This window comes from Microcaecilia unicolor, chromosome 8 (assembly GCF_901765095.1).
Source record: "Microcaecilia unicolor chromosome 8, aMicUni1.1, whole genome shotgun sequence".
In the NCBI taxonomy this organism is placed as follows: domain Eukaryota; kingdom Metazoa; phylum Chordata; class Amphibia; order Gymnophiona; family Siphonopidae; genus Microcaecilia; species Microcaecilia unicolor.
Genome location: NC_044038.1, coordinates 20790157 through 20903106, shown reverse-complemented (window position 1 = coordinate 20903106; position 112950 = coordinate 20790157). Strand labels below are relative to the sequence as shown.

Below are 112950 nucleotides of genomic sequence, written 5' to 3'. Positions count from 1 at the left end.
GGGAAAGAGAAAAGGGGGCTGTTAGGGTAAGAAGAGAGGGAACAACTGGAGTGGGAAAGTGAGAAAGAGGAACTGCTGAGTAATGAGGAAGAGAGAAGGGGCCTTTGGGGCTAGGGAGAAGTGATGAGGTTGTGGTATAGAAAAGAGAGAGAAGGAGCTGGTAAGAATGGGGGAACAGATGAGGCTGCCAGGGTGAAATAGTGAAAAAGGGTGGCTGATAGGGCTGGGGAATCAGAAAGAAAGAGAGAGGGGGATGCAGGTGCTAGGGAGAAGAGACAAGACGTTTGAGGCAGGCAGATGGGAAAGGAGGGCTGCTGGGGCTGGGGGATAGGAAAGAGAGAGAAGGGGCTTCTGGGGATGGGAAAGAGAGAGAAAGGAGGCAGCTAAGATAGAAAAACAAAGGAGGATGGACAGGAAAGAGAGAGAGAGAGAGAGAGAGAGGGAACTGCGGGGATGGGAAAGAGAGGGGGCTGCTGGAGAATAAGAAAGAGGTGGGGGAGAAGAGAGACAGGGGTTTCTGGAACTGGGACTGGAAAAGAGAAAGGGAGGTGCAGGGGATGGGGAGAAGAGAGACAAGGGCTCCTGAGACTGACAGGTGGGAAAGAGAGGGAGGGGGCTGCTAAGATAGGAAAACAAAAGAGGGTGGCAGATGGACAGGAAAGAGAGAGAGAGGGGATTGCTGGGGCTCGGAAGAAGAGAGACAGGAATGCTGTGACAGAGTTGCTTAAAGGGGGTGAATTTTTTTGGGGGGGGGGGGAGAGGGAGAGGGCCCAAGACAGAATAGCTTGCAGTGGCCCTGAGAGCAATGGCTGACTTGATGCTCTTTGCAATGCATCCTCATCTCTAACTGTCCTGGACAGAAGACATGACCAAAGAATCTTACCAAAATTCTCCACAGATAGATTGTGTGTGTGTGTGTGGTGGGGGGGGGGGGGGGGGGATACATCTTGTCCCATTGCTAATATCTCTATCACCACATACACCGTTACTTCTACTGGTCGCCTACAGCTCCTGAGTTAGGCTACACACTGCCCCAATTCCCCCCCCCCCCTCCTCCACATGAGGACAGCCTCACCACCTCATCAGCTCTGACGATTTCTTATTAGTTACTGCAGATTGAGTGGGAATTTTACTTTATAGCTTTCATGTTTCATGTTCCCACTCTGGGTCTGGCTTTGCTTGTGGAGCACGTCCAAAACATGCTGTAACTTGCTATCTGTGGATAATTCTGCCCTGCTGTGGCCTTTCATTTTTTTTTAAAGAATTTTCATACCTTTTAAGGTAAAATTCAGGATCCTGGCTAGGATTTTAGGACACCTTTGTTCAGTGCCAGGTTTTGGCAGACGTACCACAGGCAAATGCCTCCAGCCCCAAATTTTAATAGGTACTGGACCACTGCCTCCAATGTTGTGCCTCAGCTGGGTCAGTGCTGCTGTGCTCCACCTGTAAAGTAACATTAGAGGCACCCTCTCTACAAAGAAAATTTAGCACTGGGTTAATCAGCTGAGAGCGGCCAGCACTGACCCTTGCAGGGCTTACTGTCACCATGGAAACCCATGCTAGGGGAAGGCTCAGGCACCGCAGAGGGCGCTAGGCCCCAGACTAAACTTCCAAGTGGAAGAGCTGCAGAGGTGCTGCCAATGGTACTCTGATTTCGATGCAGTAAATGCTGAATTAGATCTCTGCGCTAAGCTTCAGTACAGCATTCGAGCACATTTTAACAAGATAACAGTTTTAATAATATGAATATTACTGTGCCGGGCCGCCCGGCAGCCCCGCCCCCCCCCCAAGGTCGCCGCCGCCGCCACTCCCCCCTCCACCTCCCAAGATCACCACCGCTCCCCCCCGAGATCGCCGCAGCCACTGCTCCCCCCTCCACCCCCCCCCCCCCCGAGGTCACTGTCATTCTCTCCTCTGTCTGCCACCGGGCTGGGCCCCCTGCATGAAATCGCAGTCTCACCTCCGTGAAAGCAGTGCTGCAGGCAGCAGAACGCCTCCCTTCGGCCCTCCTTCCTCCTTGTGTCCCGCCCCCCTCGCGGAAGTTACGTCAGACAAGGGCGGGACACCGGGAGGGAAGGAGGGCCAAAGGAGACGTTCTGCTGCCCGCCAGCGCTGCTTTCACGGAGGTGAGACTGCGATTTCAATGCAGGGGAAGACAGTCGACGATGGAGGGGGGTGGGACTGTGACACCGGGCCCGGGAATTTTGTCCCCCTGACCCCCCCCCCATCTCGGCAGCTATGCTCCTGAGTCGTATTGATGATGTGGGATGGTGGCTGGTGTGAGTGGTTTAGTTGTTGTGATTTTTTAATGTATCTATATTTGATTGTTTTATTATGCATGTATTTATTTATTTATTTAGTTGCATTTGTATCCCACATTTTCCCACCTATTTGCGGGCTCAGTGTGGCTACTAATTACATAGTGCATAATGGAAATATCTTTTTGTTACAATTCAATTATGGAATACATTGTGAAGGGTTGTGGTAAGGCAAATTCAAAGTATCAATAAGGAAAGAGAACAGTGGAGTATAACAATGGGAAAATGATAGGCGATAGGACAATAATAAGAGACAATTATGTTAACAATATTAACTATAGATAGAGTTTTAAGTGTGGTGAGGATAAGGGGAAAGAGAGTTTAGAAGAGTGTATTGACGCATTTCTGTTAATTGTATAGACTATGTGTTTGATCCTTGCAATGTCTTATCAAAGAGATGAGTCTTCAATAGTTTGCGGAAGTCGGTTAATTCGTAGGTCGTTTTCAGGTTGCGTGGTAGTATATTCCAGAATTGCGTGCTCATATAAGAGAAGGTTGATGAGTGCAGTGCTTTGTATTTTATTCCTTTGCACTTAGGGAAGTGGAGATTGAGGGGTGTTCGGGATGATCTTTTAGCATTTCTGGGTGGTAGGTCTATTAAATCAGACATGTATGCAGGTGCTTCACCATGAATGATTTTGTGAACTAATGTGCATACTTTAAAAGTTATACGTTCCTTGAGTGGGAGCCAGTGTAGTTTCTCACTTAGTGGTTTTGCGCTTTCATATTTTGGTTTTCCAAAGATGAGTCTGGCAGCTGTATTCTGGGCTGTTTGCAGTTTCCTCAATATTTGCTCTTTGCAGCCTGCGTATAGTGAGTTGCAGTAGTCTAGATGGCTGAGTACTAGTGATTGCACTAGGCTGCGGAAGACAGATCTTGGAAAGAACGGTCTTGTTCTTTTAGCTTCCACATTGAGTAGAACATCTTTGGTGTGTGTGTTCGCGTGTGTCTCAAGTGTTAGGTGGCGATCGATGGTGACTCCAAGGATTTTTAAAGTTTCTGAGATTGGCAGATTTAGTTTAGGTGTTAATGCGATACATTTTTTCGTGTTGTATTGGGAGGTAAGTATGAGGCATTGAGTTTTTTCTGCGTTTAGTTTCAATCGAAATGCATCTGCCCATGCGTTCATGATGTGTAGACTTTGGTTGATTTCACTGGAGATTTCTTTAATGTCTTGCTTGAAAGGAATATATATTGTTACATCATCAGCGTATATGTATGGGTTAAGGTTATGGTTTGATAGACGTTTTGCCAAGGGGATCATCATTAGATTGAAAATAGTTGGTGAGAGGGGGGATCCTTGTGGTACTCCACATTCAGGTGTCCATGCGGCAGATGTAGTTGAATTTGATGTGACCTGATATGAGCGTAAGGTTAGAAACCCTTTGAACCAGCTTAGGACATTGCCTCCGATGCCGAAATATTCAAGTATGTGTAATAGGATTTCATGGTCAACCATATCAAAGGCACTTGACATGTCAAATTGTAGGAGGAGTACGTTGGTGCCGGTTGCAATCATTTGTTTAAATTTGGTCATTAGGGGATTAATACTATTTCGTGCGTGCTGTGATTGCTCGAAAACCTGATTGGGCGTCGTGCAGTATTGAGAACTTGCAGAGATAGTCTGTGAGTTGTTTGGTTACCATTCCTTCGGTTATTTTAGTTATTAGTGGTATAGATGCTACTGGTCTGTAGTTAGTTATTTCACTTGCGTTTTTTTTAGTGTCTTTGGGTATTGGGGTGAGTAAAATTTTTCCTTTTTCTTTTGGTAAAAGTCCGTTTTGTAGCATGAAGTTCACGTGGTTAGTTAGGTCTGTTATGAATTGTTGAGGAGCTGATTTCATAAGGTTGTTTGGGCAGATGTCTAGTTTGCATTGGGATTTGGCGAATCTTCTGAGTGTTTTAGAGATGAGGTCTTCTGATATTAATTCGAATTCGGTCCAGATCCTGTCTGCTGGGTATATCCCATCTTCTGGGTCTAGACAGTTTAGGAGTGTGGCGTATTCAGTAGGGTTGGCGGGTGTTTTAAGTCGTAATTGTATAATTTTCTCCTTGAAGTATTTCGCGAGGTCATTGACTCCTGGTGTGTCTTTGCTGTTGTTTGTAACTTGTGTGGTATCTAATAATTTATTTACAAGGTAGAAGAGTTTGTGTGTGTCTTTGTAGTTTGGTCCAATCATTGTTTTGTAGTGTAGTCTTTTAGTCTGTTTTATGGTGTATTTGTATTTTCTCCGAATTATTTTCCAGGCATTCAATTTGTGTAAGCTTAGTAATTTTAAAAAACATAAATGGCATGCAATTTACACTAAAGAGAATCCACGTACGTGGAGAACTCAGTAGATCCCACGGGATAAATAATGAAAATAAAAGAAATGGGAATAAAAACCAGGCTTATCCAAAAAGCTGGAACCAAACCAAATGTTAAAAATCCAACAAACAATATATTAATTTTCTTTAAAACAGAACTCATTAAGAATATATTAATGAGTTCTTTTAAAGAAAATTAATAAATATTGTTTGTTGGATTTTTAACATTTGGTTTGGTTCCAGCTTTTTGGATAAGCCTGGTTTTTATTCCCACTTCTTTTATTTTATTTTCATGCAAATTACACAGCGTTAAAAAGTATGCACTGTCAAAAAAAAAAAGCACGCACTGCTGTGATAATATAAAGTTTTTCACTATATCGAGAGTAAATATTTCCATTCCTCACAGTGCATGAACAGGAACTGGCTCACATGCTGACAGGAAGGAAGATATTTCCTTTACCCCTACCCTACAAAAATGCCCTGCTCCCCTGATGGTCCTGTGGGCTCCTGACCTCAGAAAAGCAGATGCTCATCTCTTGATTCCCTGACACTTCCCCCCTCCACGGAGCCCTGATCAACCACACACACACCTTCAAAAGCTGGGAGGCACAAGCAATGTCCACTCGCTTCTGCTTCTGGCCCCCACCATTTTGCAAAATGGTGGTGCCTGACCCTTCAAAGTGTGGTGGGACACAGCACTAAGGATCAGTCTCTTTTGAAGACTGACACCTACTGGTGTATCCCAAATCACCTCTAGTGGTCAGGCACCACCATTTTGCAAGATGGAAGCATCATAGGCTGGTGTGAGTGAGCATCACTTCTGCCTCTCTTTTGGAGTTGCGTGTGTAGGGGGGGGGGAGGATGGAGGAGGTCCACTTTGACCTTCAAGGACTGTTTACATGGAGTTGGGGAGGGGGTCTGGGGTCCATTTGGGCCTTCATACTTTGGTAGGGTTAGGGTGCCCACTTGGGCCACTAGGGACAGCTTTTGTGGGGTTGGGGTAGGGAGTGGGGGGTCTTGGGGCCCATGAGCCACCAGGGATGAGTGATCTGAGGTAGACATGATGCAAACCACAGAAACACGCCAATGTCAGCATTAACTATTTCATAACAGGAAGAAAGGCATTGCAGCACATGGTGACCAAAGAAATCAAATGTCATTCAGAACTTCAGAGTTACAGCACAAACATTGAAAGAAGACGGTTTTTATATTACAAATCAACAAATTCGCATTGTATTTTTGGGAGCCATTATCTTGACTGCATTATATCCGAATCTGTATTCTAATGGGTCTTGTTATACTACGGTTGCACTGTACCTGCATATAATAATTGTAAGCTAATTTGGTTATACCACAAAAAGGCAGTATATCAAATCCATTACCCTTTGCCCTTTAACTTTGCTGCTAAAAGTGTCTCAAAATTTTTTATCTTTCATTTATTTCCCTTCCATGTGTGTCAACCAATATTTGTAATGAGTCCTAGATGTCTTTTGATGATTGTACTGTCTAGCAGATAACAATCTGTATATACGTGTAAAAAATCACTCCAAAAACCCAACGACAATTAAAAAGAGAACTTAAAGAAAACATGATAGTTAGTGTATGGCAAAAAAAAAAACAGCACCAGGGGCCTTGAAAAGAGGGACACAGTTCTTTAATCATACACCTTTATAGAACAGTCTTCGAAAAGGACCCTTTTTGAAGACTGTTCTATAAAGGTGTATAAAGGCTCCCCATCCACTACCCTTTCTGTTAAGTTTATTTTATATCGGAATGCCTATTGTACCTAAAAGTAATTTCCACCCCCATGTGTGAACCAGGTAGCTCTCATGGGCATCAGCCACTGGTAAGAAACTTGATGCAAGAAAAGCAGACATAGTGAGGAACTGAGTTCGATTCCCGGCACAGGCAGCTCCTTGTGACTCTGGGCAAGTCACTTAACCCTCCATGCCTGCCGCATTGAGCCTGCCATGAGTGGGAAAGCGCGGGGTACAAATGTAACAAAAATAAATAAATAAATAAATAAAAACATGAGAAGAGCATTGATAATATTGACGTCAGTGCCAAATGTTTATCCTGTATATTGTGTGAAGAGAGAGAAGATCCTCAAGTACCAAACAATGCAGACGTGGAGGGGCATAATCGAACGGGGCGCCCAAGTTTTCATGAGGACGTCCTCGCAGGACAGCTCCGTGAAGGGGCAGGGAAACCCGTATTATTGAAACAAGATGGGCGTCCATCTTTTGTTTCGATAATACGGTCGGGGACGCCCAAATCTCAACATTTAGGTTGACCTTAGAGATGGTCGACCTAAATGTTGAGATGGTCGTCCTTAGAGATGGTCGTTCCCGGTTTTCAGCCATAATGGAAACTGAGGACGCCCATCTCAAAAATGACCAAATCCAAGCCCGTTGGTCGTGGGAGGAGCCAGAATTTGTAGTGCACTGGTCCCCCACACATGCCAGGACACCAACCGGGCACCCTAGGGGGCACTGCAGTGGACTTCACAACTCCGCCCACACGTTGTTAACCACGCCCCTGCGGGGCGAGAAAACCCGCAGCCGGCGAAGAAATAACAACCCGCCCAATGAAATCAAAAACTGCCCAAAAAACCGCGACGCGCAGCGGGCAAAAATTTCCCGCAGCGGGTCGCGGAAAGCCGCCCAATTGGGCGGGAAAACCATCCATCTGACAACTTTGGTACAGAGTGACCCTGCAAGAGCAGGCCACATGAGGACACTGTTATATGTACGGACTAGTTTCATGTTTGCCTTTTTTCTCCTACCTGTGAATCCTGACCTAACAGCTTTTAATAAATCCTCTTTTCCTCTACCTGCAAACTGCTGTGGCTCTGTCTACAGGGGCGTAGCCAGACTTCAACAGGAGGGAGGTCCAGAGCCCAAGGTGAGGGCACATTTTAGCCCCCCCCCCGGCGCCGCCGACCTCCCCACCATTGCTGAACCCCCTCCGCCACCAACTTTGACCCCCCCGCCATTGCCGAACCCCCTGCCGACAACCCTCTCGACACCCCCTCCCACCGCCAACCCACTATCGCCTACCTTTGCTGGGGGGGACCCCAACCCCTGCCAGCCGAGCCGAGATATCTTCTTCCCAATCCTGCGCAAGCTGATGACCCTCTCAACCCTCCCTCCCGCCGCCAACCGCCGTCGCCTACCTTTGCTGGTGGGGGACCCCAACCCCCGCCAGCTGAGCCGAGGCCCTCTTCTTCCCAATCCCGCGCAAGGCTTCGTTCTAGACTAGAACGAAGCCTTGCGCGGGATTGGGAAGAAGAGGACCTTGGCTCGACTGGCGGGGGTTGGGGTCCTCCGCCAGCAAAGGTAGGCGACGGCGGGTTGGCAGCGGGAGGGGGGGTCAAGAGGGTCATTGGCAGGGGGGTCCATGGGCAAATCTACGGGGGCCCACGCCCCCGTGGCCCCATACTGGCTACGCCACTGGTCTTACCTGGGCACCAGGCCCACCCTTGTTCACATTACCACGTGGTTAAGTGCACCCGCACTACTGGCATACATTTATTGCATATGCAGCTTAAAAAAAACATCCTCACCCCCTCAAGCAGCAACAACCCTATTCCCTCCTCCCAATGAGATCATGACCCCTCTACCTCCCCATGAGTTCCAGACCTCCTTCCTCCCTGATAGTCCACTCCTCAGCACCTACCTGGGGTGTCCTTGGTGGTAAATGACTTCAGATAAAACAATTAACTTTACTTCACAGACATATTTGGCCTAGTGCTGGATGAATGTTGTCAAATCCAAGTATTTAAGTTTAGTAACTGATCACAAGCAAGCCACCCTTCCAATATTCTGTGATTTAAACCTATATCATAGATAATAGTTAAGAGATGGTTCAGTCTTATCTCACAAATGGATTTTGTTACTGAGCCCATCAGAAAAATAGTTGCAAGGCATGACAGTAATTTAATTATGCTGTGTCCCAGCCTCCAGAATTGTCCAACATGACTTTTTCAAATGATTTGCTAGTTTCGCAAGCTAAGGAGTTCCAGCAGAACTCTGAATCCTCTCGAAAATGTGGATTCAAAGAGCAGATCCGTGGGAAGATTAGAGGACAACCCTCCTAAAAGAGAAGGTCAACCAACAACTGACTCGGCCATCAAAGTCCTTCTGACTCTTCTGACTTGTCACATGCAGCCAGTCACAAAATTTCAGGGGTGTTCTAGGCAGGGCTTTTTCTTCAGGGGGTACTTGGGGGTAATGAGTACTGGCACCTTTTCCATTGTCTCCTAAAATTGGCCCATGGACCTCAAGTTTTAAAGAATTTCAGGCTCTACACACAAATTCTGCCTGGTCATAGATTCAGTGACTGGTTGCAGGGGGCTTGGCTATTGTGGGGTGGGTCCCTCAGTGATCACCCACCCCTGAAGGGTGGCCTGGCATTTGAGTACCGGTACCTTTTTTGCTAGAAAAAACGCACTGGTTCTAGGCCACACTAATTCTCCAGCTTTAGGAAAAGATTATGCAACCAACAGAAACCTCCTTACCTGCTCTCTGTACTTCAGCCTAGGATATATGGGCTTGGGTCAAAGTCTTTGCTGTTCGCTTTCCTGAATAAGGTTGGTACATCTCGCTGACCCTTTTGCTTTGACTGCCTCCAGACTTCCCAGAGATCACCCAGACTTCGTATCACTATACTGAAACGTTTGTAGAATGCTCTAAGAGAATTTGCCATGGGATTCTTTACTTACAGTTTATCTCAGCTGCAGTGACTGGGTCAGTAGTACCATTGCAAGCTGCCTTTTATCTCTTCACTGAGGCAACTATCTGATCTCTTCTGCCCTGGGTTCTCTCTTCTTTTGTGGTCGCTAAACTTCTCCGACAGACTCTTGAATCATTTTGCCATAACTATGCTCCTCCTCTAGCACTGTCACTCCCTCTCCACCAAACCTCCTGAAAACATCAGACTTTCTGAATTGTTTGTGCTTTGGGATTGATATACTGCCTTTCTGTGGAAACAATCAAAGCAGTTTACATATATAACAGGTGCTTATTTTGCACCGGGGCAATGGAGGAGTGGCCTAGTGGTTAGGGTAGTGGACTTTGGTCCTGAGGAACTGAGTTCGATTCCCACTTCAGGCACAGGCAGCTCCTTGTGACTCTGGGCAAGTCACTTAACCCTCCATTGCCCCATGTAAGCCGCATGAGCCTGCCATGAGTGGGAAAGCGCAGGGTACAAATGTAACAAAAATAAAATAGATACTGCCCGTCCGTGGCCGTGACAACCCTCAGACTTACCCTGTTTCTGGGAGTCAGTGTCTGTGCTGGCTTCTGCTTGTCCTGTGTCTGTGTCTGTTAGGTTCTCTCTGGCTCTGTGTGCTGATGCCCTACTGAACCTCACCTGTGTGGGCTTTGCCTCTCCAAGATGGCTGCCGCCTCCTCCTCTTTGCCAGTATCCAAGATGGCCCCCGCTGTTCCTCCCTAGGCGACTGCTCGTGTGTCAAGCCTCTGTTGGTTGGAAGGTGATGCTGCAGCTGTGGCTCTGGTGTTGATGAGCTTTATTAGTCACTTGGAGACTACAGTCCTGGCCTTTGCATCTCATCTAAAGGTCCTGGTGTATAGAGTGCTCTGTACACAGTTTCAGTGTTTGCTCTGTGTGAGTTTCTATGTTTGACTAGCTAGCTTAGGCACCGTCTGGCTTGTAGCCTGTGCATAGCTCTGCTAGTTCTCTGTGTTTGTTTCCAGTGTTGACTAGTAGTTAGGCACCGTCTGGCTTGTAGCCTGTGTATAGCTTTGCTAGTGCTCTGTGTTTGTTCCTAGTGTAGACTAGCCAGCTTAGGCACCGTCTGGCTTGTAGCCTGTGCATAGCTCTGCTAGTTCTCTGTTTGTTTCCAGTGCATGACTAGTTAGCTTAGGCACCGTCTGGCTTGTAGCCTGTGCATAGCTCTGCTAGTTCTCTGTGTGTTTCCAGTGCATGACTAGTTAGCTTAGGCACCGTCTGGCTCGTAGCCTGTGCATAGCTTTGCTAGTGCTCTGTGTTGTTCCTAATGAAGACTAGCCAGCTTAGGCACCGTCTGGCTTGTAGCCTGTGCATAGCTCTGCTAGTTCTCTGTTTGTTTCCAGTGTTTGACTAGTTAGCTTAGGCACGTCGGCTTGTAGCCTGTGTATAGCTTTGCTAGTGCTCTGTGTTGCCTAGTGTAGACTAGCCAGCTTAGGCACGTCTGGCTTGTAGCCTGTGCATAGCTTTGCTAGTGCTCTGTGTTGTTCTAGTGTAGACTAGCCAGCTTAGGCACCGTCTGGCTTGTAGCCTGTGCATAGCTTTGCTAGTGCTCTGTTTGTTCCTAGTGTAGACTAGCCAGCTTAGGCACCGTCTGGCTTGTAGCTGTGCATAGCTTTGCTAGTGCTCTGTGTTTGTTCTAGTGTAGACTAGCCAGCTTAGGCACCGTCTGGCTTGTAGCCTGTGCATAGCTCTGCTAGTTCTCTGTGTTTGTTTCCAGTGCATGACTAGTTAGCTTAGGCACCGTCTGGCTCGTAGCCTGTGCATAGCTCTGCTAGTTCTCTGTGTTTGTTTCCAGTGCATGACTAGTTAGCTTAGGCACGTCTGGCTCGTAGCCTGTGCATAGCTTTGCTAGTGCTCTGTGTTGTTTCCAGTGCATGATAGTTAGCTTAGGCACCGTCTGGCTCGTAGCCTGTGCATAGCTTTGCTAGTGCTCTGTGTTGTTCCTAATGAAGACTAGCCAGCTTAGGCACCGTCTGGCTTGTAGCCTGTGCATAGCTCTGCTAGTTCTCGTGTTTGTTTCAGTGCATGACTAGTTAGCTTAGGCACCGTCTGGCTGTAGCTGTGCATAGCTTTGCTAGTTCTCTGTGCTTGTTCATAGTGTTAGACTAGCCGCCCTTGCTAGCCACTTTCCCGAGACTGTGTTGTTCCTAGTGTTAGACTAGCCGCCCTTGCTAGCCACTATCCGAGACTGTGTTTGTTCCTAGCGTAAGACTAGCCGCCCTTGCTAGCCACTATCCCGAGACTGTGTTTGTTCCTAGCGTAAGACTAGCCACCCTTGCTAGCCACCTCCAGAGACTGTGTCCTCTCCGGCTAGCCGCCCTTGCTAGCCACCTCCAGAGACTGTGTCCTCTCCGGCTAGCCGCCTTGCTAGCCACCTCCAGAGACTGTGTCCTCTCCGGCTAGCCGCCCTTGCTAGCCACCTCCAGAGACTGTGTCCTCTTCAGCTAGCCGTCCTTGCTAGCCACCTACAGAGACTGTGTCCTCTTCAGCTAGCCGTCCTTGCTAGCCACCTACAGAGACTGTGTCCTCTTCAGCTAGCCGTCCTTGCTAGCCACCTACAGAGGCTGTGTTTTCTTCAGTTAGCCGTCCTTGCTAGCCACCTCCAGAGACTGTGTTTTCTTCAGCTAGCCGTCCTTGCTAGCCACCTCCTGAGGCTGTGTTTTCTTCAGCTAGCCGTCCTTGCTAGCCACCTCCAAAGATTGTGTCCTCTGCAGCTAGCCGTCCTTGCTAGCCACCTCCAGAGATTGTGTTCTCTTCAGCTAGCCGTCCTTGCTAGCCATCTCCAGAGACTGTGTCCTCTTCAGCTAGCCGTCCTCACTAGTCACCTTCAGAGGCTGTGTTCCAGCTCAGGGGTTTCTCTCCTGTATGTTCCAGTCCAGTGGGGCCACTCCAGTGTGTCCAGTCCAGCGGGCCCCACTCCAGTGCGCACCCGTCCGGTGCGTTCCAGTTCCGAGTGTTCCGGTGTAGAACTCCAGTCCGGAGTTCCGGTCCAGTCTTGTTTCCTCTCTACCTGGAAGGTGATTTGCTGCCACTGCCGCTCCACGGTAGTGGCCTATGGACTCACAAACCCCGCGCTCCGGGGAAGAAGCCTGAAGGTATGCCAAGGTCCTCGAGAGCGCGGCAAGCGCGAGAGACGCGACAGATACTATTGGAGATTCTACATGGAATGTTGCTATTGAGATTCTGTTGCTACTATTGGAGATTCTACATGGAATGTTGCTATTCCACTAGCAACATTCCACATAGAAGCCTACCCTTGCAGATCAGCAACGCGGCCGCGCAGGCTTCTGTTTCTGTGAGTCTGACGTCCTGCACGTACGTGCAGGACGTCAGACTCCACAGAAACAGAAGCCTGCGCGGCCGCATTGCCTCCACATGGAATGTTGCCAGTGGAGGAGTAGCCTAGTGCAGAGGTAGGCAATTCCAGTCCTCGAGAGCCGCAGGCAGGCCAGGTTTTCAGGATATCCACAATGAATGCAGGAGATAGATTTGCAAGCACTACCTCCATGGTATGCAAATCTATCTCCTGCATATTCATTGTGGATAGCCTGAAAACCTGACCTGCCTGCGGCTCTCGAGGACCGGAGTTGCCTACCCCTGTGCTATGCCAATATTCAGCGCTAACTGGTTAACATTTAGTGGTCAAAGATAAGCCTGATAGTTCAGCGGCCTATTTTGACTACTCACCATAGCTGATTTGGTGCTGAATATCCACTCCTAACCGGCTATGTCGCACCATATAGCTGGTTAGTGGCTAGCCGCCAACTGGGATATTCAGCAGGAGTTGTTCCTAATTGGTTAAACAGTTTGAATATCTGGGGGCAAAGATTTAAATCCACCAGCCAATGATGTAGAAATCTCTAACATTATCATAATTGAAATCAACCATTATTGTTGTTATTGAATTTGTTAGCTTCCTTAATTTTTTTTAAATAACATTACATCATCTGTTTGTTCATTCTGGCTAGATGGACAATAGCATCCCACCATCACTTTTTCTTTCCTTCACACATGGAACTTTTATCCATAAAGATTCTGCAGTGCATTCTGTTCTTCAGAACTTATTCTGTTTGAATCAATGTCCTCTTTAACATTACTACTACTACTACTTAACATTTCTAGAGCGCTACTAGGGTTACGCAGCGCTGTACAGTTTAACAAAGAAGGACAGTCTCTGCTCAAAGGAGCTTACAATCTAAAGGACGAAATGTCAAGTTGGGGCAGTCTAGAATAGAGGTAAAGTGGTTAGGTGCCGAAGGCGACATTGAAGAGGTGGGCTTTGAGTAAGGATTTGAAGATGGGCAGGGAGGGGGCTTGGCGTATGGGCTCAGTGAGTTTATTCCAAGCATGGTCCAATTTGTCCAATCTGGTCCAACCTATCATTGCAATATAATATCTACCCTGGTATCACAGTATCCCATGGGATATCGCCTTTCACCAGGTCTCTGAGATGCCTATTATATCTACTTCTTTTTTTAGTGCTGTACATTCTAACTCTCCCATCATTTTTGAGGCATCTAGCATTTTTATACAGGCATTTCAAAGTATTTCTTGTTCGTTACAACTTGCTTTGCAGTTGGCAGTGATAAATTTCAATCTTTCACCTCTGTCCGCATTTTAGGTAAAGGCACCTCGGACACTTTGTCATTATTAAAACCTCTCTATTGGGATGTCCTGATTTCCTGTTTTGCTATGTGTTCCCAAGGGACTGTCAGCTTTCCCCAAGTTCTAGTTTAAAAGCTGCTGTATCTAATTTTTAAACACCAGTGCCAGCAGCCTGGTTCCACCCTAGTTAAGGTAGAGCCCATCCTTCAGAATAGGCTCCTCCTTCCACAGAATGTTGTCTAGTTCCTAACAAGTCTAGATGCCCTCCTTCTTGCACCATCATCTCATCCATGTATTGAAACTCTGGAGCTCTGCCTACCTCATAGCCCTGCGCAAAGGGGAGCATTTGTGAGACTGGTTGGGGGCTGGAGGCAGTAGCGGAAACACCACAAAAAGCACAAGGAGCCTTCAAGAGTGGGGACTGGAGGCAATATCACTTTTAGCTTGAAACTGGAAGTGCTTGTTGGAAGAGGTAGTATGAAAGGACCTCCAGTTTAATAGAAAAGTCAGTTTAATCAGCCATAGCACTAACAGTCCTCGATTGGGGTCAAGCACCATGGCTCCTTCTGGAACACATGAACATGGCCCTAAAATCCAGAAAGTACATGTTGTCAACAATTGAGACCACCCTAAATACTAGGTGGACCAGACAGCCCCATAAAGTAGCATGATTTTTAAAATTAATTAATTTATACCTTTGCTTTTATACTGTCCATCTTTAAATTCTAAAAAATTCAATATTGGTACCAATTAAAAAAAAGTGCATATTATATACATCTACAGTTCTCATGGCACAGTTGTCAGTTGTTTCCAACATGAGTGAATCATGTTATCGTCTTTCCTAAACCAGCCAAAATAGGAGATTAATGATTTAAATGGTATTTTTTTAGATTTTGATGCCAATTTTCCATTAGGTGTCTAATTGTTGATAGAGGGGTATCCATAGTTGTTATTGTATCAATCCATTGCATTGCTGGTCCTCTCTTTTGCATTGACCTTCAACCTTGCCAAGCAAGATACCTTTTATCTAATTAACTCTCTCTTCACATGATGTGTCCAAAGTATGAAAGTCAAAGTCTTGTAATTTGAATTTACAAAAAAAGCTTAGGTCTGATCTTCTCGAATACTGATCGATTTGCTCTTCAGGAAGTTCACAGTATATGCAGGACCAAAAACAAAATAAGGAAATAAAAGGCAAATATTCCTATGAAAATAAATCCAAGAAACAGAGGAGACAGTATTCTTTGCCAGCAGTGTACTTCAAAAGTATCATTTGCTTTCCTGTCTTCCTTCTTCACTATGGGGCCTTTTACTAAGGCACTCCCACAGTGGCGTTCCTAAGTCGGCTACCACCCGGGGCGGATCGCCGCTGCGCACCCCCCCCCGGGTGCAGCAGCATCCGTCCCCCCAGGGTGCAGCACGACACCCCGGTGCATGAAGCCCCCCCTCTGGTGCAATGACACCCCCTCCCCGGCGCATCAAGCCCCCCCGGGTGCATTCTTGGCTGCTGGAGGGTAAGCTGTTCCGGGGCAGAGGGAGCAGGGAACCAGCAGAGCTGACAGGTGCGCGGCTGCTCTCTGCACCCTCCAGCAGCATGCACCCAGGGCAGACCGCCCCTACCGTCCCACCCTTCCTACGCCACTGCACTCCCAAAAGTGGCCTGCGTTGGTGTAGGCATGTGTTTTGGGTGCACGCTGGTCCATTTCCTGAGTGTGCATGGAAAATAGGGATTTTTTTTTATTGTGCTGGAAAATGGACGTGTGGCAAAATGAAAATCAGTGTGCGTCCATTTTCAGCCTGAGATCTTAATGTCACCCATTGACTTAGCGTAAGGTCTCATGTGCTAACCAGCGGTAAGTGTCTAGCACGCACTGTCGATTACCGCTGGGTAAATGCCCCGTGGTAGAAAATAGTTTCTACCGTGTGTTTTTGGGCGCATTCCAAAAATGGAATTACCACCCAGGGCATGCGGTAACCGGAGGGTAGTGCCAATTTGACGCACGTTGGACCCATGCAGGCACCTATGTGTCTTTGTATGATGCTATAGAGAATACCATAGCTTGGATAATAGAATCTTTAGATGCAGAAATACACTGGGGATCTTTTTCTAGGTCTTTCATAGCTATTCTTGCAAGAGCAATGCGTTGTTGGATTTCTTGCCTGCTTGTTTCATTATTGATTATTGATCCAAGCAGGTTGAAATCGTCTACTGTTTTGATTGCTTTGTCTTCGTCACCTTGAAGTGCAGACTCAGTTTGAAGCTTTCTTCCTTGATCTTGATAAGCAGATGTTTCAGAGTGTCTTCAGTTTCAACCAGTAATGTGGCGTTTTGTCAGCACAGCAAAAGTTGTTGATGAGTCTTCCACCGACTTTTATTCCTTGAACTTCTTCATACAATCCTGCTTCTATGATGATTTGTTCCACAAAATTACCTCACGTTGGATCTCAGGGCACTCGGCCCAACCATCATTAATACCATGCTTATTTGGTTTGTTTGTTTCTGTGGTTGATTATTTAAAATATCATGGCTATACAATAGATTATAAGCTCTCCTTTACAACTACCAATCTCCCTAATATCATGTCCTCATTATCACCATTTATTTATTTATTGCATTTGTATCCCACATTATCCCACCTCTTTGCAGGCTCAATGTGGCTTACAGTAAATCATGGATAGTGGGAATGAGAGGAGAATTGACATTTAGTGTTGCAGAAGTAATTTGGGTAGTATGGTAATGGAAAACTGGATAGTGACATGACATAGGGCATTCTTAACATTGCTAGATATGTATGGGGTTTCACAAGTATGTATGGGGGTTTCACAAGTTTTGGTCTTTATGGTATATCTTGTCGAAGAGATGGGTCTTCAGCTGTTTGCGGAAGTTGGTCAGTTCATAGGTCGCTTTTAGGTTCCTTGGCAGTACGTTCCAGAATTGCGTGTTCATGTAGGAAAAGGTTGATGCGTGCATTAGTTTATATTTTAGGCCTTTGCAGTTAGGGAAATGAAGGTTGAGGAATGTGCGAGATGATCTTTTGGCATTCCTGGGTGGTAGGTCAATCAGGTCCGACATGTAGGCTGGGGCTTTGCCGTGGACGATTTTGTGTACTAAGGTGCATACTTTGAACGTGATGTGCTCTTTGAGTGGCAGCCAGTGTAGTTTCTCTCGAAGGGGCTTTGCGCTTTCGTATTTTGGTTTTCCAAATATGAGTCTGGCTGCTGTGTTTTAGTTTTAGTCCTAAAACCCTTCTTTTTCTGTAAGGCAAGTCTATCGAATGCTTAACCTATCAAATACTATCTAGATGTCATAACTATGTTCCTGTTTACTTCCTGTCATACCCATGTTCCTAACTGTTCCAATCGTCTGTAATTCCTGGCCATGATTAGCCCAGCTCTTAATTAACTGTGATCTGTCCTTGAACTGAACAGGTACAGGCGGAATACAAGAACTGGAAGGAAATCAAACCTATAAAAGGCAAGTGACCGACTCACCTGCAAATGCAGTAGAGTCGGAACGCTGAGAGTGTAGAAGTCCAAGCCCCCTCCACCAGCAGTACAGCCCAATAGGGAGGAAGGCTTGGACATGGGCGTGGAAATAGGAGGAGGAGGGAAGGAGGGGGCAGAACTGAGGGAAACAGACACAGCGATGGAGAACTGACGACACGACGACGGCAGAAAGAGGGAGGGCGACGCCGTGGGGGGTCAAAGGTGGTGGCGGCAGTGGGGATGGCGAAATGGCGGCGACGGGGACAGCAGGGCACAGGAGGTTACAATCGCGGTGGATGGGAGCCCGAGGATGGAGGGTAGGGGAGAGAACAGTTGATGGAAACGGGTGGATGGAACAGATGGGAGGGGAGAGAGCAGGGTTGGTGGATGGGGGGGAGGCCATAGGAAAACAAAAAACTAGCCTGTTGTTACGGGCTTAAGGCTAGTAAATAAATAAAATAATTATGTTTCCTCTGTGGTTAAGAACAACTTTTTTTAAAAATCTTAAGCTCAGTTCCATTAGATGTTATCTTGATAATACATCCTTTCACACACTGGTTCTGACCATTCTTACATCAAGATTGTTCTACTGGATCATAATCTTCACAGGCATAACTGCAATTAATATCAAACACCTTCAGACTTTGCAGTATAATGCCATAAGACTTCTATGTCATGCACAATGATTTGATTCTGTAAAACGTTTGCTTATGAAGTATCACTGGTTTAGTATAAAATTTTGGTTTGGCTCATAAGGCTATACATACTGATACACTGTTATATTTGTCTTCTCCAGTCACTCTGAATAAACTTTTACCCATTTGTTTCATTAATTATTTGAACAGTGTCTTACACTTCCTCCAAATAGTACAAAAAAACAGAAGAAACCATTCTTCGCAAAAACTAGCAACAAACAAAACAGCGAAGAGGACCAACAAAAGAAAAAATTATAAAAAATAAAAAAGTGAAAAATATAATAAAAATGCAAAAAATAAAAACACAAAAAAATATAGGGTGTCAATACTGGTTGTTGAAATTCAAAAATAAACTTTATTTGTCAATGGATAGCAAGGAGAAAGGGACTCAACACAGCTGTGTTTCGGCCATATAGGCCTGTGTCAGGAGTCTATACAAATAAAAACACATATATGTTTAGCTGCTTTTGTTACGAAAAATTGTTTTTGTTTGTCAATTTCTATTGTCATAGAAAGTTTAGCATTTGTAATGTCTCTTGATGTTATCATTACATGCTTCAATATCCATAGTACTTATTCATTTTAAATCATATATGTGTTCCGGGACAAAGAGAGCAGTGAACCAGCGCGGAGCCGACACACCCAGCAACATGCAGTCGGGGCGGATCGGCCCTCCCGCCCGTCCCTCGCCGCAAGTATGCGCTCCGGGGGAGGGGGGGAGGTATGCGCTCCGGGGAGGGTGCGCCAGTGGGAGGAGGGTGCATCGTGCTGCACCCGGGGGGGGGGGGGGGTGCGCAGCAGCGACCCGCCCCAGGTGTCAGCTCCCCTCGCTACGGCTCTGCAGTTCAGTCTCATCCTCCACCCTTTGAACCTCTGAAATCCCTTCTGAGGGCAGCCACTCCATCAGAACTCCTTCTCTCTACTGCAGCTGATAATCATTACTATCAGCTGGCCTGGAAAGATGCTGTGTCCCACCCTTGGGAACCTGGGATTTGTAGTCAGGCTTATCACCATTAAAAGAGTCTTGTGACTGCCTTCCGGGATCTTGGAAATTGTAGTGTGGACTACCCTCTCTAAAGGAGTCAGGTGATCTACCCCGGGGAAGCTGGGAGTTGTAGTCCTTCAAATGTTCCTGAATATGTCCGACCCTCCCACTTCTCCCAGAGTCTCTTCCTCTAGGTCTACTCCTGGGAAACTGGGAGTTGTAGTCCCTCACTTGTTCTGATGAATATCTGTCTTTCCGGGGGCTTACCCCCATGTCTTCCCCTCTAGCTCTACCTTGCCCATCACAGTATACTCTTGCCTATAATATTCATCATCTATTTATTTATTTTGACAATTATACCCCACATTATCCCGAACATACTCGAGTTCAATGTGGCTAACAGTAATAAATTACAGACAAGGTTTACAAAGCCGTAAACAAAATATCAAATAGACCATTGATGGCCAGTTGCAATCTCCTTCAATGGATAGAAACCTCTCAAAGAGGAGAGTTTTCAATTATTGCGAAATACCAAGTAATCAGACTGACCTTTGATTGCCATTGGCAGTGAATTCCACCACTTAGCACCCTGGTATCTAAAGTCAGCAGAGTTGTTACGTCCCTCACCTGTACGACGCTCCTCCCGGCTAGGACGAGGATCGGTCTTGGGAAGGTCTGTTTCGGTTTCCTAAGTCTGGCAGCCGTCATCTGACTTAGAGCAATGGTACAGCCATCTTGGATAGATCATATCCCAGGAAGCCATCTTGGACTAACGAGGACAGGAAGGAAGCCCATATTTGGTCCTTAGAGCTCTGCTGATGGGGGCAGCCATCTTGGTTCAGCTGCACATGCTTTAGCCTAATTCCTCCTCTACTTAAGGCACTGCCTCCAGCCCTTCAGTGCTTTGGCTTCTGCTGCGCAGAGGTTGTGGTCTGCATCCATGGACCTTGCCTGATTCCTGAGTTGCCTGTGTTTTGACTTGGCTTGTTTCCTGACCACGTGTTGTGTTGCTGCCTGCCTTTTGACCCTGGACTGTGTTTGGACTATTCTCAGCTCTACTGTTTTCCTGGCTCTTGGACTGTGTCTGCTGGCTACCTGTCTGGTCGGTGGTCCTGCAACCCCGCCGGTTCCGGCAGTCCTGCCGGCTGCTTGAACCCAGGGGCTCAACTCCTGGGGAATAGTGGCTAAGTGCAAGTGAAGCTAGGGGTTGTCTGGCTGCCTGACCGAGTGCGGTGCACTCCATCTTTGCCGTGCTCAGTCGGGGCACAAGGGCTCGCATCCCCAGTCATAACAAGAGTGAACTGACTAATAACACACTCTTGCAATCTGGAAGATGAAGTCTAAGGTAGTCCCTAGAACCAGAGAGGTTATATTGCATAGGGGAATAGTTATTAAGGGCTGCATATAATCCGCTGACGTGCCATATAATATTTGAAAGACAAGAACACATAAATTAAAAATAATCCTGGCTTTAATGGGCAGCCAGTGCAGCTTGCATAATAATGGCTCTATCAAAACGCGATACCTTGAGGGCAAGCCTAGCTGCTGTATTTTGGGCCATTTACAGCCATTTTAGGACACCCTCCTTAGATCCAGCATAGTTGGACTTGCAGTAATTGAACTGAGTTAAAACCAAAGATTGAACTAGCAGTCTAAAGATGTCAGGCGAGAAATATGATCTGATTCTCCTCAGCTTCCAAAGATACCTGAAGGATTTTTTCACTACTCAGTAGAGGAAACCTGAGGCTCAAACGTGAGGTGACTGTCAATTAATACACCCAGTACCCTAAGCATAGAGTCTAGGGGGTACAACGTGTTGTCAATAGTAAAATTATTATATGCGGTACGGTCAAAGATATTTCGTCTTATCTCTATTTAAGTTAAACTTAAATTCGGAAGCCCAGGATTCCAACAAATCCAGACCAAGCCTAATCTTAGGAACAATTTCTGGAAGACCAGTCTTGAAAGGGATATAGATTGTAACATCTTTGGGTAAATACAAGTAGAACCCCGCTGCCTCTAGCCTTTCACCTAATGGAGCCATCATAACGTTGAGTAGGATTGGAGAAAGAGGTGAACTCTGTGTCACCCCATAGTCAGGAGACCAGTGAGACAGCATTGTTCAGCCTATTAGTGCTATATTCAGTGAGCCCAATATTCAAAGCAATTTAACCGAGCAGAGAGGTTCTGACTGCCTAAGTACCAATATTCAGGGGCGTTTAACGAGGGAGGGCTGCTGAATATTACCACAACTGCCCCTGCACTGTCCAGTCAGTGTAGGGGTAACTGTGGACAGAACTATGGTGGAGCATGAGAGGAGCTGGGATCTAACCAGTTAGCGGGCCATATTCAGACCGCTAACCGGAGCAAAAAGGCTGTTCCAAGTTTAGTTGCAAAGCTAACCGGGAATTGGTCTGAATATTGGCTGGTGCCTGGTTAGCTTCCGGGTTCCAGCAGCTAGCTGTCCTGCTACCCCCCTGCCCCACAACCCCAATTCCTCCTCCCTTCCATCCTGCATATATTGTAATTCAGCTCGAGACCTCCCCACCCCCCACCCCCACCATTGTAGCCCTCCCTGGGCACATGTTGGTCCAGTGGGGTCCTGTGGGCAGGAGCAATGTTCTCTTGCTCTTGTCCAATGCGGCAGCCAGTGTAAAATGGCTGCTGTGACCACTAGTGGAAGCCTCGCGGTGCAGGGTGGGGGTGAGTGGGGGCCTCAGACTAAGTTAAAATACATGTGAGGGGGGAAGGAGGGGGGATCAGGGTCGTGAGAGAGGAAGGGGAGATTCGGAGGGGCGGCAAGCAACTTATGCGGGTCCCACCTGATATTCAGCCAGGGTCTGCATATGCCCAATTTTGCAGAATATCAGCTTGGACCTACATAAGCCCTGGTGGCTTCCTTAAATATATTTTACCCCAGATATTCAATACTGGTGCCAGACATGGCCTGGCGTTGAATATCCCCTCCGCAAAAAACTACACTGGCTCCCAATCAAAGAACGCATTGCTTTCAAAATCTGCACTCTGGTTCACAAAATTATCTACGGTGAAGCCCCGGGATACATAAGTACATAAGTAATGCCACACTGGGAAAAGACCAAAGGTCCATCGAGCCCAGCACCCTGTCCATGACAGCAGCCAATTCAGGCCAAGGGCACCTGGCGAGCTTCCCAAACTTACAAACATTCTATACATGTTATTCCTGGAACTATGGATTTTTCCCAAGTCCATGTGGTTTATGGACTTGTCCTTTAGGAAACCGTCTAACCCTTTTTAAACTCTGCTAAGCTAACCGCCTTCACCACGTTCTCTGGCAACGAATTCCAGAGTTTAATTATGCGTTGGGTGAAGAAAAAGTTTCTCCGATTTGTTTTAAATTTACTACACTGTAGTTTCATCGCATGCCCCCTAGTCTTAGTATTTTTGGAAAGCGTGAACAGACGCTTCACATCCACCTGTTCCACTCCACTCAATATTTTATATACCTCTATCATGTCTCCCCTCAGCCTTCTCTTCTCCAAGCTGAAAAGCCCTAGCCTCCTTAATCTTTCTTCATAGGGAAGTCGTCCCATCCCCGCTGTCATTTTAGTCGCCCTTCGCTGCACCTTTTCCAATTCTACTATATCTTTCTTGAGATGCGGCGACCAGAATTGAACACAATACTCAAGGTGCGGTGCATCTTGGAGCGATACAACAGCATTATAACATCCTCACACCTGTTTTCCATACCTTTCCTAATAATACCCAACATTCTATTCGCTTTCTGAGCCGCAGCAGCACACCGAGCAGAAGGTTTCAGTGTATTATCAACGACGACACCCAGATCCCTTTCTTAGTCCGTAACTCCTAAGGTGGAACCTTGCATGACGTAGCTATAATTCGGGTTCTTTTTTCCCACATGCATCACCTTGCACTTGCTCACATTAAACGTCATCTGCCATTTAGCCGCCCAGTCTCCAGTTCCTAAGGTTCTGTAATTTTTCACAATCCTGTCGCGAGTTAACGACTTTGAATAACTTTGTGTCATCAGCAAATTTAATTACCTCGACTTACCAACTAAAACACATCCGAATCAACACGAACGTACCTAAATCTGCACTACCCAAGCTGCAAAGGACTCAAATACAAATCAACTTACGCATCCAGTCTCTCCTACATAAGCACACAACTGTGGAATGCATTACCAAAAGCCTTGAAAACCACGTACGACCACCTAAACGTCCGGAAAAAAACTAAAAACTAACCTGTTTAAAAAGGCATACCCTACCGATCCAACATAAATGCCTGATCTCTGCAACGCACCAAAACTAAAGTACGTAAAGGACATGACACAACTCTTCCTCGATTCCCTAGTGTGGCTGTGCCACATGAACTTTATCTTACCAGAACATCACTTTGTATTTGTTTACACCGGAGTCTGTAACATAGTAACATAGTAGATGACGGCAGAAAAAGACCTGCACGGTCCATCCAGTCTGCCCAACAAGATAACTCATATTAGCTGCTTTTTGTGTATACCCTACTTTGATTTGTACCTTTGCTCTTCAGGGCACAGACCGTATAAGTCTGCCCAGCACTATCCCCGCCTCCCAACCACCAGCCCCTCCTCCCAACCACCGGCTCTGGCACAGACCGTTTAAGTCTGCCCAGCACTATCCCCGCCTCCCAACCACCAGCCCCGCCTCCCGATCTTGACTAAGCTCCTGAGGATCCATTCCTTCGGCACAGGATTCCTTTATGCTTATCCCACGCATGTTTGAATTCCGTTAACCTTTATTTATTGCACTTCTATCCCACATTTTCCCACCTATTTGCAGGCTCAATGTGGCTTACAAAGTCCTGTTATGGCATTGCCATTCCAGGGTAGAAGATACAATTGGTGGTACAAAAGATCAAGGATGACAAAAAAGAACTAAGCAAACAGTTATAGAAAGATGACTATCAGAATAGGGTGAAGTGTTGAAGTGTTATGATTAAGCTATGGATTCTCGTGGTAGGCCTTGTTGAAGAGAGAGGTTTTCAGACATTTGCGAAAGTTAGTTATTTCGTAATTGTTTTCAAGTTAGTTGTAACGCCTCTCCAGTACGATGTAAGCTACATTGAGCCTACAAATAGGGAAAGGGAAATGGGACTTGATATACTGCCTTTCTTAGGTTTTTGCAACTACATTCAAAGCGGTTTACGTATATTCAGGTACTTATTTTGCACCAGGGGCAATGGAGGGTGGGAAAATGTGGGATACAAATGTAAAAATAAATAAATAAATAAATAAATAAATATCCAGCATGAAGAGTGGAGGAGTGGCTTAATGGTTAGTGCAGTGGGTTGTGGATCAATTGCCACTGCTGCCTGACAGTCAGCAGTGGGTTAAGATCCCTCTGCAGCTCCATGTGACCCCGGGTAAGTCACTTAGCCCTCCATTACCCCAGGTACAATATATAACTTAGCTTGTGAGCCCATTAGGGACAGTGGAAAGTATCTGTAATAGGGATCACTTCCAGTATATCAAGTGCTAAAAAATAATTTTAAAAAACCCCCACTGACTGCTGCAAGATGAATATCAGCCAGAGTGTGTTGATATCATATAGGGATGGCCCAAAAATATTCATTTCATTTAGTTTCACGTGTTATCTGAGAAGTTATTCATTTAATGTTGTGTCGTCAGTACCTATTTTCATCAAGGGCCAATGTCGTTAGTGGGCACTGTTTTACATAGGGACAGTCAGCATCAACAGCAGAACTTTGTCTGCCATTGCCACAGTGCTCTGCTTGTTACGTTTCACCAGGGTCTGCCTGTCTGATGCTAGTGCCCTGCCTTCTGTTGTTCAGGTTCCCGTCTACTGCTACCGGTGCCCAGTGCTCTGCCGGAAGACAGCAGTGCCCAGTGCCCACTCAGTTCCAAGCCTGCTGCTGCTGGTGTCTGCTCTGAATGCCACCAGTTGCCCACCTAGTGTTTGTTGCTGTTCACTGACAAGATAGGTGCAAAGGCCACTGCCGTAACTATGCAATTTTCTGAACTTTCTTTCGCACAGGAACAGAAGAACAGTGCTCCGCACCAGGAGTGAAGCCAGAGCCCAAGGTTGGGGGCACATTTTGAGTGCCGCCCCACCGCCCCCCCACCACACCTCGCCTCCTCGCCCCCCACTGCCTTGCCTTGCCCCCTCACAAATACCTTTGCTGGTATTTGTCAGCTGAAGCCTTCTTCATTGCGGCCTGCGGCGCAGCCGCGTTCACTGCCTGCCCCCAGCTCTTCTTTCTTCTTGCTCCTCCTGTGCACGCTGACGCTGAGCCCGGATGAAATTTGCGAGAGTCCGGGCCCTCATGGCCCCCCATAGCTATGCCCCTGCTCCGCACAGCAGCACAAGGCACAAAAAAACAGTGGAGACTAAAAAGCACCACAGCAACCAGTGGTGACCATCAGATCCTTATTTAATTATTCCAAACTGGATGATATCTTCAATTAGACTCGTCACTGGCCGCGTTTCAGCTGTACAGCCTGCATCAGGCGTTCTCAGATTATATGTAGTGCAAACTGTATAACACCCACGCACAAGCTCTGCGCTAGGTGTGGGTGCGGCTAGGTGGGGGTGGAGGGCCCCACTGAACTGGTCTGCACAGGACCCCGCAATTGCTAAGACCGACCCTGACTCCCTGGTTGCCCTATATTATTAGTTATGGCACTGACAGTATTGAAAGAGGGGACATCTGTGGTCTTAGAAGATCACAAGCAACTTTGGATAATTCTTATGTTGGTTTGATAAAAGTATCCCAGCCTGCAAAGATTCTGGTTTCTTCTGGAACTAACAGAGCCACGAGAACTCTGTATACATTATGGCTTAATTTACCCAGATGTGATTGTTCCCCAGATCAAATAGTGGGCAATGGCGCCATCTATTGGCTAGGACAGGAAGTCCAACTACTGTTCCCTAAACTGCATTAGCTCATCATATTTCTCAACAAAGGTTCTATTAAAGTACCAGTTCTTGTTGGCTAAATTTCTTTTGTCTTTCGCTCTCTGAGCTCTTTTATTTTCATTTAGTATAAGTTAAAAACGGAAATTCTGAGCTAGCAATGCCACTACAGTTGTAAAGCAGAATGTAGTCACAGACACAGACGGCAGCAAATAGCATAAACATTTAGGGGTCCTTTTACTAAGGTGCGCTGAAAAATGGCCTGCGCTAGTGTAGGCGTGGGTTTTGGGTGCGCGCTGACCCATTTTTCAGTACGCCTGTAAAAAAGGCCTTTTTAAAATTTTTTGATGAAAATGGATGTGCGGCAAAATCAAAATTGCCGCGCATCCATCTTAGGTCTGCGACCTTACCACCAGCCATTGAGATAGCGGTAAAGCCTCACGCAGTAACCGGGTGGTAATGACCTACGCGTGCCAAATGCCACTTGGTATGCATCCGATATGCGCGCCTGAAAATATTTTCCGGCCACACATATCGGCCGTGTGCCAAAAATAAAATCACCACAAGAGCCACGTGGTAGTCGGGCGATAACTCCATTTTGGCATGCATTGGACGCGCGTAGATGCTTACGGGGCTTAGTAAAAGGGCCCCTTAATTAGGTTCTAATTTTAGGTTCTATCTAAAACCGGTTCCTCTCTGGGGCCAGATGTGGGAGAACAGTGAGAGCTAATGTTTAGGAGTACCTGTGTGTGGTGTTTTATTGCAACATGCACTACTCTAGTTGCATCATGACGAACTGCTTTGCATATATTTGCATGTGACATAACTCAATGTTTTGCTTTAATATACATTAAGCTGCAAAAGGGGGAAATTATACACATAATTACTCCACAGCATGGATTATTTGACGGTTTTGCATATTATTCCCCTTATCAAAGCTTAGGCCCTTTAGTTAGGTAAAGAGTGGGTAGAAATGAGATAACAACAGGTTGTAAGGGAGGCATTTTTGTAACATGGTAATGGGATCCAAAGATGTCCATCTCAAAAACGGCCAAATCCAAGCCATTTGGTCGTGGGAGGAGCCAGCATTAGTAGTGCACTGGTCCCCTTCACATGCCAGGACACCAACCGGGCACCCTAGTGGGCATTGCAGTGGACTTCACAAATTGCTCCCAGGTGCATAGCTCCCTTACCTTGGATGCTGAGCTCCCCAACCCCCCTCCCCCAGGTCCGCCTGCCTGAAGTACACTGCACCCACTACAACTGCTCCAGGGACCTGCATACTGCTGCGATGACCTGAGTATGACATTTGAGGCTGGCATAGAGGGTGGCAAAAAAAGTATTTTTAACTTGTTTTTTATGGTGGGAGGGGGTTAGTGACCACTGGGGGAGTAAGGGGAGGTCATCCCCGATTCCCTCCAGTGGTCATCTGCTCAGTTCGGGCATCTTTTCACGGCTTGGTCATGAAAAAAAAATGGACAAAGTAAAGTCGGCCAAGTGCTCGTCAGGGACGGCCTTCTATTTTCCATTATCGGCCGAGGAGGCCCATCTCCTAATCACGTCCCAGTCCCGCCTTTGCTACCCTGCCGACATGCCCCCGTAAACTTTGGTCATCCTCATGACGGAAAGCCGTCGAGGGTGTAAAAAAAATCGGCTTTCGAATATGCCGATTTGGGGCAGCCTTGCGAGAAGGTCGCCCATCTCCTGATTTGTGTCGAAAGATGGGCGCCCTTCTCTTTCGAAAATAAGCGTGATAGTATACTACTTACAATGTCAACTCAATATGTGATAGAACATTTTAATTGACAGTGTAGGGTATAAGCAAAGATGGAACATGCAGAAAGGTAAGAGATATATCGTGCCTCAATTTCCACGTGAAAATCAAAGCATATTCTATAAAGCACACTTTAATTTAGGTGTGTGTTATAGAATACGCCAAGTGCTGCTCTGTTCAGCTAAATTTAGTCGCAGTCAATTACGCAATTAAAACCTGGTATAAATCCTGACACCTAAATTAAGCGCGGAGCGGGTGTATTCTATAACAATGCGCATATATTTAGAAATGCCTATGACCTGCCCATTCTACATCCACTTTTCAACTATGCGACTTACAGTTTACGCGCACCATGTTACAGAATACGCTTAGCAAGTAGTATGCATAAAATCTAATTAATACCAATTAGTGCTGATAATTGCTTGTTAACATGCAATTTATCAATGCTGATTAGCTTGTTAACTAATTAAGTTATGCACATTGCTATGGAATATGCTTTGATTCCCACGTGGAAATCGAGGCGCAATTTATAGCATCCCAGTGTTGGAGGGTAATTTTCAAAAGCATTTCTGTGTGTAAAGTGCTGCTTTATAGGGCTTTTATAAAATTGTACATTCAATTATGTACATAAAGTTATTTGTGTATCGCCTGTGTTAAGTTTACCCGGACACGGTAGAAGTATTCCTGGAGGTAACGCACGCTTTCCTTGTGTTAGTGAATATCCCAATATAACAAACAGTGGTAAAAAATCAGGAGTTCCAGAGTAAAGATGAACCAAACTTTATTAATCAGTATATGACTCGACACAACGTTGTGTTCGGCCAAAGGGCCTACATCAGGAGTCTACAAATAAAACAATATATAAAAGAATATAACACTAAAAACAAATGATAATACATATATAATCTGAAAACTACAGTGGGGGAATAAGTATTTGATCCCTTGCTGATTTTGTAAGTTTGCCCACTGACAAAGACATGAGCAGCCCATAATTGAAGGGTAGGTTATGGTAACAGTGAGAGATAGCACATCACAAATTAAATCCGGAAAATCACATTGTGGAAAGTATATGAATTTATTTGCATTCTGCAGAGGGAAAATAAGTATTTGATCCCCCACCAACCAGTAAGAGATCTGGCCCCAACAGACCAGGTAGATGCTCCAAATCAACTCGTTACCTGCATGACAGACAGCTGGCAGGCAATGGTCACCTGTATGAAAGACACCTGTCCACAGACTCAGTGAATCAGTCAGACTCTAACCTCTACAAAATGGCCAAGAGCAAGGAGCTGTCTAAGGATGTCAGGGACAAGATCATACACCTGCACAAGGCTGGAATGGGCTACAAAACCATCAGTAAGACGCTGGGCGAGAAGGAGACAACTGTTGGTGCCATAGTAAGAAAATGGAAGAAGTACAAAATGACTGTCATTGACAAGATCTGGGGCTCCACGCAAAATCTCACCTCGTGGGGTATCCTTGATCATGAGGAAGGTTAGAAATCAGCCTACAACTACAAGGGGGGAACTTGTCAATGATCTCAAGGCAGCTGGGACCACTGTCACCACGAAAACCATTGGTAACACATTACGACATAACGGATAGCAATCCTGCAGTGCCCGCAAGGTCCCCCTGCTCCGGAAGGCACATGTGACGGCCCGTCTGAAGTTTGCCAGTGAACACCTGGATGATGCCGAGAGTGATTGGGAGAAGGTGCTGTGGTCAGATGAGACAAAAATTGAGCTCTTTGGCATGAACTCAACTCGCCGTGTTGGAGGAAGAGAAATGCTGCCTATGACCCAAAGAACACCGTCCCCACTGTCAAGCATGGAGGTGGAAATGTTATGTTTTGGGGGTGTTTCTCTGCTAAGGGCACAGGACTACTTCACCGCATCAATGGAGAATGGATGGGGCCATGTACCGTACAATTCTGAGTGACAACCTCCTTCCCTCCGCCAGGGCCTTAAAAATGGGTCGTGGCTGGGTCTTCCAGCACGACAATGACCCAAACATACAGCCAAGGCAACAAGGAGTGGCTCAGGAAGAAGCACATTAGGGTCATGGAGTGGCCTAGCCAGTCACCAGACCTTAATCCCATTGAAAACTTATGGAGGGAGCTGAAGCTGCGAGTTGCCAAGCGACAGCCCAGAACTCTTAATGATTTAGAGATGATCTGCAAAGAGGAGTGGACCAAATTCCTCCTGACATGTGTGCAAACCTCATCATCAACTACAGAAGACGTCTGACCGCTGTGCTTGCCAACAAGGGTTTTGCCACCAAGTATTAGGTCTTGTTTGCCAGAGGGATTAAATACTTATTTCCCTCTGCAGAATGCAAATAAATTCATATACTTTCCACAATGTGATTTTCCGGATTTAATTTGTGATGTGCTATCTCTCACTGTTACCAATAACCTACCCTTCAATTATGGGCTGCTCATGTCTTTGTCAGTGGGCAAACTTACAAAATCAGCAAGGGATCAAATACTTATTTCCCCCACTGTATGCAAATATCAAATGAGAAAATGAAGGACAAAGCAGCTAGAGCATGAAACATGAACATCTTGAAAGTTCTAGCGTTGTGTCGAGTCAATATACTGATTAATAAGTTTGGTTCATCTTTACTCTGGAACTCCTGGTTTTTTACCCACTGTTTTGTTATATTGTGACTATCCGTGGGATTTCGTTGAGTTCTCCACGTTTGTGGATTCTCTACTAGTGAATATCCCAAGCCACCTTTTTGTAGAAGAATGTTATTCTTTTTGATACCACATGGTGGTGCACTTCAATTTTATGTCACTTGACATTGAGCTGTTTTGCAAGGATTAGTGTCTGGAGAAGTTTATAGTATATTTATTCATTTGTTTGTTTGAATTTATTTACCACCTTTTTGAAGGAGTTCACTCAAGGCAGTGTACAACAAGAATAAGTCAAACAAAAGCAATTTATACCTCTATTCAGGAAATCTAGACTGCCCCAACTTGACATTTCGTCCTTTACATTGTAAGCTCCTTCGAGCAGGGACTGTCCTTCTTCGTTAAACTGTACAGCGCTGCGTAACCCTAGTAGCGCTTTAGAAATGTTAAGTAGTAGTAGTAGTAGTAGTACAATTGCATCAGTAAAAATATTCAAATAACAACACATGGATGGGCATAATCGAACGCGAATGCCTATCTCCATGGGCATCTATGTCCGAAAACGGGTACGTGAAGAGGCGGGACAGACCGTATTTTCGAAAAAATGGACGTTTTTCAGCTGGGCGTTTGTTTTTTTTAGCGATAATGGAAACGAAAAAAACGCCCAGCTCAAAAATGTCCTAATCCGAGCCATTTGGTCGTGGGAGGGGCCACGATTCGTAGTACACTCGCCCCCCTGACATGCCAGGACACCAACTGGGCACCCTAGAGGTCAGTACGGTGGACTTCAGACAACGCTCCCACATGCATAGCTCCCTTACCACGGGTGCTGAGCACCCAACCCCCTCCCCCAAAACCCACTACCCACAAATGTACAACACTACCATAGCTCTTAGGGGTGAAGGGGGCACCTACATGTGGGTACAGTGGATTTTGGAGGCCTCCCATTTACCAGCACAAGTGTTACAGGTAGGGGGGGATGGGCCTGGGTCCGCATGGCTGAAGTGCACTGCGGTACCCACTAAAAGTGCTCCAGGGACCTGCATACACGCAGGCCTCTAGGACTGGTTGCTGCTATATAACATTGGCACACCAGTTGACACCTGAAGACTAATCTCTCCGAAAACGTCTTTTATTGGAATAAGCATGCTTACTCACAGTTAACTGCAGATCAGAGGTTGTGCCCCACTGGCAATGAGTCTCCCTGGTACTGAGATGAGCAGTAGGTCAGAGCTGGCAGAATGGTGTACAATGCTCTCTTTCAGCCACCTTCAAGGTAAGAACTAAGTTCTGTAACGTGGTTAACACGTGAAAGGGAGCTAAAACTGGCTTACAAAAATGGCCACTACCTCATGGACTACCGAAAACAAAACAGGGCACACTCTGACCCAGTAAGCAGGGGGAAAAGCACCATGGGAGTAGAGCCTACCAACTACCAACATCATGAGCATTTGCCACAAGCTAGTGGAATCACGGAGCCCAATACCCTACACCCACCACAATGCATTGCTGATGTGACTCTGCAGTGCCCTTAACAGAAAAGGTGTCACACTCACCGAGAGCCACATCAGAACCAGGGAAAGGCTGTCACAGGATAGTACACATTCTGCTGTCATGGAGGTGGGTACGGCATTTGAGGCTGGAAAAAAAGTTTTTGGTGGGAGGGGGTTAGTGACCACTGGGGGAGTCCGGGGAGGTCATCCCCGATTCCCTCCAGTGGTCATCTGGTCAGTGGGGCACTTTTTTGGGACTTGTTCGTGAAAAAAAAGGGTCCACAAAAAGTGACCCAAAATCGCAGTAAAACGCCTTTTTTTTCGATTATCAGCTAAAGACGCCCATCTCTCCTTGGCCGATAACCACGCCCCAGTTCCGCCTTCACCACGCCTTCGACACGCCCCCGTCAACTTTACCCATTTTCGCGACGCATTGCGGTTGGAAACGCCCAAAATCGGCTTTTGATTATACCGATTTGGGCGCCCCACGGGAGAAAGATGCCCATCTTCCGATTTGGGTCGCAATATAGGTGTTTTTCTCTTTCGATTATATGCAGGATAGTATAGCATAGTATGCTACATTACCATGTCAACACAATATGCAGTAAAACATTTTAACAGACACCACAGGGTATAATCAAAGATGGAACACCTACACAGATAAGATGGAGTAATCGGAGTATGAAAATAAGGGGACTAATTTGAAGAAAGTATATGCGTGTTGAACTTGATATATACTGCCTTTCGATTTAGCAAAGTGTTCCAAACTAAAAACAGAAATATGAAAAGACACCAACATAATATAACAGGAAGAAAAGGTCCGGAAAGAGAAGGACAGAAAATTTGCATCATCAAACTGAAGAAGAACAGGTTGGACAAAGCGAATTAAAGGGAAGGCAGAATGCACCGCACCCAGCCAAATTGCAATGAGCCTACTTGATCTCCAAACCCCAGATTGAAGTAGTAAATTGGAGGAGTGGCCTAGTGGTTAGGGTGGTGGACTTTGGTCCTGAGGAACTGAGTTCGATTCCAGCACAGGCAGCTCCTTGTGACTCTGGGCAAGTCACTTAACCCTCCATTGCCCCATGTAAGCTGCATTGAGCCTGCCATGAGTGGGAAAGCGCAGGGTACAAATGTAACAAAAATAAAATAGATACTATTGGAGATTCTACATGGAATGTTGCTACTATTGGAGATTCTACATGGAATGTTGCTATTCCACTAGCAACATTCCATGTAGAAGGCTGCGCAGGCTTCTGTTTCTGTGAGTCTGACATCCTGCACGTACGTGCAGGACGTCAGACTCGCAGAAGCCTGCGCGGCCACATTGGTGATCTGCAAGGGCCGACTTCTACATGGAATGTTGCTACTTCTACATGGAATGTTGGTAGTGGAATAGCTTGTATACACAAACCAGGACTTAAAAGCCACCTACTTCAAAAAAGTGCTTTAACCAACAGTTGTTTCACCAGTATTTCACCAATATTCCACCAATATAATATGTAATTTTTATGTGTAGAGTACCCTCAGATATAAACCACTGTAACTGCAGTCAATAATGCTGCTAAAACGTGGCATAGCACCTCTTTCATTAGGTAACTCTCACTCTGTTTTTTGGGAGAGAGCAATCTCTGCGGTTCCAGGGGAAGGCAATTGCTTATTGTGTCAGCAAGGCAACATAGTTCTGCCAGGGAGGCAAGAACTCACGAGATAAGTGCACAGTTTTTTCACCTAGTATATATTTTAAAAGAAATAAATGATTTTATAGCACTGTGGTGATTGGGACGCATAAAAAAATGTGAGCAGAGATTGTTCTCTCCCAAAAAACAGAGTGAGAGTTACCTAATGAAAGAGGTGCTATGCCACGTTTTAGCAGCATTATTGACTGCAGTTACAGTGGTTTATATCTGAGGGTACTCTACACATAAAAATTATATATTATATTGGTGGAATATTGGTGAAATACTGGTGAAACAACTGTTGGTTAAAGCACTTTTTTGAAGTAGGTGGCTTTTAAGTCCTGGTTTGTGTATACAAGCAGTTGAATGTTACCAGAGACATTGATATTGTGAATTCGTTTTCTGGTAGTGGAATAGCAACATTCCATGTAGAATCTCAAATAGTAGCAACTGTGGAGGAGTGGCCTAGTGGTTAGGGTGGTGGACTTTGGTCCTGAGGAACTGAGTTCGATTCCTGGCACAGGCAGCTCCTTGTGACTCTGGGCAAGTCCCTTAACCCTCCATTGCCCCATGTAATCCGCATTGAGCCTGCCATGAGTGGGAAAGCGCGGGGTACAAATGTAACAGGGAAAAAAAAAAAAGAGGGTCAGGATCAGTGTGTTTTTTCTAGCAAAAAAAGGTGCCGGTACTCAAATGCCAGGCCACCCTTCGTGTGTGGGGTGATCCTTGAGGGACCCACCCTACAATAGCCAGGCCCCCTGCAACCAGTCACAGAATCTTTGACAAGGCAGAATTGTTGTGGAGAGCCTGAGCTCTTTCATTAAAACTTGGGGATCATCGGTCAATTTTAGCAGACAATGGAAAAGGTGCCGGTACTCAGTACCCCCTCAAAAAAAGCCCTGGTCAGGATAAGCACTGGTACCGGTTCCTCTAACGCTCGGTAGTTGGAAGGGAAGTAGTTGGGTGAGTGTTTTAAGTAGCACATGATTAAATTTCACAGTATGTAAAAAAAATTTGGCTTATGGGACTTGCTTTTGAACTGATATTGCGAGTTTTAGGCTTATTTTTGTTTTTAGAGAAAATACTAGTATGTACATTAGAGGTTTTAAGCAGCAGTAAAGGACACTAGACAGGAACAGAGAAGGAAGCAAATCACGCGTTCATACTCAACTGGACTAAGGGGATTCCCAGCAGCATTAAAGGGTAAAATCAGCACATTTTCAGCAAAAACAGATGATCTTTCTGTACCTTACAGGAAGAATTAGAAACTCTTAAATGCTTTAGAGCAAGGGTGGGCAACCTCGGTTCTCGAGGGCCGCAATCCAGTCGGGTTTTCAGGATTTCCACAACTTATCTGCATGAGATCTCTTTGCATGCACTGCCTCCACCGTATTTAGAGAAATCTCATGCATATTCATTGGGGAAATCGTGAAAACGTGACTGGATGGCAGCCCTCAAGGAGTGAGGTTGCCCACCCCTGCTTTAGAGAGTCACTTCACTGGCTTCCGATCAGATACCGCATTCAATTCAAGCTTCTCCTCCTTACCTACAAATGCACCCGGTCTACTGCTCCTCACTACCTCTCTACCCTCATCTCCCCCTATGTTCCCGCCCGTAACCTCCGCTCCCACGACAAATCCCTCCTTTCAGTACCCTTCTCCACCACTGCCAACTCCAGGCTCCGCTCATTCTGCCTTGCCTCACCCTATGCCTGGAACAATCTTCCTCAACCTCTATGCCAAGCCCCCTCCCTACCCATCTTCAAATCTCTGCTTAAAACTCACCTCTTCAATGCTGCTTTCGGCACCTAACCTTTCGAGAAATATAGCATGGCGCCCAATCTGCCCTATCAGATTGACTCTACACTTGTCTCTTAGATTGTACACTTGTCTTTAGATTGTACACCTGTCTTTTAGATTGTAAGCTCCTTGAGCAGGGACTGTCCTTCAATGTTAAATTGTACAGCGCTGCGTAACCCTAGTAGCGCTTTAGAAATGTTAAGTAGTAGTAGTGGTAGAAACTACATCTTATGAGATATTTCTGGCTTTTGTTTTAATTATGTCGGGTCTAATCTTCACAAAGGAGAGAATTCTGTAAATGGCGCTCAAAAACGATGATGGAAAAGATTCAGCGCTAAGCACTGTTCTGTAAAGAGCACTCCGGGGTGAGTTGCCCCCGGAACACCCTTTATAGAAAAGCACTTACAGATGATTCCCACGCCCAAAGCTGAGTGCCGGCGCTCAACTCATGGCATTTTGGTATATAATGGTGCTATTTTATAACACTGTGTGTAATTTTTTGGCATGGCTTTGATCCACTCGTGACCCTTCTTTAGCCACACCCCATTTTGAGTTGCCCGCTATGGGATTTAGGAGCCCAGTGTTATAGAATAGCGCGCAGTCAGATGTGCATGCGAACCAAATTAGTGCCAATTAACTTCAATAATTGATTGTAAAGGGCAATTGATTGACGGGCTTAATAACCAATTCGTTTGCGCGAGCTTCATGGATCCATGCCGAAATTTTGGCACCATATTTATGGTTCCTTTTACTAAGTTGTGGTAAAAAGTGGCCTGTGGTAGTGTGGACGTGTGAAATTGGCATGCACTGGGGCCATTTTTTTTACCGCGCCTTACAGCACTGATTTCAATGGGCAGGATCAGGCACTACAAATCCCACACTGCTTCGGGATGGAAGTTCAAAACCTGAACTGGCCAAAAAGTTTCCAGCCCGAAACTGGGTAAGTCGGCATCTCTGCAGTGCAACATTTTATAACCGTTGCGATAACAGCATTGTCTAGTCAGATCAATATTCTGTATTGTGTTCTTCTCCCTGGTGATCATGCCGTGCAGTGAACTAGTCATGTTTGAGCAAATATCCCATGCGCCACTTTTTTAACTAGTTCACAGTTAAGCTAAGGCTGCCAACTGGATCCAAATTCACAGAACTGGGTTGAACCAGTTCTGTGTTTACCCCATTGCATGCAGGGACTTGTAGTTGTGATTTGCCCATTGCGTTCCCTAAGAAAAGCAAGGCTACAAAGTCCCAGCATGCACTGGCGTAAACCCAGGACTGGATCGATCCTGTTTTGCATATCTGGATCCAGTTGGCAGCCTTAAATTAAGCTTACTTGCACTGACTTTGAATTATTAATCTAGAGTTCTCTTTTATGGAAGCTATTAAGATGCAACAAAAGGAAAGCTTTTTACCACACCTTGATTTACCACAGGAGTTATCATAAGTACATAAGTAATGCCACACTGGGAAAAAACCAAGGGTCCATCGAGCCCAGCATCCTGTCCACGACAGCGGCCAATCCAGGCCAAGGGCACCTGGCAAGGCAATCAGTGGTATCTGTGGACCAGCGGCGTAGCCAGACCTCACGGTGGGAGGGGCCAGAGCCCGAGGTTGGGGGCACATTTGAGTGCCACCCCACGGCCATGTCTCGCCTCGCCTCGCCTCCTTGTTGCTCCCCCCGCAAAAACAAATACATTTGCTGGTGGAGGTCCCCAACCCCCGCCAGCCGAAGCCTTTTTCAGCACCAGTCTCCGGCGCAGCTGCGATCGCTGCCCCGCTCTTCTTTCTCCTTGCTCCTCCTGTGCACAGAAAGAAGAGCAGGGCAGCGAACGCGGCTGCGCCGGAGACCGGCGTTGAAGAAGGCTACGGCTGGTGGGGGTTGGGGACCCCCGCCAACAGCCTGGATGAAATTTGCAGGGGCCCAGGCCCCCATGGCCCCTCGTACCTATGCCCCTACTGTGTATTACAAGCTGCTGACTCCCGTGGTAAAGGACTAATGCTGTTTGCAAGCCACCTTACACAAGGTGTTAGTCCATTGGCTCAGGAGCATTGGGTTGCCAAGACATGGCCCGATGCTCCCAGGCTGTTCTTGGAGGGGCCATGGTGCCGTCCCCCTCCCCCTCCCCCACCCGCACCTCCCGATGAGAAATCCCATGAGTAGCACCTGCACCCCTGTGATCAGAACCCCTGCCCAACCACACCCACCACTCGATCAAAATCCTCCTCCCCAATCAAAGCCCCAGATCCAAAGACACCTCCCTTCCCGATGAGACCTCCACCTCTCAAACCCCGGGGTCTGCTGGCCCTTACCTGGTTGTCAGGTGCTTTCTTGGAATGATTCCCATTAGACACCTATTTTCCTTCACAGAACAGGTGCCTTCTGGGTTCCTATATACTGTAGATACTCTGTTATCGAATTACCTCCATTTTGCACAAAAGTGACATCGTGCATTGCCAAGGCTATGTCCAGCTGTTGGTTTGTCTTACTATACAGATGCATCTATTTTGGTACTTGTGCATGACAGGACACTGGCGTGACTAGATCTGAACTGCCATCTCACATCACCCTGCATTCAATTCCCCCAGCTATTCACACCCCACCCAGCCTATAGTTTATAATTGAATTATTTATAACTCGCCTTTATCTGTTTATACGTTTACTGCATTCACACTCCTTGTGTTCACAATACCCCATCACACTCAACCCCCTCATCACTCACACATAAGCCCCAGTTACTTACACCACATACACTCATACATTCACACCCCTCCCCCACCCAATCAGCAAAACATGCCTCTGTGTACTACTTAGAGCATGGACTTTTAATCTTCTATAATTCTAAATAAACTGTTCACAAGATCCCTCCCATCTCCCCTCAGGGTCATTAAAACAGTTGCATGAAAATTTTAAGCATCCTAGGTCAGATTATTTAAGGAAACCCTAAGTACATAGAAACCGAATTCACCTCCCCATGCTACAAAGTGAAACAAGACATCTTTCTGCCATTTTTAATTCCCAATGATTATTTATTTGATGATATTAATAGATTGAAAATAATTTAAAAAGTAAGAGCCCGGTTTACTAAGCCGAGCTGTAGGCGTGCTAGCACATGCTAAAAACGCTAGCACACCTTAGTAAACGGGACCCTAGATATGGCGCGTGCAAAAGTCTGGACATCTTTCCACTTGGGTTGTAACTTTGGCTCCTGTATTCGTCCTGAGTAGTAAGCCGCTCACAGGTGCAAATGAATTAACCCTGCGTATTCAGTGCTGGGGGCATGTCTCTCTCCAGCACTGAACATCCAGGTTAGTCAGGCAACTGAGAAATTAACTATATGCATTGGCCACTTAACTGTTTAGCACACTGAATATCACCAGTAACCAATTAAGTCATTTTTATTGAGTTTTCATAGAAATTAATACAAATACATCATACAACAACATGTAACATGTGAAGAAGAGAAAAAACCCCAAATGCATTACACATAAGCAAATATGAAAACATAAGTGAGATATAAACTCAAGGAGATGCCTGCTGTTTTAATGTAATGATCAGGAGCCAATTAAGTAGCAGCTCTGCCCAAACTCCATCCATCACACCCCCCCTAACCTAGGGGCTTAGGGAGTGGCCGGTTAGAACCACCGTTCAGTGTGGCTGAAATGCCTCTGGCCAGATCAGCAGGGTGTAATCGGGCAGGAGCCTTTTCTGCCTGGCTAAACCCCTTGGAATATTGACCCCTTTCCCCTAAGTGTTAATAAGGCCTAAAACGTTGATTGTTGAAAGTAGACAGGAAACTATCACAACCTGAAATTTTGAAATATCCAATAGTCAGGTAAAAATTTAGGGGTGCTTTAATAAGCTGTGGTAAGCACTAAAAAGCAGTATTGCGGGGTGCACTCAGGTGTCCCGAGGTAGTTTTGAGATTGGCACACTCTACCCGCATGCTAAAAAATAGTATTATTTTTTTTTAGCACTGGGGACGTATCTGGGGATGGAGAGTAGGCGTATTCTGAGCTAATCGGTTAGTGTAGCCATATTATCACGCACTAACTGATTAATGCATGATTAAAGCCTGAGCTCTTTCTTCCTACAAAATAGATGGCAGTAAGGGGGGGGGTGACACACTAATGGCCACGCGCTAATTGGAAAATTAGCCAAGCACAGAAGAACAAAGGACCCTAGCACAGGTCGATACAAGCAGGCAAACACAGTGAAGGTGACACCAAGGAAGATGTAAAACAACACGTTCAACGGACTCAAAGACTTCACATCAGAAGTTTTATTCAAAGTATGCGATGGACTCGACACGGATCGTGTTTCGGCCACAGAGGCCTGCCTCAGGAGTGGGCGCTCCTGTACTTGATACACCAGAGACTAAGTCACATAAAGAGTGGTGGATACTTGGAATGCCCTCTCGCGAGAGGTGGTGCAAATGAAAAGGGTAACGGAATTCAAAAATGCGTGGGATAAACATAAAGGAATCCTGTTCGGAAGGAACGGATCCTCAGAAGCTTAGCGGAGATTGGGTGGCAGCACCGGTGGTTGGGAGGCAGGGCAAGTACTGGGCAGACTTCTACGGTCTATGCCCCGAAAATGGCAAGGATAAATCAAGGTCAGGTATACATATAAAGTAGCACATATGAGTTTCTCTTGTTGGACAGGCTGGATGGACCGTATAGGTCTTTATCTGCCGTCATCTACTATGCAAGTCATTACTTTCAGATGCTGTGGAGCGTTGTGAAGTTAAACTTAATTGGGAAATTAGCACATGGCCATTATTGGAAAAATAAAATCTGCCTTTTACCGGCAGTGTTGTATGTGGCCTCAGCACACAGGAAAGACCCAGATTGATGCTACCGCAGTCCATTTTTCAGGGCCGCCGAGAGGGGGGGGACAAAATTCCCTGGGTCCGGCCCTCCAGCGCCTCCACTGCAGTCCGGCCCGCCCGCCATCCGTCGCTCCCTGGTATTGAATTTAAGCGCCTCACCTTCGAAAGCGCAGTAAGCAACGGCAGACCACTCCTTCCTTCTGTGTCCCGCCCTCGCCTGACGTAACGTCCGCGAGGGCGGGACACAGAAGGAAGGAGTGGTCTGCCGCTGCTTGCTGCGCTTTCGAAGGTGAGGCGCTTAAGGTCAGTGCAGAGGGCCCGGGGGTGGAGAGAGGACCTGGCGACCTCGGGGGGGGGGGGGGGCGGCCTTGTCCCGGGCCTGGCCCAGTCTTTCGGCGGCCCTGCCACTTTTCAGCACGGTTTGGTAAAAGGGCCCCTTGAGCTGCATAAGGATAGATACTTCAGGGGCCCTTCAACTAAACGGCAGTAAGCCGACCTCAGCTTTACCAAATGCCAAACAGGAACTACTGCCAGGCTACCTCAGCAGCCCGGCGATAGTTCCCACCCCCAGTGTGTGCCATTTCTGGCGCTACAAAAGATATGCTCTATTTTTACAGTGCTGACATTTACCCAGCGGTAAGCAGGCAGTGCTGTGCACTGCCCTGTTACCGCTGGATTAGCGCAGGAACCTTTACTGCCGCCAGTAAGTGCTCCCCCCTGAAATGGCCATGTGGTATGTGGTTCACTCGCTGCATGACCATTTCTTCTTTGTTTTTTTTTAAAGAGACAGCCTTTTACCCACTGTAGGGACTTCAGCGTGCATGAAAAACACGCACTGATGCTAACGTAGACCCCCCTTTTACCACAGCTTAGTAAAAGGACCCCTCAGTGTTTTTTCTTTTTTAATTGAAAGAAGTCTTTATTCAAATATGGGAGATTAAACAAAGTGCTAACGATGGGGCAATTGTTAACACATTGCAGAGTGTCATCGTCAACAATTTTCAAACTTATACCATCCGAAAATCTACTATAATAAAACGCATCCTCAACGTTCTGAGGACACTGACGTCACTGAGGCACTCACACACACCGGTTCGTAAGTTCTTGGTGGTGAAGCCAGAACACTCACCATGTCTCCATGCCCCGCCCTCGCGTCACACGTGATGACGTCGAGGGCAGAACATGTACACAACCATGCAAATGAACGAACAGGGAGGAGTAGGGAAACTCGCGTAGCGGGTTTCCCTACTCCTCCCCTTCCAACGAATCGCAGCCGCCGAGGACGTGCCCATCACCCCGTCCCTTTCGCACCATCGCCCCGCCCCTTTAACTCTAGCACCCCGCCCCCCGGTCGCCCCCTCTTCCCCCCATCACCTTCCCTCCCCCCTGTCACCTCCCCTCCCCTTACGCTACTATCCCTGGTGGTCTAGAGGTACCTGTTCGCTCGGGGCAGGAAAGAAAGAGCCCCCACTTTCCTGCCCGGAGCGCTGTTGCTAGCTGCCCTGATGCATCCTCTGTGAGTCGGGCTCTCGGCGTTTCAAAATGGCCGCCGAGAGTTGAAGCAGCCTCGCAAGACTTCAACTCTCGGTGGCCATTTTGAAACGCCGAGAGCTGGACTCGCACAGGTTGCAGCAGGGCAGCTAGCAGCAGCGCTACGGCCAGGAAAGAGGGGGCTCTTTCTTTCCTGCCCTGAGCGAACAGGTACCTCTACACCACCAGGGATACTAGCGTAAGGGGAGGGGAAGGGTGTCCCGTGCCCGCTAGGGCCCGTTTCATCACAGGCAGAAACGGGCCTTTTTTTACTAGTCTTCTATATATATAAAAGGCAACCCCAATGTTCTATGAAGCCTCCAGCCAGAAGTGTGAAGCGCCAGAGATATCCGGTTTCCCCATGAGTGAAGGAAAACAGCACAGCACGAAATCCCTCTCTCTGTAACAGTGAAGGACTCAGAGGGGGGAGGAGAGAGATGCCCTCACTCTCTCTGTAACACAAACACAGCACAGCAGGAACTTAACACTGAAGGACTGGACTCGGAGGGGGGAGGGGGAGGGGGAGGGAGAGAGGGCAGAGGGCAGGGACACTCCCACATGCACACTCTGAAGAAAACCTTGCTAGCCCCCCGTTTCATTTGCATCAGAAACGGGGCTTTTTTACTAGTTAGCAATAATATGCTCCCATCACATAGGAAACAATTTATAATAAACTTCAATGTTTTAAAGATTTAGTACAACTATACCCACCTCCCCCCCTCCCCACAGACAAAGGAGAAGATTAGTTGAATGTGAAAGAAAGAAAGAAAGAAAGAAAGAAAGAAAGAAAGAAAGAAAGAAAGAAAGAAAGAAAATGTTTAAAAAAGTATAAAATAGGCATCCTGTTATAAACTAGCCTTCATATTAGCAAATGGAAAGTTTCAAATGTTGAAATGTACATGGAATAAGCAGGCTGAAGCTTGAGGTAACCGTTTTTTAGACAGCAAGAGGCCCCTGTGGTTAGCTGATATTTTTGGATGACATTTTAAATAATGAAATAACAAAGATAAAATACTGAATATAGTACTTAGTTCGCAAGTTTCTTTTTTTTTTTTCTTCTTCACTAAATTCTAACCAAAGTAATCAAGGATTAAAACATTTAACACTATATACAGTAAGTCCCTGCTATTGCCATTTCAAGTTACACATAGAAAGGTCAGTTCCGTTCTTAGTTTGGTATGAGAGAGACGGCTGTCACTAAATAAAAATGTGTTTTATTTTGTAAAAATTCCAAGGTTACAGCATCGAAATAAAAAACACAACAAAATCTCTACCGCCAATAAAATTAACTCTCAAATGAAAAGATCAAATTATTGGCAAAAAGAAGTCCTTTGTCCTTCGCTGGAAGATGGTTTATGAAGGGTAGACAATGGATTTTAGTGACATATAATTTATTTATTTGTTTGGATTCTTTTTTTTTTTTTAACCGTCTTTATGAAGAGCTTGACATAAATCTTACAGTTTTGTTAACAACATGGCGCCCACTTCTCCCTATGTACATGGGGTGGATGTGCGCTAGGGTTTTTTTTTTTAAACTTGATCCTGAGTCAGTTTTCTTAATGGAAGGGAATTACTAAGGTGGGGATGATAAAACATGGGTACTGAACAAATGAGTCAGGGTTAGGAGTTAAAAGCAGCTTCAAAAAGGTGGACTTTTAGCCTAGATTTGAAGACGGCCAGAGATGGATCTTACTGCTGCTTTTTTTTTTTTTTTTTTTTTAAAGTTTCAACAGTTTTTATTGATGAATTTCAATTGTTTAAGCATACAGTCAACAAGTCTAAAACGAAACACATCTTCATCAATCTTTTAACAATAAGGCCCTACCCCATCCCCCAGATCGTGTTAACCTAACGACAACTGATGTGTCTACCAATCCCGCCGATCAATTTGTCCCAAACCTTTTACTCCCAACATCAGCAAAACACATATTATACCATGAGGTCCATCAGACCAATCTTCATATTGACCCCTCCCTATCCCCTCCTCCCCCCCTCTCTCCCCCCCCATGCTCAAGCAGTCTGACCCTACCCCGAATTGACCATATACCTTCTATCCCATAGAACTCCCTTCCCTAAGTCAGCTTTTACTTGGATCATTTAATGGTTAGTTACAAATATCGAAGATTTCCAATCGATTCATTCGTCTCTAATTATCCCTTCATATTCCCTCCCCCCTGTCCCCCCCCCCCTCCAGCACCCCTCCAGTCAACTTAAGACCATACTCAAGATCATTTAGACAGCAAGCATACATACAAAACACACAAAAAAAAGGGAAAGGAGAGGGGGGGGGGGCAGAAACGAGAGTCCACCAATTCCTCCACAACCCATAACCCATGTTAACCTGAGCAGCCTTATGTCCGGCTGCAACGGAGTGTCCTCATTCCACTTCAACTCTCAACCGGGATTTACCAGCAGGCTCCTAGAGGACCCTTAATAACCATAAACCTGAACCACCAACAAAAAGAGAAGCAGGAATCAGGTTAGAGACACTGATTTCTATGATAGGGGTCCCGTTTGCCCTGCGAGAATGAGCCGAACAGGGAAGATGGGACACATTTGAAGTGAGCTGGCATTGAAGAAATGTAAAACTGAGGGGTCCTTTTACAAAGGCGCGCTGAAAAAATGGCCTGTGTGGGTTTTGGGCGCACACAGACTCATTTTTCAGCGCACCTGTAAGAAAGGCCTTTTTTTGTTGTTGTTGTTGTTGAAAATGGACGTGCGGCAAAATCAAAATTGCTGCGCGTCCATTTTGGGTCTGAGACCTTACCGCCAGCCATGGACCTAGCCGTAAAGAATTTGGGCGGTAATGACCTACGCGTGTCAGATGCCACTTGGCGTGCGTCCACTACACGTGCCAGAAAATAAAAAAAATATTTTTCGGACGTGCGTAGCGGACGCGCGCCAAAAATGAAATTACTGCAAGAGCCATGCAGTAGTCGGGCGGTAACTCCATTTTGGCGTGCGTTGTACGCGTGTAGGCGCCTACGTGGCTTAGTAAAAGGGGCCCTGAGTTAAAAACGCATTTCTTTACTCTGGTGCTTGCTCAGCGGTTCTTGAACGGTTTTGTGCAGCCAGTTACCTTTTCGATAATTTTACTTACTTTTATTGGGATGTATGTTTTCTTGTTGTGGTAGTATCTGTCCTACCTCAATTTAGAGTTCCTTTCCGAGTTTTTGGATTTGTTATGTAAACCGGCTTGACCTGCGAGTTCGGATTAGGCGGTATACCAAAATATGCTCAATAAACATGGACATATTGTAGGGCTGTGGATCACATTTGAGAGTGAATTTTCACTATTGCAGGGTCTTATTTTTTTTGTTTGTATTTGAACTGTTTTTGTCATTTTACACCAGCACTTTAATGATGATGGTACATTGGAATGAGTAATTAGCGGCTGGATGTAAACAAACATTTCAGGATCGCCATTCAAAATTAATGCTCCTGGGAAATGTGGAAGTTTCGGTGGGTTCCGTTCACCGAAGATTCCCCTCATTATGCTGTCATTAATGATTGCTTACGTTATTTGCTGGGTATGCTGCTAACGTTTTCACTCTCATTTACACATTCAGGGAATTTTTGTTATATTTTTAACTCTGGTCAGTGAAATCATCCCGTGATACTCTCGAACCGAAAGGGGTAGACAAGTGTCTTATATATGCAGAATAAGTCACAGACATGTCATTTTAAAGTGTGGTAGAATCATGACTTTTATATTCACAGGGACTTTATTCCTATTTTAAACATAGATCTACAGCTGGGTTCGGCAGCGACCTCTTCACAGCCCAGCAATCCAGCGCAGGCACTGCAATGGATTTAAAAACCTAGCAGGCTAACTGAGCTAATCTTGCAATGTACAACAGTAGCACAACTGGCCATGAGTTTGGAAAGGTCTTGTGGTTCAAACCCTGGAAAGTGACCAGTGAAAGGGTTTTCTTTTACTAAAACTTAGCTCGAGTTATCTGCAGCAGGGCCCATTTTATTCCTATGGGCCCTGCTGCAGATAACTCGAGCTAAACTTCAGTAAAAGAATGGACGGGGAGGGGACCACTGCTGTTACTGTTGACGTTTCCTTCCATGGGTTCCCAGTTCACAGTCTTCACACTTCAAAAGTTCTGGAATGCTAGCAAATCCACGGCTCTGTGATAAGACATTTAAGATTCCAAATTCAATGTTCTTTTAAATGAATGGAAATCCCAGTGTAAGCAAAGGTACTTACAAGCAGGGCTGCCGAGAGACTGGGCCAGGCCCGGGACAAGGCCGCCCCCCGGGGCTCCCCCCCACTCGAGGTCGCCGGGCCCCCCCTCCACCCGGCCCTCTGCACTGACCTTAAGCGCCTCACCTTCGAAAGCGCAGCAAGCAGCGGCAGACCACTCCTTCCTTCCGTGTCCCGCCCTCGCTTTCGAAGGTGAGGCGCTTACGTTCAATGTCAGGGAGTGACCGAGGGCGGGCAGGCCGGACTGTGGCGGCGGTGGTGCCGCCCCTCCCCCCCCCGGAGGCCCGGGCCTGGGGAATTTTGTCCTCCCTGTCCCCTCCTCTCGGCGGCCCTGCTTACAAGGGATACACTTAAAGATCACTAACTTATTTCGGATTCACTACTAGAGATGGTAGAAGAAATCCACTGCTTAACGTAACTTCTTGTGCACTGGTTTGCCTCTTGTAGCTGGACAGATCCAGAGGTGTCACTGGGATCAGTCTGGGTAATGTTATTCTTTTCAAATTCACATTCAGTGGGGCTGCTACAGTCGGAGTCTACAAACCCACTGTCGATGGTGTCTAAATCTAGGCGTATTCTTGGGTAGTCAAAGTCTTCTGCATCAGAGTCGTAGGAAGCACTTTCGTCATCTGCAGCCCGATATGACGTTGGACTATCCAGGTCCCACTCATCACGCTGCGTGCAGAGAAGATCTAAAATATTCGTCTTGGGTCCCAAGGAATTTGTCAGAGAACCTTGCATTAGTTCACTGATTGGCTCAATCTCGTACCTTCTGCAGCTAGTCATGGGAATACAGCCCGAAGACACGATGTCTTCTTTGGTGCTTGAGTCAGCCATCAATAACGTACTCTCCATATGACCACTGCCGCTGTTGCGGTTGACTGTAGAATAGGCATTGTCTTCACCATCATCTTCATCACCTGCATACTTATCGTGCGTTTCTCGTCTGTTGCAGGGGCACTGTGGACAACAAGGAGTAACTTCATTGGCTACTGTTACTGTGTCAATGGAGACATGGCCATATGACCTATCTTCTACACCGCTGCCATCTGTCACACTGCTGTGCTCTTTACGGTGGATAGGAAGACAGGTTTTACAGTGGGAGAGTTTGCGATGCTTATCTACTTCTTTGAAATCAACCTTTGAAGACTGTTGTGGAATGTGCTTATACACTCGTAGAACTTCAGGAAGCACAATGCCCCAGTCGAAAAAATCAATTGTCATGGTATAGGAAGCACCTAACCAGCTCTGAAAGAACAAGGAAAACATTTTTGATTAATTCACCTTTACTTATCATCACCATCAATTTATGTCCACTTAAATGAGCGATGAACATTTGTAAGCACAAACCCTTTCATAGTTGGGATCAGTATTGGAATTGTCAACTGTGCAATTGCTCTTGTAACAGAGAACCCTGTAGCGGGGTGAACCATAGGGCTGCTAAGAGGAGGGGGGCAAGATTCCCCAGGTCCAGCCTCCAAGGGGGCCTGGCACCAGAAGATTGTGCTCCCTCGGTCTGTCTCTCTCCTGCTCCTGTGTGTCGGGTCCCGGGCGATTGCGATAACACGATAACCTGTGTCCCGGCACACAGGAGCAGGAGAGTGACAGACTGAGGGAGGAGCAGATGCAAGAAGGTAAGGGGCATGATGGCAGCCTGAATGGCGGAGGTGAGGCAGCAGCTGCAGCAGTCCTGCCCTAGGCCTGGCTTGTCTCTTGGTGGCCCTGGTGAACCAATATCTGATTCTTTACTGAGTTCTGCTGAACACCATATATGTAAGGGTAGGTAGCATGACCAACTGATTCCATTTTTTCAGAAAAGACAGGTTCAGGCCTGGATTTTATTTCCCTTCGTTTCATTTTCTATCCCATCCTTCTGTGAGAACACTCCAAATTGGTTACAAAATAGATAGAGACAATAGACAACTGATAACAATGATAGCAATAAAACATAAAGACAGACAAGAGCATTAATAAAATTCCTTATGGTTTTATCTCCTGGCATGCACAACTTCTAGTTCTGATTAAGGATAGGCAGCCAGAAAATGTTTGTTTCACTTCCATTTTCTGTGTGATTTACGGAGATTTTCTTCTTATTCATTTAAATTTGGTCATGTTGTCTTTTTGTCAGTTTCTGACCATCGTGCCACAGTCTTTGGAAGTAGTTTGCACTATAAAGGTTGCCAAAAAATTGCATGCGCAAACTTAGGAGCGTCCATGATTTGTGCATGCGATTTAATTGAATAACAAGACAATTAGTGCCAATAACTATCTTTTTAACAAAAAATACTGGACACGACTTCAGCAAAAATCTAAACTATAACGTCAAAAATGAGCTGAACTTACTTAAACACACTAACTTAATAAACGTGCAGTGTGGTATCAATTCTTTTTTTCTTTTGTCTTATTTTCAAATCAAAGTGGAGAAAAAAGACCTCAGCAGTCTCTGCATGGCGATACTGTGCTCAATGAGCTCAAACGCCAGCATTCCTTGGACTCAGTTATAATCATTGGTCTCACTGCCATAGGAGTAAGAGACGCCATTTTGTAAGGTATCGTGATCTGCCCCTGAGGAAGCTTAAATTTCATAGCGAAACGGAGAGCCCCATTGGGCAAGATTAAAAGCTAAGTAACATTATTATTAATACTATTGTTAGAAGAATAAAATGTCACGATTTAGTAATTCACATATATTTTATGATATATTAGTGGAGTTTTTTTGAGACCAATGATTATAACGGAGTTCAAGGAATGCTGGCGTTTGAGCACATTGAGCACAGTATCGCCATGCAGAGACTGCTGAGGTCTTTTTCTCCACTTTGATTTGAAAATAAGAAAAAAGAAAAAAAGAATTGATATCTTTTTAACAAGCAATTATTGGCACTAATTAGATTTAATTGGGACCAATGCATGTAAAGTTAGGCCCTAGGATTTGCGCCTAAAATTTACACGCGGTCCAAAAAAGGAGGCGTGGAAATGGGAGGGTCATGGGCATTTCAGGGCGGAAGGGGGGGCGTTGCTTCAAGTTACGTGCATAATTACAGAATAATGGTGCTCTGCGTGTAAATTTAGGTGCGAACATTTGCACTCTGTTTTCATTGGTGCAAATGGCCGTGCCTACATTTACTCGCGACTCTCTGCTTAAGCATGTATTCTATGAACCGCACTGAACTTTAGGCATGGCGTACAGAATATCGTTTACGTGGGTATTTTTCAGCGCTGATTTTTTTTAGGCGCCATATATCGAAACTAATCCCATATGGAAAGAGAGCACATTCTCTTCCCGACAGGGCATGCATGCCTACATAGTTTGCAGAGGCGCAATGGTTCACACAAGCATGATGGTTCCACTATTGGGAAAGAGTACACAGTCTTTCTGAAATGATGTGCACTATTGTCCACCAATGACAAAACATGAAATGTCATGTTTTTTTTCTGCTCGATTTCATTTGCTAATGATATGCAATGACATAGGGATGTCCTAAGAAAAGCAAGAGACCATGCATGCCAGTACTGGATCTGCCTAGCCTGACAAAAAGAAACTGAGCCCAGCAGTGGCATAGCCAAGGGTGGGCCCGGGTGGGCCCAGGCCCACCCAGTAGCAGCACATCTATGATGTGGCTGGCAGGGATCCCCAAGACCCACCAGCCAAAAACTCCCAACAACTGTATGTCCTGCATACCTTGTAAATAGCAGATCTTCGCCTGCAGCGAGCAGCGACTGATACACACTGTTCGTACCGGCTCCACAGCCTTCACTCTGATGTATTCCCGCCTGTGCAGAAACAGGAAGTTGAAATCAGACGAAAGGCTGTGGGGCCAATGTGAGCAGGGTGTATTAGTTGCTGCTCGCTGCCGGTGAAAATCTGATACTTAAAAGGTATGTGGGGAGGGGGGATATTTGAGAGACCATATGGTATGCAGGCGAGAGAGGGAAAGACCAAATTACTTGTCGGACAGGGCGGAGTTCTTCTGCCCACCCACGTGGGGCCCAGGCCCACCCAAAACTGGGTGTCTGGCTACGCTCCTGGAGCCCAGTAATCACCAGTGGGGCAGACACCTATCGGTAATGCAGTAATCCAGTCATGCATAGTTCTACTGTGTAATGCCTCTTAAAGGTACAGAACCTGATATTCAGCAAGTGATGGTCAGCAGTTTTAAAGGCACTGACAGCCATAGACTGAATTAAGCCTGGGCCATGTCTGGGCTGTGGCATTGCACATCTGGGTATATGAAGTCATCTGGAAGTTAGCTGGGCACCAGACAAGATTCAGACCAGAGTCTGGTTAGCTTGCTGGATAAAGGCTCTTTTATTAAGCTGTGGTAAAAAGTGGCTCAGTGCATGCCAAAATTACCACAGGACACAAGGCTATTTACTGCTTGAGCCCTTATCACCACCTCTTTATCAGGCATTAAAGGTTTATGTGCTACTTAAGGCCCCTTTTACAAAGTGACGGTAAACCCAACGCTGGCTTACCGCTTGCTGAAAAGGAACTACTGCTCGGTTACTGCAGCAGCCCGGTGGTAGTTCCCACTCCCAACGCACCGTCACACCCGGTGATAATCGGGCAGTGCTGTGCGCTGCCCAAATCCTGCTGGGTTAGAAAATGATAAAATTCACTTTGTATGCAGGAAACCTCTGTTCTGTGACTCCTGGTCCACGTCTGTGCAGTTTGCTGATTAAGAGGGGGGAGGGGCATTATTAATATAGGCTACTGTTAAGATGTGTTATTTTACCATTAACCTCAGTTATTAGTAATTGGGGAGGGGAGGGGGAGTTATCAACACGGACTACCGTTAAGATATGTTATTTTATTGTAGCACAGGTCCCATTTTATGTAATCAGACCTAGACACTAATAACTGGGGATAACGGTAAAACCCCCCATTTTTAACAGTACCCCATATTGATAGCTTCCTCTCCAAATATCACTTCTGTACATGTGTATTGACTCTACACTGAGCCCTTGGTGTGCAGGGCAATTTTGGCGGTGGATTTGTTCTAATTTAAAGGTCCTGCATTCTGTGATGAAAAGAGCTTTCATGGCATTTCCCTCACTGACACTTCTCGTGCTGTAGGGCAGGTCCCCAACCCCCGCCAGCCGAAGTCCCCTTCAGCGCTGGTCTCTGAGTCCGGCGCGTTGCTGATCTGGATTCTGTCTCTGTGAGTCCGTTACCTAGGCTCTTTAGGGAAGGGTCTTGCTACACTCACATTCAAATCATGTCATAAACTGCGTCATTTGGAAAGACAGGCGAAAATCCCAACTCGTATTATTTCTGTGGCCTCTTCAACGAGGCATCAGTGTTCGGGGTAGAATGAGGAGTCGTGTATAGGATGGACTGGCGTAGGGTTTGCCACGCTGCCCACTGAGCATTGGGGAGGAATAGTTAATGCCCTGTTCAGCATGCATTGGCATGCTACTTGCGGTCAGAGCCGGCGAGCATGTTGTTTCATGATTGAGGTCTACAAAATCCTGAGTGGTGTAGAACAAGTAGAAGTGAATCGATTTTTCTTACTCATTCCAAAAGTACAAAGACTAGGGGACACTCAAGGAAGTTACATGGAAATACAACAATGCAAAAGTTCGTACTGGACATAACCCAACTCTTCCTTCTTATGACCCCTAATGTGTCTTTCACACTGTTCATTACTCAACCATAACCTCACTTTGTATTGAACCTACCAGTATTGGCGATCGCCTCTACTGTACAATGTAAGCCACATTGAGCCTGCAAATAGGTGGGAAAATGTGGAATACAAATGTAACAAATAAATAAATAAATAATACAGCACAGTAGGAGTTATTATTATTATTAGCATTTGTATAGCGCTACCAGACGCACGCAGCGCTGAACACCTGATACAAAGAGACAGTCCCTGCTCAAAAGAGCTTACAATCTAAATAATACAGACAAGACAGTTACGGGTGAGGGAAGTAATGGGTGAGAAAGGAGTTGCCATCAGTGGCCTCTGCTTGACTACTGGTGTCAGCCAGGGGCGTAGGCAGACCTGCCATTTTGGGTGGGCCCAGAGTTAACCTAGGTGGGCCCTTCCAACCCCCATCCCTACCCCTGTACATACATACAATATAGTTTTGGGGTTTTTTTAATGACCCAGCGTTTGCCCATTTCTCTCTGAACCTCCTCCCCGGTTCTGCCTCAGAGCCGTTGGCCATTTTAATTCCTATAGGCAACCTGCACTGCCCTGCAGGCTTCTCTCTACCACGTCCCCGCCAAAGAAACAAGAATTGACATCATTGAGGGCAGGACATGATAGAGAGAAGCCTACAGGGCTGGCACAGGATGCCTATAGGAATTGCTGCCGGCAGTAGCTCTGAGGTAGACCAGGAGGGGGTGGTTCTAGAGAGAGATGGGCAGATGCTAGGCCGCGAGTGGAGAAGAGGGAGAGAGAGTAATGAGGCGCTGCCACTGAAGAGTTTTGGGGGGCCTCATGGGCTGCTGACTGGGTGGGCCAGAGGCAAGAATGGGTGGGCCTGTGCCCACCCAGGCCCACCCTTAGCTACGCCACTGGTGTCAGCTCATAAATCATCCAGAGCTGGGACTAATATTCTGGCTGCAAGAAATTTCGGATTCAATAACAAATGCTCTCATGTTTTCTACAAAAGAGAACGAAAGCAAAGGCCTTTTCTTGCTGTGTTTAACCAAGCATTGCAAGGTCAACCCAGGTAACTTCTGCAGCTCTCTAAAATCATTTGCTCTAAGCTGCCGAAACTGAACAGGAAGGCGAGTTCAGGCTGAAACGCTTTTATGAGAAGTCAGCCCAGATGAGCTATTCACATGCTGTGGTGTTCATGTTATGTTTCCTGTTACTTCTAGCATGTAGGTCTTTGTGAATGAAGGTATTCTGGGCATTCCTGTAACCAGCGCTGCGCTCTATTTTTATCTTGGCTTCTTAGCAGGGTTGCTACGTAATGGGCTTCACTCGCTTTTTCTGGAATTTTTTCTCTGGCGCTATGATATTTCATTCACAACCAGGCAGGGTTTTCTCCCTGATTTATATCCACTCCAAACTTATTTTTGCGGCAATGGGGTCCTTTGCTGGTGGCCATTTACCAGGACTCCTTCCTGCACCATGCAATCATAGGCCCTGATTCTGGTCAGTTGAATGTCATCCACAATAGCTAGTGCTCCTTCCCTGTCCGAGGCTGTGATTGCTGCTGCCACAGCATCACCAGCCTTTACTGACCCAGAGAGTGGAAGGTCGGAGTCAGGAATGAAACCTAAGCCCTCCGTATAGTAACATAGTAGACGACGGTGAAGGAGTGGCCTAGTGGTTAGGGTGGTGGACTTTGGTCCTGGGGAACTGAGGAACTGAGTTCGATTCCCAGTGCAGGCAGCTCCTTGTGACTCTGGGCAAGTCACTTAACCCTCCATTGCCCCATGTAAGCCGCATTGAGCCTGCCATGAGTGGGAAAACGCAGGGTACAAATGTAACAAAAATAAAATAGATACTATTGGAGATTCTACACGGAATGTTGCTATTCCACTAGCAACATTCCATGTAGAAGCCTGCGCGGCCACATTGGTGATCTGCAAGGGCCGACTTCTACATGGAATGTTGCTAGTGAAATAGCAACATTTCATGTAGAATCTCAAATAGTAGCAACAGTGGAGGAGTGGCCTAGTGGTTAGGGTGGTGGACTTTGGTCCTGAGGAACTGAGTTCGATTCCTACTTCAGGCACAGGCAGCTCCTTGTGACTCTGGGCAAGTCACTTAACCCTCCATTGCCCGCCGCATTGAGCCTGCCATAAGTGGGAAAGCGTGGGGTACAAATGTAAAAAAAAAAAAAAAAAGACCTGCGTGGTCCATCCAGTCTGCCCAACAAGATAAACTCATATGTGCTACTTTTTGTGTATACCTTACCTTGATTTGTATCTGTCATTTTCAGTGCACAGACCGTGTAAGTCTGCCCAGCACTATCCCCGCCTCCCACTACCGGCTCTTGCCACCCAATCTCGGCTAAGCTCCTTAGGATCCATTCCTTCTGAACAAGATTCCTTTATGTTTATCCCACGCGTGCTTGAATTCTGTTACCGTTTTCATTTCCACCACCTCCCGCGGGAGGGCATTCCAAACATCCACTACTCTCTCTGTGAAAAAATACTTCCTGACATTTTTCTTGAGTCTGCCCTCCTTCAACCTGGCCAGCCTGACAACATGTTATAAACCTGTTAAGAATGGATGATGTCCTTGGTCGCCATAATGTATTACACCCAACGGAAGAATGGTTTACAATACCATTATTGTGAATAGAATATCTTGTACAATCAGGAGGAGGTTAGTGAATCCATCCTACCCTGAATGAAGCAAGTCTTACTGCAGGCAACGTTGGCTATCAGGCCCAGAGGCATGACTGCGCCAACATCACTAGTGTGAGACCCACTCCTATATGAACTGTGGAGGTGCCTGTGCACAATTGAGTAGGTCAGAAAATCCAGCCTGTGCTGAAGGCGGGTGAGTCTTATTGGGAACAACGTTGGCTGTTGAGACCTGAGACACAGCTGTGCTGATGTCACCAGTGCGAGACCCGCCCCTATAAGAACTACAGAGGGAGGCATGGAGCCAGAGGTGTGTGACCCAAGGGGCATGGCCAAAGGAGCACACCCCTTGTGATCCCCTCTGGAGCACTGTGGAGGCCTGGGATTTTACAGCTACCTATACCTGTACCCTTAACATAGGCAACCGAGACCCCTCGGGCCAAGGTTATTCAAACATTACAATAATTACCAGACACAAGGTATTTTCTTAACGTGGCACAACTTGGCCGCAGCTTTATTTTAAATACACACATCATAACCCTGGGTATACCCAAGCCAATCCACCCTCTGCTTATTAGCCAACCCAGTCAGCCGTCATTAGCAAGACTGACCAATCGTAAACAGAGCTCCCCGCCGCACAGCAAGGGGAGCTCAACCGTAAGCGCAGCTATCCCAGCTGCCTAGCTTACATCATCAGGCTTGGGTACCCCGCCAACGCTGCGATAATATATATGGGTACAATTCACATTAAACTGGGGAGGGGGCTGGGTGTTACATGCGGCTCCGTGCACCCGTGGGGGGCACTGCGCCTTGCTTATTGCCATGGTTAAGTGAAGGGTTAAACTGAAAGAGCCTGCTTCTGGAAGCCGATAAGGAGGGTGTGGATATGACCCTAATACCCTCAGTCAATCCCTTGCAGAGGTCTCTGTTTCTGAATCAGGACTGGCTACTTCTGTGATTAAGCCAGTTAATTTTTATGCCTGTGCTAATCTTTCCATAGTTTCTGTTGCTTTTTTTCTCCTAAAGAGATTTCATATATGGAACTGTGAAAGATAATGGCTAGCTTGGAATCTACTGTGTCATCTTGTATTTCTCAACTATGTCATTTGTCTGCTGAAGCTGCCGCCAAGTTAACTTTCCAGGAAGAACTGATTAGGACTAACACCAAGGACATTGCTGCTCATGATAATCGAATTATCTTATTGAAGGGAGCAAATGAAGCTGTAATGAAAGATAATATTTCTTTAAAAATCTAAATGGGATCTTACCAAGAATAATTATCATCATAATAATTTGCATTTTATTCATTTTCGTTTAAATAGAATGATTTCTGCAACTGAAATGTTGAAATCCTTATTTCTTGGCACACTTTTGCCTGTGTTGGTGGAGGATTTGTCGGTGATTTCTGAAGCTTATTATGTTCTCACCTCAATCAAAAGCATGAAGGGTAAATCTGGAGCGTTTAATGGGTTAATCTCTGTGAGATACCTTAATTTGAATGCTTTATTAGAGACATTCATGGAAGAAACTAATACATCTAGTCTGGTAGTAATATCCTTGCATTCTATTGATAGAGATATGTTTTTTCTTTATATTTAAAATAGCATGTATTTATTCCAGAGTCATAACACTAAATGTATTTTCAGGGGCGTAGCCAGACGCCTACTTTTGGGTGGGCTTGAGAAGCCCGCTGCCTGCTTTGCATCTCCTCCCCTCCCCCCCAGGTGATCTGGTATCTCTTAACTTCACTCCCCCAACTCTCCAGGACCCTTTTAAATCCTTCAGTGCTGGGCCAGCAGTGAACAGCAACACATACTGGCTTCTTGCGCTGACCCTGAGCCTTCCCTCTGACAAACCTTTCTGGTCCTGCGCATAGCTGCTGAGAGGGGGGGCAGTGGGGACAAAATTCCCCGGGCCTCCAAGGGGGGCCCGGCGCCGCAGTCCCACCCGCCCTCCGTCATCGACCGTCTGCCACCGGGCCGGGCCCCCTGCATTGAAATCACAGCGCCTCTCACCTGCGTGTGAAAGCGCTGCAGGCAAAAGGGCAGCAGATCGCCTCCCTTCAGGCCTCCTTCCCTCCCTGTGTCCCGCCCTCGTCTGGCGTAACTTCTGCGAGGGCGGGACACAAGGAGAGAAGGAGGGCCGAAGGGAGGCAATCTGCTGCCCTGCTGCCTGCAGCGCTTTCACACGGAGGTCAGAGGTGCTGTGATTTCAATGCAGGGGGCCCGGTTGCAGACAGAGGGGTTGGGTGGAGGGGGGAGTGGCGGCAGCGACCTCGGGGAGGGGGGGGGTGTGGAGGAGGGGAGCGGCGGCCCAATCTCTCGGTGGCCCTGGTCCTGCGAACAACAAATTGAGTCAGAGGGAAGGCTCAGGGCTGATGTGCACAGCCAGTATGAGTAATTGCTCGCTGCTGGCCTAGCACTGAAGGATTTAAAAGGTACTATGGGGTTGAAGGGTGGAAACGTAAGAGCTGCTGAATCACCGGGAGTCTTCAGTTGGCGGGGCTTGGGGGATCCCCACCAGCCACAAACCAGCTATGTGGCTGCTAGGTCGGCCTGAGCTCAAAGTGAGTGGATCTGTGCCCACCCGGATCCACCCATGGCTGCCTCACTCTGTAGATTTGTCTCATAATACTTAGAGGTGAGGAAAGAATTTCTTTTGGGTGGGTCCTCTTAAATTAGGCTTTTTCTTGAAGTTTCTGAAAAAGTGTATAATTAAAGATCGGACTGAAATGTATATATTTTTCAACCACCTCAATTAAGAGACTATTTGGAAAGAAGAGAAAGGGATTTGCAGTAAACTTGATTGTACATGTTATTAGAGTGTGATATTATTTGTACTTCATGCCTGGAATAGGCTTCCCGAGCCTATATGTCTAGCCCCGTCTTTGGCCGTTTTCAAGTCCAGGCTAAAAGCCCACCTCTTTGACGCTGCTTTTGACTCCTAACCACTACTCACTTGCCCTGTCCTTTTATCCTTACCTCTTTATTCTCTTACCCTTATTGTTCTGTTTACCTGTCTTATCTAGATTGTGAGCTCTTTGAGCAGGGGCTGTCTCTTCATGTATGGTGTACAGTGCTGCGTATGCCTTGTAGCGCTATTGAAGTGATAAGTGGTAGTAGTAGTAACGTAGAAGCCTGCCCTTGCAGATCAGCAACGCGGCCGCGCAGGCAACGCTGCTGATCTGCAAGGGCAGGCTTCTAGATGAAATGTTGCTAGTGGAGGAGTAGCCTAGTGGTTAGTGCAGTGGAACATGGAATGTTGCTACTATTTGAGATTCTGGAATGTTGCTATTACTTGAGATTCTAGATGGAATGTTTGCTACTATTGGAGATTCTGTTGCTACTATTTGAGATTCTACACGGAATGTTGCTATTCCACTAGCAACATTCCATATTTAGATTGTGAGCTCTTTGAGCAGGGACTGTCTTTTCGTGTATGGTGTACAGCGCTGCGTATGCCTTGTAGCGGTATAAAAATGATAAGTAGTAGTACCGTAGCTCCAGTTTATAGGTAATATTGGAAGATAAGAAGTAATGCAGGAATTTTTATTATGTCTACCTTCCACTAGCACAAACATCTTTTAGGGAGCTGAGATATTTTCAAACCCTAATGATCTCCCACTAAGGATGATTTTACCGCTAACCTCAGCGGTGACACTCACCAATTCTTATCTTAATATGGTGAGAATTACACACCCACCTGTTCATAGGGAAGCAGTAAATACTTTAATTATCAAATTATAGATGTTTAAATTTTCTTCTTTATATACTTTATATCAGCATTATTGCTATTTATTTCAAACAAATTAGACTTAAAATCTAACCCCCCCCCCCCCCCCCAGCCGAAATGAGCATTTATAAGATGAGGGGAAAAAAAAACTAGCTGAAATGAGCATTTATGAGTATTAAGATTTTAAGTCTAATTGGTTTGAAATAAATAGCATTAATGCTGATATAAAGTATATAAAGAAGAAATTTAAACATCTATAATTTGATAATTAAAGAATTTACCGCTTCCCGATGAACAGGTGGGTGTGTAATTCTCACCATATTAAGATAAGAATTGGTGAGTGTCACCGCTGAGGTTAGTGGTAAAATCATCCTTAGTGGGAGATCATTAGGTATTTTTATTAGGAGCATTCCTAATTTTTTTCTTCTTGTTTGTTTCTTTCCTGATTTACCGTAATTTGCATGATCTCCTGTAGTGGTGGAGTTGTGGGGTGTCAAAGTTTCCTGATTATTTATAATTTTTCATTTTTACATTCACATTCTTTTCCCTGTAATTGTCAGATTTGTAATGTGATAACTTTTGTACAATTTGATAGTTCATACTGGGTGTATTTTTCTCTTTTGACTAGTGCTGTCTGCGTATGAGCCAGAAGGTTGGCAGCTTTGGAACCGCCCACCTTCTTTCCTCCTCAAAATGCACCACCTGTTCCTCTGATCCCATCCCCACCAACTTACTAAACACCATCTCTCCTACTGTCACCCCCCCCCATCTGTCATATCCTCAACCTCTCTCTCTCCACTGCAACTGTCCCTGACACCTTCAAGCATGCTGTAGTCACACCACTTCTCAAAAAAACCATCACTAGACCCTACCTGTCCTTCCAACTACCGCCCCATCTCCCTCCTACCTTTCCTCTCTAAGATACTTGAATGCACCGTTCACAGCCGCTGCCTTGATTTTCTCTCCTCTCATGCCATTCTCAAACAGCTTCAATCCGGTTTTCGCCCTCTACACTCGACAGAAACGGCACTCACTAAAGTCTGTAATGACCTGTTCCTTGCCAAATCCAAAGGTCACTACTCCATCCTCATCCTCCTCGACCTATCCGCCGCTTTTGACACTGTCAATCATAATTTACTTCTTGCTATACTATCCTCATTTGGGTTCCAGGGCTCTGTCCTCTCCTGGTTCTCTTCTTATCTCTCCCACCGTACCTTCAGAGTACATTCTCATGGATCTTCCGCCACCCCTATCCCGCTCTCTGTTGGAGTTCCTCAGGATCTGTCCTTGGACCCCTTCTTTTTTCAATCTACACCTCTTCTCTGGGCTCGCTGATCTCATCTCATGGTTTCCAATACCATCTTTATGCTGACGACACCCAGCTTTACCTCTCCACACCAGACATCACTGCGGAAACCCAGGCCAAAGTATCAGCCTGCTTATCCGACATTGCTGCCTGGATGTCCAACCGCCACCTGAAACTGAACATGGCCAAGACTGAGCTCGTTGTCTTTCCACCCAAACCAATTTCTTCTCTCCCTCCACTCTCTATTTCAGTCGACAACACCCTCATCCTCCCCGTCTCATCTGCCCGCAACCTCGGAGTCCTCTTCGACTCCTCCCTCTCCTTCTCTGCCCATATCCAGTAGACAGCCAAGACCTGTTGCTTCTTTCTCTATAACATCAGCAAAATTTGCCCCTTCCTCTCCGAGCACACCACCCAAACTCTCATCCACTCTCTCATCACTTCTCGCCTTGACTACTGCAACCTACTCCTCACTGGCCTCCCACTTAACCATCTATCCCCCCTTCAATCCATTCAGAACTCTGCTGCCCGTCTTATCTTCCGCTAGACTGATATGCTCATATCACCCCTCTCCTCAAGTCACTTCACTGGCTTCCGATCAGGTACCGCATACAGTTCAAGCTTCTCCTACTAACCTACAAATGCACTCAATCTGCAGCCCCTCATTACCTCTCTACCCTCATCTCCCCTTACACTCCTACCCGTAACCTCCGCTCACAGGACAAATCCCTTCTATCAGTACCCTTCTCTACCACCTCCAACTCCAGGCTCCGCCCTTTCTGCCTCGCCTCACCCTATGCTTGGAATAAACTCCTTGAGCCCATACGCCAAGCCCCCTCCCTACCGATCCTTCAAATCCTTGCTCAAAGCCCACCTCTTCATGTCGCTTTCGGCACCTAACCATTACACCTCTATCCAGGAAATCTGGACTGCCCCCAATTTGATTGACTGCACTTTTTTGTCCTTTAGATTGTAAGCTCCTTTGAGCAGGGACTGTCCTTCTTTGTTAGATTGTACAGCGCTGCGTAATCCTGGTAGCGCTTTAGAAATGTTTAATAGTAGTAGTAGTAAATAATGAAATGTCATTAGGAAAACCAAATACATAAAGCCGGGCAGTCAAGCTACGCAGTGCTATGGGGCAGTGGCGTTCCTGGGGGGACTGGCACCCGGGGCGGATCGCCGATGCGCCCTGCCCCCTGGGTGCAGCACCACCCCGATGCAGCGCGGACCCCCCCCCCGCGAAAGGACACCCCCACGAAGGACACCCCCCCCCCCCGCCGGGTGCACGCCGCTGGGGGGGGTTGCCGCGCGCGCCTGCCCTCCGTTGGTCCATGCTTCTCTGCCCCGGAACAGGAAGTAACCTGTTCCGGGGCAGAGAAGAAGCATGGACCAACGGAGGACAGTGGCGTGCACCCGGGGCGGACCGCCCCCACCGCCCCCCCTAGGAACGCCACTGCTATGGGGACCTTCTACTAAAGGGTGTTAAAAGTCTTAACGGGTTGTTAGCTTGGGAGAAACACGTGAAAGCATTTTGCAGTATTTAGCCTGTTTGCATGTGCTAACCCCCCTGTCAGATTTAGAGGTAGTGGCTGCCATAGAAGTGCTGTGTTACTATTCCAGGTGATAAACAACAAGCCTACATCTGGGTTTTGCCACTTCCGTCCAGCACGTGCCTTCGAGGTCTGTCAGTCTGCTGTCTTCTGTTGTGTGTGTGCAGTGTGAGGTGAACCGCACACATTATGACTGGTTGAATTTGTGGTCGGTGCAATGAAGGAACTAAAACCAAAGCAACGTCACAATCGGTTACTTTGAACGTGCGTCAAAGCAGCAGGGCAAGCTCGCTTGTTTAAAGTTTCCATTTGTTTTTGGCTATCTTTTGGTCCTGTTCCTAAGTAGCCCTATTCAGTGTGATTTCTTATCATTTCAGAGTAAACACTATATAGGCATACACAAGGGCAAAGTTTGGGCAGGGTTTTGGGTGGATGTCACAGGTATGTAAGTAGATTACAAAGGGGCTGTGGAGTGGAGGAGTAGCCTAGTGGTCAGTGCAGTGGACCTTGATCTTGGGGACCTGAGTTTGATTCCCACTGCAGCTCCTTGTGACCCTGGGCAAGTCACTTAACCCTCCATTGCCCCTGGTACAAAATAAGTGCCTGAATAAATGTAAATTGCTTTGAATGTAGTTGCAAAAACCTCAGACAGGTGGTATATCAAGTCCCATTTCCCTTTCCCTATTTGTAGATTCTACATGGAACGTTGCTACTATTGGAGATTCTCGATGGAATGTTGCTACTATTGGAGATTCTGTTGCTACTATTTGAGATTCTACATGGAATGTGCTATTCCACTAGCAACATCCATGTAAAGCCTGCCCTTGCAGATCAGCCGCGCAGGCTTCTGTTTCTGTGAGTCTGACGTCCTGCACCTATGTGCAGGACGTCAGACTCACAGAAACAGAAGCCTGCGCGGCTGCATTGCTGATCTGCAAGGGCAGGCTTCTACATGGAATGTTGGTAGTGGAGGAGTAGCCTAGTGGGTTAGTGCAGTGGACTTGATCTTGGGGAGCTGAGTTCAATTCTCACTGCAGCTCCCTGTGACCCTGGGCAAGTCACTTAACCCTCCATTGGCCCTGGTACAAAAAAAGTACCTGAATATATATAAACCACTTTGAATGTAGTTGCAAAAACCTCAGAAAGGCAGTATATCAAGTCCCATTTCCCCTTTCCCTAAAGTGTGGTAGGTTTTGCACTTTACTGCATGTTTAAGTCCAAAATTAATGTACGGTAAGTGCAAAACTTGTAATATTTGCACTTGGGGAGGACAATTTTCAATGCAGTTAATATTTGTAAATAGTGCTTTACCTGCATAAGTCTGAAAATGACCCTTATTCAATGTAGTAGGAAATAAGTGTGGCGTTCTACAATGGCCATTTTAGGAGAGGCGTTCCCAGGGGATCAGAAAATCATTCAAGCAGATTGTATCCTGTGCCTGTGTTCCTCATTTTCATAAGTCTACCCACATTCAGAGCAGGTGCAGAAGTCAGCGGGCACAAATTGTGCAGGAAAGTAGGGGCACCCTCTCTCATTACATTACAGTCTAATATCTCGCAAAAGCCATCAAGTTCGATAAGGGTAACAATAACCAAACTGAAGCAAACTTCAAGATTACAATATTAATTTCTACTATCAAAATTCAAGAAAAAATAAATAAAGATCCAAGGCCTGAAAGTATCTTTTCAAAAGAAATGTTTTCAACAGTTTTCTAAACTGAAAATAACACGTATATCTGTCTAAGAAAGAAAGAAGGGAATTCCAAATTGTGCAGGTCCTGATATGAAAGAGGCTTGAAGTACTCCCCTATGCTTTAACTTGCAACCCAGGTCAGCGACCACCGTTTAAAAATGGCACCATGATCCCTAGCGGCGTCATGCGTATTTGACTGCCATAGGGGGGTCATGCAGGGACAGGTTTCTTGTCAGGGGTGTGTGTTGGAAAGGGGGAATCAGCCTGTCATGAGGGGCTGGGTTCTTGTCAGGGGTCAGGATGGTTGTCAGGGAGGCATCGGGTTGGCAGGGAGACTGGGCCTGTCATGAGGGACTCAGGTTCTTGTCATGTGGGTCAGGATAGTGTCAGGGAGCATTGGGTTGGCGGGGAGGTGTGAGCATGTCATGGAGGGTGCCCGGTTCTTGTCAGGGGGTCAGGATGGTGTTGGAAGGGTGCCAGGTTCTTGTCAGGGGAGTCAGGCCTGTCATGCGGGACTTGGGTTCTTGTCAGGGGTTCAGGATGGTGTCAGGGAGGCATCATGATGGCGGGTAGGTTGGGCCTATTGTGGAGGGCATCAGGTTCGGTTGGGAGGTCGGGATGGTGTGGGAGGGCATCATGTTCTGTTGGGGGGGGCGGCGGCTGTGATGGAGAGTCAGGTTCTTGTTAGGGGTCAGGATGTTGTTGGAAGGGTGTCAGGTTCTTGTCAGGGGGAGTCAGGCCTGTCATGCGGGCTTGGGCTCTTGTCAGGGGTTCAGGATGGTGTCAGGGAGGCATCAGGATGGCGGGGGGTTGGGCCTCTCGTGGAGGGCATTCAGGTTTCTGGTTGGGAGGTCGGGATGGTGTTGGGAGGCATCAGGTTCTTGTTAGGGGGGGCCAGGGCTGTGATGGAGAGTCAGGTCTGGTTATGGCTGTTCGGATAGTGTCAAAGAGGGATCGGGGATAGGCTGCCGGATCTGCACTCACAGTGCACTGCACTACCGGACTGCAGTAATGCAGTTGCACTTACACCTCCTCTTGAGGTGTTGATAAGTTTGGCTGCATCATCAGCAGGTCAGGACAATTACCACAGGGTAAAGACCCAATGCATTAGCTGTCCTATCCAGCCACACCTCCTCCCATCCTTGTCACACCCAGACCCGGCCCACTCCTCTGTTAGGCAGCTAACGGCATTTTTACCATGATGTCTCCTGTATTAGCACAGTAAACAGTATCACGGGCCTGCGACACTCTCTACCATGCTGATAATGGCATATTAGCTGTTTAAAAGGGCCCCAAAATATGCTAATTTATGCATTTATGTGACTAATCTAGATATGAACAGTTACACCTGCTTGAAAGCAAATATTACTGTTCATGCATTGCACGATAGATATAATTTCTGCCACTTATGTTAGTATTTTATAGACACATAGCTGCTTATGTAGGCGTCTACTTGCCCCTTTAAACCAGCAACCTGTTACAAATTACCCTCACTAACAGGCAGATGATCAAAAGCCCCGCGCTGTTCCAAACAGTGTTCTAAAATAGCGCTGGAAAAGCGCGTGGCCCTATTAGACCTATGATCAGAGATAATGCTTGCAAATTTAAGCAGCGCAATTATCTCTGATTATGGGTAGAAGTGCGGAGAATTGTGCCTGAGCTCAGCACAATCCCTCGCGCACTTGTTTGACAGGTCGGCTGGAGACCAATGAAAGAGAAGGACGACCCATCTTTAAATCGGAAGATGGACGTCCTCAACTGCCTGTTGCAGGGACGGCCAAATTTCAAGGAGGTGTCGGAGGTATAGCGACGGGCGTGAGGACGTCCAAAATGTGGACGTTTCTGCAACGGGCAGTTAAGGACATCCAAAATTGATGTTTCTATGAGAAAGACGTCTTCTCATAGAACATCCAATTTTGGACGTCCTTAACTGCCCATTGCCGAAACGTCCAAAATTTGGACGTCCTCAACTGCCCCGTCACAGAACGTCCTCAACTGCCTCGCTGGCAGGTTTGCTGTAGGGGGGGAATGGGGGCCTGCCAGCATACAAATGCATGATGGACAGGGCTCACCATTCCTCCCCCAATGGCCTGCAAAACCGTAATGCCAGCTTGGAGTTGGCATAGGGTTTTGGTCGCGGCCAGCAACCCAATCTTTGGCGCGCCGGATGCTGATCATTGGGGATGAATGCGTTAAGCGCTGATTTGCATGCATTGCATGCTACTTACGCTAAGAGCCCTCGAGCGCGTTGTTTCACGCACTCAAGGGCTCTGATCGTGGGGCGGTAGCAAACGCCGGCGCTGGTATGGCGCTAACAGCCTCTCGCGCCGGCGTTTGCTTTTGATCATCTGCCTGAATGAATACAATATACTGAAGGATTTTAGGGGGAGGAGACAAGAGACAGAGAACAAAGGATTGGTGGATGAAATTACGTACAAAGTTACTTTTGTAAAAGCTGTGCTCTGAGAAGTTACTTTAGATTGGGTTCTGCTATGGTAACTCTTCTTTCTGGATCCTGAGATACTCTCTCTATCTTCCTGTATGCAGCCCCCCCCCCTCCCCCTTTGTTCTCACTTCTGTTAGAAATAAAAAAAATATCCCCAGCATGCTGGAAACTTTGAAACAGCCCTGGCTTATTGAAAAGGGTCTGCTGAGCATGTTGACTGACTCTTAAAGATTAGTACTGTTGCCAAAACTTTTATAGGCAAATAAAAAAATCCCCAGCAGCTCAGCTGACCCACCCCATCGCAAGGCCTAGGTGTCGTGTGCTGAGAGCAACCTCCCACCATTTCCCCCTGGCCGGAAAGTACCAACCAACGAAGTGCAAATTGCTTTTTGAACTCTTAGGCAAAAAAGAGGGGCTGACTCATTCAAATATCGTTAGTACCTAAACTCTCCATTGTCCCCATGTAATGGGGCTTAAAGAATGGTTCTGGATCTGGGATGAGAGCCACGTTCGCTTCCATATCCTATAAATAGAAACACCATCAAAGTTCAGAAAGTCACGCTGAGTTCTCTATTTTTAGGCACCTTACAAAAGATTTATGAAAACAGGAAGAGGAAAGCGTCTGACATCAGATATAGGCGGATCGTTTTATCATATTCTTTGTCTATTTAAGGGGATGTGGTGAAGGAGGTGACTTTGGGGAAAAAGTTATCAATGTTGGCTTCCGTTAATACATGTTATTTTGCCATCAACTTGTGCTGCTTTAGCACAGGGTCCCCTTTTATGGAAAGAAACTTAGGAGTCAATATTCAAAGCAATTTACATGGCCAGAAGAGGATTGTGTAGGGCTATCTGGGGATATTCAACGGACCTTAACCGGATAGCGCCTGCTGAATTTCCCCTTTAACCACCTAGGCCAAAACTGGCTAGTTTGTGGGTGGTCCAGGGACGGAGTTATGACAGAGCAAAAACTGAGGGGCCCTTTTACTACAGCGGGTAGATACGCACATCCAACACGTGTCAATTTGGAACTACCGTCAGGCTACCGCATTGCCCCGGCGGTAATTCCATTTTTACACTCATCGATATGCGGCAACAGAAAATATTTCGTATTTTCTACCACGTGGTGCTAAACCGGCGGTAATTGGCAGTGTAAATGCGCTGACAATTACCAGGGCTGCCGGAGAGACTGGGCCGGGCCCGGGGCAAGGCCACCCCCAGAGGCCTGCCCCCGCCGAGGTTACCACCGCGGCCACTCTCCCCTCAACCCTCCAAGGTCGCCCACCGCTCCCTCCTCCACCCGCCCCCCTCGTCCGCCACCGGGCCGGGCCCCCTCCGTTGAAATCACAGCGCCCTCTCACCTCTGTGTGAAGCGCTGCAGGCAGCAAGGCAGCAGATCGCCTCCCTTCGGCCCTCCTTCTTCCTTGTGTCCCACCCTCGCGGAAGTTACATCAGCGAGGCGGGACACAGGGAGGAAGGGAGGCCCGAGGGGAGGCGATCGCTGCCATGCTGCCTGCAGTGCTTTCACAGGGAGGTGAGAGGCGCTGTGATTTCAATGCAGAGGGCCGGCCTGGTCGACGATGGAGGGCGAGTGGGACTGCGGCGCCGGGCCCCCCTTGAAGGCCCAGGCCCGGAAATTTTGTCCCCCTGCCTCCCCCTCTCGGCGGCCCTGACAATTACCACCTGATTAATGCATGAGACCTTACCGCTAAGTCAATGAGTAAGGTCTCAAGCCCAAAATGGACGCACACCAATTTTTGTTTTGTCGCACGATCATTTTCAAACCCCCCCCCCCCCACGGCATTTTTTGCAGGTGCGCTGAAACATTGACCTGTGCGCATTCAATACACATGCTTACAACAGCACAGGCCATTTTTCAGCGCACCTTAGTAAAAGGACCCCTTACTTAGCAATGATTTTCAGTTTGCTGACCAGCTAAGTAACCACATAAAGGCCCCTGTTTACAAAGCCGTGCTAGTGGCTGCAGTGGTGTAGCGAGGGGGCTGCCACCCAGGGCGGGGTGGTTCGCCGTTGCACCCCTCCCGGGTGCAGCATGATGATATACCCCCCCTCGGCGCATCGACACCCCCCCCCGACCCAGTGCCCACCCTCTTACGTCCAACCATCTCCCTACCTTTAAAAAAATATCGGAATCCGAAGCGAGGCGCAGCGCCTCGCGCCTGCACGTAAAAGAAATGTGCACCATCTCATCGGGCCTTCCCTCGCTCTGTTTGTCCCGCCTCTGCTGAGGCAACTTCCTATTTCCACGCTTTCCCCTCATAGCAGGCTCAATGCAGCTTACATATTATATACAGGTACTTATTTGTACCTGGGGTAATGGAGGGTTAAGTGACTTGCCCAGAGTCACAAGGAGCTGCCTGTGCCTGCAGTGGGAATCGAACCCAGTTCCCCAGGACCAAAGTCCACCACTCTAACCACTAGGCCCTCCTCCACTCCACAATCCTTCATTTTGTCACTATCTGCAGCCCACTAACTTCCTTTGTCCAGTCACTGTACGATGGCCCTCTGCAGGGGCTGTGCACCTTCTAGAAATTCACAATCATGGACCTAATCCAGTGACTAGGTGTCGATATTGCCCAGGGGCTGTGAATGCCGTTTCTGCTAGGGATGTGCATAGCTAAACATTTTTCCGTTTCTTTTTAAAATTTTCCCAAATTTTCATTCATTTAATTCATTTGTTTTAATTTTAATAAAACCTATGCATGTTAGAACTTTTCAAAACAAAAACCCAACGATAAAGGAATATACAAATACAACAAAATGAAAATATGCCAGAAACAAACAGGGATGAAATAATACCGTTAATCAAAATGAATTAAATTAATTAATATGAAGAAAATGGTGACTCTCAGTTATCCAAGCAATGACACACCCAGGCCCAGATGCACTAAACCTTAATGACCCTTTTAACAACCCTTTACTGACCCTTAACGAACCCGTAGCATGCATCAAAGGCCATTTTCCGAGGAAGCTAGCAGCTAACGAAAACAGAAAGCAACGAGAAACTACCATTGAAATGTGGACAATTCGGAATGCACTAACCATACCGACGATTGCAACGAATCATCCACCGTCTGAAATTTAACGTGAGCTCAGACCTGTCGTTAGACCTGAGCTGTCATCTCCCCGCTGGCCCCTGCACCATAAAAATCATGTTTAAAAAAAAAGTGAGCTCCCTGCTTCCCTCTGCCTAAAATAAAATGAAACTAACATCAAAAAAGGATCGGGAGGGGACAAAGGCACTCATCAGGAGCGTCCTGTATGGACAGCCTTGCCCCCCGCCCCGCCCAAGGTCGCCGCTGCTCCCCGGTTTCCCCTGCATATAAATAAAAATCAAAACACAAATCATAACTTTAGCAGCCCCGGCTCCCCCTCCCTTCCTCTCTACTTTTCTCCCACAGCTCCGCCTCCCGAATCCTCCGCCCTGTGCCCCCCCTGGGGTCGTCGCCGCCATTACCCCCCCTCCACCAGGCCCCCCTCCTACCGGCCTGTGCAGCGCCTCTCACCTCTGTGAAGGCGCTGCACGAGCAAGAAGAACAGCTCAGCTGATGCCTTCGCACAGTCTCCGTTCGTGTCTCTCTCCTCCTGGGCCCGCCCCCGTCTGACGTAAGTAACCTAATTTGTTTAATTCGTTAGGGACTTTAACGTTTTAGATTTTTTAACGTTTGGTTGATGCATCTGGCCCCCAGAGTCTAAAGCTTACTGAGGCAACAAAACTCTGAGCCGCCAAAATGTGGTGGCCAGATACATCCTTGAGATCACCATTTCCATGTGTGTAAATGTGAAACCAGTGAAAACATCCCTAAACTAAAGAAATGTCCCCAAAAAGACTGCTTAAAAGACCCCAAAAAGCTTTTATGCACCCAAATGAAACCGAATGCATGCTAATACGTTTCTGCAGTTTTTGCAGCCCTAGCCAAGGTGGGAATTGAACCCCAGTCCCTCTGCATGGCAGTGTATAGTGAAAAAATAAAACACTCAAATCACCAGGCTCTGGACTGTGAGTCCTCAAAGCTGGCCCGTCTCTTAGCTGATCAGATAACTGAATTAGAAACAGGGCTGGATCTTTCTTTGGATCACCCCAAAGAAATCAATTAAAGAAACAGAACAAACGATTCTTATTGGTACCAAATGAATCAGAGTCTCAAGGTCCTGTTTTTAAAAGCTTCTTTTCTATTCTGTGCCTATTGTAAATTGGTTTTGAAAATAAGGTTTTAGCTTTTCTGTTTCTAAATAGAAATGTGGGGGTTTCAGCGTTATCTTCTGGAAGAACAGACAGATGTTTATGAGGCTACTGCAGCTGGCTTGTTGACTTTTGAGTCAGCTGCACTTTTCTTTCAGTTACTTTACGTTCAGGTGCATCAGGTCTCATCAAGGATTAGTAATGTCTCGGTTCCACTGATAGCTGATGATCCTGCTCAGAAAGAGGAAGACAGGCGACAATATCTGGAAAAGCTAAGAGAAACTGGTAGAGTAGTCAGGAAAGCAAAGATGCAAATAGAAGCATAGCCAATAAGGTAAAATTTACGGGGACAAGACATTTTTTTAGATATGTTAGCGATAGGAGGAAATGCAAAAGTGCCATTGTGAGACTCAAAGGTGAATGGGAGGAATATGTAGAAGCTGATAAAGATAAGATGGAATTGATTAACAAATATTTCTGTTTTGTGTTCACAGCTGAAGGGCCAGGAGCAGGACTTCAGAAGATGCTTGGAATAAACTTCCTGAGCCCTTACGCCAAGCCCCCTCCCTACCCATCTTCAAATCCTTGCTCAAAGCCCACCTCTTCAATGTTGCTTTCGGCACCTAACCTTTATACCTTTCAGGAAATCTAGACTGCCCCTATTTGACTGACTGTACATTTGTCCTTTAGATTGTAAGCTCCTTTGAGCAGGGACTGTCCTTCTATGTTAAATTGCACAGCGCTGCGTAACCCTAGTAGCGCTTTAGAAATGTCAAGTAGTAGTAGTAAGATAAACACAAATAGGAATGGAGCAGGGGCGTAGCCAGACTTCGGCAGGAGGGGGGTCCAGAGCCCAGGTGAGGGGGCACATTTTAGCCCCCCTGGCACCGCCAATCCCCCTGCCATTGCCGGCCAACCCCCCCCCCCCCCCGCTGCCGCCACCACCACCACCACCAACACACAACAACAACAATTTTGCCCTCCCCCCTGCCCACGAACCTCTTGACCCCCCTCCCACCACCAACCCTCCTCCACCGCCGCCATCGTCGCCTACCTTTGCTGGTAGGGACCCCAATCCCCACCAGCTGAGGTCCTCTTGCTTCCCGTGCAAGGCTTCGTTCTGTTTCTGTGAGTCTGACGTGCTGGATGTACAACGTGCAGGACGTCAGAAACAGAACAAAGCCTTCTGCGGGAAGCAAGAGGACCTCAGCTGGCGGGGATTGGGGTCCCCTGCCAGCAAAGGTAGCCCACGGCGACGGCGGGGGAGGGTTGGCGGCGGGCGAGGGGTCGAGAGGGTCATCGGCAGGGGGGTCCAGGCCCCCATGGCCCCACGTAGCTACGCCTCTGGAATGGAGCACTGGTAGTCCCTGAGCAATTTTCAGAGGACTGTGTTTTGTGAGAGCTGGATAAACTAAAATTGGACAAGCAACGGGGCAGGATGGCATACCTCCGAGGTACCGAAAGAACTTAGGACGTTCAAGTGGCACCACTAGCTGACTTCTTCAAAGCTTAGAGAGTCTGGAGTGGTCCCAGAGGACTGGAGAAGAGCAGATGTGGTCCCGTTCCATAAAAGAGGAAGTAAGGAAGAGTTGGAAACTATAGTAAGTTCGGTGGTAAATAAATGAGCAGAAACACTTTTAAAACAGAGAAAGTAAAGTGTTTGGAATCCAATGGATTACAGGACCCGAGGCAACATGGTTTCTACTACTACTACTACTACTACTTAATTTCTAAAGCGCTACTAGGGTTACACAGCGCTGTACAGTTTAACAACGAAGGACAGTCCCTGCTCAAAGGAGCTTACAATCTACAGAACGAAATGTCAAGTTGGGGCAGTCTAGAAATCCTGGATGGAGGTATAATGGTTATGTGCCGAAGGCGACATTGAAGAGGTGGGCTTTGAGTAAGGATTTGAAGATGGGCAGGGAGGGGGCTTGGCTTCTCTAGAAACGGGTCTTGTCAGACAAATCTGATGATTTTCTTTGACTAGGTGACCAGAGAGTTGGATCGAAGAAGAGCAGTAGATGTGATGTATTTAGATTTTAACTAAGTCTTCGACACGGTTCCAAGTTTCCAAGTTTATTTAGTACTTACTACCCTGCCCTTTGTAGCCTTCATTGCAGTTTACAATCTAATATACATAATAGATACAAATGATAATAACAAAAAGATCAGAGATGATATGATATACAGAGGTAAATGGATGGGGGGGGGGGGGGGGGGGGGTGGGGGGGGGGGGTGGGGGGGGGGGGGGGTGGGGGGGGGAGGGTAGAACTACATCCAGTTCGGATAAGACCTAAAGACCTACAGGAAATTCTATGAGTAAAATATGCACTAATCATTCTGGAACAACCCTAACACATCTTTTTATTTAAGAAATGAACTAAGATATATCTTCTCAAGAAACCCAATGACTATTCCATAGTTTTATTTATTTGTTGCATTTGTATCCCCCTTATCCCACCTCTTTGCAGGCTCAAAGTGGCTTACAATACATTATGAGTAGTGGAAGAATGTTAGTAAATAAACATTTAGTATTGCAGGATCTTGGTCAGCATGATGATAATAAAACAAAGTAATAATACAAGCAGATATTATGAAACCGTTCTGAATATAAATGGGCGAGTTGTGCATATTCACATTGGTTGATCTTTGTGGTATGCTTTATTAAAGAGATGGGTCTTAAGTAATGAGCGGAAGTTCGTTCTTTCATAGATCGATTTCAAGCTGCGTGGCATTGCATTCCATAACCGTGTGCTCAGGTAGGTAAAGTTTGACGCATGCATTAGTTTGTATTTCGTTCCTTTGCAGATGAGGAAGTGCAGATCAAGGAATGTGCAGGATGATCTTTTGGCATTCCTAGGTGGTAGGTCTATCAGGTCTGACATATAAGCTGGTGCTCTCCATGGATAATTTTGTGAACTAGTGAGCATAACCTTGAACGTGATGCGTTCCTTAAGTGGGTTATCTTGCCAACCAATGTAAAACACAGCAACATACAACCTTGTAAGTGTAATTGAATCAATGTAACCTCTAACAACTGTTGAATGTAAGCCACATTGATCCGGAACTCATTTTTTGGACAATTGTGGATACAAGTATGAATAAATAAATGAAATTAATTAATGATAGGAAAGACTATGGTGACACAAAAAGAGGGGGGGGGGGGGGGGGAGCTCTTAGCTTAGTGGGGTTTTAAAAAGGTCTGGACAGCTTCCTAAAGGAAAAGTTCATAGACCATTATTAAATTGACTTGGGAAAAATCCACTTCTTATTTCTGGGATAAGCAGCATAAAATGTATTCAACTTTTTTGGGATCTTACCAGGTATTTGTGACCTAGATTGGCCACTGTTGGAAACAGGATGCTGGGCTTGATGGACCTTTGGTCCGTCACAGTGTGGTAATACTTATGTAAATCCAAGACAGGAGTTGTTAGAGGAAAGCAACAGCAAACAAATAGGTTTTAAGGTTAGCCTTAGACTTCGGTAAAGAGAACTGTCATCTTAAGGATCCTGGAAGAGTGTTCCAGAGCTGAGGTCCCTGCACAGAGCAAATTGAGTGCCTGGCGGTTCGTGAATTATCATACGATAGGTAGGGATTACACAACGCAACAATGATTTTGCTACTGAGAGAAAAACATGTGATTTATACTAAATTGAACCCGCCGATTCCAAATATGAACTCCGAATTTGCCTGACACGTCTAGATTTTAAGTCATACATGCAAAGCCTATTCACTTATAATATTAATGCTTGGGATGCATTTGTGCTAGTAGTGCAGAACTTCCTTGGGAACACGAGCTGAAAACTATGCTGAACTAGTAGACAACATGCTTAAAGCATATGAACAACTTGGCTGCCGAATGTAATTGAAAATGCATTTTGATTACATTCCCATCTTGACTTTTTCCCACCCAATTTGGGACACGTAAGTGACGAACATGGAGAGAGGTTCCATAAAGACATTTCTACAATGGAGAACAGATATCAAGGCCGCTGGAATCCCAACATGATCGGGGACTACTGCTGGATTTTGCAACGGGAAATATGACCGGTCACAAACGCAAAAGCAGATGCCTGAAGCACTTTTAACAGTACTGGGCCTTGCTGAAGTAAGACTTTTAAACTGGAATACGAGACTTTTTTGAAATTTTGTTATTCCATTCCTTTTTCATATACGTTTACTACGAAAACTTTGATGTAGATCAGGTAATTGTTGGAGTAAAACTTGTTCTGTAAAAAATTATTCAATGCTTTCCAAGTGCTTAATTTCATTTGGGCAAACTTATGCATAACAAAACTTCCTGACGTGTTACAACAATTCTGACTTCGGATTTGGAATACGCACACTGAATTTAGTATAGGACAAATGGTTTTTGCCCAGTAGCACATGAAAATGTTTTTCTTTTGTTGTGCTGTGTTATAAACTGGTTTTGCTGAGCAGACCGAAGAGTTCTCAAAGGGCCGTATGGAATCAAATAGCAAGAAAGATACAGTAGTTCTCCAGGAGCTAATATCTTGTGGACTAAAAGTAGAATTTTGTAAGTTATGCAATGGTTGATTGGTAGCCTGAGCATTCTTGAGGTAACACTCAACATGATCATACTTCCTTATACTGGTGATCAGACGAATCTGGATGATTTGAAGATGTCTGAGGTATGGATCCTAAGGAGCTTAGCCGAGATTGGGTGGCAGAGTCGGTGGCGGGAGGCGGGGATGTGCTGGGCAGACTTATACGGTCTGTGCCAGAGCCGGTGGTGGGAGGTGGGACTGGTGGTTGGGAGGCGGGGATAGTGCTGGGCAGACTTATACGGTCTGTGCCAGAACTGGTGGTGGGTGCGGGGCTGGTGGTTGGGAGGCGGGGATAGTGCTGGGGACTTATACGGTCTGTGCCAGAACTGGTGGTGGGAGGCGGGGTGGTGATTGGGAGGCGGGGATAGTGCTGGGCAGATACACGATCTGTGCCCTGAAAAGGACAGGTACAAATCAAGGTAAGGTATACACAAAAAGTAGCACATATGAGTTTATCTTGTTGGGCAGACTGGATGGACCGTGCAGGTCTTTTTCTGCCGTCATCTACTATGTTACTATGTTACTATGAGTTCTTTGACTCTGGGTCCTTGATGCAGAGAATTACAATAATCCAACTGAGTAATTACCAATGAGTGACCAGAATATTAAGAGCTGAAGGGAAGATCAAGGAGCAGATAGATCTGATAAAACGGAGCTTATAAAAGCAGCTTTTAACAACTCAGGAGATTGAGGTCTACAAGAGAGATTAGAATCTAGCAATACACCTAAAATATGAACTGTATCGGTTTGAAGAACTGGAGTGTTTGAAAGGAAGATAGACATTGATAATGAAGCATTTGTTTTGGTGGACAAAAGGACAAACTTTAGATTTTGCATAGACGACTAATAATTGAACTGAGTGCACTCGGTATGGGTCCTAAAATGACTGACTGGATTAGGAACTGGTTAAGTGGAAGGCGACAGAGGTAGTTGTAAATGGAGCTCATTCTGAGGAAAAGGATGTTACCAGTGGTGTGCTGCAAGGTTTGGGCTGGTTCTTTTTAACATTTTTGTAAGCAATATCAGGGGCGTAGCCAGACACCCAATTTTGGGAGGGCCTGGGCCCAAGATGGGTGGGCAGAAGTACTCTGCAAGTGATTTGATCTCTCCTCTCAACTGCATGCCATATGGTCCTTCAAACATCAGCCCCTCCACTGCATACCTTTTAAATAGCAGATTTTCACCGACAGCGAGCAGCAACTAATAACACACTGCTCATGCTGGCCTCACAGCCTTCCCTCTGATGTAACTTCCTGTTTCCGCATAGGCAGGAATACATCAGCGGGAAGGCTGTGGGGCTGGTGAGCAGTATGTATCAGTCGCTGCTCACTGTAGGCGTCTGGTTTGCAAGGTATGCAGGAGGGACAGTTGTTGGGAGTTTTCGGCTGGTGGGGCTTGGGGAATCCCTGCCAGCCACATCATAGATACGCTGCTACTGGGTGGGCCTGAGCCCAAAATGGGTGAGCCCACCCTTGGCTATGCCACTGAGCAATATTTCTGAATGGCTGTCTAGTAAGGTTTACCTCTTTGTAGATGATACCAAAATCTGCAATAGAGTAGACACCTCTGATGGTGTGGGCGAGGGAGAACTTAGTGAAGCTAGAGGAATGATCTGGAATTTGGCATAAAATTTAATGTTAAAAAATGCAGGATCATGCATTTGGGCTGCAAAAACCTGAGGAAATGGTACAGTTTGGGGGTAAAGAACTTTTCTGTATGAAAGAGGAGTGGGACTTTGGTGTGCTCATATGTGATGATTTTAAGGTGGTCAAACAGCTAGAAAAGGCAACAGTGAAAGCTAGAAGGATGCTTGGGTGTATAGGGAGAAGAATGGCCGTAGGAAAAAGTAGGTGATGATGCCCTGTATATGACTGAGATCTAATTTAGAACACTGTGTACAATTCTGGAGACCTCAAAAAGATGGTCCAGAGGGTGGCTACTAAAATGGTCAGTGGTCTTCGTCAGAAAGAGGACGGGGACAGACTTAAAAATCTCATATTTATCTTTGGAAGAAAGATGGGAGATATGATGGAGACATTTAAATACATGTGTGGTATAAATGCGAAGAAGCAAGGTGAGTCTCTTTCAATTGAAATGAAGGTCTGGGACAGGGGAGCATAGGATGAAGATGAAAGGGTATAGACTCAGACGTAATGTGAGGAAATACTTCATGGAAAGAGTGGCAAGTTCATGGAACGGCCACCTGGTGGAAGTGGTGGAGATGAAAACAGTATCTGAATTCAAGAGAGCTTGGACAAGTACATAGGATCTCTAAGGGAGTGATAGGGAGAGTAGATGGCATGGATGGGCAGACTGGATAGGCCATATGGTCTTTATCTGCCTACATTTTTCTCTGTTTCTATTAATAATGCCAAGAAATCCAATTTCTGGTTTTCTAGAAAAAATAATCAATAGAAATAAAACAAAATAAAACATGGAAAAGAAAATAAGATGATATCTTTTTATTGGACATAATACTTTTCTTGATTAGCTTTCAAAGGTTGCCCTTCTTCATCAGATCGGAAATAAGCAAATGTTGGTAGATGACAGTATATATAAGTGAAACATCAAAGCATTTCAGTGACAGTCTAACAGGATGGGGTGGATAGGTGAGAGACAGGAAGAGTTGGGTGGATGAGGGACAGGGAGATATGCATGGAGACAGGAGGGTGACAATTATAAACCATTATAAACCATAAAATTGTATTACTTTGTCACCCTCCTGTCTTTCCAAATTTGTACTTTGTTACTAAGTACAAAAGTATAGCTTAAATGTAACTCGTTACAAGTGGATTTTCATCTTTCCTTGGCCCGCCAGGATTTTCACCGTTCATCTCTGTCTCCCTTTGCCTCCATTCCTTTTCCCTTCTTTTCCTGTTTTCCCACTCTAATTACTAAAATGTAACTGTAATGTATTTATTTTAATTGGTCCATTGTAAGCCGCTTTGAGGCCGCATCACTGTGGCAAAAGGCGGGGTATAAATGTACTGAAATAAATAAATAAATAAATAAATAAAGTAAAAGTACTGCCAATTGTACTTAAGTACTGTAACAAAGAGCAAGTACTTTGCTACAACCCATCTCTGATTGTTAGCACCGAACTGCCTGACTAGTCATATCTTCGAGCCACACCCAACTTTAAGCAACTTATATAGAATCTGTGGGAAAATCCTCATTGATCCATTTTTTTACTTTATGTGTATGAAAAACTCTCTCTCGCAAAAACAAGGATACATATGCATGCATTTACCTCAGGTCTATGTTGCTTCAAAATATTCCGATCTCAGGAGACATCTGTAAAATGTTCTTTCACTTACCTTTTCAACATGAAAAATGTAAGGCACATGAAGAGTGTAATCCCCAAAAAAGACAGGACTCTATAAATCCAGGGTTTCGGTCCACTGAGTGAGTCTCCCTTCCCTTCTGCAGACAAAAAAAGGGAATTGGAATGTGGAATCAGTTTTAATTGTATGGACAAGCAGAACACAAAATGTTTAACAGGCAAAAGCACTGAGTGTCCATAGCCTGAAGGACCAGGTCTTTACAGGTTACCCCCTGGCAGTGTTATTCAAAGTACTTCAGTAAAAGTAAAAATACATGAATATGTTTATACTGAGGGCCGTGCCAAGGGTCTGTGGACCCCCCCGCAGACGAACAGTTGGCGCGCGCGCCCTCCCCCCGAAAATGATCGCTGCCCTCCCATCCACCTCCTCTCTCCCCTGCCCTCCCGCTCCCATGTCCCAACTGCCGCCCTCTTCTCCCCCCCCAAGATCCCTTTTAAATTTACCTCTGTACGGCAGTGAAGGTGCAGCGTCAGTGAAGGAGGCGGCGCTCCCGACGTCTCTACTAGTCTTCCCTTCGCTCAATGACCCGCTTCTTCTGACATCATTTCCTTGACGTCAGAAGAAGGCGGAACACTGAGCAAAGGGAAGACTAGTAGAGATGTCAGGAGCGCCGCCTCCTTCACTGACGCTGCGCCTTCGCTGCCGGACGGAGGTAAACTTAAAAGGGATCTCGTTGGGGGAGGAGAAGAGGGCGGGCAGTTGGGACATGGGAGCGGGAGGGCGAGGTAAGCATGGTGCAGCAGGGCGCCCCCTAGAGGAGGGCGCCCTCCTGCCGTGCTTATCTCGTACCGTGTTGGCACGGCCCTGTTTATACTTAAGTAAAAGTACTGTGAAGAGCATATTAAAAAAGCTACTTAAGTGAAAGTAAAAAAGTTATTGCCTAATATAATTCTTGAGTAAAAAGTATCATAACACAATGAACACAACTGTTGTTAATGTTTTTATCTCAACAACTTTATTGCTCTACAGTCCAATTCACTTTGCTTTTAGTAAAACAAAATTTTTGAAAACGACTGTCAGTCATGTGAGTGTGCTTGTGAGACATTAATCTAACACAGCTAAAAAGGTTGAACAGCTGCATTAGTAGAAAGTGGAGATTGCTCAGTCTGATTAAAAAGGTCCTTCAAATCTTGTCAGGTTGCAATATTACTTTTGTTTTCTTACTGGGTCTTCAGGTTATGATGGGGATCTCTGAAACACTTGACTTCTATATAGCAAAGAGTACTTTTCATCATTATAGTCATTACCATCTGCATTAGAAATACAGTAGTTGATCTAATTCATCACTTGCATCTTCATATTTATTATGGTCATGTTGTCCAATTACAAACAAGGCTTTCACAATGTTCTAATTTTATTTATGTATTTATTTGTTACATTTGTATCTCACATTTTCCCACCTATTTGTAGGCGCAATGTGGCTTACATAGTACCGGAGAGGCCTTTGCAGGCTCCGGTGTGAACAAATACAGGGTGATGTTCTGGTAAGATCAAGTTCATGTGGCACAGCCACATTAGGGAATCGGAGAACGGAAGAGTTGTGTTAAGTCCATTACGTGCTTTAGTTTGGTTGTGTTGCAGAGATCAGGCATTTAAGTTGGATCGGTAGGGTATGCCTTTTTAAACAGGTTGGTTTTTAGTGATTTCGGGAAGTTTAGGTGGTCGTACGTCATTTTCAAGGCTTTTGATAATGCGTTCCACAGTTGTGTGCTTATGCAGGAAAAACTAGATGAATAAGTTATTTGTATTTAAGTCCCTTGCAGCTTGGGTAGTGCAGATTTAGATAAGATCACGTTGATTCGGATATTTCTAATTGGTAAGTCGATCAAGTTTGTCAAGTAACTCGAGGCTTCTCTGTAGATGATTTTGTGAACCAGGGTGTCTGTTCTAACAATTTTTTGTCTGATGGCAAACTCTGTTTGAATATTTTTGAGAGCTAGTGCAAGAATGTCAAACGTATGGGAACCCTTCAGTCTTAAGGCTGGACAAGCAGACTTCCTCTCTAAAGACGCTATCAATCCAGTGAACAATCTCAAAGTAAACATTTTAATGGGATGACCAACAGTCTTGTGATAGAGATATGTGTCTGTTCACCAAGAATTATTACCAGCTTCAGCTTCACCTCCACTTCAAAGTGACCCAATTCATTACTGTTGTGTTTGGTTGGAGAACACTAATCAGTTCAATAACCCAACAACCACACTGTTTTATAGGCTATATCAGTGTAATTTAAGATGAGAAGATCCACTGTTTGTATGACAAAGGGGTCTTTTCATTAAGCTGCGGGGGAAAAGGGCCCTGCGCTGGCGGCAGGGGCCATTTTTCCCATGTGCCCAGGCCCTTTTTTCCTGCAGCCAGTAAACCCCCACCCCCACCCCCCACACAAAAAAATGGCCACACAGTGAGATAATATTGAACTGGTGATAAGGTCTCTGGCGCTAAACTGGCTGTAACTGGGCAGTGTGCAGCGATGCCCAATTACCACCGGGTTATTGCCACGCAAGTCATCTCCGAGGGTTTTCTTTTTCACCCGGAAATGGCGCACGGTCAGGGCAGGACTACCCGGCAGCCGCATTGGGTCAGCAGTAGTCTGGAAGAGCGAGCAGCAAGCCCGTGTTGGGCTTACCACCGCTCTGTGAAAAGGGTCCCAAAGTTTGCAATAGCAAAATCTTGTTCGTGGTTTTGCTATTTCATTTGGTTTAATGAGGAATCGTCATTACATCTTGCTTCTGCTTTTACTTTTAACTGTATGTCTCAGATGTAACTGAGTAAAAGTAGTAAAAATTGGAGAAATTATTACTTCAGTAAAAGTAACAAATGTTATCCTCTATTTTGACAAGTAAAAGTGACAAAACGTTTACTGAAGTGCAGAAACGAGTTCCATTTACTTAGTTACTATACAACACTGCTACCTGGAGTCTTTTGTCACTGACCTGGAACTAACTTGCTTCCTTTCCCCATTGCAGCTGGATTGGAAGAGGAAAAACTCCCGACCTGATATCTCCTGCCTTTCTTTTTAGAAAATTAGCAAATTGAGCATGTGTGGTCTGCTTGTCAATTCTCCTAGAAACAGGTGCATGCAGCAGGCCAACCACATGCAAATAGGACAGGAGATACTGCATGCATGAATGCATTCCTATAGGGGAGAGTTAGGCTCATTTTCCTGCACTGTTCTGAACCTTTAGGGATGTAGACAAGGAAAAAGTTTTCAGTTTGTTTTCAGATTTTGGGCTTTTTTTTTTTTTTTAGCCCAATTTGCGTTAGATAAAATGTTTAAAATCAGTACATGCAGAATCAAAGTAATGCTCCTTAACCTATGAATTAATGTGGATAAAAGTTTGTTTGCATCATTAAAATGTTCTAACACACATTACTTTGATTCTGCATGTACTGATTTTTTAAGGCCTACAAACAAGGGAAGTATTTTTTCACGGAGGGGTGGTGGATATGTGGAATGCCCTCCCGGGGAGGTGGTGGAGATGAAAATGGTAATGGAATTCAAACATGCGTGGGATAAACACAAAGGAATCCGGTTTAGAAGGAATGGCTCCATGGAATCTTAGCGGAGATTGGGTGGCGACGCTGGTAATTGGGGAGCAAAATGGGAGCTGGGCAGACTTCTACGGTCTACGCCCTGATCGTGACTGAATAGATAGGGATGGGCTGGAGTGTAAATTTTAAGGGGCTTTGACATTTAGTACAAGAAGAGTGCTGGGCAGACTCTACAGTCTGTGCCCTGAGAATGGCAAGGACAAATCAAACTTGGGTATAAAGTATCACATACCATGTAAAATGAGTTTATCTTGTTGGGCAGACTGGATGGACCGTTCAGGTCTTTATCTGCCATCATTTACTATGTTACTATGAATGCACACTAACAAATGCACATTCCTAGAACCTCTGCATAATTTAATTGGACCAGTGTCAGGGGCTGGTAGCATATCTTATTTCACCGTAGCTGTGTCAGGAGTTTGTCATCCTGATTCACGAGACCAGTGTTGTGTTTGTGAATTCCATTTTGGTGACACACAGCGATTGGTGGATATCAACAGGATTAACTTTATTGCCTTTACATTTTGTAGCTAAAATTTTTCACCGTACCCCTCTCTGCTTCTCCTTTGATCAGGGGCAGACTGACCATTTGGGCAACCGAGCAGTGCCTGAGAGTCCAGAGGCTCTAGGGGCCCAGATCTCTCTCCCTTTTCCTGCCGCTGCTGCACACTATAGCCCCTCCCCCCCCCCCAAAAAAAAACTCAGTGGGCCCGTCCTGGTCCTCCTTGAAGGACCCCGGTGATAAAGTAGTTTCTTTGGAGGCAGGAAGAACCCCACTCTTTCCTGCCCACTACCGATAGTCTGCCCGATGCCTCCGTGTTTTAGAAATGGCTGCCGAGACGGTTGAGACATGCAAGACTACCGCGGGAAGTCTCAGCGCCCATTTTGAAAACATGGTGGAGCCAGGCAGAATAGCGGTAGTGGGCAGGGAAGAGTGGGGTTCTTTCCTGACCCGAAAGAAGCCACTTTACCACCAGACCCTTCAAGGTAGGACCAGGAAGGGCCACTGAGGCTCAGGGACTGTAGTGTGTGGGAGAGGGGTGGCAGCTGTGGTGGCAGGAGGGCTGTAGTGTGGAAGGGGTGGCGGTGGCAGTGCAGCGATGGGGGAGGAAGTGGCGGGCAGCGGCCAGGGGGGCCCAATGACCTTTACTGCTCAGGGGTCCAGGTCACTGTCAGTCCGTCCCTGCCTTTGATAATAGCACCAGTAATACAATCCCTGTCTAAAACTTAGTTTCAAGATTCCTTTATATTTTGGCCTCTTCTAAAGCCTCCTGTTGTAAGAAACTGGCTGTGCATTAGCATTGCTCCTGGAAATACCTTCTCATTCTTACAGTTCCATTTGAAGCTCTGTTGTATTATATACTACACTTTAGTCCTCCAGGTTAAGCTGGGATCCAGTCACTCCACACGCCTTTGTAATATGAATTCCTTCCCGGCTTGGCTCGAACCTGGGCGACATACTCCGTATTTGCATGGAAGCTGGACTGTAGGAGAAGCACACTTTTCTCATCCCTGGTAATAGGGACATTGTGGTGATTCTGCAAAACAGTGACAAAAATACGGCTTTGAAATTGTTAGCTCAATGTGCTATTTAGAAACAAACAATGATACATGGTTAGCTTTGTGGTAGTTGTTCCCCTAATTGTATACAGTGTACCAAAAGTTAGGCACCCAATTGGAAGTTAAACATTAAAATGGGGGTAAAATGGAAGATAGGCAACTAAGTGATCTCTTACAACGCAATCTGCTCTGAGCCTCCACAGGTGTGAGCGGAATATAAATCCCATGTACAGTAAAGTAAAGTGCACTTAGACTCTATTCCAGTGGTTCCCGGAGGCACTCCAGCTAGCCAGGTTTTCTAGATATCCACAATGAACATTCATGAAAGAGATTTGCATGCAGTGTATCTTAATACAAATTTTGAAGTATGTAATAGATTTTGGAATAATTTATAGTTGTGGTATTATATTGTATGAATATTCATTGTGGATATTCTGAAAACCTGACTGGCTGGGGTGCCTCCAGGACCAGATTTGGGAACCACTGTCCTCGTCTATCTATAACTTAACGCATTACTGCAAATGGGGCATTCACATGGGATGGCATGGATGGGTCAAGAGTGCGCTTTGTAGAATACTGTAGCTGCTACATTTAGGTGTGTCCATTTACACCTGCCATAGAACAAACATAAGTGGTCATTACATAAGAACATAAGAGTAGCCATACTGGGCCAGACCAATGGTCCATCTAGCCCAGTATCCTGTTTTTCAAACAGTGGCCAGGCCAGGTTATAAGTACCTGTCAGAAACCCGAATCGTGGCAACACTCCATACTACAAATCCCAGGGCAAGCTGTTGCTTCCCATATCTGTCTCAATAGCAGACTATGGACTTTTCCTCCAGGAATTTGTCCAAACCTTTTTTAAACCCAGATATGCTAACCGCTGTTGCCACATTCTCTGGCAAAGAGTTCCAGAGCTTAACTATTTGTTGAGTGAAAAAATATTTCCTCCTATTTGTTTTAAAAGTATTTCCATATAACTTCCTCAAGTGTCCCCTAGTCTAATTGCTGACTTATGCCAGTACAGTAAAGTCTTGATTACACAATGCAACAATGATTTTGCTACTGAGAGAAAAACATGTGATTTATGCTAAATTGAACCCGCCGATTCCAAATATGAACTCTGAATTCCAAATATGAACTCTGAATTTGCCTGACACGTCTAGATTTTAAGTCATACATGCAAAGCCTATTCACTTATAATATTAATGCTTGGGATGCATTTGTGCTAATAGTGTAGAACTTCCTTGGGAACAGACGAGCTGAAAACTATGCTGAACTAGTAGACAACATGCTTAAAGCATATGAACAACTTGGCTGCCGAATGTCATTGAAAATGCATTTTTATTACATTCCCATCTTGACTTTTTCCCACCCAATTTGGGACACGTAAGTGACGAACATGGAGAGAGGTTCCATAAAGACATTTCCACAATGGAGAACAGATCTCAAGGCCGCTGGAATCCCAACACGATGGGGGACTACTGCTGGTTTTTGCAACGGGAAAATATGACCGGTCACAAACGCAAAAGCAGATGCCTGAAGCACTTTTAACAGTACTGGGCCTTGCTGAAGTAAGACTTTTAAACTGGAATACGAGACTTTTTTGAAATTTTGTTATTCCATTACATTTTCATATACTGTTTACTACGAAAACTTTGATGTAGATCAGGTCATTGTTGGAGTAAAACTCGTTCTGTAAAAAATTATTCAATGCTTTCCAAGTGCTTAATTCATTTGAAAAAACTTATGCATAACAAAACTTCCTGACGTGTTACAACAATTCTGACTTCGGATTTGGAATACGCACACTGAATTTAGTATAGGACAAATGGTTTTTGACCAGTAGCACACAAAATTTTTTTTTTGTTGTGCTGTGTTTATTCAACGTAAATGGGATTGACCCGTTGTCGGCTAAATGAAGTCAGAAACAATGCAGAGACAAAGGCAGTAAAGACAGGGTCCCAGATCACAATGGTGGTAAAAGTAGAGTCCCGGGATCGGAAAACGGAAAGAGAAGCTGCTGACGTCACCGAGGATCTGTCAGATATGCCAGATGGTCGGATCACCGAAGGTCAGATAATCGAGACTGTATGGATTAGGGGGTCCTTTTATTAAGCTGCGGTAAAAATTGGCCTGAGGTAGTGTGGGGGGGTGTTTTTGGCGTGCACCAGGACATTTTTTTTACTGCGTCTGGAAAAAAGTGCATTTTTTTAAGGGGCTGGGAAATGGGCATATGCTAAAATCAAAACTAGTGCATGCATATACGGCCTGAGCCCTTACCGCTACCCATTGGTCTCGCGGTAAGGGTTCATGTGCTACACATGCAGTAACCGCACAGCACGTGCCAACTGCCGATTACTGCCGTAAACGCTGCGCGCGGTAGAAAACAAAATAATAATTTCGACTGCTGGAATGAGCACGCGCCAAATCCAAAATTACCGCCAGGGGGAGGGAGCACGCTAGCCTGGCGGTAGTCTCATTTTGGCACACACTGCGTGCGCGTAGGCCTTACCGCTGCTTAATAAAAGGGCCCCCATGGTGCAGAAACTTGCCATTATAGACTGTTAAATTTGCGCCTAGATTTTGGCCACCTAACTTTTAGTGCCTCCTAAAAGTGGGTCTTTTACTAAGCAGCGGTAAGCTTAACTGCGGGCTTACTGTTCGCTAATTCGGAAGTATCACCGGGCTACCTCAGCAGCCCAGTGGTAGTTCCCACCCCAAATGCACCATTTTTTATTTTTGTAGCACCGGTCTTTACTTAGCTGTAATTGGGCAGTGCCATGTGTTGCTCGGTTACCACCAGGTTAGTGCAGGAGCCCATATCGCCGCCTCAATGGGTGACAGTCCTGCTTATTTTCGAAGGAGAAGGGCGGCCATCTTCCGACACAAATCGGGAGATGGCTGACCTTCTCCTAAACCCGGCCAAATCGGTATAATCGAAAGCTGATTTTGGCCGGCTTCAACTGCTTTCTGTTGCAGGGCCGGCCAAAGTTAAAGAGGGCGTGTCAGCAGGGTACCGAAGGCGGAACGGGGCGTGGTTAAGAGATGGCCGTCCTCGGCCGATAATGGAAAAAAGAACGGCGGCCCTGACGAGCATTTAGCCGACTTTACTTGGTCCCTTTTTGTTCACGACCAAGCTTTGAAAAGGTGCCCAAACTGACCAGGTGACCACCGGAGGGAAACGGGGATCACCTCCCCTTACTCCCCCAGTGGTCACCAACCCCCTCCCACCCAAAAAATAAATTATAAACATTTTTGTGCCAGCCTTTATGCCAGCCTCAAATGTCATACCCAGCTCCATCACAGCACTATGCAGGTCCCTGGGGCAGTTTTTAGTGGGTACTGCAGTGCACTTCAGGCAGGCGGACCCAGGCCCATCCCCTCCCCACCTGTAACACTTGTGGTGGTAAATGGGAGCCCTCCAAAACCCCCCACAAACCCACTGTACCCACATGTAGGTGCCCCCCGTTACCCTTTAAGGGCTATGGTAGTGTTGTACAGTTGGGGGTAGTGGATTGGGGGGGGGGTTGGGGGGCTCTGCAAACAAGGTAAGGGAGCTATGCACCTGGGAGCAATTTGTGAAGTCCACTGCAGTGCCCCCTAGGGTGCCTGGTTGATGTCCTGGCATGTGAGGGGGACCAGTGCACTATGAATGCTGACTCCTCCCACGACCAAAGGGCTTGGATTTGGGGGTTTGAGATGGTCGCCATTAGTTTCCATTATCGGCAAAAACCAATGGCGACCATCTCTAATGCCGGCCATCTCTACAGGAGGCCCAAATGTTGAGATTTGGCCGGCCCCAACCGTATTATCGAAACAAAAGATGGCCGGCCATCTTGTTTTGATAATACGGTCGGGTATACCGCTTTACGGGGTCGGCCTTAGAGATGGCCGCCCATATAGATGGCCGGCCCCGTTCGATTATGCCCCTCAGTAAGTGCTTCCCCCCACCAAAATAGCCGCACGGCAAGTGCTTCACTTGCCACACAGCCATTTCTTTAAAAAAAAACCCAGCCTTTTACCCACTGTGGTAAAAAGGGCTTCAGCGTGCAGCAAAAACAAGAAGAGGAAAAAAGGGGGCCTGCGCTTCTGTGTTTTTGCTGCACGCTGAAGCCCCTTTTTACCACTGGTTGGCGCCACACTAGAGAAAAACGAAACTTTTCTGGAGCGCTGGAAGTGGTACGCACTCCAGCTGGAACTACTGCCGACGGTCGCGTTGGACCGGTGGCGGTTCCGATTTAGCATGCAGTAAGCCCACGTTGGGCTTTCCGTCGCTTTGTGAAAGACTCCCCCTGAGTGCCATATACAGTACCATCTTTCAGAACCTGGTGTGCATGCATTTTGGATCCCACCAGTAGGTGTCACTCTTTGTCAATGACTGGGATTTTCTTCTCCATCCCTAACCCCTCAAGAGTAGGGAATGTTGTCCTCACAGCATCCTTACCTCCTCTGGCCCAATGAACAGCAGATATGATCTGAAATTGAATCTCGGTCTTTTGCACTGCCACCGAGCCATTTTGTTGGCCAGCATTAGTTTTAAGAGTAAATATTATGAAGCAATATGAAACTATGTGACAGTGGGAATTCTGGAATATATCAGACAGCGAAAGTAAGAGTGAGTGTTGAGGATGTGTATGTGTTTCTTCCCAAAGAGGATAAACCACCACTAGGCAGACTGGATGGGTTATTTTAACTATCGTTAACTATGTTCATAAGAAACCAAATTGTAGGGTTACAGCATAACACTTGTACTCTTTTGACAATTATAAACAAGCAGTGACTATCCTAGGTTGGCTGCCACCCGGGGTGGATCGCCGATGCACCCCCCCCCCCAGGTGCAGCGACCCCCCGGCGCATCAACCCCCCCCCCCCGGGTGCATCTTTAGCTGCGGGGAGCAGCCGCGCGGCTCTCGGCTCCGCTGGCTCCCTGCTCCCTCTGCCCCGGAACAGGAAGTAACCTGTTCTGGGGCAGAGGGAGCATGGAACCAGCGAAGCCGACAGGCGCGCTGCACCCCCCCAGTAGCATGCATCCGGGGCGGACCGCCCCCATCGCCCTGCCCTTGGTATGCTGCTGTAAACAAGTATACCGTAAAACTTTCCATAGACTAGGAATGGGCTAGTTCTTTTCACTATTTCTTGCAATGGATGCACAGGAGGAAATGATGGTCCATAATGCCAAAAATTTACTCCGAGCTCAGAGGCAGCATAGAAGGTTTTCAGGAGAAGATTTCTTTTTCTGTTTTTCACGCTGCAGTGCGGTTTTTGTCTTCTTTTGCAAGTGGAAGGAAGTCCATGCAGGTCTGATCACTTTCAATGAGAACCAAGCATGCGCGCAAGTCCGAGGAAAACCGAAAGCGAAAGCAAACATTGGCGCCTGTTTTTCTGCATTTCAAAAAATTTAAGTGCAAAAATTTTTTTGAAAGGCTCATATTTAAAAACAAAGAACAGTGCCATTGTGTACTGCCACTTCCAGGTTTGTCTGGGCTTGTGCGCAAGAGCCGTGCTTACTGCGTACCCTTTGTCCGCATGTGCCAGGCATGGCCCTCCCCTTGCTTTTGGTTTGTTAGCGCTAATTAACTGTACATATTATTTGCATAAGATTTTTTTTTTTAGTATTGCTTCGCTATTTCGTTACGTTCCTTTCTGCATTATGGGCTTTACATTATGCTCTTCTGTCCGGGTTTTTGAGCATCGGCCCCCAGTCTGCTAATCGATAACTGTTTGGATAAAGCTAGGACAGCAAAAGGCTGTTTTAACTTTATCTAAGTAATTATCCAGCTACTGGTCTGAATATTACCGGTACCTGCATCACTGCCAGTAGCGGCTTTATACCCAGATATTCAGTACTTTTTTCTGGGTACAACCCGGTGTTGACTATCTGGGCATAAGAAACTCTTGGCAGCTGACGTTTAAAAAATGCTGACTGCTAATGGCTGACTATCAGGGGGTTAGTACCACTGTTCCCTCTAAGCCAAGTGGGAGTCCTCCAGGTTCAGTCTTGCCAGTGGGTGGTGCTGTTTCACTACCACATTTTCAATAGTGAGGGGCAGGCAAGCTCTGCAGGACTCCGGGGAATCTGCCCGTTCCTAGATATTGAAAACACAATTTTGAAGCACTGCCTCCCACTGGCAGTAATGCGGTTGGATGACTCGCACTCAGCTTAGAGGGAACAGTGATTTGCACATATTAAATTAACTTAAAGTACGTTAATCTAAAAATTAATGCATGTTAAGTTGATTAGCATGCGTTGATTAGTTATTGCTCAGCATTGGAAAAGTAGTTTGGGACCCACAGTGTATGACTGGAGGGTGAAACTCAGAAGTATCATGGAGTTGGAAAAATTAACAGATAAAAGGAAAGGTAGATATAACCCTGAGGGACAGGAATGGGTGAGGCTGGTGGAAGTCTTGGAGGACAACAGAGGGGAAGAGAACAATACGACATCCTATGGGAAAATGGAGAAGGGAGGGGTGGCATGGGAGAGGAGGGTGCGGGAGGGGAGGGGGGAGAAAATGTTCTAAAAACACTTGGAGCCTTACTATGTTATCAGATGTATTGTATTGGCAATTTATGGTGAAACACAGTTGTGATATCCTGTTGGTTAATAAAAAATGTATAAATAAAAAAAAAAAAAAGTAAAATGTGTGTTCAAATTGAGTATTAAAATGAATAAAGAAAGGTCTAAAAAGTCAGGGAAAAAACCCCAAATGAACTGAAAATGAATCAAACTTTCTTTTGCCCCGTGCATACCTCTAGTCACCACTCATGCTCCTACGCTTTCCTTCATGCTCTTACCTTCCATGTATCATTTTTCTTTTTATACCTCAGCTCATATTCCAGTTCATCTCGAAGTAAATAATTGCTTTCGTACGCTGTTTGCCAGGAAATGTTATATTCCTCTGATAAGGGATATTCAGGTTGAAGGGAGGGTATGGTTTAACTGCGGAAGACAGAGAGAAATACATGTTATACATAGGTGAGGGGCATTATATTTACATATGCTCACACAATTTTTCACAATAGGTGTGTTTAAAACATGAATCTTATTTTTTCAAGCTCCGCCCACCTACCCATGCATTCTATGCAAATGAAATCCAATGAGAACATCATCCAATGGGTCTGCCATTGATTTAACTATCATGAAATGAGTAAATTAATTTTAAAAAGTCTGTCATAATCATCAGAGCCCAATGAAAAGCAATTTATCTAAAAGAAAATCAAATGCTGTAGTAGACATGATTCTTTTGTCAGGTCAAATCAGTGGCGTAGCAAGGGGGGCGGGAGGGGCGGTCCGCCCCGGGTGTCAGCTCGGGGGGGGGGGTGCTCCCTGCCAGCTCCCCCCCTCGGTGAATCGCTCCTGCACCCTACCTTTAAAAAGAATATCGGGAGGCGAGGCGCCTCGCGCCTGCCCTGCACGTAAAAGAAATGTGGACCGTCGGGTCTTCCCTCCCTCGCTCTGTCTGTCCCGCCCTTGCGGAAATAGGAAGTTGTGTCAGCAGAGGGCGGGACAGATAGAGCGAGGGAAGACCCGACGGTCCACATTTCTTTTACGTGCAGGGCAGGCGCGAGGTGCTGCGCCTTGCCTCGCCTCGCCTCTTGATATTCTTTTTAAGGTAGGTACGGGTGGTCAGGGGGGGTGTCATCGTGCTGCACCCGGGGGGGGGGTGCAACGGCGAACCGCCCCGCCCTGGGTGGCAGCCCCCCTGCTACGCCACAGGGCCAAATGATTCCAGATGCAAAGACATTGTCAAATGTGATCAAGTCCCAAAAAACTGGCAACTGGAAACATCTGTGAGCCTTATAAAGGTACTTTCTCAATCCAATTATTATGTTGGTTTTCTGTAGAAAATGAAAATGTGTATGTAGCTCTTTGAAGAGATAGATATTTGGGGGTTAATCTTCAAACGCATATGGATAAATGCTGCGCACAGGGATATTCACAGGCACCATCCGAACAGTATCTCTGGGTATCCTTACAGACCACCTCTGTAGGTCCTCTGCTGTCCTACGTTTTCCAGATAGCAGACTGAGGGGCCCTTTTACTAAGCCACAAAGGCGCCTACGTGCGTCCAACATGTGCCAGTTTGGAGTTAGCACTGGGCTACCGTGTGGCCCTTGCAGTAATTTCATTTTTGACTTGCATCCGCTACGCACGTCTGAAAAATAATTTTTATGTTCTAGTGGCATTCTACGCATGTAGGTCATTTCCAAGACTCTTGAGGCTTGTTAACTTGAGGCCTCAATATCTTGGAGTGTAACCTTGGCACACCAATCACCCGAAGTCTCTATTATTTTTATGAAGTCTCTTTTTATTGAATAAATCACAGATAATTTACTCACAGATAGATGTTCAGAGGTGCTGCTCCAGGACACAGAGACTCCTCAATTTGAGAGCTGTTGGGGGTGGAGATCTGAAGAGAAGTAGATATATTGAAGGGGGAAGGATAGGTGAACAGGTAGGAATGGTCCAAAGCTGGGTGACTGGAATGTGCGATATCTCATTAGGGAGGAGATATTTTCAAGGTAAAAAAAACAGGTTCGATATAGGGAGTTTCAGCAGGACAGAGCTGTCTGGAATAAGATGGTGCATGCTCCATGTCCCTGGCTAGGTGGTGAGAATGCCTCATGGCTGAAGGGACAAAGAGGTGTTGAGGCTTCACACGGGTTCAGGGAGGAGCAGATAGAGACCAATGGGGACAGAGCCTGCCATCGGGTAGCAAGGGGTGGTCCTAGAGGGACGGCTCTCGATTAGAGGAAAGGTCATACCTGGCTGACCTCCCAGGACCAGAGATAGTGAGAATGACCAGGAAATGATAGCAGGAAAACGAATGAGCCAAGCTTGGCAGAGAGAGAGAGGAGGTCTGGGCAGCCTCACAACCAGTGGTAACAGTTCTTACACAGCCAAGCAAGTGTGGTTGCATTGCCTGTGAACTTCATTACGCACAGTGCATTGCTTATGTATCTTGGCAGTGAGAAACTGCAGTAATGATAGTCCTTAGAACTGAGAATAACAGTAAAAGCATTACACACATTTTAGGATCACGTTATACTACTACTACTACTACTACTATTTAGCATTTCTATAGCGCTACAAAGCGTACGCAGCGCTGCACAAACATAGAAGAAAGACAGTCCCTGCTCAAAGAGCTTACAATCTAATAGACAAAATAAAGCAAGCAAATCAATTAATGTGTAGAGGAAAGAGGAGAGGAGGCTATCGGAGGACAGAACAGTCATTACCACCCATTTAACGCGCGAGATCTTACTGCTAAGTCAATGGCTGACGGTAAGGTCCTCAGACCCAAAATGGACGCGCGCCAATTTTTATTTTGCCGCATGTCCCATTTTTGGCAAAAATAAAAATGGCATTTTTTACAGGCGTGCTGAAAAAAATGGCCAGATGAATTACGGCAATTGACCCGCCTTATCCAGATACTCAGTGCCAACCACTATTCAGACAGAGGTGCTGAATATCCTGTGGGGTTTTTTTTTAACGTTATTTTTAATTTTTGATCATTGTTGCCAACATTTTTTTTAATGCCTATAAACAACAACTGAGTATTGACCTGTCACAGTTTATAGGCTGTCCCGCAGCTTCCGACTGCAGTGGCTGACAGCACATTCGAATGCCCCTGATGTGCAGATCAGTCAGCCCGAACATATGCTCCCAACAGTTCGGTTACTGCTTTTCCTGGATGTTAAAAGACCCTTGGGTTTCATAGCCCCCAGAGCAAAGCGCTGTAATATACCGCTGTGACAGAAATAGCGGAGTGGAAAAAGAAATAAACTTACTGTTTTCAATTACAGCAAAATCTTGGCATTCTTTGGAATCTTTATAGTCTTTGCCGTCTGTTTCCATGATATGGACTGTGAATTTGTCCTCCGATGTCAAATAGTCCATGCTTCTGGTGCAGATGAATTGTGCATGGCTCCCGTTTCTGAAGGATTGAATGAGATCGCAGGGAGTCATGTCTTCTGGGTTTTCTGTGTTCCTTGAAAAACATGAAATCTTTAAAAATTATACCTTTCCAGGGTGGGGGTGGGGAGGAATGAAATATGCAATATAGCAATGAAATATTGGCGATTCTAATTTTCTCAGTGATTCGTGTGTTTATTATTATTTTTTGTTTAAAGAGATGGGGAAACCTTCTGCACCTTTGGGCTTCTAGGTCAAATAGAACTGGGGCAGGGGATCTGGTGTCATCAGCCTCCACAGCGGGGCCGGCTTCTGAGGGGCAGCAAAAACAAAATGATAGATCCTGACAGCTACACAAACTTAGGGGACCTTTTACTAAAGGGCGTTAGTGCTACTGCCAGCTTGGCATGCGGCAAATCGGCCCTACCACCAGGCTAGCACAGGAGCCTGGTGTAGTTCGAGTCTCCTGTCTGCCATTTCTGGCGCTGGAAAATACTTTTTCCCCTGACGGTAATTGGGCAGCACTGCATACTGCCCGATTATCGCTGGGTTACTGCTGGAGCCCTCACTGCCTCAGTAAATGGCTGCGCGGCAATTTGTAATTACCGCAAGGTCATTCACTGGCCCTTTAAAAGGGCCTTTTTACCTGTGGCGGTAACAGTGATCTCAGCGCACAGCAGTCCCGCCAACACCACCGCAGGCCACCTTTTACCACTGTTTGGTAAAAGGGCCCTTAAAGACCCATCAGAGCATACATTTTTAAAATTTATATTTTTATTGTAAGGTATAAACAAATACAACCAATGGTCAAAATCAAATTTCATTTCATTTCGTTTATTGTCATTTATATAGCGCTGTTATCCAGATCAATAGAGTTTGATAAATATGTAACCACAATACCAATCATTGGGAAGCGTGAACACTTATCTGCAGTTTGCAAACAGCTTACTTGCAATGGCTAAATGAATTTTGAAAATTGCCTGAGTTGTAGGTGCAGACAACGAGGGTAAATGTTGGTATTTTAGTCATTAATAGAAATATACCAAAAAAGTGATCAATCGAATTGTTGACTACATTCAAATGCTGCCACTAATATACAAGGGGTCCTTTAACGAAGCTGCGGCAAAAGGGGGCTTAATCTGGCATTGGCGTGTGTTTTTGACGCGCACCCAGGCCCACTTTTACGCAGCGGGTAAAAGACAGTTATTTAAAAAAGAAGTGGTCATGCAGCAAGTGAAGCACTTAGTTCGGGTGGGAGCGCTTATCGCCACCCACTGAGGTGGCGGTAGGGCTTCCGCGCTACCCCAGCGGTAACTGGGCGGTGTGCGGCACTGCCCGATTACCGCCAGGTAACACACTGGCACTACAAAAAATACAAAATATTTTGCAGCGCCGGAAATGGCGTGCACTGGGATGGGAACTACCATCAGGCTGCTACGTTGGCCCGGTGGTACTTCTCTTTTAGCGAGCAGTAAGCCTGCGCTGGGCTTACTGCCGCTTTGTAAAAGGGGCATTTAGAGCATTTACATATGTGAAAGCTGCACAAGCCTGCTAAAATGATATTCTACATCGTCAGCTAAATTTCGGAGTCTAAGGAGCCGCATAAGCGTCTACGCACGCAAAATGCATGCCAAAATGGAGTTACGCCTGACTATCACGTGGCTCCTGCGGTAATTTCATTTTCGGTGCGTGTCCGATACGCGCATCTGAAAAATATTTGTTTATTTTCGGCCGCGCGTAACGGACGCGTGCCAAGTGGCATTTGACGCACGAAGGTCATTACCGCCCGGATTCTTTACCGCTAGGTCAATGGCTGGCGGTAAGTTCTCAGACCCAAAATAGACGCGCGGCAATTTTGATTTTGCCGCACGTCCATTTTCAGCAAAAAAAGAGCCTTTTATACAGGCCCACTAAAAAATGGATTGGCGCGCTCCTCAAAATCCACGCCTTCACTACCGCAAGCCATTTTTTCAGTGCGCCTTTGTCAAAGCACTCCTAAAACTTAAGATCCTGAATTTAGACCTACTAATCATTTGCCTAGATTTCAGAGCCTAAGGGCTGGATTTACTAAATCGTGCTATGATGATAGCACGCTCTACCGCTGTTAACATGAATTGTTATTAAATAGATCCCATTGCATAGAATGGAACATGTGGTAAATAACATGCTTTAATGCATAGCATCTTTTACTAAATCTTGCTTTAAGTTAGGTGCTTTGGGGGAGATTCTATATATGCGCCTAAAAAATTGGCGTGGAAATCAATGCCGACTAAGAGTATTCTAAAAAAGGGGCCTAGATTTAGGTGTGATATATACAATACGCTTAGCTGATATATCAGCACCTAAATATATGCACCTCCATTTAAAAACTTGATGTAAATCCAAGCGCGTAAATTTAGGTGCACTGGGTCATATTCTATAACTACATGTGTAAATTTGGGAACTCTCACAAAACGCCTATTTCTCCGCCCATAACCACACCCCTTTTTGCCTGCATGCATTAGAACTTAGGCGCACTGCAGTCCAGAATGCGCTTAGTGAGCTGTGCGCATAAATTCTGATTATTGCCTTGCCAATTAGTGCTCATTATTGCTTCTTAAGAGCTGTTATCAATGCTGATTAGCTTGTTAAGTCAATTATGTTATGCTTGTTGTTATAGTATATGCTTGGATTTCGGCGCGGATCTCTAGGCTTGCTGTATAGAATCTGGCAGTTCGTGCTTAAAGTGAGTGCTAAGCTTCTTTTTCCCACCCAACATTTGCTGTCGTGGACAAGATGCTGGGCTCGATGGACCCTTGGTCTTTTCCCAGTATGGCATTACTTATGTACTTATGTACTTATGAATGGGGGTACCCATCTCTAATGACGGCCCTGTAAAGGGGCGTCCCCGACCATATTATCGAAACAAGATGGGCATCCATCTTTTGTTTCGATAATACGGTCGGGGATGGCCAAATCTCAACATTTGGGTCAACCTTAGAGATGGCTGCCCTTAGAGATGGTCGCCCTTGGTTTTCGCCAATAATGGAAACTAAGGACGGCCATCTCAAAAACGGTCAAATCCAAGCCATTTGGTCGTGGGAGGAGCCAGCATTTGTAGTGCACTGGTCCCCCTCACATGCCAGGACACCAACCGGGCACCCTAGGGGGCACTTTAGTCGACTTCAGAAATTGCTCCCAGGTGCATAGCTCCCTTCCCTTGGGTGCTGAGCCCCCCCCCCCCCAGGTCCACCTGACTGAAGTACACTGCACCCACTACAACTGCTCCAGGGACCTGTATACTGCTACGATGGACCTGAGTATGGCATTTGAGGCTGGCATAGAGGCTGGCAAAAAAGTATTTTTAATCTGTTTTTTATGGTGGGATGGGGTTAGAGACCACTGGGGGAGTAAGGGGAGATCATCCCTGATTCCCTCTGGTGGTCATCTGCTCAGTTTGGGCATCTTTTCACGGCTTGGTCATGAAAAAAAATGGACCAAGTAAAGTTGGCCAAGTGCTTGTCAGGGACGCCCTTCTTTTTTCCATTATCGGCCGAGGACGCCCATCTCCTAATCACGCCCCAGTCCCGCCCCAGTCCCGCCTTCGCTACCCTGCTGACACGCCCCCATGAACTTTGGTCGTCCCCGTGACAGAAAGCCGTTGAGGGTGTCAAAAAATCGGCTCTCCATTATGCCGATTTGGGCGGCCTTGCGAGAAGGGTGCCCATCTCCCAATTTGTGTCGAAAGATGGGCGCCCTGCTCTTTCGAAAATGAGCTGGATAACTACCCACTTCTTAGGATCATAAATATAGGTGCTCACTCCTAATAAATGTAGGGGTCCTTTTAAAAAGGTGTGCTGAAAAATGACTTGTGGTAGTGTAGGTGCAGATTTTGGATGCATACCGATCCATTTTTCAGCATGCCTGTAAAAAAAATGTCTTTTTAAAATTATTGCTGAAAATGGACGTGCAGCACAATGAAAATTGCTGTGCGCCCATTTTGGGTCTGAGACCTTACCGCCAGCCATTGACCTAGTGCTAAAGACTCACGCGGCAACTGGGTGGTAATGACGTACACGCGTCAAATGCCACTTGACGTGCATCCGTTACGCGCGTCCGAGAAGAAAATTTATTTTTCAGATGCGCGTATGGGATGCACGCCAAAAATGAAATTACCGCAAGAGCCACGTGGTAGTCAGGTGGTAACTCCATTTTGGCACGCGTTGGGCGCACGTAGACCCGTATGCGGCTTAGTAAAAGGGCCCCTTAGAAACCTAATCTCAAAGATAGGAGCCTAAATCCTTTGAATATTGGCTTCACACTCACTTATTTCTACAGTCAAAGCACCTACCAGGTTGTAGTGAGATTGTACAACATCCCATTTGTTCCACGGTGGCCAATATGATAGGTACATGTCAACGTTGTGATGTAGTCTACAAAACAAGCGAGGTCTTTACAACATGTAGCTGCAAGAAAAGAGAGCAACAATCATGGAACCATTACAAACTGGTTGACGAATTCCAAATAAGCCGTACGAGGGGCTGGTACAATTTTTTCCATGTATTTCACTGAGAAAGCAAACTATCAGCAGATCAATTGTGGTATCAGAAATGGTTTTGCCAAGTTCCTTTTGGTATACTTGATAAGCATTTGCTGTGATTGGGAATCTAATGTGGAGACAAATCTTGGAATGTTGCCATAGATACACGTTTGGAAGGGAGAGAGGAAGGAGGAAAGAAAGGAGACCCTGGATACAATCCCCTGATATTCAAAAGCATTAAGCCGGCACCTGTGCACAAACAACTTTGTGTAGGAGCTTTCAAGGAGGGAATTTTATAATGGAATACAGGTGCATGTGTTGTCTTTGTAAAATAGATGTAACCCATACACCTATCTGTAGGGTTTATTTATCTACTAGTAAAAGAGGCCCGTTTCAGAGCAAATGAAACGGGCGCTAGCAAGGTTTTCGTCGCCAACACCCCCCCCCCCTCCTCCCTGGCCAACCCCTTTGTTGTTCTGCCATTGCTCCGCCCCCAACGTCATGACGTTTGATGTGAGGGCAGAGCCCGGAGCGATTTCCCACCCCCCTCCGCCGCCTCCCTGCCTGCCAACCCCTTCGCTGTTCTGCTATTGCTCCGCCTTCGAGGGCGTGGCCCGGAGCGATTTTGGTGGCTTCACCACCACGAACCTTCGAACCTTTTTGAAGGAAGTCAGGGCTTGGCTTCACTGACGTCAGTGTCCTCAGAACGTTGAGGGTGAGTTTTATTATAGTAGATATTTTGCTCAAACCTTTTTCAGTAGTAGCTGAAGGTGAGTTACATTCAGGTACACTGGATATTTCTCTGTCCCAGGAGGGCTCACAATCTAAGTCTGTACCTGAGGCAATGGAGAGTTAAGTGACTTGCCCAAGATCACAAGGAGTAGTAGTGGGATTTGAACTGGCCACCTCGGGATTACAAGACCAGTGTTCTAACCACTAGGCCACTCTTCCACTCATACCATACCTTCAGTTTTACCTGGACATGTCCTTCTTTTGAGGACATGGCTGGACATCCAGGTGGGTTTTGCCAGCCTGCCTGTTTGTCCAGATTTGCAGACGAACGGGCAGGCTGGCGGGCAGACGAGCAGGCGGGCCTCAGGGTGTCCTATCCTCCCTTCCCCTCCTTTACCTTATTGTAGTGCCCTGGTGGTCTAGTGGCCTCTTTGGGGCAAGAAAGAGCCCCCCCCTCGTTCCTGCCCGGTGTGGCTGCAGACTGTCTTGCTCCCGGTGCCACTTCAAAATGGCTGCCGAGAGTTCAAGCGGCGGCCTCGCGAGACTTCCGCAGAAGTATTGCAAGGTCACTGCTTGACCTCTCAGCAGCCATTTTGAATCAGCGGCGGGAGCAAGACAGGTCTACAGCTGCCTGGACAGAAAAGAGTGGGCTCTTTCCTGCCCCAAACAGGGGGCCACTAGACCACCAGGGCACTACAATAAGGTACAGGAGGGGAGGGGTAGTGAATGAATGGAGTCATGTGGGTGGAGGGAGGCTGGAAAATTAGGGAAGGGATATACATGGGGGGGGGGGGGAGAGAGGGAATCTGGATTTCTTTGGGGGGGGTCAAAGAGACAGAAGGCGGGGGGGGGGTGTGACAGGGGGGGGGGCGGGGGTGTGACAGAGGGTGAGTACGTGTCCTCTTTTTCCTTAGGGAAATATGATAACTCTACCTATCTGCATTCCTTCTTAGCAACTCTGACATAAAAATTACTCTAGTGCCTACTTTTTTGGAATCATTTTCTAAGCCCCCACTGAAATACGTAAAAGTGTTCCACACGCTGAAGTCACGATGCATGCAATTACTCCCAACAAGTTCAATCATGTGAATGAAATCTCACTGAGCACACGTGAAATAAAAGTCTGATTTTCCAAAGCATAATTTTATATGGACTACATTTTTAGATTTTACTGTGATCTGCAGTCATGTAGCTGAACCATCCTCTCAGTCTAGCTGAAACCTGAAAAAGATGCTGAGAGAAACTTCCTGTTTTAAGTGTGCTGCTTACTGTAATTCAGCTTTGAAGTAGGCAGTCTACAGGGGAACTATCTGGTTTCCGACTCAGCTATTATTTTTTCTGCTTCTTGTGGGGGGTACGCTGAACAAATAACTTGTTTCTCTTTGCTTGGACTCCTAGACCTGCAGAAAGCCTACCTAGAGGTGAATTCTCTTGAGACTAGAAACTTGTACTTGTTAACCGCTGTCCCCAGGATTCTATATAGTGTGACTCGAGTTGCGCACAAATCCAGTCATATTCTGGATTTGCATGCACAACTTGATTGGCTTAATAAGCCAATTGACATTTAACAAGCAATTGATATTAATTGCCTTTAATTAGAATTTATGTGCATAACTTGCTAAGCGTATTCTGCAAAGTGATGCGCATACATTCTAACGTGAGCAGCTGAAAAGGGGGTATGGCCATGGGTTCGTGGACATTTCTAAAAAAATATTTGTTAAAGAATATACCCAGTCCGTACACCAACCCCCCACCCCTGTTTACTAAGCTGCGCTAGCGGTTGCTGTCTGTCAATGCCGACACATTGGCATTAGCACACGGCAGCCGCTAGCGCGGCTTGGTAAACAGGGGGGCAAGTTTTACTTGCTGTAAATGGCTGTGCCTACATTTAGTTGCCGCTAGGTGTATTCTATAAACCGTGCTGAAAAAAAAATACCTAGGCGTATTCTATAAACTACACCTAAAGTTAGGCATGGTTTATGGAATACAGCTAGCCGTATTTATTCTCTATGCCGATTTTTAGGCGTCATATGTAGAAGCTAGCCCTGTATGCCCATGTGAAGGCCTCAGCAGTATATCAAATGCACTAAATAAATAAGCATTAATTTTTCGTATCACATTATGACACATGGCAGAAACTCCATCAAAATTCAAGCTCTAGATGAGAAAATTACATGATGCTCTGCATCATACACTGACCTCTATTTCTAACAAATGAGTTAATTTTATAGAGCACAGCTGTGATGAAATTATGCATTGTTATTTTGTAATGCCATGGATTTGTTGAATATATAATAGCCATGAATAAAGCTCTACTTATTTCAGCCACTGCATTACTACATGTTATAGAAAATACAGTTCTTCAGCTGGACAATGAATAATATGATCTGACAGGAAGTAGGTTTATTTTTGATCTTGTATGCTTTGTTGTTTGTTTTTTAAATTTTATTTTTTGTCTTACAATTTTTTTTAAGTTTTACTTTTTGTCTTATTATAATTTTATGTTTTTTTTATATTGATAACTACTTTGTGATTTTTTGGAATGGAAGTATATCAATGTTCAAATAAATACATAAATACAAAATATTAACATTTCTTCTACAGGTTTTCTGAATTTGGGAACTTACTGTTTTGGACTGTGCCATAAAGTAGAAAAAATAACAGAACGGTCTGCGGTGCTGGTGTGCTCTTCATGCTGACTCCAGAGACCAGGCTGCGAAAATGGAGAAAAAAAAAAGAGTTTTAATCTATGCAACTGATCAAATTATCCCAGATAGTGAGGAGACTTTCTGGAAGGGATTTACCCAGGTAGCACTCGGAATACTGTCCCTCCTCTATGTAGTTAAATGAATGCACCTTTTACAGCACACACACTTTCAGCTGGACATGATATGAAGCTGCAGGGATGAACATCAGGAAATGTTTTACAAAAATGGTGATAGAATTCAAAACGGCATGTGATAAACTCAGAGCATCTTTAAATGGCAAAAGGATAGTAATTAAGTGTTGGGAACTTCAAATCAGTGAAATTACTATTTAGTGTTCCCATTTTGTGCTGGGGGTGGGGGCGGGGGTGCAGAGGAGAGAAGGAACCTGCATATAGTGGCAATTACAACCTTGAATAAGGCATGAGGGTAGCCTGCATGAGTAGTAGGTTATAACTCTGACCACCTTACTTGGCAGGCTTAGAGGGGCATAATCGAACAGAAACGCCTATCTGCATGGGCGTTTATCTCCGAGAACGGGTCCATGAAGGGGCGGACCGAATCGTATTTTCAAAAAAACATGGACGTTTATCTTTTTTTGAGCTGGGCGTTTTTGTTTTTCAGCGATAATGGAAACCGAAAATGCCCAGCTCAAAAACGAATAACTCCAAGACATTTATTCGTGGGAGGGGCCAGGATTCGTACTGCACCGGTCCACCTCACATGCCAGGACACCAACCGGGCACCCTAGGGGGCACTTTTACAAAAAAAAAAAAAAAAAAAGGTAAAACAGCTCCCAGGTGCATAGCACCCTTCCCTTGGGTGTTGAGCCCCCAAAATCCCCCTCAAAACCCACTGCCCACAAGTCTACACCATTACTATAGCCCTAAGGGGTGAAGGGGGGCACCTACACGTGGGTACAGTGGGTTTGGGGGGCGGTTTGGAGGGCTCCCATTTACCAGCACAAATATAACAGGTGGGGGGGGGGATGAGCCTGGGTCCACCTGCCTGAAGTCCACTGCTCCAGTGACCTGCATACTGCTGCCAGGGAGGTGGGTATGACATTTGAGGGTGAAAATAAAAAGTTGTGAAACGGCATATTTTGTGGTGGGAGGGGGTTTGTGACCACTGGGGGAGTCAGGGGAGGTCATCCCCGATTCCCTCCAGTGGTCATCTGGTCATTTAGGGCACTTTTTGGGGCCTTATTCGTGGAAAAACAGGGTCCAGGAAAAGTGCCCTAAATTCTCGCTAAAAACGCATATTTTTTTTCCATTATCGGCAAAAGGCGCCCATCTCTGATCGGCAGATAACCACGCCCCAGTTCCGCCTTCACCACGCCTTCGACACGCCCCCATCAACGTTGTCCGCATCCGCGACGGAGTGCAGTTGAAAACGTCCAAATTCGGCTTTTGATTATACCGCTTTATTCGTTTTTGGGAGATAAACGTCTATCTCCCGATTTGGGTCACAATATAGGCGTTTTTCTCTTTCGATTATAAGCAGGTTAGTGGGTTTATTTAGGTCTTCATCTACTATGCTTCTACCATTTTGCTCTCCCTTTTCTTTACAATTGATGGCATTCTGTTACAATTCTTGTTTTATTGATGTACATCACCTTGTTTTCTTATTGAGGAAAGGTGGTTCAGCAAGTTCTAATAAACCATAGCACACATAAGCCAGTAGCAAGAGTTAAGAACAGAGCGTGCAAAAAGGTTGGAGGGTGTTAAACTCAACACAAATGATCCCTTCCTAGATTCAGGGAAGACGTGTGCTCAGTTCTGGGGGGGGGGGGGGGGGGTGATCAAATACCCTTTGCATCCACAGAGCTGGCACCTGTGGCACCCATAAATTTGATTCTCAAAACTATATACACTGTTTTACTCTAAATCAACTGCCTGCAGAGGTTGCTGTGAAAATGGACATGATGTGGCCAGTTTACCCAGGTAGTGTCTGTACCCTAAAACGCTCCAAACAGCGACCACCAACAGGTCAGGGTACAGAAACCCCCACGTATAGAACAACAGTCAAAGACAAGAAGTAGGGGTGGACCAAGAAGTCTCCTCAGCTGAGGGTTGATTGTGACCCATATTGGTGCAAATAAAGTGAATACAATCAACCCTCGGCTGACGAGACCTCTTGGTCCACCCCTACTTCTTGTCTTTGACTGTACCGTAAAATGGGCAAGTACCTTGCAACCCCATGGACCATGGTTTACTGAAAGTTACTCCTGGAAACTAGGAAATAAAATACCATCGAGCCTGCTGCTGGCATTGAACTGCTGTTTTAATTTTACCTTAGAAACATGTGGCATCAGTTCTAAAGGCAGTGTTTTGATGTTAACAATTTCACGATTGCTACAAGGAAGAGAGACTGTAGAAGTCTGGAAACAAGCATTAATTGGGATGATAAAAAATCTGGTCACTACTCAATCTATTTACTTTGGGTGAGCTAACACCATACTATATTTCTCATTGACAAATAAACAGATCTGGGTAATATAAAGAATGTTGAACTCAATGAAGTGATACGTTTAACTTTCCATCAAAGTAACTATGCATCATGCCAGTCTTAGAATGAATCTTTTAACATAAGTGCCTAAAGCTTGCATTAGTTCATTTCAGTCTTCTCTCAGAAACGACTGGTTGCTCAGTTCAGCTTGGTGGGTACAGTTTCATTTCCCACTACGAGAGTGAGTACATTGAGATACAATGCAAAAGCAAGAAAGAGGAAGACAGCCATCATCTATGCTCTAAAAACAAGAAAGTCTTACTGAGTTCTTGGCTAGACAGTTGGCTAGGTTCCCAGCTGGAAGTGCTGCAAACCCGCTGTAGGAATTATTTTCTAAAGAGGCTTCTAACATTTTCCAGAAAAGCTCAATGAGTTTCTTCCAAAGACAAACATGAGGTAGACCGACAACAATTCAGAGTAGGGTGAAGTGGTCTAGTCCATTATCTATGGCATGAGACTCTTGGGGAATCGGTGCTCTCGTCAGCCTTCCAGGAGGAACTGCAAGCTTTGCTAGTCATCAAGTATCTAATAAAAGAATGGACCTTCCCTATACTGAAATGATAATGTGAATTAGAATTTGCAACATACTGACTCCCAACAAATTTTGTTGCTTTATTCCATCTTAAATTAAAACCTTTAGGTAGAACTAAGGCATTTAAAGTAAGGAGTTTTGGTACTGTCATAAGTACATACATTTTGCCACACTGGGACTGACCAAATGTCCATCAAGCCCAGCATCTTGTTTCCAGCAGTGGCCAATTTAGGTCACAAATACCTGGCCAGATCCTGAAAAAGTTCAATACATTTTATGCTGCTTATCCCAGAAATCAGTGGATTTTCCCCATTTAATAGTGGTCTATGGACTTTTCCTTTAGGAAGCCGTCCAGACATTTTTAAAACCCCGCTAAGCTAACTGCCTTTACCACATTCTCTGGCAACAAATTCTAGAGTTTAATGACACGTTGAGTGAAGAAAAGTTTTCTCCAGTTTGTATTAAATTTACAACTTTGTAGCTTCATCGCATGCCCCCTAGTCCTAGTATTTTTGGAAAGAATAAACAAACGGTTCACATGTACCCATTCCACTCCGCTCATTATTTTATAGACCTCTATCATATCTCCCCTCAGCCGTCTTTTCTTCAAGCTGAAGAGCCCTAGATGCTTCAGCCTTTCCTCATAGGGAAGTCGTCCCATCCCCTTTATCATTTTCATCGTCAATGGGTGAATATGTTCAATCTGACTATTACAAAAATAAAATAAATATTATTATTATTATTAGCATTTGTATAGCGCTACCAGACGCACGCAGCGCTGAACATCTGATACAAGAGACAGTCCCTGCTCAAAAGAGCTTACAATCTAAATATGACACGCAGCTCCCAGACAGAGTGTTTGCTGTTTTGATGGCTTGGAAATAAATATAAACAGTGGACAAATTATTGCTGTAGCTCCCAACCTGTTTTTTTCCTCTGGATGCAGCAAGGATCTGGAGATCACAGCCTTACCTTTACCACCTTGTTTTCTCCCCCCCCCCCCCCCCCCCACTCTCGACATATCAAGTCAATCCAAATCACAATTTTAAACAGCTTTTTCTAATTTCTGTGCCACATTTGATGAAATTAGACTGACCTGTCCCAACATTTATTTTGCATCTGCCATCTTGCTTTCATTTCTTCTCTGATCCATGGTTGAATCCTAGCAAACCGCTTCAGAAGCACTGTCCTCTGAACCAGAATACACCTATGACTCTGCAGTCAGAATAGGAGTAAATCGGGGAATTTCAGTACCTTGACCCTTCTCTTCAGCGGACCATTTTTTTTTCTGCATAGAATAATCCACTAGTCTGGCCACTGAGACAGAAGCAGCACTACTGGAAAAAAAAGTGGAAGCAATGTTATGAAAGGGTGTCTAGCAGTGCTCAGAAGTGAGTAACAGGAAAAGTTAAATTCAAAAGGGCATAATGATTGCAATAGATAAAAGTGATCAAGAAATTAGAAGAGCATGATGATGGTGAACTGACGTAATTTCTGTATTACTTGCAGGGCTGATCAAAAGGATGTGGTATTGGGTGCCTGTCAGAACTATGATGAATAAAGCCCATTGCACACCCACATCGCCAACTCATAGCATTAGCTCTTTGCTGTATATGTAAATGACAGAGCGATGGGAAACAGTGGAAGAATCACTCTGCAAGCAGTAGGGCTGAACCTGATAGATTTATGGTTTCTGAGAGATAGAATGGGGACATATGTATAAAATAATGAGTGGAGTGGATGGAACGGGTAGACGTGAATCATTTGTTTACCCTTTCCAAAAATACTAGGACTAGGGGGCATGCGATGAAGCTACTAAGTAGTAAATTTAAAACAAATCAGAGAAAACGTTTCTTCACTCAACATGTAATTAAACTCTGGAATTCGTTGCCAGAGAATATGGTAAAGGCGGTTAGCTTGGCGGGGTTTAAAAAAGGTTTGCACGGCTTCCTAAAGGAAAAGTCCATCGACCATTATTAAAATGTCTTGGGGGAAATCCACTGCTTATTTCTGGGATAAATAAGCAGCATAAAATGTATTGCACTTTTTTGGGATCTTGCCAGGTATTTGAGACCTGGATTGGCCACTGTTGGAAAAAGGATGCTGGGCTTTATGGACCTTTGGTCTGTTCCAGTGTGGCAATACTTAGTGTTTGTCTAGCCAGAGGGAGATGATTGGAGGTATTTGCTTAATTACCATAGTGAGCATTGCAATGATCTGGGATATGAATCACTTTTAGATTGCAATCCATAGGAACAGAGCTGAATTCATTTTTATTTGTGGGACTTAGGTTTTACATGATAGTTTAGCAAATTCAGAGTGACGATCACAATTGAAAAAAGATTGTGATAACATTTACAAAAATCCAGCTAAACTCTGCCTCCATGAATTTTGAGCAAAACAAGCCAAAAATTGGGCTGGTTCTTTTTAACGTTTTTGTAAGTGCTATTGCTGAAGGGCTGCCTGGTAGAGGTTTGCCTCTTTGCAGCTGATAGCAAAATTTGCAATAGGGTAGCAACACCCCTCCTCCCTCCCCCCCCCAATGGTGTGGATAACATGAGGAAGGACCTAACAAAGGTTGAAGAATGGTTCTGAATTTTGCAGCTAAGATTTAATGCAAAAAAAAAAAAGCAGGGTCATGCATTTGGGCTGCAGAAACCTGAGGGAACAGTACAGTTTAGAGAGCAAAGAACTTTTGTGCACGAAACAGGAGTGGGTCTTGAGTTAGATCGCATGTGATAATCTTAAAGTGGCCAAACAGGTAGAAAAGATGATGACGAAAGCTAGAAAGATGCTTGGTGCATAGGGAGAAGAATGGCCAGTAGAAAAAAGGAGGAGATGATGCCTCTGGAAATGAGACCTCACTTAGGGCTTCTTTTACAAAGCCACGCTAGTGATTCCCATGTGGCAAATGAGAGGAAGCCCACAGGAATTGAATGGACTTCCTCTCATTTGCCGCACCGGGAATCGGTAGCCCCGCTTTGTAAAAGAAGCCCTTAGAATATTGTGTTCAATTCTGGAGACCACACCTTCAAAAAGATATAAACAGGATGGAGTTGGTCCAGAGGGTGGCTACTAAAATGGTCAGCGGTCTTCGTCATAAAACGTATAGGGACAGACTTAAAGATCTCAATATATATACTTTGGAAGAGAGGCGGGAGAGGGAAGATATGATAGAAGACATTTAAATACCTATACATCATAAATGCAAGGTGGTGAGTCTCTTAAAAGGAATGAGGGGGCATAGGATGAAGGTGAAAAGAGGTCAGACTCAGAAGTAACCTGAGGAAATACTTCTTCACAGAAAGGGCGATAAATTTGTGGAACGGTCTCCCACTGGAAATGATGGAGATGAAAACTGTAACTGAATTCAAGAAAGCTTGGGACAGGTACATAGGATCTCTAGGGGAGAGGAAGGAATAGTAAACGGCATGGTTGAGCAGACTGGATAAGTCATATGGCCTTTATCTGTCTTCATTTTTTTAATGTTTCTCTGTTTCTATGTTTCTACAATGGGATGTAGTCAGCGGAGGGGGGAGTTATCAAGATAGGCTGCAGTTAAGATGTGGTTTGGAGGCGGGGATAGTGCTGGGCAGACTTATACGGTCTGTGCCAGAACTGGTGGTGGGAGGCGGGGCTGGTGGTTGGGAGGCGGGGATAGTGCTGGGCAGACTTACACGGTCTGTGCCCTGAAGAGGACAGGTACAAATCAAGGTAAGGTATACACAAAAAGTAGCACATGTGAGTTTATCTTGTTGGGCAGACTGGATGGACCATGCAGGTCTTTTTCTGCCGTCATCTACTATGTTACTAATGTTACTATGTTTACCATTAACCCTAGTTATTAGTAACTAGGTCTTATTGCATAAGATGGGACCTATGGTAAAATAAAGCATCTTAAGGGTAGCCCACATTGATAACCATGCCCCTGGATGTTACGTTATCAGGAACATAATGACCTTCCATCACTTCAAGACTGTAGGCCCTCTGGGATAGGAAGCTATTTACTGTACCTGAGGTGTTAGAATGATGAGTAATTAAACTCAAAGTGTTCCTAGTTCCATCAATGCAAATTACAATCCACTGTCTACCAGCAATGTTGTAAACCCTAAATGTAGATGGCATAAAATCATGACTATCCCAGACAAAACGCGTAGAATATTAACTGTGATATGGACACATGATCAAACTATGGCTTCTTCAAATATATCATATTAATTGTTTAATGCCACTTAAGGGTAAGTTTTCAATGTGGGCTATTGTTAAGATGTGTTATTTTACCACTAGCTCATGCTGTTTTTGCATAAATCCCATTTTATGCATTGAGACTTTGTTACTAATAATCTGGGTTAGCATTAAAATAACACTCTCCGAGAGCAATTAATTCATTGGAAGGTGATTCTAGAATGTTATGAGGAATATGTTTAGATGCCAGGGAGGGAGGGAGGGTTGGGAAAGGCGGTTGGGTGTAGAGAGTAGACAGGGAGTGACTTACAGCAGACCACTAGGGAAGTCTAGTGAGGAAGGGAATATGAGTCCAAATCCCTTCTAGTTTATAGTTTCTGATGTGTCATAAGATCCCTGCGGTCTATTCATTCTTATGTGTTTGGTTTCTCATGGGTATCACTACTGGGGGTTTTTTTGTGTGTGTGTTATGGCTAGAGAGGGATGGGAAGGGAGAGGTTTGGCGGATTAAGAGCGTAGGGAGGGGGGATAAAATATAGAATAATAATATATAATATGACTTTTAAGGCAGGAGGGGTGTCTCTGTGATCAACGTATTTGTTCATATATAAGGTACGAACATTACTGTACAATGGATGACCCAGTAGTATCCTTCTAGACTGTATGCAAATGGATATAGTAGCTGGTATTTTTTACTAGAATTATTTTGTAATGCCTGTTGCATTTATAATAAAAAAGGTTATAGGTAACATTAAACTAACACATCGTAACGGTAGGCCACATTGATAACGACGTCACCCCCTTAATCAACTGCAAACGGGCTGCAAACTGGAGTGGAGGAGTGGCCTAGTGGTTAGAGCACCAGTCTTGCAATCCAGAGGTGGCTGGTTCAAATCCCACTGCTGCTCCTTGTGATCTTGGGCAAGTCACTTAACCCTCCATTGCCTCAGGTACAAACTTAAGATTGTGAGCCCTCCTGTAGCAGAGAAATATCCAGTGTACCTGAATGTAACTCACCTTGAGCTACTACTGAAAAAGGTGTGAGAAAAATCTAAATAGATAGTGTGCCACATCATGCTCTAGTCTATAATATGTTAGTTTTCCAATCCTCTTTTCTCCATAAGTTAGACGCCAAATGGGGCAAATGGCAGTTAGTGCCTCTTTGCACTTAGCTTTATTTTATGAGTTAGTGCCAAGGGCCAAATTCTATATGTAGCACCTAAAAATTGGTGCTGAAAATTTAACGCACTTAATACAATTCTATAAAGGGTGTGCGTCCTTTATAAATCATGCTTAGTGCACAACTGTGCCTAGCTATGAGCAGGCCTAGGTGTAGTTGCCTACCGTTAGGCGCAATTCTGTATGTACATAAAATTTAGGAATGCCCCCAGAACACCCCAAATCACTCCCAAAATGCCCCCAAATTGTTACGCACTTTAGGATTTACATGCAGATTGTTATAGAATATATGCGCATAAATCCTAATTAAGGCCAATTAGTGTTTGTTATCACCAATTATCAGCGCTGATTGGCTCGCTATGCAATTAAGTTATGTACATTAACTTGGAAATGACTGCGCGGAAAGTGTTTAACTTACTGCACGGCTATTTTGAAAGCCTTTTATCCGCTGAGATAAAAGGGGGCCTTGTGCGCAAAAAATCCACGTGCTGATGCCACCGCAGGGCCCCTTTTATCGCAGTTTAGTAAAAGGGCCACTGAGGGGCCTACGCATGCCCAGCATGCGTCAAATTGGAGTTACCGCCCAGTTACCATGTGGCCTTTGCAGTAATTTCAATTTTGGCGTGCATCTACTACACGTGTCTGAAAAATATTGTTTAACTTCTAGCGCGCGTCAACTACACGCGTCAAGTGGCATTTGATGCACATAGGTCCTTTCCACCTGGTTACCGCATGAGACCTTACCGCTAAGTCAATGGTTGGCGGTAAGGTCTCAGACCCAAAATGGATGTGCGGCAATTTTTGTTTTGCCAGACGTCCATTTTCGGCAAAAATTTAAAAAGGCATTCTTTGTAGGTGCACTGAAAAATAATTCTGCGTGCGCCCAAAACATGCGTCTACACTACCGCAGGCCATTTTTCAGCACACCTTAGTAAAAGGACCCTTAAGTGCTTTGAAAATAAGCCCCCTAAACCAACCTTCCCATTTGAAAGTCTCTGCTATGTGCTGAGCAGCTGCGTTAGGCTGCAAGGTGAGAGACTTCAGCTTGTCTGATGCACTATTGAATTAGTATGAAGCTCAAACGAGATACGGCTCTTAACATCTTGCCCCAGAAAAAAAAGCACAAATGCAGGTGTTACCTGAAACCACTTCAAAGGCGCAACTGAAAACTTGCACAGAGACACTTACAGCAAAGTGCATGGGATGATTTTAGCAAAAGATGGAGGTGTTACTCAGCAAAGCAGCATAAGAGCAAGTAAGCAAGCACAGTTACTGTAATTAACATTTTACTTCTTTTTAGAATGCATACCTTTACTGAACGTTACCTTTTTGCAAGCGGAAAAAGAAAACATAGGCTCTAAGTAAAGCTTTGCATTGCATAAAGGGCTCCTTTTACAGAGCTGCGCTAGCGATTGCGGCTCGGCGAACGCGACGAAGCCCATAGGAATTGAATGGGCTTTGTCACATTTGCTGCACCGGAATCGGTAAAAGGAGCCCAAAAGGGGGCCTTCATCAGTTTTATGGGCTTTAGTTATATGTTAGTTTTGAATATTCCAATGCATCTGTATTTGGTTGCACAGTTTCACAGGAGGCATTGGGTTCACATGTTTTTGGAGATCGATATCAAGACCCTGGTACTTAAAGATAAAAGAAAGCGTAACTTTTTGAAAGCTGTTTCCACTTTGTATGGAGGTGTTGGAAATAACCTCCTACCCCCAAACCTTCACAAATGGAAATTAACACCCAGCTGGCTTTTAAACTTTCAGCAATAGACTTTCTAAACACCCGTCAAATCATGCACTGTGCTATTTTCTTTCCCATTGGCAGACTGTCCCTCTCATTCTATAATCTTGCACACACATTTTCATGCTAAGCATACAAAACTGTGCACCCCAGGTTATAGACTAGTGTCAGTTAGTCATACGTTAATTGGCATATTAGCTACTAAGGGTTAGATTCGATCAGGGGCTTAGCCAGACTTTGGCGGGAGGGGGGTCCAGAGCCTGAGGTGAGGGGGCACATTTTAGCCCCCCCCCACGCTGCCGACCCCCCCCCCACCATTGCCAACCCCTCCGCTGCCACCACCACCACCAACAACAACTTTGACGACCCCTGCCAACGACCCTCTCGACCCCCCTCCCGCCGCCAACCCTCCCCCAGCGCCGCTGTCGTCACCTACCTTTGCTGGTGGGGGACCCCAATCCCCGCCAGCCGAGGTCCTCTTCTTCCTGCGCAAGGCTTCGTTCTGTTTCTGTACGGGCAGGATGTCAGACTCACAGAAACAGAACGAAGCCTTCGTTCTGTTTCTGCGAGTCTGGCGTCCTCCACGTACAACGTGCAGGACGTCAGAAACAGAACAAAGCCTTTGCGGGAAGAAGAGGACCTCGGCTGGCGGGGATTGGGGTCCCCCGCCAGCAAAGGTAGCCCACGGCAACAGCGGGGGAGGGTTGACGGCAGGAGGGGGGGGTCGAGAGGGTCGTCGGCAGGGGGGTCCAGGGCCAAATCTACGGGGGCCCAGGCTACACCCCTGGATTCGATAGATGGCACCTGAAAAATCTGCACAGTAAAAAAATACACCCAGGCTTATTCTCTAAAGGACCGCTTAAATTTCCATGCAGTATATAGAATATGCCGAGCATCTCTCCATGTGACCCAATTTGGTAGTGTCCATTTAGGCCATGTTTTACTTGGCGCAAATCCTGATGCCTCAATTAGGCGCAGAGTGGGTGTATTCTATAATAATGCACACAGATTTTTGAAACGCCCATGACCTGCCCATTTCACTCCCATAACCACGTCCCCTTTTCACCTATGCAACTTGGAATTTACTCGCATCACGTTACAGAATACACTTAGCGAGATGTGTGCGTAAATCTTAATGCCAATTAGTGCTGATATAATCGACATCCAATTAACAGCGCTGATTATCTATTTATTTGTTACATTTGTACCCCACGTTTTCCCACCTATTTGCATGCTCAATGTGGCTTACATAGTACCGTAAAGGCGTTCGCCAATTCCGGTATAAACAGTTACACAGTGATGTTGTGGTAGAATAAGGTTCATGTGGAACAAACATAATTAGGGAATCATATAGAGGAAGAGTTACGTTATGTCCATTGCGTTCTTTGGTTTCGTAGTGTTGCAGGGTTCTGGTATTTAAGTAGGGTTGGTAGGGTATGCCTTTTTGAACAGGTAAGTTCTTAGTGATTTCCGGAAGTTTAGGTGGTCGTACGTTGTTTTCACTGCTTTTGGTAGTGCGTTCCATAGTTGTGTGCTTAAGTAGGAAAAGCTGGATGCATACGTTGTTTTGTATTTGAGTCCTTTGCAGCTTGGGCAGTGGAGGTTTAGATATGTTCGTGTTGGTTCGGTTGTGTTTCTGACTGGAAGGTCGATGAGGTTGATGAGGTCTGTTAACCAATTAGGTTATGCACATTGTTGTAGAATACACTTTAATTTCTAAGCGGAAATTAAGGCGTGATATATAGAATTTGGAGGTAAATGGCATTAACAACCAATTATCACTGGTAATTGGCAGTATTTGGCAGTAATTTGCAGTTACGCATATAACTACGCTTAGTTGCAATTCTAGAAATTTAGCGTGGAAAATCTACAGCGTATAACTGCATAAAATGTGGCTGTGGAAAGGCATGGGCAAGTCAGGGGTGTGCCCAGCACTTATACACTAACCAGTCAATATTCAGCCCGTGGAAGGCAGGCCGGCTATGTCCCATGATCGGTGCTGAGCCCAGATATTCAATGCTGGGCGACCTTCCGGTGACCGTTTTTCTTTCAGCTGGTGTAAACTGACAAGGAGGAAGGAAAGGGCTGCGGAGGTGGCAGTAGCGTTTGGGGGCAGGGGCAACAGAGGTAGCGGCGGTGGGGGGCAAGGGGGCGGCAGCAGTGGGGGGGGGCAGAGTACTCTCAGTCCACCCCTGCCTTTGGGGATAGGGAAATACCCACTGTACCTGAATGTAGCTTGCTTTGACCTACTATGAAAACATGCGAGCTAAATACTAAATATTAAACCCTGACGTTGTTCCTCCTGAGTAACCTTTAAAAATTCAGACCTTTAGAATGAGAGACTAGGTTCACCTTTTAGTTATCTTTACTAAAAGGTCACCTTTTCAGTGTTCAGTGCTACATAACTAACCTTTCAAATTATTGCACTGGTAAAATCTACTCACCATGTAAAGCCCTTCTCTTTCTTGATTCAGTCAGAAGCGATCCAGTCATCTCTGCTCAGGAAACCCTTCTGTAAACAAGTCACATATCAGCAAACAGAAAACAGAATTAATCATGCTAGTTAACTAGTTCCCATATGAGCTATTAACTCCTCCTCCTGAAGACACCCTGCAAACAATATTTACATAAAACCCAGTTCTGTGTGCTCACTGAAGGATGTCTTGTGCTATTCATAAGAGATCTGA

The 112950-nt window shown here is 45.8% G+C and overlaps 1 protein-coding gene across 1 annotated transcript; it reads right to left on the bottom strand.

Moving 5' to 3' along the window:
• Nucleotides 1-46358: 46358 nt before the first annotated feature.
• On the bottom strand, nt 46359-112734 carry IL21R (interleukin 21 receptor). Its single transcript, XM_030212052.1, is given in 15 exon segments — nt 46359-47256; nt 53078-53205; nt 65451-65513; nt 65516-65532; nt 77103-77208; nt 80063-80141; nt 82050-82075; nt 82078-82219; nt 89040-89152; nt 89155-89184; nt 92037-92236; nt 96491-96605; nt 100039-100124; nt 104253-104493; nt 112708-112734. Coding segments are annotated over 14 exon segments (2034 nt in total). The 5' UTR covers nt 104294-104493; nt 112708-112734; the 3' UTR covers nt 46359-46368.
• Nucleotides 112735-112950: the final 216 nt, after the last annotated feature.